At 41.2% G+C, this 144,179-nt stretch overlaps 10 protein-coding genes and 2 long non-coding RNA genes across 14 annotated transcripts in view; 5 read left to right on the top strand and 7 right to left on the bottom strand.

Moving 5' to 3' along the window:
* The first annotated feature begins 1,948 nt into the window (after positions 1-1,948).
* Positions 1,949-3,601, top strand: LOC145446420 (protein mono-ADP-ribosyltransferase PARP16-like). Its single transcript, XM_080324708.1, has 4 exons — positions 1,949-2,439; positions 2,508-2,645; positions 2,705-2,902; positions 2,992-3,601. Exons 1-4 carry the CDS (start codon positions 2,305-2,307, stop codon positions 3,460-3,462), a joined length of 942 nt encoding a protein of 313 aa, XP_080180834.1. The 5' UTR covers positions 1,949-2,304; the 3' UTR covers positions 3,463-3,601.
* On the bottom strand, positions 3,451-4,504 carry LOC145446424 (INO80 complex subunit E-like). Its single transcript, XM_080324712.1, has 5 exons — positions 4,372-4,504; positions 4,129-4,304; positions 4,006-4,066; positions 3,823-3,862; positions 3,451-3,752 (listed from the first exon to the last, which is right to left on the bottom strand). Exons 1-5 carry the CDS (start codon positions 4,426-4,428, stop codon positions 3,658-3,660), a joined length of 429 nt encoding a protein of 142 aa, XP_080180838.1. The 5' UTR covers positions 4,429-4,504; the 3' UTR covers positions 3,451-3,657.
* Positions 4,482-5,728, bottom strand: LOC145446423 (28 kDa heat- and acid-stable phosphoprotein-like). Its single transcript, XM_080324711.1, has one exon. It carries the CDS (start codon positions 5,655-5,657, stop codon positions 5,169-5,171), a length of 489 nt encoding a protein of 162 aa, XP_080180837.1. The 5' UTR covers positions 5,658-5,728; the 3' UTR covers positions 4,482-5,168.
* Positions 5,729-9,770: 4,042 nt separating this feature from the next.
* Positions 9,771-11,365, top strand: LOC145446319 (N-acetyltransferase ESCO2-like). Its single transcript, XM_080324578.1, has one exon. The coding sequence runs from the start codon at positions 9,842-9,844 to the stop codon at positions 11,273-11,275; it is 1,434 nt and encodes a 477-aa protein (XP_080180704.1). The 5' UTR covers positions 9,771-9,841; the 3' UTR covers positions 11,276-11,365.
* LOC145446318 (condensin-2 complex subunit D3-L-like) lies at positions 11,340-21,661 on the top strand. Its single transcript, XM_080324577.1, has 9 exons — positions 11,340-14,168; positions 15,017-15,221; positions 15,511-15,774; positions 17,118-17,325; positions 17,390-17,503; positions 18,330-18,452; positions 18,511-18,605; positions 19,577-19,852; positions 21,436-21,661. The coding sequence occupies exons 1-9, from the start codon at positions 11,414-11,416 to the stop codon at positions 21,545-21,547; spliced, it is 4,152 nt and encodes a 1,383-aa protein (XP_080180703.1). The 5' UTR covers positions 11,340-11,413; the 3' UTR covers positions 21,548-21,661.
* A 3,028-nt stretch (positions 21,662-24,689) lies between these two features.
* Positions 24,690-51,290, bottom strand: LOC145446491 (integrin alpha-2-like). Of its 3 annotated transcripts, XM_080324798.1 has the most exons (27): positions 50,728-51,290; positions 48,858-48,976; positions 46,909-46,976; positions 46,643-46,769; positions 46,148-46,265; positions 45,982-46,085; positions 44,154-44,331; positions 42,127-42,314; positions 41,998-42,065; positions 41,731-41,896; positions 41,587-41,669; positions 38,999-39,238; positions 38,404-38,619; positions 37,523-37,820; positions 36,742-36,893; positions 36,479-36,678; positions 35,987-36,128; positions 35,808-35,930; positions 35,515-35,603; positions 30,030-30,125; positions 27,335-27,455; positions 27,125-27,235; positions 26,802-26,963; positions 26,615-26,728; positions 26,173-26,256; positions 25,956-26,096; positions 24,690-24,999 (listed from the first exon to the last, which is right to left on the bottom strand). In XM_080324798.1, the coding sequence occupies exons 1-27, from the start codon at positions 50,910-50,912 to the stop codon at positions 24,844-24,846; spliced, it is 3,849 nt and encodes a 1,282-aa protein (XP_080180924.1). In that variant the 5' UTR covers positions 50,913-51,290; the 3' UTR covers positions 24,690-24,843. The 3 variants fall into 3 exon arrangements, with proteins under 3 accessions (XP_080180924.1, XP_080180923.1, XP_080180922.1); XM_080324797.1 differs by having other exon boundaries at positions 35,808-35,927; positions 36,479-36,893; XM_080324796.1 differs by having other exon boundaries at positions 36,479-36,893.
* Positions 51,291-60,809: 9,519 nt separating this feature from the next.
* On the top strand, positions 60,810-64,185 carry LOC145446690 (presequence protease, mitochondrial-like). The gene has a single exon (XM_080325041.1). The coding sequence runs from the start codon at positions 60,990-60,992 to the stop codon at positions 64,047-64,049; it is 3,060 nt and encodes a 1,019-aa protein (XP_080181167.1). The 5' UTR covers positions 60,810-60,989; the 3' UTR covers positions 64,050-64,185.
* Positions 64,186-66,496: 2,311 nt separating this feature from the next.
* On the bottom strand, positions 66,497-68,476 carry LOC145446691 (uncharacterized). Its single transcript, XR_013917329.1, has 3 exons — positions 68,342-68,476; positions 66,785-66,922; positions 66,497-66,670 (listed from the first exon to the last, which is right to left on the bottom strand). It is a non-coding gene; the product is annotated as an uncharacterized LOC145446691 (long non-coding RNA).
* An 11,057-nt stretch (positions 68,477-79,533) lies between these two features.
* Positions 79,534-106,468, bottom strand: LOC145447061 (atrial natriuretic peptide receptor 1-like). Its single transcript, XM_080325492.1, has 22 exons — positions 106,023-106,468; positions 101,828-102,057; positions 99,540-99,686; positions 99,044-99,234; positions 98,620-98,802; positions 94,599-94,824; positions 94,093-94,261; positions 91,832-91,976; positions 91,697-91,772; positions 90,891-91,002; positions 90,511-90,666; positions 89,518-89,669; positions 89,261-89,454; positions 87,638-87,802; positions 83,423-83,600; positions 83,182-83,353; positions 82,316-82,477; positions 82,019-82,146; positions 81,804-81,949; positions 81,335-81,429; positions 80,613-81,170; positions 79,534-80,547 (listed from the first exon to the last, which is right to left on the bottom strand). Exons 1-21 carry the CDS (start codon positions 106,422-106,424, stop codon positions 80,655-80,657), a joined length of 3,945 nt encoding a protein of 1,314 aa, XP_080181618.1. The 5' UTR covers positions 106,425-106,468; the 3' UTR covers positions 79,534-80,547; positions 80,613-80,654.
* An 8,467-nt stretch (positions 106,469-114,935) lies between these two features.
* On the top strand, positions 114,936-118,582 carry LOC145447063 (uncharacterized). Its single transcript, XR_013917435.1, has 3 exons — positions 114,936-116,987; positions 117,055-118,378; positions 118,443-118,582. It is a non-coding gene; the product is annotated as an uncharacterized LOC145447063 (long non-coding RNA).
* On the bottom strand, positions 117,340-139,523 carry LOC145447060 (atrial natriuretic peptide receptor 1-like). The gene is made up of 21 exons (XM_080325491.1): positions 136,406-139,523; positions 136,030-136,262; positions 132,336-132,482; positions 131,274-131,464; positions 130,836-131,018; positions 130,531-130,747; positions 128,377-128,548; positions 127,798-127,942; positions 127,664-127,736; positions 126,983-127,064; positions 126,280-126,450; positions 125,158-125,312; positions 124,890-125,077; positions 124,564-124,734; positions 123,016-123,193; positions 122,777-122,948; positions 121,713-121,874; positions 121,524-121,651; positions 121,130-121,275; positions 119,192-119,286; positions 117,340-118,521 (listed from the first exon to the last, which is right to left on the bottom strand). Exons 1-21 carry the CDS (start codon positions 136,760-136,762, stop codon positions 117,940-117,942), a joined length of 3,948 nt encoding a protein of 1,315 aa, XP_080181617.1. The 5' UTR covers positions 136,763-139,523; the 3' UTR covers positions 117,340-117,939.
* A 2,823-nt stretch (positions 139,524-142,346) lies between these two features.
* The window catches only part of LOC145447062 (uncharacterized), a 24,016-nt gene continuing 22,183 nt past the window's right edge, over positions 142,347-144,179 (bottom strand). The window contains exon 6 of the mRNA XM_080325493.1: positions 142,347-144,179. This exon is cut by the window's right edge and continues 1,309 nt beyond it. The gene's annotated coding sequence lies outside the window, so the exon portion shown is untranslated.

The following is a 144,179-nucleotide window of genomic DNA, read 5'->3' on the forward strand; positions in this document are numbered from 1 at the left end:
GGGACCAAATACATTCTGTGGACCCAGTTCTACCCTTACAAGTCAAGGAAAGGCTGGTGTGTGCTCGCTTTTAGCGAAGCGCATAGAAAAAGTATCAACAGCGCCACGCATCTCTGGAGCCCTACGCAACAAGCGGGCTAAGGCAATCGATATCATAATAATCTGACATATCCAATGTAGACTACTTAGAGTTAGACGTAGCCTACACATCTCTATCAGCTGAAGGATATTCCGCGAAAATTGGTAGGGCCCTAAGACAGTCTGTGGACCCAGTTCTACCCTTACAAGTCAAGGAAAGGCTGGTGTGTGCTCGCTTGTACCGAAACGCATAGAAGAAGTATCAACAGCGCAGCGTTTCTCTGTGGCGCGGTTACACATTGCTATTGCCGCGGCGTCAGCTGATCCCACTCTCGCCGCTCGGCCGCATCCTTGCTCTTGAGCTAGTCTCGCCAGACATCATTGTTGCGTCACACTGCCAATCTACTCGACAATGAATAATTTGGGGCTGATTGTGGGGGTTCCAGGGCCGCGAGCGGAATAAAATTTATATTTTCGTAATCAGTGCAGAGTCTGCTTTCGATTGATACCCGATTCATCAAATTTAATGCTCGGCAAGCCGGTCAAAAATCACCGTCAAATTGCCTGTAGCCAAATGGAAACTGTGACGTGATACAATTTCATTGAACCGTGCGATTTGCTTGTGTCGACACCATATAGGACACTATGATTTAACCGTGCATTTTGCCTAGAGCAATAATACATTCGCCTAGTTTTTATATAACGTAATTAGTCATTGGTTGTGAAATTCTTGAGCGACGTCAATTTCGTACGTCACACATTTTGTTTTCGACTGGTTCCGGGATTGCCTGTTTCGCGCCCACGTCAAGAATGTCATATTCTCACTTTGATATCTTTTTTTTTTCTTGTTATGACCACCGTGCGTCTTATTTGAATACATGATTCACTTGTATCCGAATTCCAATACTATACGGTGAATAACTAACAAGCTTATACATGGATCAAATATCATAATCACCCATAATCATCCTATAACGGTACTTTCTGCATTTGATCCATGCGATACAATGAATAGACAGGAAGATGTCGAAGCGACTTGGATTTGTCTATGGAATCAGACACCCACCTTGGCCTAGGCGATGCAAAGAGGAGGCATGCACACTGAATGAAAGTAAAGAAGGCAGTATAGAAAAAGAATGCGACAAGAATAGGGCGGCATGTCATGGGGAGCGAGATCGATAGGTCAGTCGTGGTCCGGTAATCTTGAGGATAGACTGTATCTACCGGCTTACTGCAGAAAAATATTATCGATCAATAGTCGCTCTGATTCGAAAAACATTAATTATAATCTGACCGCCGTAATATAGGCTACGGTACCTTCTATTTAGCTCCATTGTTCTTGCGAGTTCAAAAAACAAAGCTATACCTGCTCTGCTCTCAAGCCACGTCCTGTGCTCACACTATGTTTTATTTTTTTTAGTTTTTTTAAATTAAATTACTTTAACTTGGAAATTCATCACTGCTCACCTGATATATCAGGCAAAAAGGCCAGCGATTCCAATCAGGAGAATAGGGTTTCCATATTTTGGAGAGGAGGACACTTATATACCAAATCGGAAAAGTTAGTCGATCATCAAAAATTTGGCGAGTTGACTAAAAAGAAAAGGTCATCACTTTCGTTTGACTCCCGATTTACTCACTGTTTACTTGAATTTAGTGGTGTTGGCCAAAAAAAGGTCGTCAATCACTTTCGATCAAACCAGGGGTTGCCAACAAGGAAATGGCATCCTCGGAGGACATTTTCAAAAACCTTAGAAAGGGGGACGTATGGTAACCCTACCACTGTAATGACTCCAATTTTACACGATGCTTTGTTGATATCATTTTTTGTATATTTTATCAGTTTAATCTAAAGTTAAGGGGCTGACAACTTCTGTAGTAAGATGCTCCTGGCAGGCATGTAGCAGGACGAGAGAAAAGGGAGGTGAAACAAAACTGGCAAGAGGGGGATATTTTCAAAACATTGTTCAAAATTCTAATAGTTTCATCGATGTAGAAAAGCCAACCCAACACGGATCTGATGATCTTGCTTTATAAACGACGTAAAAAAGATGAAGAGTTCCTTGCTCACTACTCGCCACTATTATTTGTATTAGAGCTTTGGAAATTATGTAACAAATATTTGTTGCTCTCTACAGGTTATGATTTCACTTCGACCACGGTTGAATAATTGTAGTGATTTTGCATGACAATAGCAACCAATGACTGCATGAATTGATCGTGATTATGGATTTACCATCTGCCGATCTGATGTGGAGCTTTTTTGTGGCTGCAGTCAACAGCTATCGCAGAGACATGGTTACCCGACCATTTCCATCAGATTTCATAGACAAATCCGGAGAGAAGAACTTTGATAAGCTAGTATGATAAATATGTTATCATGACTGCATTTCAGAAGTAACACGTCAAAATATCTTCTTTGTATTTAGAAAGAAACGACAGACAGATGCCCAACACTAACTGACGTCAATCGAAATTCCCACAAATGCGATAGTAGTCTGATGGAGCTGATGAAGTTGGTGTTAAATCCTCGCTCATACACATTGAAAAGAATTAATATGGAAGAGGTTTTATCAGTTATAATAACAGTATTACTGAATCTGCTGATACCATTTAATTTTTACAGCTCAGAGAAATGCATTTTGAACTTCTAGACAACAATGCAAACCCTGACTTTGCTTTTGAAGTCGTGCATTCTCAAATAAACGATGAGAAATTCAGATGCTTGAAAGGCACATCCAAGTCTATTTTTGCATTTCATGGCAGCAAATTAGAAAATTTCTATTCTATTCTCAACTGTGGACTGATAAGTAACTTGAATAAGGTTAGTCGTAGTCATAATAAAAGTGAACATTTCATCTCTTGATGAAGCGTACATTCAATAACACCAAAAATTGATCAATTATATTACAGGTGTCACTGTATGGAGAGGGCATATACTTATCAAATGATCTGCGGATCGTACTTCACTACAGTCCATCGGGTGTTGGTTGGCGTAACAGCATATTTGGAAGCTCATTGTCATGTGTTGCACTGTGCGAAATGATCGATCACCCGGATGTCAAGTGCAATACAAAGTCTCTGTCAGGCGAAGACGGAGCGTGCAACTCTCAATCAACCACACAGAATAGTTCCATAAGCCGACGCGCCAAGATACCAGGAAGCGAAGGAGGTGAAATACCAGAAAAGTACTTTGTAGTACGAAACGATGATTTAGTGAGGATAAATTATCTTCTACTTTACTGCCCGCAATCAAACGTAAGCCTCGCGAGTAGAATCACAAAAAATTTTGTTTCACGTCATAAGTTTCTTATAGTTATGCTATGTTATTCCATGATTTTGATTATTGCCGGTGTTGCCAACTCAAAATGGTTCAAGAATTGATTTTATTGCTCGCGTAACAATCTTTACAAGTAGCAATTATTGACTATTCATTTGAACCGACTGATAGCAAAGTCTCACTGTGCACATTTAGTGCTAATGCATGTCAATGCGTATATCAAATACACAATGTACTGTAAGAGTGATGAGTGAACACATTTTAGCAATTCTTACAGGATCACACAGGAAATATACGATCTAAATGCTCTCTTGTCCTACAGATAGCAACATAGCGCTCTCATCAACTTCTTGCTTCACTACTACTTCCGAGGGCTTATCTTCGAGTACTGACACTGAAACAGTTTGGAAACGGATTACGATTACATAACCATGAATTATTGTGTTATATTATCGAACACTAACCATCTGGTTCACTTTTGATGGCAGTAACTGTTTTCACATCCTGAGAACATAAAAATTGAAATTGTAAGACAAAGTGCAAATTTACCATCATTTCCAAATCTACAATAATACCATAGGCTATGACTTTCCTATGCAGGAGAGACAAAGAGGTCTGCCAAAATCAGAATGAAAATCCCAGCTTACCGCGACTTCTGCTTTCACTGGTGGTAAAACAGTATTCTCCACTGACACGCTTGGCTTTTTTCTGAACGAGTTATCGGATTAACCAATTTAGAACTGGAGATCAATTCAAGCAAGATATCGTACTTCAGCGGTGGCTCGGTTTCGTTATCTGACGACAGCGTTGCATCGGAGTCATTGGATGAGTCCCCAGAGATATTTTCGTAAAGTAGCAAACGGTCCAACAGGAAGGACTTATCTCTTGAGACTCTTATCAGCTTCAGTTGGGCTTTCTCAAGTTCGTTTTGAAAGCTTTCTTGTTCCTGTAACCTCGCAATGTAACAGGTGATTTTAACCTATCACAGGCGATGATTCAAATGCATTACTTACGTATAGCAAAGTCTTAAGCTTCCTTTTCAGATTATTATACTTGGTATGGTAATCCATTTAAAATCATGCTAAGCAACATCAGTGCCAAGTCCTCGTTATAACGAAAACCATTCTAGGATGAAATTTTGTAGTACATAAGAGTCTTGCGCTCAACTTTTGAAAACTGACTTTCAAACTACACAATAATTTGTATGAGTATATATAAATCTTGATACTGCCGAATTCCAACAAAAATCCGGCACAAGGTCAAGATAAGTCGAAAGTTAGACAGTCCTGAGACAGTGGCCTATTTCATTCGCATATTCTTTAACGTACCAAATTTATCCTGGATGACCCATTAATCATCATTAGTAATTGAAACGTAGCCTTGAAAATTGCCGTAAAATGTCACTGCATGAATGGAATTAACTGAACGTAAAATTCAATGACATACAGAAAATAAATTATCAAGCAGCATAAATGATGGAATTTGACAATGCTTACATATTTCAACTGTTTCATTTAAGATGGGCACAAAAACAATATTAATGTCCTATATTGCCTGTTATGGTCTGTACTCTACACACAAAAACCCGATGAGCAACCCTATATTCATTTCACTGAAAACCTCAGCCTCGTCTAGAATTGACAGTATAAGATTTGAAATTCACTTCAAAATTTGGAACACTGTATGCAGCATATCTTGCAACCAAACACAAATTCCACCAGAGAAAAAGAACAAGTCTCTGCAGTCCCATTCAACCATCCACACCAAGACCGACGGCATATATATTACTAGGGATACCTTGAAGTGTCATTCAAGGCCGCGACCGTTTCCCTGAAGCCTTGATGGCATTGAGACTTTGCGTTTTCTGTTTGGCTTGCGCCTCCTCTTTAGCCTTCTTCTCTTCCTCTCTCTTTTTAGCCGCTTCTTCTCTCTGTTTTCGCACAATGGCTAGCCGGGCAAGATCAGACCTTGCTTCTTCAGTTTTCCCTTCACGATGTAATTGTTCGTACCTCCTCTGAGCTTCTTGCTTTGCAATTTCCTCTCTTTGTCGGCGAGATAGCTCAGTGGGAGCGGCTTGAGGGATTTCGTCGAGCTGTGATATCTTTTTTGTCTTCTGCTGGACTCTGTTTGGATTGTTGATGTCTGCGTTGGAACTTTCGTCTTCTGACGATGATTCTTCTTCTGAGGACTCTTGCTTTCTTCGATCCTGGTCTTTCTTTCTTTGAGCTTCGAGCTCGTCTACGCTGGTGAATTGGCGCATTCTGCCTTTATGAGACTTTCTTCCTCCCCCACGAGGCATTCTTGTTTCAATGAATACTAAAATACGACAAATTAAATCTGGTCACTGAGAAGAATATGGATATTTGGAATTACGGCATATAATAGGCCTACATATTATTGAACACCGGACTACACTGATTGTTTTTGACTGTAAATTGTTGGTGACAAAAGGGTCTCTTTTACACCGAATAAGGGTAGAATTGAACGGAAAATGTCAGGGTTGTTACCAAGTCACAAGGCTCCGAGTCACAAGTCAATCTCACTTTTATAGTTTTGCCTCGAGTCAAGTCGAGTCATTTCAATTCACCACCGAGTCAAGTCCGAGTCCAAGTCAGCGAGAAGAGGGTCGAGTCCAAGTCATGGAATTATAACTCGAGTCCGAGTCCAAGTCATTGTGTTGACTGCTCAGTTTCCAGTTGAAGTCTTGGAAAACCCACTTTTTATAACTCTGTTTGGTGATATCGAATGGTTCGCATTTATAATATAACAATTTTCCTCACTTTTGGCAGTTTCTGGTCGCATTTTCAAGTACCAGTACCAACAGACGAAATCCCAATAGCGTGTTGACTTCGGAATTACAATGAAGTGTCGGTCATGGCCGTCTGAGTCTCGAGTCAATGACTCGAGTCCAAGTCGAGTCAATACACAGATTGACTCAAGTCGAGTCATTTCCGTATTTTGAAAAAATGACTCGAGTCATCAAAAATTCGCGACTCGAGTCATTACAACTGTCCTGGAAATTGTGTGCGACGTTACCACCAATCCTACCCTATTGAACAGAACGATTGGACATGCACAATAGTGCCTCAGCTCAGCGATTTTCTCAAATGTCATAATCACAAAATTTGCGTATGATGACAAAAGGTTCTAGCCAAAATTGGATTGACACATAAATAGAAACTGTATTAGTATGGAATGTATATAACTTATAATTAGCCACAAGTAAATCATGGTAAACGGATACACGCAACAGATTACAGACATTCAGTTTACCAGGAAAGGAAGTCTTCTACTGTAAGTGGTGTGTACGCTAGGTTCCCGTGCAACCACTGACACTTGTAACTGTTGGACGACACCAACTCAAGTACAAGTTTAATTACAGATTACCAACAAATGCTAGTAACGTAATTCCTAAAATCCATAGAATGCAAATGCTAATCGAAATCCACGATTAAGGGGCCCGATTACGGGGTGTTTTGCGTTGCGTACGTATCAGAAGTATCGAATTTGTTGAAAATACACAATGCCCACACTAGACTAGATTTGAAATTGTATTAGGCGATTTAGATGAAAAAAACTTTATGAATTACAAATCAATGACATTAAAGATTTTCTTTTTCAGTGATAATATTTCTATATCACGATAATACAGGAATTAGTCGAAACTGTCAAGTTCATATCTTGCGCCTTTTTCGATAATGAGGTAATAATCGTAATAATAGCTGCATGGTGTAATGAGTCAACTATAGATAACTAACCTACGGATAGATGGGCAAGACGAGAGTCACGGTCGAGTGATGCGACAACGGCAGATCTGTTGTCGCTTCATAGCATGAAACGGGAGCGTAATTGCTAATCCCATAGATGACGACCCGAGCGCTCAAATTAAATAAAGTTGATCTTATTTGAAAGCTATTGTCGCGCTGATTCTGATAATATACATTAAATTTTCACCAAGGCAATGGAACCACCCCGAAATAGCCTTCAAAATATGAAAATCGGCATTGTTCTGAAACAATTGCAACGGCGCAGCACAATGACCATAACAACGGTCCGTGCGTGGTTGCGATTGTTTAGAACAATGCCGATTTTCATATTTTGAAGGCTATTTCGGGGTGGTTCCATTGCCTTGATGAAAATTTAATGTATGTTATCAGAATCAGCGCGACTGTAGCTTTCAAATAAGATCAACTTTATTTAATTTGAGCGCTCGGGTCGTCATCTATGGGATTAGCAATTACGCTCCCGTTTCATGCTATGAAGCGACAACAAATCTGCCGTTGTCGCATCACTCGACCGTGACTCTCGTCTTGCCCATCTATCCGTAGGTTAGTTATCTATAAGTCAACAACTCAACATGCATCCTTTGACTATAGCTAACTAACCTCCGTAGGTTAGTAATCTATATTTTAACACGTCCTTTCGCATTTTAGGCCAAGGTGGGAGCTGATTTTACTTTCTTTCTTTCCACTGTATTGCAATTCTTGTTGTAGAATATTGAATTGGCAATATTCATTATGATGATTACGAAGGCACTTTAGAGGCTGTAACGACCAACAGCCTCTACAACGGCACCGATTATTGTTCAATGATTATTATGCAAGTTTCAATGCTCCACCAACGGCAGAGATGAATATGGATTTGGATTTAGATTAGAAGATTTTGACTAGATTCGCACCGGATTCAGGCATACGAAAAAGAAACGAATATTATGGATTTGCAAATAGTCAGGAAATTTCTGAAAATATTTTATTTTCAACAACTTTAAACAAATGTCAGCCATTTTGGTCATGGTTTGGACATGATATAACGACTTTTGCATTTGGATATTGGTTTGGACATGGATAAAATAATCCGGAACAGGATTTGGATTTCTCATCTCTGAACAGCGCGGGAAATGCACCAAATACGAAGTCAACAACAGTGGCAAAAAAGTACTGAAGAACAGTGTAGTTGTAGGTTGGCCTAACTCAGTAAATGCCTGGGCTTAGAGACCGCGGATGCTGGATGCATGGCTAGTTAAAGACCGTTACAGCTTCATTAGTCAAAAACAGTATTGGGTTTACTTAGGCACATTTTTAACGACTTTAATCGAGTGAGTCGCTCCCGTAAAAAATGACTCGACTATATGACTTAGCTTTGTGTGTCTTGGCGGATGTGACGAAAATACACAAACCTACACATACCCCGAATGCCATTATCATAATGATACTTTTAAAAGTGGAATACTACATTTCGAGTGAAGCCAGGCAGTATAAAACCCGTATACGGTACCGTATGCAAATGCATCTCGGTTCATTTTTTGAAATATATCCTGCGTGATGAGAGCTTGTCTGCATGGAATAATTAGGTGATTGAACGGAAATTTCGGCACTTCTTCAATTTTAGGTAGACATATAAAAGTGTTCACCATGATCACCAATGAATGTTTCCAATGAACACGAACAAAAATTTATAAGCGTCAGAATAAATTGTGTTTTTTGTGTTTTTGGAGATACGGATATTAGGGTTGGTGTGGAGGGTCTGAGGGTCGGGGAAAGAGGGATATTAGGGCTGGCGGAAAGCGGGATCGGAGGTGGGTTAGGGTCAAAGTTGGGGTATGGTATTCCAAGATTAGGGTTGGGGAAAGGGGGATATTAGGGTTGGGGGAAAGGGGGATTGGAGGTGGGTTAGATATCATGTCCCTCACCCCAACTCTAATATCCCCCTCTCCCCCAACCGTAATCTTGGGATACCCTAACCCACCTCCAATCCCCCTTTCCCCAACCCTAATATCCCCTTTCCCCCAACCCTGACCCTAATATCCATCAAACCTAATCTTGGGATACCCGGGCCTAACCCCAACTTTGACCCTAATCCACCTACAATCCCCCTTTCCGGCAACCCTAATATCCCCCTTTCCCCCAACCCTAATATCCCCCCTCCCACAACCCTAATATCCCCCTTTCCCCCAACCCTAATATCCCCCCTTCCCTAACCCTAATATCCCCCAACCCTAATCTTGGGATACCCTAACCCCAACTTTGAACCTAACCCACCTCCAATCTCCCTTTCCCCCAACCGTAATATCCCCCCTCCCACAACCCTAATTTCCCTCAACCCTAACATCCCCCTCCTCAACCCTAATATCCCCCTTCCCCCAGTCCTGATACCCCCAACCCTACCCTAATATTTGTCTCTCCAAAGGCACAAAAAACAACAATTTATTTTGACGATTATAATATTTTGTTTGTGTTCATGGGAAACATTTATTGGTGATCATGGTGAACACTTTTCGATGTCTACCTACTATCGAAGAAGTGCCGAAATTTCTGCGTGACGTTGCCACCAATTCCACTCTGGCCAACCGGTATCCCCTTAAATCCCGTATATTTGCGATTCTCCTGTCCTGGCTTTCCACTTCTACGCTTTAGTCTTTGCGTCCGATCATTACCTTTGTTAACATTTGTTCATTTTCGAACAGTACTCACAACAGTAGACGCCATGAAGTCTGGACTCAAGACCAAAAGCTTCTATTCAAGTCCAACGGCTCATGCGCAATACTTGTCCCCAGTAGCCCGCAAAGCAATGCGTGAGATGAAGAGTACAAATCAGTTGATTGATAGTTCTTCACCCCCGATGAAGAATCTTAACAAAAGTACAATGAAAAAGGGGGTGGGAACGAAGAAATTGAAAAAAAGATTGTCTACATCAAAGTGCAAGCCTTTTTCGGCACTACCGAATTCTGATTGTAAAGTAACAAAAAAGACTGATCACTCGCGTGGACCTACCTACAGCTGGGCGCCAAAATCATTGTCGCAGAGGCATTGGAAGCAGTACTATAAATTCAGAAGAAGCTTACCTGAGGACAAGCTAACTATTACCCACCAGTGCTTGCTAGATACGGCTATAGAAAAAAACATTGATCAAGAAAATACACCTCCCCCTAAAACTATGGTGAATGCTTGTCAGTCTCAACTTATGGATGTGACGTCTCTGGAAAACAAATCATGCTCTACTAGCAATTCGCCTTCTCAATCTAAAGTGCAGATTTCCAGCATTCAGAGCGAATTACCTACTGCAACCAATCACAAAATTCAAATGACAGACGAAAACTTGCCCCCCCTGAAAGAATACCGGGAGATATCTAAATTGTATCCGATTTTTTCTAAAAAAAGTCCAAAGGCAGCTAACAAGAGTGTTAAGAAATCTCCGAGATCTTCTGCAAAAAAATCCTCTGGTGTGGGAGAGTCCGGGAAACAGTACATAATCGACGCTGGTCAAAAGCGATTCGGCGCTACCCAATGTTCTGTCTGTGGCATGGTTTTCTCTGCTAACCATCCGGCCGACGAAGAGGACCATAACAGATACCACAAAAAATTCCTCGGCATCATCAAGTTCCCAGGTTGGAAGAACGAAAGAGTAATTGCATCTTTCATGGACGGAAGAATCCTGAAAGTGACTTCGAGCGATCCGCAATATGCTGTGAAAAAAGTAACGGACATGCTCGGCGTCGTCGATGTGGACCTGGGATTTCAAACTCCGAACACTGGCTTTTCTTCGTCAAAAGTAGCTTATCTTTTCATTTCCGACGAGGAAATTATTGCCGGATGTGTCATAGCTGAAAAAATAGAACAAGCTTACAGACTAATGTCTGCCGATGATGGAACAAACATTGGCATGTACGGTGATAAGTTGTACTGTACTGACACTACCCCTGTGTGTAGCGTCTGCGGTATATCTCGAATATGGACGTATGCGCCGATGCGGAAGAAAAAAATTGCAACTCGCATGGTGAACGCCGTTCGGGCGTCTTTTGTGATGGGAATGGATCTATCGCTTGCGCAGGTCGCTTTTTCCGACCCGACGCCAGATGGACGCTGTTTTGCTTTGAATTATTTTGGCACAAGCAACGTGTTGGTGTACAATTTGCTGTAGTTTGATTATTTGCCGCTTGTTTGTTTGCTGCCACTATGTGAATGCGCTAATGCTTTGTTTCTTTATCAATTTTTATCATTTCATTACAGACCCCATCCTATTATTTAGTAATTAGTATTACAACCGAAGTGCTTTGCAATGGGAACGGAATTGATAATCACAGCGTTTCAATCGTTGGGCTTGGAAGACTTGGACGCAGATTGGATCGAAGCGATGGAATCATCGGAGTTTACGGAGGAACCAGACGTGGATCTTTCTCTACCGACATCGCTCGCAAACAACCTACAAGAATGCAACGATGCACTTCGTTCGTATCTGAAGAACGTTTCGTCATCGGCAGACGTAAGGTCTTCGTTACTCCACGACCTTTCGCAAGTCGGCATAAACTGCAAAAACATTAAATGCTGGTTATATTATCTTTTCCACAACGGCTTGAAATTGTCTGCAAACTTTGAGCAGAAACTTTTCTCGATTCAAGCTGCCGGCTTCTATTTTTTACTGCTGAGAATACCCGGAATGAACTCGTCCGATCTTCATCAGCCCATTATCTTCGAAAAGTCTGTCGATTCGCTTTTGATTACAACAGAACTCAAGTCGGGAAGTCCCAGTGACACGACGCCGAGAAAACGTAGAGGTAATGAGGGTAATCCAGCACGTAAGCGTAAGAAAAAGGCGTCTAATAGAAATGCGGATGCAAATGACGAAAGCGTGTTGGATGATTCGATCATGGTGATATCCCCCGAAAATGTGTCATGTCTTGTGGACAGTTTAGTACTAGCTTTGCGTGATTTTTGCTTGTACTTGGCCAGTGTTTCGCTACGATCTAACGAAATGGCCGTGAAACAAGTGATTAAATCGCTGGTGAAACTAGCTATCCACTTTCAAACCAATTGCCCGTTGTCTATCATAGATTTCCCGTCATTCAAAGCTGATGGATCCAGCGCCTATAACTTATCTATGGCGTATCAGCTCGTTGTGTATGCTCTGTTTCTGATGGTATCGGTCAAGCACGGGGATCTCGACCATGTGGCGTTGATCTTGTTTCGATTCACACTGCAGATTTTGATAATGAAAAATGCTACGGGTTCGTCATCGGTTCCACGCGCTTATTATCAAAACGCTGAGATTTTTCGAAGGCTTGTCTGTCACTTGTTTGACGTTCACGGCAGTGCCGTTGAGCATGGTATCTCTGTGTTAACACAAAATATGATTGCTCAATGTCCCGATCGAGTCGAATACCGCAACCATTGTGCGGTTGTGGTGGCTTGCATTCTGAATTACATGCCGCTGAAATGGTTCGCCGAATTCTGCGACTGGCTGCAACGCGTCTCTGTACACGTCAAGATAACTTACAGAAGTAATGCGGTAGCGGTCGTATCTAAACTTTTGTGTCAATCTGAGCGTAGGTCGACACAAGGTTGCGAAGGGCAATCATTTGATTCCGCGAAGCATGGATTTCTACTTGAGATAGTGGTGGCGAGGTTAATGGATGTGGCACCATCTGTGCGCAGCCGGTCTTTGGCTGCACTTGTGGAAATCATGGAATCAGGCGTTGTATCCCCATCGGTTTTAGGCTCTGTCACTAGCGGTCAAAATAAAGATTCGGAAAGACTTACCCCTGTTGCAATCGGTTCTGTCAGCGAAGGCATCGCTACCCCGCCGACGTTACATTCTGTGCCCGCTTCTATGATCAATCAAAGCGAGAATGCGTTGAATCAAACGTCCTTGATGCACCTTCTCAAGAAGTGCACGCTCGAAATGAAGTCCATGGTTCGGAAAACAGCAGTACACGCCGTTCAGATGGCTGTTAATTATGGATTTGTAGCTCCTAATGCTGAAAGTTTGGACGTTATTTCAGTGAGGTGTCGAGATCCGTCAGTTGCCGTGAGGAAATTTGCGGTAGGGAGTATCACGTCAGTGCTTTTGCATCACTCGAATTCACCAGAGGCGGTGTTGGCTTGGTCTAAAGGTGTTTTGCCCGCTTTGCTAGATGGCGAGAATTCAGTGCAGGAAAAAGCATTACAACTAGTTCAAGAATTGATAATCGATAACATATCTGCGGCTGGCGATAAGAAGGAACTCGCTTGGAAACTGATGGGATTTATATCTTCAGCTGAAGGTGATTCTTCGAGGACATACTTCAAAATGGCATGTAAGCTTCTGAAGCGTCAATCGAAACTGGGCGCGTTGTCGATGAATCAGATCATTGACAAACTGTCTGATACCGAGTATTCTGCTGCGGCTTGGTCTTTCCTACAGATATACACGTTGTATCACTGCGACAAGAAGGCTTCGGATAAGGTCTTCAAAGTATGGTCGGAGGAACTGAAGAAAGAGAAGCCTCTCATTGTTCACATCAACGCAGTCTTGGTAATTGGACAAGTATGCAAGTCTTTGTCGGAGGAGTTTCAGAAACAGGCGCTCAACGCGTGTTGCGGATGGTTGAAAAACCAAAAATGCCCGGTGCAGCTTGTAGCGTATCTCGTCCAGACGATACTGAATCTTATTGAAGCGATGCATCGAGATAAATCCTCCTCAGACGAATGGCCTCGACCTCTCATGCACTGGGGAGAAGTTACTTTGAAACAAGTCGACGAATTCCTTTATAAGTTTGTGATCTTGAACGCGGACAACGATGCCGTGGTTAATAAACAATCACTGATTCATCAGCTGCATGTGGCAGGCAATGTGGGTATGCATTGCACCGAGAAAGTTCCAAAACGTCTGCTTCTGACGATGCAAGCGCTGCTCACTAGTACGGAGTGTCTGACGGAGATACCGCGTAATCCGGAACAATCGTCGCAGGACATGCCGCAATCGCAACCTTTGTCGCAGTTCGTGCAGGGTGGCGGGGTGCCTGCTAATGTCCGGGCACATGCTCTCATTAATTTGGGTGAGTTTATTATTTAAAGGTTGGTGTAATACTCCCTACGGACATCGGTGTATTAGTAGGTAATTTAGGCGCACATTTCTAGTATCTCTGCCTGTGGTTTGCTGATATTAGTTGATAACACCACGTTTAAGTTCTCGTTTTTGAAATGTTTTTCCATCAATCTGGATTTTTAATGTGATGTCACCAAGTTTGAAATCGAATATGCAAGGCAAGCAATTACCTTGGATCCTGTTGCACGTGCGTTCATGGATGCAAATGCATGAATTACTGTTTGTCGTTACAAGGTCTGGGCAAAATTGAGTGACTGCAATCCCAGTCATCCCATTATGAGTCAAGTATTGTGTTTCTTGTTCAGTTTTCGAGCATCATCCATTATGATCTCATACACAGAAATCTGAAAAGCTGAAATATGCACCTTTTGCTCTTCCATAAATTAAATATTGCTATTTTATCTTCAAAAATAATTTGGGAATTTATTTTCAACTGTAAATGTGCCACAATGCATTGTGATGACTTGGCAGGTTGATCCCTACTTCAAATAAAATTGTTCTTTTCATGAACAACATGCCTATATCTCTTTGCCACATCTTTTGGATGTTGCGGTGTATCACAATTGACAATAATTCTAATCAATGTATGAATAATTGTCAGTCACAATAGGCGTATACGTTTGGTATTTGATAACATTGGCTCCCATCTCTTGACCCGAATCATTAAATTCAATAGGGTACTCGTACTAATCTTAGATTAATTATTGAGACCAGCCATAATGTTGATACTGAAAAAATGTGATGCCATTAATCGCTATTCCCTGTGATGAGAAACCGTATTGTATGTTTTCTTCGCAGGTAAAATATGCTTGAACAACGAGTCGTTGGCCAAAAAATGCGTTCACGCAATGGTTCGAGAACTGGACTCGAGCACGAACGAAATGCTGAAAATCAACGTACTCGCCGTGTTGACGGATCTTTGTGTGCAGCAAACTCAACTCGTGGACTCGCACATACCGGATATTGCGAATTGCCTGGGAGACGAGTCTGTTGCTGTGCGAAAGTAATGTTCCAATTCTTTTCTCTAATTTTTCTCTGTATTACCTTTTCTTCAGTTCCACTGGTCATGCTCATCGCACATAAGATTTGAGTCATTTTCTCTGTCGCAACACTATTCTGTGTTCCAAGTTTGCTACTTTGAATAACGGCACACAATTAGCGAATATAATAAGTAATTTTAGCACACTAGCACTTGCAACGCGAGTTCTCAAAATATTCACTTTTGTATATCTTAAGACCGAAATTATATAACTTCCATCAAATTTTTGTCTATCCGCCGCTTGTATTTTCAGGAATGCTCTGGTTTTAATCAGCGATCTTTTGAAAAAAGATTTCGTGAAATGGCGCGGCAGCCTCATCTACAAGTTCCTGGCTTTGCTATGCGATCCTAGCACCGAAATTCGAGATCTCGTGCGGTACAGTTTCACCAACCAAACGTTGCAACGAAACGCGGGAGACACATTCTTCAGGCATTTTGTGGAGGCGGTATTCTATCTAAATTCATATACGAAGCACAATACCTACAACCGATTTGCGAAGTCAGCGAGAGAAACCAGGTACCAGTAACGTTATAATAATATTTTGTATGAATTTCATACATTTTGATGCGTCTTGATGAACTTATTGTGCTACAGCAGTGGTTCTCAACCGGGGGTCCGCGAAGCATTTTCAGGGGGTCTGCGCAACCACTAAATTTGAAAAATGATTAATAACCTAGTTTGTAATTTTATAAATTAGGGAAAGCATGAGACAGTTTCGCTCCATACTTGCTAAACTTCAGGACTCACATCATTAGAATAGCCGTCTGATATATAATATCCTACCGTCGAAACTCATTTTAATTGCCAATAGCCTACTGAAATTCCTGAGTTTTTTTCCTAATCTCTCCCAATGAAGGGATTGAAACCTCGCCGCGGAATCCATTTTCTTCGGCGATATACATAACCACTATTCCAGAATAACTGCAAGATTAGATGCTACATTGAAATTGAAATGACTAGGCTGGACGTTATATTTCATTAAATACCCTGTTTCTAAATTTCAGTGCCATATATGTTGCGATCATAACCACAAGTGTCGTCTGAAGCGTTACGCGTTAATATTAGGCATATATACATTCGCCAGAACCTATCTTAGTGGAAATATTTCTGGCACTCGTTCATATCAAATCGAAGAGGGGGGGTTTTCAAGACAGTAAATACAGCTGCCAAATTCACTTCGAAAAATAAAAGCCTACCCAATTTCTACATAGTATGATATTTTCACGAAAAGTCATTTTATGACTTTCCCACAGTTGATATTTGCAAAACACATACGACAGTTGTACGATAATTGGACTAATTTTGAACGAAATCTTGGAGGGGGTCTGTGAAGGTCCAAAAGGGCTCCGCAAAGACAAAAGGTTGAGAACCACTGTTCTACAGTATGGCTCATTCAGTCATGTTATTTTACACATATTCTATTCATAGAGCCCTTATTGACACTGATATCAATACCAAATGTATTTGTAGACAGCAGCGAGTGTTTTTGTAGGCTATGTGGCTAAACGTTAGTGATTATTTGTAGTTTGAGTCGGGAATCCTACTTGGTAATATATTTGAGTGTCTGAATTTTTGCGTTTGTAGTGTTCGAAGTCAAGATCCCTTGACAACAACGTGTTCCATAAAATCAATAGCATCATCATTGGAAATCGGCAGTGGATGCGCTTTTTTGTTTATAGAAAAATTAAATATCAGGTGGTAGAATTGCAGCATCTATTCAAAATGAGGGCGAAGCGGTGGTCGGAATTCTTTTTCTAGTTGTTAATTGACTGGAATGGAATTCAATTTCCAATTGCGACCAACCGGCTTACGGTTTGCGACTATGACTATTGCTCTACTAACAACGGCACATGATGCAGATCGTTTAATTTCTCTGGGCCTGAGCGTATCGCTGACAGAACCGCCATTTACAATTATATGCTGGAGCAAATGGATGATGGGCATAGAATAAAGCTGGTCGGCAAATTATGCACTGACGTTCTAGATGGCGTTGTGGACGGTGTCCTGCCGTTAAATGGTGACGCCGACCCGGTGCTTGCTGACGCTCTTTCCATTATTTCTAGTCAGGTACGTAGTGTGGCATGATAGCTGAGTTTAGTGGTATCTTATTTCAATGGAATTCTTTTTCCAGCAAATTAAGCTGCAGTGTATGAAACCTGTTGATGAAGAGCTAATCGAAGAAGGCATGCAAGACAACGCAGCGGCTACGGCTAGTAACGTTATTAAGCAGACCATAATATCGCAAGTACGTATCGATTCTCTCGATGCCAACAAGATATCGTGGTATGGCGCCCAGCTTCAATGGTATGTCGTGGGTTCAATCCCTCGCCGGGTGAGACCAAAGCCCTGATGATTACAACTGCCAACTGTGGCTTCCACCCTTTGCATTCGTCATTTCCGGGATAGGAAGGAGGGGTGGTGCAAAACTTAGATAGCTTTACAAGGCTGTATCTGTACCTTCCATGTGTAACGGCATATGCACATCATTCACTCATGGTATGCATAACGCATATGCACGGATCGCGTGTATGTATCTCATGAGTCGGTGTATATGCCGAACAAAACATCCAGGACAAAAATATAAAACGTCCTATTCCTGATGTCGGAGAATTTTTCTGCTATTTAGCAGGATGATTTTTGGTGTTTGGTACGGATTTTTTGTTCACCTGTTACAGTTTAGCAGTAAGTAGGAACGGGCATAAGAACGGTATGAGACATAAGAATGTTTGTTGTGAACTTGTGACTACTGCGAAAGGCACAGATTTACACGGCTAATATGATGATGCGATTCCAGGGTTAGGAATTTCAAACTGTATCTATGATTTTGTATTTGTGTATGCACAGTTGTACATATCGCACATGTTAACATCAAAGTGGGTCTGTAACGAAGTATGGTAATGTTTTTTTCCGAACTGTTCAACTAGGTTTTGCCTAATTGCACTATTCTCACTCAAACGTTTATGATTGATGACATTGCTTGTCTTTGCAATTGCTTGTAGGCTACCAACGCTGTCCGATAAAATATTCCGTCTCGTGTTTCGTGCAAGCGACTTTTCATTTTCGATTTCTAGGTCATAAAGCGGAATCTCGTCGAAAACATCATGCCGATTCTGATCGCTTTGAAAAACAAGCTGGTGAGCTGCAAAAGCCACGCTGTCAAGAACGTGATGCAGTGTATCAAAGAGATAATGAAGGTATTGATTACAACAAGCGTCGCTAATCGGGCGCACAACGACTTTGAAATCTTTCGAGGACTACAAAACGGAAGTTCAAGATCTTTTAGCGGCCGACAAGCAGTTGGCGACCGAAATAGAATTCGATTTGAAGCGATTTGAGAGCGAAGAAAGGTAACGGTTGGCTTCTGGATTTACAAAACTTCCAAAACGATATCGTAATAAACTAACTGTTGATGTTGCCAAATATTTTCCTCCGCGAGATTTTCTTCTGACTCTAATCAGGAGTAAGTGTCAGTAAGCGAGGTTAAACTAATTCACAATGGAGAAAGAATTTCGTCAATGCAATGTAGTAATGACGACTAAAAGGGCTTCCGAACTGTAGAACGCAGCACAGGTAATGGTAGAACCAAAGGTATTCGGTGATGAAGCACTTCTGCTATTTTGGAGTACTCAAGTAGGTTTTGCCTGCCTGCACTACTTGATCAAGTGGTTATGTTTTTAGAGTTCCGGTACCTCCATTTCTACTTGAGCAGTTTTTAGGCGCAATTACAATTTGTATCTTGATAAAGTAAAAAGTGTTTTAGAGTTTGCATCACTTATGCAATTGAAAATTTTTATGAAATAGCAAATGGATATTTATTTAAAAATGAGTGGTGTGACTAGTCATTTTGCATTGGTCACAAAGATACATCTTGCTGGAAATAGTTTTGACGCGGTTGAGCTAGCTCTACATGTAATTGTGGCACTTCTATTTGAATGGACATCAGGGGTCATTGAAGTAGTCATGTTCATCCTGAAGTAGAAGTAATGTCATAATTTTTTACCAGAGTACAAGTAAAAGTGGCGATTCAAGGTGAGTAAAATTGAGGAAATACTGCAGCCCCAGACTGTTGAAGTTAAAGTAGTTTATAATCACAACTAAGTAATTGACTCGCTGCGTAAGTGGTGCAAGTGGGCAGAACTTCGTTAATGACCACCTCTGGTAGCAAAGACGACTATTTTGACCAAAATACGCGAACTAGAACTATTTGCACAGCATAGGGATAGGGCGGCAGAGAATATATCATTTGTCACGATACCAACGTTAGTCGCAGAAAGCAGAGACGCCGGTTCACTTATTTTCCGTCTCTATTTGTTCTCAGCGAACGGGAAGGTGCCGACAAGGAACGCGTCGACGAAGCATCCGTGCGACGGTCGCTAGCTAGAAAAGACAACGTCACCCCGCAAAGTCGCACCCCCGGGTCACGGGACGCGCCGGCAAATCACAAAGCCAGGACGCCCGGGAAAGAAAACGTACCGCAACTGCTCCTGACTCCGGCCACGGGGGGACGCCGGCCTGGCCTCGGGATAGAAGCGATGTTGAACTCGGCGCGTAGGGCCATGGGCACCTTGAGAGTTCCTGGCTGCGACAAAGACAGGTAAAATGGCAGTTGGAAATCAGCCGACTTTCCAGAATTCGTAGAAGTCTCCCCGACGAATTTTCCGTTAATTATTTGTCATATAGTGCAGGTCTACTCAATTAACAAACCACGGTCCGAATGTTGACCTATTGAGTATTGTATGCGGACCTTATCTGTCTCGTTGTTTTGTTTTTATTAACGAAACCAAATCATTATCGTTGATATGGGTCTGGTCACCGCTTCGCATCTGTATTACCAGTGAAAACCTACACCACTTGTCTTCGGCTCGCTCTCCCCAATTAAGAGCCAAGATTAAAGAACTAGCAACAAATATCAATGCAGATTCTCCCACTAGCTGTAACTAATAGAACAAGAAATGCATTTTCTGAATTTCTTTTGGTAATACCGCTTTTGTATATAGTTTTACGCAGTGGTTTTTAACCTTTAGTGACCTGCGTAACACGCTTATCTGCAACCCCAAATTTATGCTGAATCGTAAAAAAAAGCTACCACAATTGACAACTAACTAAACAGAATGAAGAGAAAGAGGACGAAACAATTGAAAAGTAATTTTTTTTGTCCTCTGCATTCAGATACCAGTTGAAAAATGTGAGGTTTCATCTTGAAAATTGCCATCGTATTGTTCGGTCGAAACGCTACAGCGTGATACGGATTGCTTAATTTCAAATAATCTTATAAATATTGGAGGTGGATTCGGCATTACAGGAGGTCAGGGTTTAGATTTCGAACCTGTCCCGTGTACGCCATTGCACACGACGTACCCAGACAACAGTCGCAATTCGACTACTGATCGAGCCTAATTGCCTGCGACCAATGATGTCTAAGACGGCTTTATCATCTCAAATCATATGTATGAGTTGAATGTCTGTCTGACCTCCGTGGAACCCCTGAGACTGGCTCATGGAACCCCTAGTATTCAGTGAAACACCGTTCAAGAACCACAGTTCTTCCGGATTACATTTGTATGACTGGAAATTATTTTTTCTGAATTATGATGGACCTAAGCAAATTTTAACCTTTTTTTAACTATAACTTTGGTTGAAAGTAGTTAAGATCCCCGGTCTGGTGCAGTGGTTCCCACCTTTTTGTGGTCGCGTCCCAATTTCTGATTACAAAATCTTCAAGTAAAGTTGAACTTTGCGCTAACACGGTCACCCATGGGCTACGCATAAGCTTTCCAGTAGTTTGAAGGCCCGCGATCTGGTAATCGGTAACTGCGATGACCATACTTGGCAATGAAGCTTAATGTCGCGCACCACTGAACGATTGAAGGGATAAATTTTGTCAGTATCGCAATCTTCCAATATAGGTAATTACCAACCGAAATCTGAATTTTACTGCACTGGCTGAACTCCTGCCGCGCTGTTACTCTTTTGAAGGTCTTATTTTTATCCAATTTAATTCATTGAGAAACAATTTTTATTTTTGTGAAATCCTGCCCTAACAGAGTATGGTTTGATATAGCGAAATTGGTACCCATGTCTGGTGCAGATTATATATTCCTGAATGGCGTCGGTATACAATGGAATTTCCGCACAGGTACCGAATTCATTTTGAAGATAGTGTCATTTTTATTTCAGCAATGTCAGACGCGCGATATCAACGCCAGCCAAAGCAGGCTCGTTCAGTGACTTGACGTTCAACCTCAATGAAATCAGCGCCATCGCGAACACAGAGAGGCAATCCTCTTGAATTTCTTTCAGTATCACGTTATCAATGTTTCCTCAAAAGTTTATGAATCACTTTGTTCCTTATTCGATGTAGTGGCGTATTATTACATCATAAAGGCCAGCAGCTAGACATAAATGGTCTTTGCTCATAGTTACCACCCAAAGTTATGCAGGCAGGTATGTAGGAAGTATGAAGCAAAGTTATCGCAGTAGCGCCATAAAGTGTTCGCGTGGGTGTAGTAAGAAGCGTAAAGTCGAAGGTGACCCTGATCGTTTTGAGTTAGTGAATAAGTGCGCCAGACGGGCATACAGGAGGATGGGCAATATCGTGTATAAGACTGGCTCGACTACCGACAGAGGTACCAGTTGTACCGAAATACAAAGTGAGCAAGGCTCCTCCGAACTATGCGAATGCGACGGTGGTAAGGGACCGTTGCGAGGCGAGACTACATTGCTAATCGGCAAGGATAAAAACCGGGATACCGGCGAAACACATCCTCCGTCTCTCGAGGACTTGTCGACCGATTGCTGCGCGACCGCATCTTCAAGCGAGTCGTCAGGCGTAGCCTGCAAGTGCTGTACCGAAAATGTTGCCTTAAATCAGCCTAGTAATCCGCCTTCCGGCGACAAGGATGAGGTCTGTTGCTACGCTGTTGATAAAATAGCAGGCAGAGTTGGCGTGGGCTACCTCGAGGAAAGCGCGGGTACGAATTCCGACTACGTGGAGATTCCCGAAGAATCGAGTCAAAGCGCGACCAGTTCGAGCATAAGCGCTTTTTCCTCTTTGGGTGAGGCCGCCATCGCCGCCTGTTGCGATCAAGGTAATAGCGCGAAAACAAACGACCAAAAAGACGAGAGTGACATCACGGAAACGATAACGCTGTCGTCGGTTGGCGAAAAACTGAAAAAACTGCAAGAACGATGCCGAACCAGGAAGCGTGCGCGGAACGGAGAAGAGAAGCGGCCTAAATCTAACAGGCAATGCAATCGATGCACTGCAAGAGAACTTCGAAGGAAAAACACCAAATTCTTTTGTCTGTGGTGAATAAAGAGTTTTGAATTGATCAATATTAAGAAACGAATGGAATGTTGCGCGCCAGAAAGATGGGAACATATAAATATCAAATTTCCGGTACTAGTGTTCTGTGTTCATTATAGCCAGAGTTGCTATACCGTTCCTATTATAGGCTTATCTGTTCTTATTTTAAAGAAAAATGTCTTATAAGACTTGTACTTATTTAGAATAATTGTTCTTATTTCGTGTTACTCTGAGTGATCACGACTGGCCAGGTGACTTATAAAACTTGTACTTATTTAGAATAATAGTTCTTATTTCGTGTTACTCTGAGTGATCACGACTGGCCAGGTGACAATATAGCCAGTAGCCACACGGACCATGCGAACACTTAAAAACTGGTAATGATGGCGTGGCGAAAGGCTGGGTGAAAGTGATGACCCGTTTTCAGTCCACAGGACCGTATCTGCCGCCCCCCAAACCCCCCAATGGGGGGGAGTTCGAAGGCGGCCCAAAATTATTTCGTGAATTAACATAAATTATAGAGTATTTTTTGAAAATTTATGCAACTTTTTCAAAACTTTTTCGCGCTTTGCGCGATTTCAAGTTGCCAAATATCTTCATTATTTTGTACTCTTCCCCCAATAAAAATACGCAAGATTTATAGAAATGGACATACCGGCATTGGCCATTGCCGCGCCACGACGCACCAAGGCATATAAAACTTTAGGACATGTAACATGCGACTCCAGGAAGTGTGCCAGAACAATCGGCAGCGAGAAAACCTCGGCCTAAAAGGACTGCCCTTACGCTGACCGCATGAATTATTGAAATTTTTCGCGCTTGGCGCGTCTATAGGCGAGAGTGGCTGACTCGCTAATCGGACACCCAAAGTAGATGATAAGTAGCGGTGAACAGCGTATAGCCAAAGGGGGTTATCACCCTTATGGGGCCCAAGACCAACGTTTTGGGAGAGCCTGACGTAGTGCTTACGGCCCTGAATTCACTCGTAGGGCAAGTTTTTGCAACTCTTTTTTACAGCTTCCGGCAGCTTCCTAAATTCTCGTAAGATATGTAGAATGCTGTTTTAAGCTGTTTGAAGGAATCTTATAGTGCAACTTTTTGCAACTTTTCTCCATTTTTTCATGCAACTTTTTGCAACATTTTGCAACTTTTTCGATTTTTCATGAAAGTATTTTCGATTTTGGTAAAATACACAGCCAAATTCGACTCAAACACCGTAAATCAGCCCCAAAGTAACGCTTTTACGGGTATTTCGGGAGCTGAGCCGGAAAATTGACCTTTTTTTAGTCATCCGAGGAAAATACAACTTCAACAACTATTTAACTTTTTTCAAAAATAAATGCAACTTTCCACGGATTTAACTGCAACAAAAACTTGCCCTATAACATCAGTCATATTGTCCCAAAATTTTGCTATTAGGTCACCCAGGATTTTCGGCTGTCCTTAATTTTTGATACGTGGCGAATGCAACCCTTGATATAGCATAATAAGCACTTCTTAGTCTATTATGCTCACATCGCCGTAGACCTAGCTCAGCTGCGAGGTCAGTGGTTCTTTACCTGGGCTCAACGGAACACTAGGGTTCCGCAAGCCAGTTTCACAGGTTCCGCGGAGTTCAAGACACGAACTCCATTCATACATTTGTGTGCAGTGGCGTATACGCACTACGCAAGGGAGGTTGAGGTTGAGGCTCAAAATCGAAACCCCGTCCCTCTGAAATGACAATTCTATCCCCAAGATTTATGAGGTAGCCTAATTTGTAATTTGCAAGTGGCATCCGCACGATCTTTCCCTTCGACCGAACAATACTAACAATACCATATGACACTTTCCAAGGTGAAGCCTGTCATTTCTGATCTGGATGTGGAGGGTAACAGTAGAAGTGACATTAATTTCCAATAAATATTCATTGTAATGTTTTCTTTCTGTTTGAAAATTATATTTTAATGGTTTTGTTCTTTTAACACACTTTGTGCATTAGTAAGAAATGTATTAAATGTGTATTTTGATAGGTTTTTGTTTTTATGACTCAGCGAAAATTTGAAGGCTTGGAGATTACCGCAAAGGTGAAAAACCATTGTTGTAGGTGCTCAAATGATTGCTACGCCCACACCTTACAGCGAAATCAAAACAGTAAAATTTATTGCTTTATGCGTAACAAGTCGGGGGAAATGCGAAACAGCTGTCGTCGGGATTGGGAATTGGGTAAGTAACTTACAGAGCTTTGAGGGTGACGGATAATTGAACTTATTATTATACACAACGTGTCTGATAATTTTTCAGCCGTCGACTAGGTCAATGGTACTTCCAAACGGTTGTCCGGTAGGGGCAGAATTTCCTTCGGGCACTTCGTTTTCTACGGTATTGGAAGATTCTTTCACTGATTTCTTTGCCTCGCTAGTCATCTTCCCGTATTTACTCTTGAAAAATCCAAGCTGTGAAATAACATAAATGACATAACAACATAGTAATTGAAATATAGAAAAGTCAATATAAGTGCATGATGGCTATACGGTTGCATTTAAAATAAATAGTATATTCTAAAAAACTTGTTTAAAACACGTGATAAATCAGTGTTGTAAAAATTCCTTTAAAGGGGAGCCAGCCTTATTTACCCTGTATTTTCAATTGTCAATGATAATTCACTGTGACGTCACAACTTATCATTCGTGACGTCACGGATAAAAAATGTTTTAAAACGAGGGTCATGTTTTAAACATGTTTGTTTCATATTGATTTTTGTTTTAAATACAACCCCTATGATGGCGTTTACAAATGAATTGATATCAGTTCGCATGCGTCATCTTACCAACAAGAGATGCCAAGGGACAGGTCTGTTGATGCGTCTTCCCCAACATCATTTCGTAAGTCATAATTTGATAACAAGTAACCCCTATCCACCATTGGTCATGTAGGGCAAGTTTTTGCAACTTTTGCAACTTTTTTACAGCTTCCGGCCGCTGCCTAAATACTCAGAAAATATATAGAATGCTGTTTTAAGCTGTTTGAAGGAATCTTATAGTGCAACTTTTTGCAACTTTCGTCTATTTTTTTCATGCAACTTTTTGCAACATTTTGCAACTTTTTTGATTTTTCATCAAAGTATTTTCGATTTTGATGAAATACGCGGCCAAATTCGACTGAAATACCGTAAATCAGCGCTGAAGTAACGCTCTTACGGATATTTCGGGAGCTGAGCCGGAAAGTTGACCTTTTTTTAGTCACCCGAGCAAAAGGTGGTCTTTTAGTGCAACTTTTGTGAAAAAATAAATGTATCTTTTTACTGCAACTTTTGTCAAAAATAAATGCAACTTTCCATGGATTTAACTGCAACAAAAACTTGCCCTAGTCATCACATTACGATATCCAACCACAAAATATCGACACAGACCTTCCACATCATCGCTACAGCGATTGCCAGCAGTAACAAACCACCAATGATCCCACCGATTATCGCACTGACATCTAGAGAATCGGGAGTAGGCTGCGGGGGTGGATTTTCTGGATCGTAGGAAGCTAGAATCGAAGTGACCTAGTAAAAATCGATAGAATCCATGAAAAATACTGGTAAATATTTTTTATTTCTGTGCACTACACTACTGTGTTACCGAAGATGTGTCCGATATTGGCAACGCCGTCGCATTAGAAGGAATCAGTTGCATAGAGGACTCTACCGTCGCTTCCACAAATTGCTGAATAAAGACGAGAAGAACATATGTAATCGAGAATATATAGGATATCTCATTAGTTAGTTATAGAGACATTGAAGATCAAGTGCCTTCATCTAGATTTTGGATTTTAAGTCACTGTGACGTCAGCTTATTTGCGAACGACAGTGATGTTGCCATTTTCGATGACTGCCAGACCTGGCGACTATTGTATAAATTTGCAGTGACAGAAATTAGTAATGTTAAGTCGTGTTCGTGTTTAGTTTACATGACGTCTTTTACAGAAGTTCGTCTGGTAAAGCCTTTCATGGTTTCGCACCAGCCATAATTACACAAGAAATAATTATAGAGAGATAAAATCATAAGTTGACATGATACCTACCTTGGCAAAGACAGGTGCCCATGGTTTAAAATTGAGAACTACGGTTATTTGACGGAATTTGTTTAAGTAATCGATATCGCAGTCTATGCTGCCGCACTGAGAATTTCCACAAGTCTGTAAAATGTGTTAAAATGATGAGGGGAAATGGTCACCACCCAGTTGGCCATCGCCACCCGAATATACGAACTAGCTTCTCGGACGTGGCGATTTTTTCACCGGCTGTGGGATATGTGAAAACATGTTCCCTGTAAAATGTCCTCCGATCGGCTTTGGTCGGAGCAATTCCGTATTTATTTGCAATCCCACTTTTATAGCATTTGCAACTTTCTGATGACATACTTTTTTCATCCTGTGAAATAGTTGCCAATTATCTTTGATATTAAACGATGTCATGTGATACGTTTGTTTTACATTTCGCATGGATTACCAGATGCACGATATGAACGACGCAAGAGATGAAATCCTGTGGATATCACATTACACTTTAATAATGATCATGATCATACACACCTCGCAGTACACGTCTATTAAATAGATTAAATCGTGTCCTTCATTCGTCTTTTCTGTCCAATTGACCACGATACGGGCAGAGCCTAGGCCAAGTGGTCCTTTGTTATAAATCTGCAATCGTTCAAGAACTGTTCATGTGTCCAAATAATGCAATGAAAAGGCATATGTATAGTATAGGCTTATTGCATACCCACGGCAGTCTTTGCTTACCGTGTATCGATGGAAAAAGTTTGATTCGCCTCCGCCTAGTATATTGTCTTGTAACGTTTTAACAGACTGCACGGACGTGTCTTTTGGGGGTTGAAAAAATACGCGTATAGGCTCCGTTACTCTGAAAATCCAAATATTAAAATAGTTTAGTGCAGTCGTTTCAAGAGCAGCTCGCACCAAGGTTTCCTGCGGCTCTCACCAATTTTCAAAAGTCAGCATCGGTGCTGCGCCGTCAGGAAATTTTGTTCAATGTTAATGAAAACTTCAAATTTGCGTTTACCGGGCCTGAGATTCAAGAAACTGCCCATTTGTGAGGCGTCTACAACACGTAATTGTATTGTTGACAGAAAGCTAAAATTGATGGAGATGAAGCAATGCTTTAATAGAGATTCACGCATCTGCAAAGTAGCTCGTGAATTTGGTTTACGACCAGTTATGTTGGATATTTAACAGGGAAACAATCTGAATGCAGTGATTCATTTGGAACTGCTCATTTGTTCTTATCGCGATGAAGGATTCCATCCGCGTTAGCGGTGTCTTATAAAAAGCCTGGCAGTGGGCCGTGCTACAAGTCGGTAAATACGGAATAAAAATGAAGAGTATATCGGCCTGGTGTAAAATGACCAATGTAGTCGAAAGACAATAAGGATTCCATCTATTTCATTACCGGCCTGCATGAAAAGCTCACATTCCCGTGCTCGGCATATGGACAAAGTCACTGAGAAAAGAAATATCAGAAATTGAAAAAGGTACGGCAAATGTCTTCTGTGGACTGTGGCGCAAAGCGGCGTAAAATTTGATAACTATAACGCTAAATTGCAATATGACAGATGAAAAATCACGCAAGGCCCATTATTTATCATCCTCGGTAAACTCTAGTTCGGATCAGTGTAATATATAATTAGTCGCTCACGGTGTTAGACAACATCCTCGCTTTCCAAAATCGCAGGTTGGGATCTTTTTGCACTGCTATGGCGATTGCTGACTAATCGCAATTTTAATTTACCCATATTTGTAGCGGTTTGTGTTTTGAGTGAATAAGGGCGGACTTCCAAGATCCTCATGACTTTCGTTGCTTAAAAAGGATGAATTGGCCCTTATAATTTTATACTTCGGCGTTCTTCGATTATGATTATTTCTATAATTATGTCTGTCATTCTGATTCGGCTGCTATCAAGCTTTAGGCCCAAGGCCCAGACTGTGTAAAAATTTGCGAACTACTGCTTTAGAGCATCTAAGGCGAGATAACATTACGAAACTAGATGTGTGACCGATGACCATTTACGACTCTTACGAGTCGCCAAAGATCGCTTGTCTCAGACCTGGGCATTGTGCGGACCGCGGGACAAATGCAGCCCGCGACGCTATTCTCAGTGGTCCGCGAAAAGTCCCTTAGATATCATATTTATAATGTTAATGCGGAGACTAAAATTTGGGTATGAATTGATCCGGATATATGCGTTTACTCTGAAGTCTAGTTTATTTATGTACCGTCATTACGTAACCTATATGTACGTCGTGTGAGTAATCCAACTCCAAAATAAAGCCAATATAGCAAATCATGCCGTTCATGCAGTTACAAATCACTGTTTTCATATTCCAGTTCAAATTTTGTTTGTTGCCAGGTCTGTACCTTAAACTGTTACGTCATACGTTTCCAATTTCCAATTCGTAAAATGATGCAATCAGTGCACGTGATTAGCGATGTTGTGTCAAGCAATAAAATATTACGCTGAAGGTAGACATTTCAACACGATTTCGAGCAATAAATATTTATTTACTGAAATCAGCCGTAAACCGGTCTCTTTAGTATGCGGTGAGCACCGAGCAGGTCGTCTCCGTGTTTAAGTAATGTAATTTTAGTCGGCAATATGAGAAAATTCAGTAGGCTGATGAAGACCTGCTAGCGAAGCTACCAAAACAACAAGGCTATCAGGCTACAAATTGGGCGATAGGAGGCAGTGGGCACTCAGACTAAATGCAGGCGGTGTAGCTTTAGCAGGCAACTGCTTCGTAGTGTTGTAACGATTGATGAATAAATCAGCAACTAACGCAATAAACGAATGCTATATCGATTCACTCGAGGCTGCGTATACGGTCGATGCGGGCGCCGATCGATGCAACCAGCCATACCGGAAAAGTTTATTGTTTGACAATGTGGATCCTGGCATCAATGGACACTTGGACAGAATCACTAGGACGATCGATTGATTGATTGAAGTGTAGGACGTGTGGTCCATTGTGTTGAGTGTATAGTGAGAACTACGAAGTATTTGGACGCATATTGCTGAACAGCGGGATACCATGGCCTATTAAAAGGGAACTGCATAGCGGGATTTTACTCTCTGTTTCAAATTATCGTGGAATTTTCACAGTGCTCCTACCTTGGGCATGGTATTCTGGTTGAGCGCTATTTGTCGCTCTCTAGGGGACGCTAGCTCAAAAAAGTTTTGGAAACACTGGTCTAAACTTTTGCCTCGGCCCGCCATCGTATTTTCTGTTCACATTTGGTCCATCGGGAAAATAGTTGTCCACCCTGCCTTGGTGCTTTGGAAACATTACGCGCGTGAGCCTATTCTTCCACTCAGTAGGCCTACACTATACACTACATTGACCCGCTCTGTCGATCCATCCGTAGCAGAAATGCGTTATTATTATCTAATATATAACATATATAGTCCATATCTATACTTACGCTTGCAGTATCAAATTTGATTCATACTGGACGAGATTTTCATAAGTGAACACATTGTTGGATTCATTCACCTCTCCGGAAACTGCGATTCCGGCGCTGAAAACTCAATAGCGATTAGGGTTAGGCCATTGACACAGCATCTTCACGTAAGGTCCATGTCGGTAAAAGGACAGACCTATTCGCGCATATTCCTATATAAATTGAGCAATTGACATAAACACATTGCGTTGGGTGACACATGACCGACTAGTTAGCCATGGGTGATAACAAGGGCTGTGGAGTCGGTAAATTTTACCACCGACTCCAACTCCGACTCCGCACATTTTCAATATACCGACTTTGAATCCGGAGTCTTTAAACGTACCGACTCCGACTCCAACAGTAATACCAATTTACCTCGAAAATTATATGCCACAGTAACGGATAAATGACTATCATATAACCATTAAACATGCAAACATGATTAACGATGGCATGCAAAATTGTTTCATTGCGGCGCAGCTCGAATTATTCACTATGCAATTAACATGAAAGATTGCCTTTCTAAATATCCTTCCTTTTTCATATTTGATAAACATGGACTCTCTAATATCCTAATATGCATGAATCATTCAAACATGACATATATCCAATCCTGTTAATTAAAATATATAGATAAAGCAATCGAAGTGTAGCTCTTGTGTATGAGTCAGCAACTAATATAGAGATGTAACTTACTAATTTTTTCATTACACACTATACCAGTGGTTCCCAAACTTTTTCGGTGTGAGGGCCAAATTTGGAATTTCAGAGTACGGTCGGGGCCGCACGAATACTACGGCTATGAAACGGACCCAAACAGTCATCATGGCTATTTCGGAGTAGTTTTATTGCCTTGGCGAGATTTCAAAACTGTACACTGTTTACGGCTATACTTATGAGTTGCATTGGGTGTCCGTTGAGTGAATCAGCTTTTTGCGCCTAAACGCGCGAAGCGCGAGAAATTTCTTTAATTTCATGACTGAATCGGTCAATATGATCGGGAAGTGCATGTATTGCTATCAATTTTCATGCCGTCTCTGTTCACGTAATCTGATTTACCGGTAGAGCTGAGTGAGGTGTGTTTGAAAAGGTATAGGCCCCCTCAATAGTAATTAAACATCTCCGGGGGTATACCCGTTGGCAGGAACGTAACAGCACTTCTTCAGGACCCAGGGCACCCATAGGGTGATAAACTGACCCCCTATCACGTTGTTCGCTTTTGCCACGAAATTAAAGTTGTACTGTTTAGTGAGACAGCGCGCGATGTGCGAATATTTCGATAATTCATGATAAAATTGGTGACTAAGAACGGGAATTGCATGGTTGTCCTCTCTGCCCACGTAATCAGATTTACCGGTAGAGCTGAGTGAGAGGTGTCTTTGAAACTGCAGACCCCGTTAAATTAAACATCTTCGGGAGGGCGGATTCCTAGGTATGACTCCTTTACATGATGTTATTTCGTGACCTCCTCCTGTCTGCTATATCAAAAAATGTAGAATTGCCCAAACCTACTAAACTGAAAGATCACACAATTTCAGATTAGTATTTCTTCACTGGCATATAATTTTCTTTCGTGCGGGATGGTATTTGTCTTGCGAGGTTCAGATTGCCAAGACAAGAACATTCGGCGCCAGTTATTTAGGCGCGTATATGGACAATTAACCCTATATGTATTTTGTATGAATAACGAAGTTTTTGGTATTTCGAAGTTTTTGGTCAGCATAAAAGCAGTCCTTTGCAACCAAGGCTTTCTCGTTGCCGATCGTTCTGACACACTTCTTGGAGTCACATGTTATATAGCCTAAAACTTTATATGTCTTGGTGCGTTGTGGTGCGGTCATGGCCAACGCTGATATGCCCATTTTTATAAATCTTGCGTATTTTTTCTTGGGGAAGAGTACCCAATATTCAAGATATGTGGCGAATTGAAATCGCGCATAGCGCGAAAAATAATTGAAAAAATTGCATAAATTTTTCAAAAATACTCTATAATTTATGCTAATTCACGAAATAATTTTGAGCCCTTTCCGAGCTCGCCCCCCTCAATTGGGGGTTTGGGGTGCTGCAGTTACGGCCCGGACTACATAGGACTACCAATTATGCTGCTTTTAGCCGGCTAAGCAGTATGCATCTCGTCGTATTCAACCGTTGGTCACGTGTTGCACATCTAGTCATAGGGTTACCATACGTCCTCTTTTAAGATGATTTGTCCTCTTTTTTTGATTTTTTTTAAATGTGTCCTCGGAGGACGCCCAAATGTCTTCTTTTTTGAGGATTTTCGTCACATATAGGGCCCAATTCGACTGATATACATTAAGTCAGCACTGTAGGAACGCTACGGTGGCTATTTCGGGAGCTGGACCGGAAAGTTCACCTTTTTTTCAGTCAACCACCTGTTAGTGTGAAAGAAAAACTGTATTTTCCGAGAGTGGAGCCTCTTTTTCTCTTTTAGTCAAGTGGGAAAAATTTACCATTTTTTCAGGATTTTCCTCCGATTTTGAAAGTTATCAATACCTATTTATATCTATAGCTACTGCTCGTTCAACTGGAAAGTTAGGGCACATTGCATCGAAACAGCAGTGACGTAACGTCAGCAGTCTATATTCTCAACTTTCCTGCAATTCTGTAATCAAAAACTACAGAGGCCAAGCCAAACAAGAGTATTTCATAAATATAAATTTTATTTTTTGTCATAAATCGATTTCTTAATATATGTTGAGGGCCGCAAGAAGGCTATCTGGGGGCCGCATGCGGCCCTCGGGGCCGCACTTGGGAATCACTGCACTATACTAATTACAAGCACACAATAGACATTGTTCAGAAACGAAATTTAGGAAGTAGTCAATTGACATATGTCTAGTCTACATGCAATTAGTCAAGTAGTCAAGGACTAGGACTTGCCATCTTTCTTTATCATTTGTTCGACCCAAGCAGCTAAGCTTTATAGGCCTACACTACGAATATTTTAAATTTTGTCAAGTGGGAAGCAGCGTTTGGTTATATTTACATCAATTTTACAAAACCAGACGATGTATTTACTCTGTCACAGTATCATGATATAATTCCAAAAATTGCATCAATTTGTTACTGCATCGCGAAGATGCATATTGAGAATTTATTCCTGTATGCAACTGAATTGTAATTTGCAAATAATTTTCAATTTTATCTGTATCAGGGGTGGCCAACCTTTTCGGCCATTGAAAACAAGACTTATATTACTACGCTTTGAAATTGATAACAATTATGTCATGAAAACTCCGTGTATAACTGTGCACTGTGCAGTGTGCACTCGTGCAGTCATGCCCTGGTTGCGCGAAGCGCGAGATTATTTCAAAGGTATGAATGAATTCTATCAATAAATATGTTACTTACATATATTGGGGTCACCTTTATATACCACTGGACTCATTTGGCAAGGACAGGGTTATTCGGCGTTTAGACATAGCAATATCGACGATTTCGGTGAACATGTCTATCACAGTGGTTCTCAACATTTTTGTCTTCGCGGACCCCTTTTGGACCGTCACTGACCCCCGCTGACCCCAGAAGTTTTCGTTCAAAATTAGCTCAATTATCGTGCAACCGCCATCCGTCTTGTGTAGGCTAGTGATAAACAGCCACAAAATGACCTTTCTTGAAATTAACATCACACGATATGTAGAAATGGGGTAAACTTTTATTACTTCGAAGCAAATTTGGCAGCTGTATATATTGTCCTGAAAATTCGGGCCTTCTATTTTATATGAACGAGTACCGCAAATCCATTTCAACAAAGGTAGGTGGTGGAGAATGTATTATTAACGCGTGACGCTTCCGACGAGAGCTTTTATTGTGAGTTGCTACTGAACATATCACGTCCATGTCCAATTGTCCATCCTAGTCATTTCTATCTAGCATCTCATCTTGAAGTTATTTAGTGGTTTTATCTTAAGAGAAAATGGATTTCGTGGCGAGGTTTCAATTCCTTCAGTGGTACAGATTAGGAAAAAAATTCAGGAAGTTATATTTCAAACGACTGTTTACTGACATGCTGAGACTGACAACTCCAAATCCAAATGGTTTGCAAACAAAGTCACCCTCTTTGACCTTGCTATCTCCAACATCTCATTTTCCCGCAAACCGCCACAAAAACATCTCTAAACATCAATATGTTTTCACCGGCAGGCTGTTCGCAATTTGACAATTAAAATGAATTTGCACAGTCGGATATTTCATTTCAGACGACCATTGTGATGCTGTGAGTCCTAAAGGTTTATCAATTATGAAGCTAAGCCGTCTCATGCTTTCCCTAATTAAATATGTATTCAAACTAGGTCATTAACAATTTTACAAATTTAGAGGTTTCGCGGACCCCATAAAAATGCTTCGCGTACCCCCAAGGGTACGCGTACCCCCTCTATCATTTTGTGCAAATGTTTCGTCGCCGACGATCTCGCTGCGAGCGCACAAGCGAAGACGCATGTTGGACGATACGTTATATCCTAATTGCGAGTATAGTTAGATTCAATTCTATGAATTGCGCGTATTTATAATTTTCAGGTGGGGGGTCCAATACTAAATGCGAGAAGTCGATTGACATAAAATCATGCGAAGTGCTAAGAAAAATTTCAATTCAACTAATCTGCTATTACATATTTTACTTTATCGTCAATTGGTCATATACGAAGATCTGCGATAAATGTGGCTGGCCCCTGGTTACGCCAATGTGTCAGAACTGATGTCAGTCATCATCAAATTTCGCGGTCAGGCTAATCAAATTTTGGCTGGCCTTGCAATTTTACCTGATGTAATAACTATTTTCGATAATTACCTCGCAGGGCCCACGAAACCTTCTCGTGGGACACATTTGACCTGCGGGCCACGGATTGGCCGCCCCTGATCAGTATCGTTACTAATAACAGTGATTGATGGTACATGAAATTGTATTAAAAATCTTTTGAAAGCAATTGTAAGAGAATTATCAAGGAAATACTCAAATAACTCCGATTCTACTAGTTGGAATTGAGTCAAATTTGTTTTGCATCGTCTTTGAAGAGCGTTCATCAATTTCATGGGGTTGACAGAAAAATTTGAATTTAAAACAAAAATTTCTCTAATAAATTAAAATTTTTTATTCGATCTGCGGAGTCTTATACTTGCTAGAATTGAACCAAATTTGGTGTGCAGCGTTTTTTAGGGTAACCTGACAATTTAATCAGTGAATGGCTGGAATCCGGTAAAAATGTTACTTTTGAACAGCCCTAGTGAATATGCCTGTTATTATACCGATTTGGAACTTGATGGTGATAAAAGGTAGAGAAAATATAACATAGAAAGTATAACAGCACAAACATGAACGTTGAGCGTATCGCTGAAAATGCTTTCTCGCTCAATATATCTCCTTGAATACTGGTCAACACATATTAGTCATCAGCCGGTGGTGTGTGTGTAACAGCCTATACCCCGCATTGTTTAAGGAACTTACTTGGAATATACTCTTCCAATCACCGCTATTCTGTGATCCTTTGCGAACGACTCCAGTCTAGCAAAGTCAATGTCGACGGAGAACTTGCACTAAATAAGATAGAGAGAGCGAGAGAGAAAGAAAGAGGGCGACACACACACACACACACACACACACACACACACACACACGAAGAGGTGGTTTAAGCTACCAAGCTCGCAATCTTTACTATAGTGCAGTGCTTTTATTCATTGCTCATTATTCAATAATATAATACGATCTAGAACCCACACGGAGGACACATTATAGCCTACCTGGGTTCGAGCCATAATAGTGTCTTGTAGAATGGGGTTATTAGATATGTATTTGAGGACTGTTTCACCTCGCTTGCGGTCGCTTTCATCCTCGGAAATCGCGATACACGAGCTTGTGACCTGCTGACAAAGAGCAGCGCTGCTATGCGGTCAACCGTCGTACTGCTGCGCCTTTTTACCCGAGTTATGGTCAAGTTTCCCGACGATATGTTGACTTTCAGGAAGAGAGCATTTTCGGGTCCGTCATTTCGTATTGTGCAATTTATTGTTAACATTCTGTTCGTACCATCTAATCTCAGAGGAACCTTGGACATCGGATATCTGAAGACGTTGCAACGTATGGTTCGAAAGTTTTAAAAAAAAAACTAGTGCAAGTCCGCAATAGGTGGCCTACACACTGCACGCCGTAACCATACAAACAGTGAAACAAGGCCATTTTAGACGCATGCAACTTTTTACACCTGATCGCCAGCCGGAGTAAAGGGAATATCCACATCTCATTTATTCCGAAAATTGAAATTGTCTTACTAGTCATTTATATAACCAGTAGTGGCGCCCACCTAAAATTCTTTGATGCCGGCAACAAGTACTGGAGTAATGAATAGTCAATAGTGGGTAGTGAGTAGTGAATGACCAAAAGTGAATAAGTATAGGCCATGCTTATTACTTACGAATAATCAGCAACTATCCGAAGATCATGTTGACATCCTGTGCAACCGGTGTTGAAAGACAAATCTGCAGTTTTGATGTCTATAGTACTCAGGACACCCGACATTACCGTTGCCTTATGCGTTGGTGCTAGATCCGCCGCTAGCGTCAATACCGGTGTAGTCTCCAGCCCTCCAGTATTAACTTTTCCCAGCGTATTTAGCTGTGAATACGAGCCTTCGCCGTAATCATGCGGGCAACTTTCGTGCGCAGATGTCGGTCTTACGTTCAGTCGCAGATTGTAGTCATGGCATATTGCCGACTGACCCACTGCTATATCAGCTGTTTTAATGGTATCCGTTTTTGTGCTTTCGAAAGTAAACCTTCGGTACATGGAATTTGGTATCAGAGAATCCGCCGTTATGTTGTGAGTCATTGCTACATCAAAACGAAAAGTATTGGTATAAACTTCACAATTGAAACTTCCGGTCTTTGTGTTGAGAAAACGTCTGTACGGAACGACAAAACAGCATGTCCCTAGATTTATTAGATCACGTGCATCACCCTCAGAGAAAAGGTCGCCGTTGACTCGTCCCCTGAAGCTTGAATCAGAACAGGAAAAGAGCGTGAATTCTGCCATTGGCAAACGTTTATTTTATAGGATGATTCTGCTTGTGCGAAAAATTATCGAGACGACAGATTTCGCGTCGTTGGAGAGGCCGTTCACACTTTCATTTGTGTAGCCTACTTTGGAGTCGTCTTTTATCAGAATACGCCAACCTAGTTTGTGCCAAAAGAAGGAGTTCGTGTACCATCTAAAAATAGTACATTGAGCTTAAGCAATCTCTTCGTCTCAGTTACTCTAAATTTTACGCCGGTGACGTCATATATGGTATTACGATCGTTGATATAAACTGTATTCTTTCCAATTCTCTACTATAGTCACTGGTGATTACCCCTGACGACTGCCAGCCAATAATATTCGGGTATATTCTAATATGAATATTTCAATCAATTGTATATTGAAATTCTAGTGATGTTTTTGAAGAAATACATTATATACTCACAAAATCTTTCACCGGTTGGTGCTTTTTGATATTGTGCTGCCATGCACGCTGTCACTATGGCGCATGGACGCTGCTTGTTGGCAGCGCATGACAGAATATCGATCACACGAGGTTTCACTGATAACTTTAACGTAGTCACGATGAGCTTTCGCGAGCGTAAGAGCACAACACTATCACTCATAGGGGCAGTCACCGAAACGTCCGGATACGAATTGCCATCGAAATCGTGCCCTCCTTGCGCTGACCATCCAAAGCTTCTCAGTACAGTTGTAGATCCGAGTGATTTCCCATTTATCCTCTGTAAATGATTTTTTTTCAAAGCTGAAGTGTCTTTAAATATCGAGAAAATATTTGTATCTGAGAGCTATGTATAATGCCGAAGGCCGCCTTTAGAACGTTTTGAAATCTATTGTCACACGCCTAGTGCAATCGTGATATACCCTAAAAAGTAACCAAATATCACAGATATACGACATACTCTATACCATACACGTATCCTGCTTTAATTCTTGCCACTACAAAAACTGTGAATGTGAGACTGCCGTGCACCAGACGGCTCCCAGTGCATAATAAGAACAATGATTAACTATCTCCATTGATGGCGAGAGTAACGAGCTAAACATACTACAAAAGTATATCAACGCAAACGTTACCTAGAGAAATAAGTTCAATTAAATGATGGGGACTATTTCTATGGCAGATGAATGGCTTACACACCAATGGCAGCGAACAAATATGCCTAAAATTGAATGAGTACCAATTTGCAATGCGTGTAAAAATATTTCCGAGGAAAAATTGTCTGCACACTAATAGCACAATAGGTATTCAATAAAGAACGAGCATAAGCTGCATTTCCCGAAATGGTAATACAAAATACTTACTTGGAATCTATGGACGTCCAACCCAGTCTGCGACGAATAATATACATATACCGCGCCACTTGCCACATCAGTATAGCTGAGTTTTTCATTTGGTGCCCCGATTATTACATCATTGTAACCGTTGCTGTCGAGATCACCTGCATTTACGATGCTCATTCCAAATCTAGCTCCGTTGATTCCAGATCCCATCAATAAATCGGTATGCCCACCTACGGCCTAAATAACGTTTACGCAAGAGTGAGTTTATAGCATAAGTATTAGGCATTATGTCTGTCGAATTTTTGTTAACGGAACATAGTTTAGAAATCGCATCGAACTGTAGTAGGCCTACCATCTTGGTTCTTCTGGATATTAGTCACGGAGATATGGAGATCTTGTGGCATTCTTCGGTGTTATCACTAGATATTATCTTCTCTAGGATTCAACACTTTTAATTGATTCGAATTTAGCAGCAATTATTAATTTTTTGTCTACCGTCGTAAGTAGATTCATGTCTCTATCTAACATACATTTGATGCTTATTTTTATAACTGTTTAAACGAAACCATGGGCTGCAATCGAACTTATCGCAAATGATTGTTACAGCGCGTCTTACCCAGTTCGAAATGGCTCGCGAGGATTGGTCATTCATGTAGATAAATACCAATCCTTCATCGTATCCCGCGGCTTTCGAATAAAGGGGTTCAGACACGAGCAAATCATCAAAACCGTCCCCGTTTACATCCATCACCAACACGGAGTGACCAAAGTAACCGCCCAATTGCCAGTATTCCGAGTAATCACTTGGATGCAATATGAATGAATCCGTGCGATCAGCTCTCTTATACAGCAGTGCCTGAAATACAGGAAAATTACAAACATGATCTGCCATGACCTGGACCAATTGCCCTTATTGGATATTGCAATACAAGAACGTCAGCTTGCTCATAGTTAGACATGAAGCTATGCTACCCAGAATCCAGACATAGCTGTGCTACTCTACGAAACACGCGATTGACCAGACTGGTGTATATGCTATTCGCAACATGATCATGATGCATTTAATACAAAAATCAATTTAAAACAAAGCCCTTGTTTAATTTTTTTTGAAGCCATGACGTCAGGAATATTCAATTGTGACGTCAAAGTGGATTGACATTGCCAATTGAAAATATAGGGCAAATATAGCACCTTTGACGAAATATCTGCATTATTGCTGTTGAACCGACTATTTTCAGGGTTCCAAACATCCCATATCGATATACGTCGGCTATATCGCGTGGTAATCGTCCGTAACCTCATATAACATGTATTTACACAATTATGGCATAATTTTAAAACTTAAAAATACACAATTTGTTTTTAAAGGCCTTTGTTCAAAACACTGTTTAAAACATGTTTTAACCGAAGTGTTTTAAAACACCATTTGTTTTAAATGCAACCCTAGTTAGCAGAGAAAGCAGAACAAACAAATGTCTACGTATAGTGCTAAGTTCTGTAGGCGAAAGCGAAAGTTCCAGGACTCCGATAGTTCATTTGGCAGAACGGTGGGCTGTAGGGCCTGCGTTGTAGATATCCATTAGGTCGCTGGTTTGAATCCGGCTCGAAGGACATGTTTTTCTTCAAACTAGTTCCATCACAGCAAGATCCACCAGCGGCCGCGCGTGCGCCAACTATACCATTGATGAACACTAACTTTACCGATTTGTAGTTGGTATTGATTCGATCTCATTGCCAATAAATGTTTGGTGACATACTTGCTGTCACCGAACTCATCAAAACTAGTCATAGATATTCATGGCAGCACTATAACTTGTAAATATACAAAGCTTAGAGAATATATTATGTTCGAATATGTTTTAATTAACTTCAGTATCAGTGGTTCCATTCTTGCACAAAGTTTTAGTGGTCGTGCTGCAGCATCACCACCCCACTTCTCGTCCTTGCTTTCGAATAGGATGCTAACTATAATGATTAATACAATCGTTGAGTTATATTTTTCATCTGAACAAGTCACACACAATGTACAATGCGATAAGACACAATGCGATGTCATGAACAGATAGGAGGATGTCGATCGACACGCATCAGTAGCGATCTTTTACTCTAACATCCACCTCGGCCTATAGTGCCCGATGTCACGGTACTTTTCGATGTTGATCTTTTTGAAGCCGCGGACCTTTCTACTAGTTCTTTTCATTCCTTGTGAGTGCTTTATTCTTTCATCGGGTATTTTTCTGGGCTTTTTTTTGTCGCCGTAAGAACGGCAACGGCGGGGAAAGAGAAGCCCAAATAAACCTCCGATGGGGATAGAACCGGGTCCGTCAGATTGGTGGGCTGTTATCGTTACCACTACGGTATATAGGCCTGGCCTACACGATGAAAATTATGGATGAATTATAATGCTGAGATCGTATGTGTGATATGAAAAAGTGGACTTTCAGTGAACGCCGTCTCTGCATGTTACAATATAGCTATATATTAGGGTTGCCATACGTGCGGAATTTCCCGGACATGTCCGGAATTTCACCGTTCAGTGTAGCGTCCGGGAGGAATCTCTAAAATATGCCAAATATCCGGAATTTTGATCTGGGCCACGGAACATTTTCAAATTGGAGATGGAGTCGCGACCAAACAAAGGTTGGTAACCACTGGGTGTGTCGTGTTTATAAAGCTCCGCGGTGCGCGCCGGCATAAGGCTGATAAACAATGTAATCGGTGGGACATGAACATGACTTACCAATCTACAATTACGCTCCCTGTATTTTCAAACTCATCATCCTCCACCAGCTCTACCGCTACTTCTGATCATGTGGGCGGAGAGTAGTAACTGTATAGTAATATGTGGAACAACCAATATCATTTAACGACCAGATGCATAGAACCCAGATTCATACAGTACCCCCCCCCCCCCATCCAGACGTGGCATCGATTACCCTATGGTGGGCACAAATTCATTGCCTATTTGTTCGAGAAGGGACTGAAAAAATGTGGTTTCAGTCCCGGTTACACAACACACAGCTACATATACTCCTGAACCGGATCGTGACCACCTCTGTTCTGTAAGCTTTGCTAGTGTGACGTCACAACTCATTTTGAAATCCGGTAGTGGGCGCTAAAGAGTGTCCGGAATTTGGATCACAGAAATATGGTAACCCTACTAGATATGAACATTCGACAATGTATATGTTGGATTGCACTCACTGCACCACGGGAGACGTATCGCGGAGCGCCCGTTACAATCCAAACGTTTCCTCTTTGCAGCACCCCCGCGCTTGTTGAATATCCTGCAATAATAATCCATTAACGTTCTTTTACTGCAATGATAATAATTATTATGGCAAATACCGAAGTATGCGTCTTTCAGTTGCTTCGGGGTGAGTTGCGTAACTCTCGCCAGGTCTGTATCATTCAAGTGGCCTTTTGATACTGTCCTCGGAAAGCCAGGTAGCATGAATTCTGCCACGGTCCCCATTCTGTCATACGATCCGGGTGCTCCGATGAACAATTCGTTCTGAAATATTGCAACACATCCGGATAGGTGTTCAGAGAATATAACTTTCTTGAATGGTTAATTAGCGTTCGTTAGACATCTTGCATTATACTCTTACAGACCTGTATTGTTGAAATTGACGAGCCGAACTGACAATTTGTCAGTTCCGTGGTGGAATTACCATCGCTTCCTAGAATAAGAACACATAAGTAGACAAAACGAAGAGCACATCGCGCCCAAAAGAACTACACCTTCCAACGAAGTTGAAGCGCTTTCTTTTATAACTTGGCTCAGTTTGTCCAATATATCAACCAAATTGTCATAGCTCGCCACGGTCATCACCCTGGTGCCACTGTACTCATCTCCAGTTGCAATTAAACGTAGTTCCCTCGTTGTAGCGGATCCGACACCAACAGCGATCATGATCACTCCGCCTGATCTGTAGCAAACTTACGAATGTGTCAGTGTGACTATGCTGTCTCTATGCATCGCCAAAGTGGTCGACTTACGTAGGAATCGTCAGACCCGACACTATACACGTTTGATTCGTTACCTTGAATATATTAACTTCTCAATGTGCATGGTGTGGCTCGAGAAGGGGTGGGCAACCGTTTTGCTATTCAAGGTCGCATTTTCATTACTCATGTAGCCAACGGGGCCACATTTCAAGGCATAGTCGTAATGAACTATAATTGGACGCCAAATACTCATAAATAAACTGTCCATGTCCATTTCCGACGAACTGCGGACTAATCTATTAATTCATATCGGCTTACTATGCACCGAAACCGCGAGGGCTCAAGTTATGAATAGTTACTGGTATCCGTTATCATCGCGCCAGACGCGAAAACATTTTCAGATTCATGAATGAATTTCTTCATAAATATCAGTAGTTTCACATCTTACCAACAAACATTTATCCTTTCTCGGTCCATGTGATCAGATTCGTCGGCATAGAGTGGATGGAGGGGGTGTTTTCGAAAATTTAGGGAAAGTTATAGATGATGTTGCATCTTCGGGTGGGCCAACTGTTATTCGTCACTTTGTTGCATGCTGATATTTCCTGACCTCCCATCAGGGTTGTTGGTATAATGAAAAGATGTTGGAATCGTCAAACATACCAGGCACAAATTTATTTCGTGAGGATCACACGATTCCAAGTTGGTATTTCTATATGGGCTCATCACGCATCATTTTCCTCTTTTGATGTTAGCACCTGCACTGTGAGCTCAGATTGCAAGGGGCGCTACTATATTAAAATCGAAAAATGAAGGCGCATTGAATTGCGCACAGCGCTAAGAAAATTTCAAGATTGATTAAAATTAAAAAATTCGTGAGTCAATTTGTAAATTCAATTTGCATGTCGACGGCCGCCAACACATATTAATTGAATTGAGTTTCCTTCTACCGCCGCAGGTTGACCATTCCTGGGCTAGAGGAAGCATAGTGGTGAAATTGCGTCGTGTGCAGTGGCTACCAACCCGAGCTATTGGACTGAGCCAAAACCGTGAAGTTGACATTGTAGCCGTATTTGGTCCCAATTTGAACGCTAAAACTAGTATAAATAATGTATAGTTGATCAGTCGATTTCAGCACTCTTTCGAAAAGTTAAGCTCGAACCCGAAAGAGTAAGATCACTTGACTTGCATTTAAAACATGTTTATAACATGGTCGTTATTTAAAATATGTTTTTATTGTATTTTTATGCATGACGTCACGATAAGTCAATTGTGATGTCACAGTGTATTGACGTCGTTTTATGGTTCCTTGAGAATTATAGTTGAAAATATAGGGTCAACAATCAACATTGCTCTTTTGATGAAAAGGTTTCCGATTCCGGTCCTAAACGGACCAAAAATATCCTTGACCAGTTCTACATCGTCATGCAGCGGCGGTCATCATCATCACAACATCCAATCCATCCCAGTAATATATAACTACGTCCCATAACTGTGAAAGAGACGATGATGTCCAGGGTTCCGACCATTCCATATCGTATACGTCGACTATAGATCTAGTGCAAGTCGTCTCAAGGCTCATAGCAACATGGTTTTACAAAGGTATTTAAACAATTATTACATAATTAAACAACTTTTGAAAGAAAATTGTTTCTTTTGAAATGCATTTGTCTAAAACACTGTTTGAAACATGTTTGAAACAAAGTGATTTAGAGACCTGTTTTAAAGGCAACCCTAAAGATCACATTCCGCATATATAGGCATCGCGATGGATTCCTTGCGACGAAATCATGAATCTCACTGTACAGACCAGCTCTCACCGTGATCTATGAGCAGCAGATTTCGTTAAATCAGGACGGTTTGATTCTCCGTCCGTTATTGTTATCATCACCTTCGGAACATTCCTAGGAGATCGCCTCAATAATTCGTCTCCTGCGTTTATAGCCTTGTCCGTACGCGTCCCTCCTTTCGGGTAATCGGAAATGCTTTCCATAGATACTAAAGTTATAACAGCCGAATGATAATATTGCAGAGCCTTGAGGGCTGTATGACTGCATAGTATATAGAGCAGAGGTGTCAAAAATACGGCCAGCGGGCTTTGGAATATTATCATCCGGCCGCGAAGCTATTTTGAAAAATGGCTGTATTATCCAACACATTTCTTGCAAATGTTGAGATTATTTAATACAAAAAATTATCATCTAATAATCCCTCAAGATAGCAACTGTCGAGCATGTTCAATTGTTATAAATAGAAATATAATTCAAATATCTGTGGCCGCACTCCCAATTTCGCTTATGACTTGACAGAAGCTCTACATACGGAGAAACCCGAATCGCGATATCATAGTAATGAACCAGCTTCAATATATCTCTCGTATTCCTCATATCGCATACACATGAGATATATCGTCCTTAAAGCTACTCTTTTCGTAGTTTATATTACCGAATTTAACCAGCCATAATCTTAATTTTGCTAATTCCATTGTTCGCTGATTTGTTGCTAGAGTAGAACCCTATGATCCATTATGTAATTCATTATTGTGCAGGCTTGATAATTGAGTATTAAAGCAAAAAACAAGGGTATGTAATTTCAATCATTTGAATGATCAGGCCCGCGAGCGATCAAATGGCTTGAATCCGGCCCGCGACGCAATTTGAGTTTGACACCGCTGATATAGAGGTATTGTTTTTGCGCAGTCGGTCCCGCATCTTATTCGAGGGAAATATACAGGACCATAAGATTTCATAGAGACGAAACCAATGATACAAGACCAATGTTTTTCATAGATACGAAAATGTTTTTATGTGTCTTACTCCAGGAGCTTTCTGACGAATGGGAGACACATCTGACATTATATTTAGGCTCATTCAATCGCGATTGCTTTGCAAATAATATCCGCGACAATCCAATGCATAATTACTCCTTTCGCAGGGCTATACTGGTGAACATTGAACATGAACAAAGGTCTTGACGTTTCAAGCGCTGCATTGTGTCCTAGGTAGAGCTGGGCAAAATCAAGTACCTGAGTGATTCGATTCTGAATCACATAAGATGCTTCGAGTCGAGTCGAGTAATCGCGTATCACGCATTATGACATAATAACATAATTTAATAGCCTATGTCAAACATGTACCTTATTGAACCATTTATGCGATCACAAAGAATATAATGCCTGTTATCCATCATATCAAGATACGTTGGCATTTTTTCGACCATGCCGATTTCATTGCACTTGGTGACAATGTTGTAGGATGATCATGGCTTCGGAAATGTGCTATTTCCAGTAAAGTTCGTAGCTTTGTACTATATGTTTCATATGCTACGATACGGCCAATCGAGGTTTCAAGGCTTCAACATTGAAATTTAGTATCGAAACTATAATTCTCGTTGACAAATCAACTTTCAGTGGCAAGAAGCGTATAATTTCAGTACTCGAAAAAATCGGCTTTTACTACTCGACTCGAATCATTAAAATTAATAATCGATTCAGATTCGAGTACCCGAATCATTGTGCCGAGACCTAGCCCTAGGACACTAGGATTAGATCGACGAAATGAGCATTAAGATTGCTAGTCAATCGTAATTTGTCTGCGCCAACTATGGGTACGGCAGTCAGCACTTAGCAGCGTGTTAATACACACTCACCTTTTAAATCATAGAACGACCTTGGACGAATGATTTCCGACAAATAGACTTCTCCATTAAATATCACGTATCCACTTTGCACATTTCCTTGATCTATGTCATAACTAAACCACGGCTTAGTATGTGATCATGAAATTGACAGCAGTTTACGGTGCAAAATATGTACCTGAACCGTTGTAGCACTTGGATGATCCAGCCAAGTCCGGTGTAGTAATTTGCTTCCTTAACGCTACCTGACGCATCCATGAGGAATACAATGTCCGCGATTAATCCCTGTGGGCAGCCTATGAGGACACAATATGGTTCATAGTTTCCAAGTAGGCTACTCGTCATATTTTCGGCGAGCGCTGGTTTTTCTTCAGGGGTTTTATACCAATAAGTAATTTTTAATCACAATTAATTCGGCCCATTAACACATAAGCCTACTTTATCCCAATATAACCTAAGCAACCACATTGTTGAAATAATAAGTCTTCGAGTGAGTTATGACCGAGTGGCATAATGTGAAGTAAAGGGTCTTCAACACCGCCATCTACAATTTTGCAATTTATGCAGTACATTGCAGCCCTAACCGGAAAAATTACTCCTAGTTTTTAATTCCCTAATGCCAGATAGTTCTACGAATCGAGTCATATCTGAACGTTAAACCTATAATTCGAACCTGTGGGGCACGGAGTTAAAAGTTGGTATGTGGTACCGGCTCCAACATTAATGCTTTGGCACTTCCCGACCATCCGTTGCTCTATGGTGCGATTTGGACACGAGAACATGTATTGATTTGAACAAGCCTGGAAAATAATAATTATGCAAGTCTCAAACTCACGAGGCCAATAATGTCTGTCAGTTATAGTGCGAGGTCCACACGTACGATGTTATTATACACGCAAACACGCGTCATTTTATGAGCATTGAGCAATGAGCACTCACCACGATCAGATTATTATTTCCCGAGGATAGTGTTGTCATTGAGGTACCAAGCCCGGTGCCGATTCCACCTGCACAGTGAAATTACAACATTACATATCATCAAAGATAAATTACATTTAGAAAATATCCAATACATCTGCACTGGTGAAATTACCAATCGAGACAGGACGTTCCAGTTTCACCTGGGTGTTCTCTGTTAGCGAACACACCGGTGTCACTAATATACTTTGCAGAGGTGGTCAAAGTAGTCAAGAAAGCTACTCAAGTAGAAGTAGAAGTAGTGACGAAAAAAATCTATTCAAGTACGAGTAGAAGTACTTCTTCCATGAGCAACCTAAAACGACTTGAAGTAGAAGTAGAATTGACTGACTTTAAATCTACTCAAGTGAGTAAGTAGTTGTGAAAACGATAGTAATACGTTTGCATGGCTTGTCAAAAGCTGCAAATTGAGCTTTGCGAAAGGTGCAGAGCTTGATATATGTTGAGGCATACCAGCAGGTATCCAATTTTCGACAGCATAAGCATTCGTCCACATCATGGGATGAATATGATACTATTGATACGGAAATGCGACACTAATCCTTTGTTTACTCGAACAACCCGTTTTAGAAAATATCATGGTTTGGTGCCCTCCCCCATATTATAAGGCCTGTAGTTTAGTTGAAGAGCAATAATACGGAGAAGTTGTATCAGATGCGGTGCAAACACTTTGCGCGGTTAGTAAACTTTAATAAAAATATGGTGGATCGTAAAAATGCCATATTGTGTAGCTTTATTTCCGGAAATTAAAGGCATTACTAGACTTGCTTTTAGACTTCAGTATGTACGTTCTCCAGACAAAAGAACTGAATCTAATTAGAACTCTAAGTGAATTGAACGAGAAATACCAATACTACTTCAAAAAAGCGGAAAATATTGTTTGTGATTCCGCACGTTTTTCTAGCCTTTATTTCATGGCATTTTAAGAGGAATCAGTTCGAAATTTGTGTATTCGTTTTTTCTGATCATTGTAATTGTACGCTCTTAGTCGGTTTGATTGGTTGATTACTGTTAAATTATATTTTCGCTTGTGCCATAAATTGCCCTCGTTACTGTTGTCTCGCTCTTCATTCTATTGAGCAACGGACGAAAGCACTGTTGCGAATCTCGATTGCATTAGCATCTTAGTATTCTCAAATGAAAACCTAAGTTAACATTATTTAATATTCGATTTGGGTTGCTTGATTTTGATTGAATCCAAGACTGATACGCAAGGTTTGCATAGTCCAAAAGCAGATTCAGCTGAGCAGACAGGATTCGTCTCCCGAAGAATCGGCCCTCATTGACATTGTAGCGTCGCGTCGAAACAAATGTATTTCGTGTCGTTTGTTAAGACAATTTTAACGGTGGTCTGCTAAAACAGGTCTAAAACCCTCAAAAAAGTCAGACCCCACTTTTCCAGATTTGAACACGCCATGGCCTGCTAGATTACGATATGATGGGTAAATGCTAGATTTCGAAACGGTAGTTTCAAGCGTAATTGTTGGCCATATTTACTGTGATGAAATATGGCATATGGGCGACAATGCGGTGCGAAGGGAGCCACGCAACCTGCTACCTAAATGATATTCAGTTTCGTGAAAACATATTTGTAACTCCGTATCTACTTTGTGTAAAGCGCGACGGAAATTCTGGGTTTGACTAAAATTTTCTTAAAACTGAAAGTTAGAACTCCGTGAAAACAGCATGAGAATACCCCAGTTCTCTTTCTAATTGGAGGGTTACAGTACTTCTACTTAACAAACTGAAAATAGCGAAAAGTAAGTAAGTAGATCACAACATATTATGAAGTAGAAGTAGCGGAAACTCTATCTACTTGAGTAAGTACGATAAGTAGATGAAAAATACTTGAGTACTTCGAAAAAGTAGAAGTACTTCGTTACTGACCACCTCTGATACTTAGTACTTACTATTCAGAAATTTGTTACACTCATGTTTCGTAGTTTTCTTTCCTCTGAAGGCGTATGCACAAGAGTAGAGGGAATTCTTCCAATGTTTCGGTGATGCTATAACAAGTCTTGCAATCGCTCTGTAACGGAAAATATTTAGCACTCTCTAAGTGAGGAAGTCAAGTATAGTCTGAGATTGCTGATACAGACGCCACCAAGATTCTGTGTAGGGTATCACATATGTTATGGTTCGAAAAACGAACTTTCTCAAATAGAGATTGTCTTTTGCACCACTAAGATCAATATGCCCTGGTTCATAAAGGGTGGGTAATGGCCCAGCCATGGGCCACAGAGCCTTTAGGAAATTATGAAGTTGCTGAAGAGCTTAGTTGCATTCGTCTTACTATTCCAGGATTTATTCTACTTTAAGCTTCTCTGTTATATGAAATAACCGGAAAGTTATACTAAAATAATGAAATATTCATAGAGTCATATATCCCAGTGCTCTTCAACCTTTTTCGCCGTGGTACACCCTTTTAACGTTTACTCGAAACTCGTACACCCCTGACCAGATAACTCACTGATTCCGTATAGTAAGCCTAATCCAGGGGACTAGGGGTGTTCAACGTTCACGGCCGTGCTTCGATTCCATATATAGCATACGGCCGCATTCCGGTGGAGACTCGTCAAGTCCAATCCGGACGTCATATACTCATGTTAAATTGACTATTGGAAACTTCGCACCGCGGAGGGACTTGTGGTGCTCTGTACCCACTGATTTCTTGAGATATGTCTTGCGTATAAAAGTTGTTAATTGAATTAGCAGAACACCCCCGTAAGCTTAATATGCACTAAAATCGCGAGTATAAATGTTAGGAAAGTTATCTGGACAACCACTCTAGTTGCGCGGAGTGTGAAATTTCTTTACATCTTGTCGATTATATTGGTTGTTTCATATATTACTGCCAAATATTTATCCATTCTTAGCCCCCGTTATCAGATTAAACCATAGAGCTGACGAAGTGGGTGTCTTCGAAAATTTTGGGAACAAAATGAATGATGATGCATCTTCCGGTTTTTATTAATTACTTTCTTTCATGTTGTTATTTGTGACCTCCCATCAGGTTTGTAGGCACAGTTCAAATATATATTATAATGGAATCGGCCAAAGGTACAAGAAAAACCTTCATTCGTGAGAAGCGCACGATTCCAACTTGGTGTTTTTTTAATGGGGTGCATCATTTTCGAAAAATCCTAGTCCCCCTGAATCGCGCCAAGCGTGAATGAAATTTTCAAGTTTAAATTCTCTCAAAGATTTAAGAATCAATTCGTCAATTCAAATTGCATATTAACGGTCGCCAACACACGCTAATTTAATTATGTGTTGAGGGCCGCATAACTTTTGTTTAACGTCGTACGCCTGCAGGTATTTGAAATGCTAACTATGCTAATCATGACTCGAGGTTACCGGACCACCATCTAGCACAGTGGTTCTCAAACGCGACTCCCCAGCCTATATGAAAATATTGTACCATATTGCACACCCGGTCAACATGTTTTGAAGCATAAATTTGCCTGTTTATTGTCATAGCTATAGTCATCGGTCTATTTTAATTCGGATCTGGTACATTCCTGTACACCCCATCTGAGTGGTACACCCTTTTCAACTTTTGGTACACCCTAGGGTGCACGATACACCCGGTTGGAGAGCCCTGATATATCCTATGCTGTTCAAAACTCTTGTTAACCGATCACTTTTACGCCACACAGATATAATTAGTTTTGTATTTCGAGGCAGGTAAGCTTCCGATTATTTTCAAAAAGCCAATATCTGCTCCACTCATCTGTTGAATCGGACATGCATATCATTATATCTTGAAATATTACTTACGTGCAACTGCTGATACTTGTTCCGAATTCTATTCCCTTCACCCCCTTTGGTGTGATCAGTCGATGGATTCTTGTTTCAATATTTGATCCAGTAACGAACGTGCATAAACCGAGAATGATTGTATAGAAGATTGCATTCATCGCGTGAATTAAATATCCCGAGTTATATATATCTATACTTCGCATCAAAAAAAAAAACGGCGAATAAATCAGTTTAACGTGAAGAACAATCAATAATAATATGTTATGTTGCAAATGGAATCGGATCGAGAAAAAGGATATATCACCAGTAGTTGTTGATTATGTTTGTTCATCAAATGTAACGTATACGTGCTTGTGTTTGCTAGACCCAATCTGCATCCGTGATAGACACAAATGCAATTATATGCATTACAGCAGGGATGTCAAACATGCTGCCCGCCGGACGAAAAATTATTGCATTATTCAGTTCATTTCTATCGAAAGTCGAGATTTTTCTTATGAAAATATGTCCACGTAAATAATCTCTCAAAACGGTATCGAACATTGTCCATGTGCCACATTATAACCATCCGCACATTGCACGATGTTGCGTTTTCACTGAACTGTACAGTCAGTGGTGGCTTTTGGGGTGGGCGAGGTGGGCGGTCGCCCGACACCCCCTGGTCGAAGCCCCCCCCCCTATTTGGATTTTGCGCTTTTCTCAAGGATAATGATGAATAAACATGGAAATCCGTGTACCAAGCAAGAATATGATTCCGTACAGATGTGTCAATCATCATCAAATCACTGCATTTGTTAGAAAAGTCCCGTATCCCGATAATCATCACGTCTCTGCATGCGGTAGAATTACTTAATTTTGACGTAGTCTATCCTTGCACACATGCAAAATAGACGTGGCCGAATCCAGCACCTGGGCAACCCTTTGAAGTGGTGAAAGATAGACAATAATAACCGCTGCGAAAGGGGGGTCTGGGAGGCGGATCCCCCCAGAAGTTACGGATAGATACTTATAGGGGGCCCCCGGTAAGTCTCGCCCAGCCCTCACCCCCGTACGTAGGGCCACCACTGTGTACAGTGTACAGTGTACTGTACAAAGTGTACAGTTACGATTCGAAACAAATCTGTGACATCAGAATCGATGCATTCCGCGTTCAGGGTATTCAGGGACATATACCAAAAGTTTGGTATTCACAGAAGCCAAAACGCCAATGCTAAAACGTGTTGTGCAAGCTACATATTGATGAAAGAATGCAATATAAATATGTGTGACTGGTCCGGCCTGCAAGCCATCAAAAAGTTCGAATCCGGCCTGCGAACCATATCGAGTTTGACACCAGTTCATTACAGTATGGTTTCAAACGTATCGGAATTCGATTTCAGTTCAAATGCAACATCATGTCCTCTGTGAAATTGCTCACGGATTCGTCATCAAAGTTATTACATATATGACTAGAAGTTGAATTGCCCCAGATTTTAGTATGCACTGCATTGTGGTCAATTCGAATATTGGGCTATACATTTGCAGTGGCATGGTATATATATAATTTAAAAGGATCTCAGCCAATTAAGTCAATCATCAAACAAAAGACATTACACATTGGTTGCTATGATTGAACGCTGGTATAGTAATCCCGTTTATGATATATATGATAAAGGCCGGCCCGGTATCTCTTCGAGGTAACCGTCAATCATCCTCAAATAGATAGTAATTCTTCAGTAGACTGCTGAGCTAAATGTGGCTGCATATAGCTATATGTACTAAGCATAAAAAGCTATAATTATCAGCGGATTTCTATACCACAAATCAGTTAGTCTAATATCGGAAACAACCGTACTTCTATAAAGATCCCTATTCCCAATGACCGACATAATAATATAATACCACGACATGAAATATGTAACAATATTCGTTTCCTGGTCTCGCATTCATCCAAATTTTGCCATGGCCACTACATGATCAAAATGAAATTTACCATATCCAATTTTTCACTCATATGAAAGCCAAAAGGCAACCTCCGCTTCCTCTCCACGCATCCCTGAAATATGTCAGCGATGCCATGTTCGCGTGAAATACGAGAGTATACTCGAAACGAGTAATCATATCCGCACTTTCCTTCGTCATCGATGATAAATGCAAGAAATAATTCCTATTTTGAATCACCCGATTTACATTCAGACTTTACATTACATTTACGTTCGGGGGTTGGCAAACTGCGACTCGCGAGCCGCATGCGGCTCTTTCAGCCTTTGATTGCGGCTCTTTAATTATTGCACATCCGTTTCGCCATTTTGCTAGAGAGGTTTAACCTAATTATAAATTGATACATTGTATCGCGTATTAACAATATGCGTATTGTTTCTTTTCTTATGGTTTACACAATACATGTAAAATTTAGGGGAAGAGCCACTACATGGTTAAAAATTTTCCATTGAACCCACGAATCGAGTTCACAGAAACGTTTCGGGCGCAACATGGATACATGGTCATGGTCTTCAATCAATTACGCCAGCCCAGGTCGCAATCATTTCCGGGATAGCAATGGTGAATACGGCTCTTCTATTTGTATTGTGAAGGCTAGCAATAACTGTTGAGTTTGGCCAGGAAAATGTCGTCGAGATTACCGAGCTGAGATCTTCCTCAAATTCTCATCGACACTTGAAGGAACTGCTCCACATTACTTAGACGTCATATCAACCTGATTTCAAACACCTTGTAGCCCAGGTAGAGACGCACTGTATCACCACACAATAATAAACGTCATTCGATAGCCTACATTTCAATTTGACGTCATAAATTCATATTTTTGTATTTTTGTGTTGTAGCTCTTTTATAGCTAGGATTTTTTATATGCGGCCCGCGCATGAAGCAGGTCTACCCATCCTAGCATATGGATATTTGGTAAAGATAATTTTGAGAGATTCGGCTGAATGTAGACCACGGTTGTCAAACCTTTTTGATATGAACGGCCGCATTTCGATGACTTCTGTAGCGTACTTCCGGTCGCATGCCAGCGGCCAGCGGCCAGAAGTAAACGGCGGATCACTGGAACGCCAACTATACATCCACTACAGGCGGAACACAATGGGACTAGCGGCGGGGATAAATGGGACAGTGATAATATATTTAACAACGCATCAATTAGCAAGAAACTGAAAACTCTTGAAGAAAAGGACTGCCGAGCAGGAATGAAAGAACTGTTTTAGCTTTTACCCCGAACTGTTTGGTATCGTAACTATAAACTTTCATGAATATCGCTGCCGGCGTGTCGATCCACCTTAATTAGGGGTGGTGAAATTACCTTATTGTGTCCTCCATTTATTGCGTGACACTACTGGGATGCTTTGTAAATGGGTGGGGGACGATCACGATCATGCTTGTCCGCTTTCTTCTGTGCCATTTTTATATTTAAAAAAAAATCTGTCTTCGGATATCAACCGGATCCATTGTGCCCTGCCATATTGTCCCGATGTGCCAATCAGCACCGTAACTGCCGCACCTCAAACCCCCCTATTGGGGGGGGGCTGAGCTCGAAGGGGGCCCAAAATTATTTCGTGACTTAGCATAAATCATAGAGTATTTTTTGAAAATTTATGCAAATTTTTTCGCGCCGCGCGCGAATTCAAGTAGCCATTTGTCTTTATTATTGGGTACTGGGCCATTACCGCGCCACGACCCACCAAGACATACAATCAAGTTTTGGGCCATATAACATGCGACTCCAAGAAGTGTGCCAGAACGAGCGGCAGCGATAAAACCTTGGCCGAAAAGGTCTATGCCCTTATGCTGACCGAAGACTTCGTTATATATACAAAATTTAATTGTCCATAGGTGCCTAAATGACTGGCGCCGAATGTTGCTGTCTTTGCAATCTGAACCTCACAAATCAAATACCATCCCGCTGGGAAAAAATTGATGGCAGGGAAGAAATACCAATTTGAAATCGTGTGCGTCTCTTAGTTTAGAAGCTGACGTTTGGGCATTTCTATATTTTTTGTTATAGCATACTGGAAGTCACGAAATGACATCATGTAACGAAGTCACATCTACGGGTCCGCCCGCCTAAGATGTTTAATTATTATTTACGGGCCCTCCCGTTTTCAAGACACTGTACTCGGCTCTGCCGGTGAATCTAATTACGTGAGTAGACAGGACAATAAATTGATAGCATAATATATATGCAATCGCCGATCTGATTGACCGATTTTATCATAAATTATCGAAAATTTTCGCGCCTCGCGCTGCCTCACGATACAGTACAGATTATTTCGTGACAAACGCGAGCAACGTGATGAGGGCGTCGTTTTGCACCCTATGGGAGCCCACGACCCACGTTTTTGGGGGCCTGAAGAGGTACCCTTTCGTTCCTGCCAATGGGTATACGCCCGAAGATGTTTAATTATTACTGAGTCGTCCTACCTTTTCAAACACACCTCGCTCAGCTCTACCGGCAAATCTGATTACGTGAGCAGAGAGAAGATAAAAATTGATAACAATATATATGCAATTCCTGATCATACTGACCGATTCAATCATGAATTCTAGATATTTTCCGCGCTTCGTGCGCTTAGGCGATAAAAGCTGATTGACTAAACAAACTCCGAACAATATGATAAATAGGGGTAAACACGGTATCGGCGGAGGGGGGTCTGGGGGGTGAATCCCCCAGAAGTTCGGCCTATAACCCTATGATGGGCCCAAGACCAAAGTTTTATTTTTTTTTGGGGGGGGGGGGGGGCTGACGAAGTGCTGTTACGGCCCTGGTGCCAATGGTATGAATCTTTGAATATTGTGCAGAGAATCGGTTATTAAAGTTCATAAATAGCACGATACTTATATCGCTCAATCAAAACGTTCATCGACACACCTCCGAACTCGCGAAGGGGCGTGGTGGATATAGCATGTGTCCTATAGATATAGTTTCCGCTCCCGCTGACAATTGTGTGTAAACATGGGCCTACCCTACACGTACGTACGTCGTACGTAGGCTACGTCGTACAGTCACCGCATCTATAGGATATCAAACGACATAGCGCTAGACCTTTAGCACATACATGCAATCATCATATTAATTCGAACTTTCATTAGGATCATTTTCATGTTTCAGTTCACGCGTCACACCCTATTTCACCCGTGCGGCGGATTTTGTCCGCCTTACGTCATACACAAAGCGCTCGCGACGACCTTTACACACTAGAGTTCCATATATCGCTGCCTCAACAGTACATCATTTACTGTACATCATCAAAGTGCATCATTTATCTTATTTACTCCAGCGGAATTATAGGCGAACCGACGCATTTCAGCACCCTGTTCCGCAAGTATCCGACTTTTCCAACCCTCATGTCCCTCGTGTTATATGCCTGCTTCCGCCTGGTTGTATAGTTACCATTTAATAATTGAATTCGTATTTTACTTCCGCGCTTATTCTGTACAAGTGTACAATGTAGCCTACATATCGCTTCTAGGCTTAGTAGGCTCGTGATGCTGTGGCAAGTAGGGTTGGGACTTCGGGATCAAATTTGAAATCTCGGGATCGGGATTTCCCGGGATTTTCGCTCCTCAATCCCGGGATTCCCCGGGATTAGAAGAGTAGTAAAATACACATACAAGTTACACAAATAACATTTATTCCTTGTGATATTGAATTAACGCAAAACATAAGAGCATCAAGAGTATCATCGTTTAGATCAGGGGTCCCAAACTCCAATTTGCTCGCAGGCCAATTTCGTAGTTTTTGAGGACGCGGCGGGCAGCAGCATCAAATAGGGGTATAATATTATTTCCCAGTACGCCTTTTTTGTCGGACCTTGCAGATTGGCATTCTATACACATTGTGAAAATGTTAAACACTATTGTAATATTCACGGTTGTCACGAAAAAGTCATATTTTTCAATATTTTTTAAAAATATTGTTGTGCTTGGCATGATTTGGCGACATAAGGAGTTATATAGACAGTTAGAAACCATGCGAGACGTCAAATGCATCGCGTCATCGTAAAAGCTGTCCCATTATAATTTAGCAGCTGGTGGGCGTTTGATGTGTGATAGTGATTCAGGTTTTTGGAGTGGTTTCAGAATGAAATTTCAAGTTCTCAAATCCGAAATCTGAAATTTTCGAGTTTAATATTGTCGAATGCTTGAAAAGTCAAAACGCCGACGTGGGCCGCAAAAATGTTTTGGCGGGCCGCGTGTTTAAGGCCACTGTTCTAGACAATCAGCCGAGTTTGTGACACTGCTTTATTACCAAAATAAGAGATATGGCGCTACATAAGCCTTGGTAGATGCTGTTCACAAATCCCGGGATTTCATCGGGACCAATCCCGGTATCGGGATTGCTTCAAATCCCGGGATCCCGGGATCGGGATTTCCCGGGGTCCCAACGCTAGTGGCAAGTTTATTTCAGCCGCGAAAGACACCCACCCAGACAATCAATACGCCGCTGTTTGAAGATGACTCCGGACGCTCATACCACTTGCAGGACATTAAACTACGATCATTCTATTCGGGAACTAATCGAGCTATACTCTGCTCATGAATCTTGCGCCGACACAACGACCGACTACCAACTGTAGTTCACGGCTCAGTCACAAGATGCACGATGCAACGATATTCAACAAACCACCAACTTCAGCAACCAACCTCGACGTCGAACGCAATACACATGTCATGAACAAGAAATCGCGCATCACCGAGCGAGATAGCGTAATGGTGATGCGTCTGGCTTCTTGATCGGTATATCGTTGGATCCATCCCCGGCCGTTTCAGACTGAAGACTCGAAATCTGGTATCCACTGCTAGGCAATCAGTATCCAAAGATAGCGGTGAAAAAAGTGGGCACGGACTAGATCACCTTACGGGCGCATCGCATCTCCACCGTCCGAGCATCCTGATGGTGCAGGCGAAAATGAATATAATCTTTTTCTCCCTCTCTGATACCAGCAAGGCACGGTCGGAGCAACGCAATCATCGTACCTCTTACTCGCGAATCGTCACGATTTTAGGCATCACTCTCCGATCACACATAATGTACTCGGTACCTCCACACGCACGGCAATCACGCGATCGTACCCGGACGCACAATTGGATAAAATCCCCTGAACGACTCAATTCCGGCATCTCACGGCACGTACCGATCCAATATTTGCGGACATTGTACTAGACCAGCGGTTCCCAACCTTTTTCGACTCATCGCCCCCTTTTCAAGTTCAACACCGATCATCGCCCCCCAAATTTTGTGGACCGGACCGAAAAATGGGCATACAAGCTGGAATCACCTGCGGGTTGACTAAAATAAAAAAAAAAAAAGGTCAACTTTTCGGCTCGATGCAACCAAATTTTGGTGGGTTGACTAATAAAAAAAAGGTCATTTCTCCGGCTTGGCTCCAATATAGCCGTTTTAGCGCGTCATCGCCCCCTTCTCTGTTTTCGCCCCTTTGTCCATCCCCCCCCCTTTGTCCATGTTCGCCCTCCTATCGCCCCCGTCATCATTTTCGCCCCCATAGACCGCCAAATCGCCCACGTTGGGAACCACTGTACTAGACAAACGATAGAATGACCTCATGGCTTGATGCATTGCGTAATCGATAGCTGGAACAACATTATGGGTCATTCTATCGGTTGTCGAGTAGTCTACTTAACGCGAAAACTGCGAAATACTACTACCTACACTATACTCTAAACAAGGGGCGGGCAACATTCTGCCCGCGACGGGATTTTGTCCGGCCCGCGGACAGTTTCCTGTCTTACATGATAATGTGGCCATAGCGGCCCCAGTCTGTCGAGATTCCCCACTACTTGCTAACTATGTCAAATTTTAGTGACTGTATGTTCATATATAGGTGTGCGCGCAGCGTTCGAGAGTGGAAGCGAGAAGACTTGCATTATTGGCATTTACGATATAGGCAACTCAACCCTAATGTTGTTTGCGGTAATCATAGCGTTATTCGACTACAATGGTCATTTACAACACGCCAATATTTATTAGGCCCTAATTTTGATTCCGTAATCGTCGTCTTGTAACACGGCACACTTCTAGGCTTTTGTAAGGCACCGCTTCTGCGAATGAGACGGCGAGGAGGAGACTAGATAAACCCACAACTCTTAGGAAGGAATTCTGGAGTCGACCTCGGCCGGATTCGAACCTATAATCCGTCGGTGTTGTAGCTGTGGATTATACCACTACGCTATCTCGCTAACTGCTCGACCCTAATGAATTGATACCTTGGTAAATTTGGGGTACGTGGCTTATCGAACTCCTCGAAATCCTAATTAAGGATTGCACCATGGTGTCCTATGTGGTGTGAACACAAGCAAATCTCACGGCTCTGTGAAATTGGTCTACGTCACATCGTGGTACTGATTTCTAAGGTATAAATTTTATCCTGCTCGTGGCCCTGCACCCCCCCCCAATATCAGCCTCGAATGTTGCATTATTGTAACAGAGTTTGGTATTGCGGTGCACGCAACCATGCCGTCTGAGCACCTCGGGAGCAAGTGCGCACGAGAGTTAAGAGTGTGAATGCTCAATCGGTTGCACAGCGATGACCAATAATACACTTGCGGTTTACGCTGCTTCTCACCGGCTCCCAGACGGCATGGTTGCGTCATAATACCAAACTCTGTTACAATGCAACATTCGAAGCTGATTTCGGGGGGTCCCAGGATGACGAGCAGAATAAAATTTATATTTTCGCAATCAGTACCAAGGTAGCTTTCGATTGATACCAATTTTGTCAAATTTAATGCTCGGTAAGTCGGTCAAAAATTACCGTCAAATTGCCTTTGACATAGTGGAAAGTGTGACGTACACCAATTTCACTGAGCAGTAAGATTTGCTCGTGTCCACACCATATAGGACACTATGATTGCACCGTGTGTTGATTGATCAGAGAGAAGCAGACATGGCGGCGCCTGTGCGACAATGATGTTTTCAAATCCGCGTCCGGGTCGCGGTCTAAAAAGTATCAGAACCACTCATATAAAATATCATTGCGTGAATTCGACTCATCGTATCCAAGAATCCAGAATTTTTTCACTACCATAAAGAGAGGCGTGTCTGAAAAAGTTACAGAACCACCGTACTATAGTTACACAGAGCAATAAAGGTAAACTCAATCTTATTAACTTCCGCGTATTGCCAATCGCAGGATTGAATTCAGCATGATCGGATGATCAGGTTGATGATCAGGATGGATCGGGCTCGATCCAGATGGCCTGAGCCAGGTTGTTATAACAATTTTGATTCGATCCCGAATATAGCACTTACAATCAGAAATGTAGCAGCCACTTGGCGATTCTGACTCTACGCTAGGGGCGGCAGGCTGCAAGGGGGGCGGCAAAATGTGAGGTGATGACCTTCGTTCTTAGTCATCACTACTAGACTACTGAAAAAGTGGGTAATGCGGGAGTCGAGGCGAAGTGATTAGCCTACTTCTCTTTAGTCAACACAACAAGATTTCCAGTAAATATAATTGAAAAGACTGAAACTATTTCAAAATTTGGGTGGCATTTTCAACGAAAGTCAGGGGTGGCAGCATATGTTCCTCCCCCTTCGAGAGAACCTCGCTTGTGATTCAAGGGCGAAATATTTCCATGAACCGAAAATACCCACCGGACTTCGACCTCGCACCCATTGTTTTTTTACTACAGTCCTTGCAATAGAGGGACGCCAGACCTAGGCAATTTTTGAAAAGACGTGCCGGAGGTAAATAGTTAAGAACCATGTTGATGATTTTTTTCTTCTGGTTTGTAATCAAAACCCACTTCCAGTTACAATACAACCATAGCAATTTACAACGTTGCAACGTTGTAAATTGCTATGATACAACTATCCGGGACTATCCGAAACAAAAGTCACAACTTTCCGAACATATCCGAAACGAAATCTGAAATATAATATAATTCTAATATCCATATCCGATCCGATTGCTAGAAAATTGTGCGAAATCCAGTCCGAATCCTATCCGAATAATGTTGTTCATCACTGCTGCAGTGCAGACCTGCAGTTGCATAATAAAAGAACGCATGACTGCACAAGACTGTCAATCAACATATCGTTATCATCATTCAGTTTTCCATGGTTATCATAAACACCAAGACAGGTAGTCAGGTACAAGGCGCAATACTTCTTTCGTGATTATGTTGTAATCCTTAACCTCAACTATTATTGAAGCGTAATCAGCTTATGAACTGTCGAATTTGATCCGGTTTGTAAAGTGATAAGTTACGTTGTTGGGAGAGCAGCATTCTTCGTCAAAGTTCCAGCACACGTCGCTCTCGGGATGTATCGACCGAATCATATGACAATCAAGAGGCATTTTATAAACCTCTTCCGACAAAATCCCCGGATTTGCCGATATGCTTCTTCGAACTCGCCTGTTTCTCGCATCAGAGAAGGGGATATTACCAATAATTACATGGTAACAAGAGTATGCGAATTTCCAAAACTCTTTCTAACGGCTATTGAATTGGAGCACACCAAGACTAAGAGCAAACATTTACATTTGGCAAGAGATGACACCAATAACGTCTGCAACGTTTTACTTCGAACTACCCCGATGGACGATACAGGTGTCGCGCATATCTTAGAACATATTGTTCTGACAGGTTCTAGAAAATATCCAGTCAGAGACCCGTTTTTTAAGATGCTTGACCGTTCGATGGCAACTTTTATGAATGCAATGACTGGTTCAGACTATACTATGTACCCGTTTTCAACTCAAAACGAAAAAGACTTCAAAAATTTACTGTCAGTATACCTGGATGCTGTGTTTTTTCCAAATATTGAAAAATCAAGTTTTCTTCAAGAAGGGTGGCGACTGGAGCACGAAAATGTCGAAGATAAAACTAGTCCCATAATACTAAAAGGAGTTGTGTTCAATGAAATGAAAGGTATGCTTGCAGATCAAGAATACTTGTTTGGTACGACTATGCAGCAAAGGTTGCTCCCAGATCATACATATGGGTTCTGTAGTGGTGGAGACCCCATGTCTATTCCAAATTTGACATGGGAAAACCTGAAGCGTTTTCATTCTACCCATTATCACCCGAGCAATGCGAGTTTTCTCACATACGGTAACATGGACCTACATAGCCACCTTGGGCATATTGATCAACAGGTCATGCAACAATTCCAACCGATAGTCCCCAACACTGATGTTCCAGCTCAAAATCGCTGGACGGAGCCTAAATCTGTTGAAATAACGTGTTTGCCAGACAACATGGCCGCAAATCCGGACAAGCAAACGTCGGTTTCAGCTAGCTTTATGTTATCTGACATCACCGATATTTACGAGTCATTCGCTTTATCGTTTTTGTGCACTCTCATGTCGGATGGGCCTACATCTCCATTTTACAAATCATTAATTGAATCTGGCATAGGTTCGTCCTTTTCACCGGCTACGGGCTTCCACGGACATCAGAAAGAATGTATATTCAGCGTCGGCCTTCAAGGAATTCACCGAGATGACATTGAAAGAGTGAAAAAGATTATTCACGACACGATAGACTCTGTCATAGAAGAAGGTTTCAGCGATGAAAGAATTGAAGGCTTGCTACATCAAGTCGAACTGCGACAAAAACACCAAAAGAGCAACTTTGGCCTTCATTTATCTTTCAACTTGATGCCTCTCTGGCAGCACGGCGCCGATCCGATGCAGTTGCTGGATGTTGATAAGCAGATTTCTAAATTGCGAAGTGATTTAGAAGCAAACCGGTCGTTCTTCCAGGATTTATCCAGGAAATATTTTCAAAATAACAACCATAATCTGACTTTGTCAATGAGTGCCGATAGCGAGCATTCCGAAGCTTTGGAAAACGCCGAAAAAACTTTGTTGGGAGAGAAAATCTCAAAATTACAAGAATGTGACTTTCCAGGTATATTCGCTCAAGGACAAGAACTTGCACTGTTGCAAAATAAATCAGAGGATGTTTCATGCCTTCCTTCGTTGTCTGTGTCTGATATACCGAGAGATCAGCAACAAACAAGCCAACGTAAATGGTACTCGTTATCTGACGATATGAAGGTTAGCATTAATGAACAGCCGACGAATGGAGTCTCATATTTTTCTATGGTGAGAACTGTAAATAACATACCAGCCGAGCTGAAGTCGTTTTTGCCACTATTCTGTTCGGTACTGACTCAGATGGGGACAAGAGAAACGGATTACCAAAAATTTTCACAACTAGAGGAGTTATACACGGGCGGATTAAGTTCCAGCGTCACTGTGTCACCTTGCCCTTCCAGACTTCATCAAAGCGAGAGTAAAGTCACTCTCAGTGGTCATTGCCTCGACAAAAACATTGATAGAATGTTCGATCTGTGGCGGGAATTGATAAACCAGCCTTGCTTCAACAATAAAGACAGATTGCAAACTCTAATCCGTCAGATCGCGCAAGATCTATCCAGTTCCGTACCGTACAGCGGCCACGCATACGCCATGAGCAGTGGGAGTTACGGCTTGTCACCGGCCGCGTCCCAGCGCGAGGATTGGGAAGGTCTACGACAAGTCCTGACCATGCAATCTTTAGCGCGAGAGAGCGATGTTTCGTATGTCGCGGAAAAGCTTCAGCAAATTGCGGAATATGTGTTGTCAAGTAACGTTCCACTTGGCGAAACAGCCAGGTGCAGTTTGCATTGCAGTCCTGAAAATGAGTCGAACGCAGTATCGAGCTTGTCAGGGTTTCTCGGACAGGCTACGTGGAGTTCTAAGGATTCTAATGATGGTGTTATCAACCTAAACTGTAACGACACTTTCGTTCTTACGCCTGCTCGGAAAGTTCTAAACAAACTTCCATTGCCTGTTAATTTTGCGTCTTTGTGCGTCCCCGTGCCTGTCACCTATTCGCACAAACACTCGGCTGCGTTAAGAATCTTGTCGAGACTCTTGACGACAAAATATCTTCTTCGCGAGGTGAGAGAAAAGGGAGGGGCGTATGGGGCGGGCGCTTCTTATGCGTTCGACGGGGTGGTAAGATTCTTTTCCTATCGTGACCCTCGATCTCTCGACACGATCCAAACCTTTGAAGACTCTATTTCGTGGGCTTGCGGTGGCGGCTTTGCCGCTGATGATTTGAACGAAGCCAAACTGGCAGTGTTTCAAAAGGTTGATGCTCCTGTAGCGCCTTGCAGCCGTGGCAACGCGGAGTTCTTCGACGGGATAACGGACGAAATGAGACAAAAGCACAGGGAGAGGTTGTTGGATGTGACAGTGGAAGATGTTGTTCGCGTGGCTTCGGAGTACCTTAAACAGGGGGATAGAAATTATGCGATTATCGGTCCTGAGAATACGTCGATTGACCAGGATGGCGAATGGAGTGTTAACTCAGTCGGGTTGCATTGATATTGTGATGAAGTATTGTCGTTTCATCGTGCATGCTATGGTCAATATGATCATTTATTAAAACTTTGATTGCGATCATTGCAAAGATGTCGGCGTCGAAGCCGTGTTTAAAATACATTATTGAAAAATTTTACAATACGAGTGTTTTGGAATGCATGCTTCTTTGTTAATTTGAGCATTGGAATGGAGTCTTTAATATGGTTTTGCCTACTTGTGCTACTTTACCTGGCTGATTTTGAACTACTTCTACTTGACAGTTAGGCTAAACCTAAACTACTTACGGAGACGAATGTCCAACAAACTATTCTTTTCGGCCATAGCGGCACATTAGCAGAACCCTATTCACACTGGTCATGGACCCCAATAGGGCTCTGTTCCCAGAACTCCCCAGCCTTATATTCGCCATTCCAGAGGTGGTCAGTTACGAGGTGTTTCTAATTTTCCGAGTACTTGAGCAGCTTTTGCCCGCTCTTTTTTTTTTGGAAAAACTACTCTGTACAATCGTGTTTTTCAAGTGGAAAATAGATTCGGGGCATGTTTGTACCATTTTTGTGAGTCAATTGTGGTGACCTGGCGAAATCGCGCCTGTGTTAACTGAATAGATTTCGAAAATTGCACCCCTCTAGCGTCATTGGTCATTTTGCATTATCTGGGAAAATCACATTGCAAATTCGAAAGTGGTTTCGATTGACTGCGAGAAGTATTCGATACATCGGCCAAATATACTTTTGAAACTACTTGAGTACTTTACAGGTCGTAAAAGCTAGGTTTACCAAACGTCCATATCTGTCATTACTTGTAATAAGTTTGCTCTTTTTCGGATCTAAAATATGGTAACTCTATAATAGCCGGTTTCTACTTGAAGGACTTTTGACATGGCTCTGCAATTACCGCCCGATTTCATGGTCCCGACTATTCATTGCCAGGACGTATCAATATCAAAGGTACCAACATTTTAAAACTAATTAGTTGAGCTCGTTTTGACAATCGCTATACTTTTACTTGTAATTGAGTTAAAATTTAAGGCATTACTTGTACCTTGTTCGTCCACTTCAGTAGCAACGCCTTTCACGTTGACCACCTCTGGTAGGTTGGCGTGATGCTGTGAAGCCGAGAATATATCTTGTGGTTTCGGAAGCTATCACTGGCGATCAGGCTTTAACCAAGTCACAAGGCTCCGAGTCACAAGTCAATCTCACATTTATAGTTACGACTCGAGTCATTTTCTATTCACTGTCAAGTCCGAGTCCAAGTCGGCGAGCAGAGGGTCGAGTCCGAGCAATGGTATTATGACTCGAGTCCAAGTCGTTGTGTTGACTGTTCAGTTTCCAGTTAAAGTCTTGTTAAATCTACTTTTTATAACTCTGTTTGGTGATATCGAATGGTTCGCATTTATAATATACTAATTTTCCTCACTTTTAGCAGTTTCTGGTTGCATTTCCAAGTACCAGTACCAATAGACGACATCCCAATAGTAGGGTTACTTTACTATTCTTCGAAATTGCAATGAAATGTTGGTCTTGGCCGTCTGAGTCTCGAGTCATGCGGAATGACTTCAGTCCAAGTCGAATCAATACACAAATTGGTTCGGATTTTGTCTGGAGAACATACGTGTTGAAGTATCAAAGCAAGTGTTGTTGTTGATTATTATTTGATTGGCGATTATAACGCGAATGGTTTTGTTCGCCATATCCAAAAAAGCATTTAACATCAAGGGTGGACATTACATTACAAAATTTAAACTCAAATGTATGGCTTCGTAGCGAGAACAAATTCCACAGCGTATGGGAAAATATGAGCGTCAGTCAACAAGTTCGTTACGGTGGAAACGATATTCTTTCTCCGGCACGTGTCCTCGAGAACTCTTGTCTAGTGTCTGTAATTTGGACAGGTCAATAAATAATGGGTGACACTCTCTTCTTGACGGCACGTTGAGCAATTGGCTGAATCCGCTATGTCCTAATTTGAATAGATGCGCTTGTAGTCGGAACAAAATCGCTTGATACCTTTTCGGTAGTCCATTCACGTCTGCTCTGTGGTAACGGCTGGTAAACATTCCTTATATTGTTGTGCCTTGTCCGATTGGGAATATCGGTTATTCCATAGTTCGACGCATGCCTTCCGGCACGACGCAGCGATGCCTCGTACGGAAGGTTTGAGAGAGAGAGAGAGAGAGTCTTTATTTTCATCGAACCAAAATACATAACAAACGGCAGTGAATGTGGTACAGAAAATATGCGTGCACAGTATTCGGTATTAGATAGGAATGATCGATAAGACCGTGAAGGTCATCTAGTCTGATCACACCAGCATCAAACAGGTACACTTGACTCAGAACAGTCTGGCTGTAAAAAAATGTTTAGTTAGGAAAGGAAAATAGAAAAAAATTAAACAATGGTAGCAGATTATCAATGAAGCAATGTCTGGGCGAGGTAGGGCGGGGTAGGAATTCGTTCGTTTGCGAACTGGCTTGACTCGCTCGTTGTCTGGTCAATTCATCTGCCTTTTCATTCCCGGGAATTTGATAATGACCAGGTATCCAAACAATAGCGATCTCGTATCCTGCCTCTGATATCCGATGGATCGTTTGTAAAATTGATGGGATGAGGTGATGCGATCGCCTATAAATAATAAATATTGTCAATCGCTTCAATTGCGCTCAAACAGTCCACGAGTATCAGTATATTAGAATTGCTGTTTTTCACAGCCCATTGCTAAGCTAAGCTTATTCTCACCAATTCTGCAGTGAAGGAACTCGATTCTTTTATGATAGTGGTTCGTGGTCGATGGTTCGCGATACATAAAACACTGCCGCAGTGCCTGGCGTAGTTTTTGATCCGTCAGTGAAAATCTGCAAGTATCCTGGAAATCGTCTGCAGATATGTTCATTGATTAGCGGTAACAAAGCGGAGCATTGCTTAAACTGCAGACTCGTCAATGTTAAATCTATACGTGCTCGACGCAACGCGCAAGGTGGATGGGGTATTTTACCAGAGGTGGTGAAAGTAGTCAAGAAAGCTGCTCAAGTAGAAGTAGAAGTAACGATGAAAAAATCTACTCAAGTACGAGTAGAAGTACTTCTTCAACAAGCCACCTGAAACTACTTGAAGTAGAAGTAGAATTGACTGACTTTAAATCTACTCAAGTAAGTATAAGTAGTTTTGAAAACAGTCTTAATTCGTTCGCATGGACTGTCAAAAGCTGCAAATTGAGCTATGCAGAAGGTGCAGAGAATAAGTTGATTCGTATTGATGCATCCCAGGAGGTATCAATTGTCGGCAAAATAAGCATTCTTTCGCATCACGGGATGCAAATTATAGTATTGATATGAAAATGCGATACTAAGCCTTTGTTTACTAGAAGACCCCGTTTTAGATAATATCATGGCATGGTGCCCTAGCCCTACCCCATATTATAAGGCCCCAAGTTTAGGCGAAGAGCAATACCGAGTAGTTGTATCGGATACGGTTTCAACACTTTGTGTGATTAGTACACGTTAATAACAAATATTGTGGATCGTAAAATTTATATTGAGTGTAGCTTTATTTTCGGATAATAGAGGCATTACTACACTTGCTTTTATGCTTCAACATGTAGCCTATGTTCTGCAGACAAACGAACTGAAAGTAATTAGAACTGAAAGTATGATACTCGGAATTGAAAGTGTAATACAAAAGAGCGGAAAATATATTTCATGTCTTTGTCCATAAAGCTTCAAAGGTGATCTTCTAAAACAGGTGTAACGTTAAAAAAGCTGGATTTTCCAGATTAGCAGGACACGTTATGGGCTGCTAGATAACTATATGATAGGTAATTGCTTGATTCTAAAACGGGAGTTTCAAACGTTATGGTGGGCAATATTTACTGTGTTGAAATATTTGATATAGGCGACAATGCGTTGTGAGCGGGACCAAGCAATCCGGTACCTAAATTATATTCACTGATACTTTCGTGAAAACATATTTGCCACTCCATAACTGCTGTGCGCGAAGCGCAAAAAAATTTCTGGGCTTTTATACTTGACTTTTATGAATATTAAATGTTGGTACTCCGTGAAAACAGCCCCAAAATTTCTCAGGCTATCTGTCGTATTGGGAGAATAAACTACTTCTACTTGACAAACAGAAAATAGCGAAAAGTAAGTAAGTAGATTACTAAATATTACGAAGTAGAAGTATGAGTAGAGAAAATCAGATCTACTTGAGTAAGTACCAGAAGTAGAGGAAAACTACTTGAGTACTTCCAAAAAGTAGAAGTACTTCGTTACTGACCACCTTTGTATTTTACTCAACTGCAAAAGAGCATATCCATTTTCGTCGCAATTCGGTCGATATGAAATTTGATTGAAGCAAGCGAATTGTTTCCTTTTAGGCCATTGCTCCTCCCACGATGTCTGGAGAAGCTGCTCTCGCCACGGGTGCTGCAGATCAGAATTCACTTTGGATCTGAATTTCATTTTTTCATTGTTATGAAGATTGGCATTGGGACGCAACAATGGTGCCTGGCTTTTTTTCTCTGGAACTACCATCTCGTTTCGCCAGGCAGTATTGTTACGTCCCAATGCCAATCTCCATAACAATGAAAAATTCGAGGCTGATTGTGGGAGTTCCAGGGACATGAGCGGAATAAAATTTATATTTTCGTAATCAGTGGAGAGTCAGCTTTCGATTGATACCCGTTTTACCAAATTTAATGCTCGGCAAGCCGGTCAAAAATGACCGTCAAATTGCCTGTAGCCAAATGGAAATTGTGACGGGATACAATTTCACTGAGGCGTGAGATTTGCCTGTGTCGACACCATATAGGATACTATGGTATCAGACACCATACTTCTCCATGTTGCTCTTCGATCAAACTACGGGCCTTATAATATGGGGGAGGGCGCCATACCACGATATTTTCTAAATCGGGGTGTTCGAGTAAACAGAGGATTAGTATCGCATTCTCATATCAATGCTATCATTTTCATTCCATGATGCGGACGAATGCTTATGCTGTCTAAAATTTATACCTCGTCGGATGCATCAATATGAATCAAGGTCTGCACCTATTATCGCATAGCTCAATTTGCAGATTTTGACAGTCTATGCGAACAAATTACGATCGTTTTTACAACTACTTACTTTTACTTGAGTAGATTTAAAGTCAGTCAATCCTTCTTCTAGTAGTTTTAGGCAGCTTTTAAAAGGACTACTTCTACTTGAGTAGCTTTCGTGACTACTTTGACCACCTCTGCTTGTAATTGAGTAGAAATTTACATTTTCAACTAGGGTACCACTTGGATATCGTCATTAATGACTACTTCGACCAGTTTTGTATGTAAACAGCGTTTGTGGCTTTGGGCCGTATTTGTGAATTAGTGTTGTATTGGGATCGTCACCATAATTCAAAGACGAATCGCTTCGAATAAAGCTGTAGGCCTATCTTATAGCTGGTAGTTTGCGATATTACGATGTCACATGCTGGATGATATATGAGAAGGATGGATGTATGGATTATACGGTATGTGCCTTCATCGAAACTTCGTTTATCTTCCGAGTCACGCCTGAGCAAATAATAGTGAATAATTAACTAGCTATGCTTAGACAGCGCGTACGAGATAATGTTTTAACATATCTTCTGTAACTTTAGTGCTGTACTGAAACTTCAAATATAAAGCGTTTTCTGACTGCTGTAAGGAATTAATACACTGGATTCGGGGGATATAGTAGCTTTACTGGGTTGAGGATGGACGATGCGATTTCAGAAATATCCAAAAAGCCTATATACTATTGCTGGTATTCGCCGACGTCCGAAGGATGTAGCCAGCTAGATGAGAATTCTTCACACCTCGACTTCAATATGTATGGCTGGTTGTACATTGGTGGAGGCGTCGTCGTACTGTTCGTCAGTATATGGATTCTCTCGGTACTTTGTTCATTCATGACACCGAAGTCAAGTCAAGTGCAAAAAGTTTAGTTCCAGGCGCGGCTACTTATTCAGAATCGAACGAGTTCCACTGTAATTTTTGGAATGGCTTACTGATGTTATAAGTTCTGCTATACACATACATTCGTCTCGTATTTTTACCACGCTTCCGAAATGACTTTGCCATACAACATTCGTTCGTTCGTTTATTTAGAAATTTCATCATTTCGTGGACAGTGGACACTGTTCAGTGCTAATTGAGCAAATTCAAGATAGACCGTTTCCATCTTCGTGTTATATAATATAATAAGAATTTACTTCAACAATGCCGTCTAGCAGCCAATGCAATTTTCACACCAAAGTCTTTGATTTATAAATATATATCTGTTGATATACAATGTTCTTTCCAATTCTCTACTAGTTGCTGACGATGACTCCTGACGAGTGTCAGCCGAAAATATTCGGGTTCATTTCAATATGAATATACTATTCAATTAAATATATATCTGTGTACCTATATATATATTTTAAACTGTTCCTATTCCTTCCAGATGTTTGTCATTTTAAATGCATAAACCATGAATGCTACTTTGCACCAGTGTTGGGATGACTCGAGTCACCTTTTTCGTATGACTTGACTTGACTCGAGTCACTTTGCTAAAATGACTTGACTTGACTTGACTCGGCGCATCAAAAATGTGGACTGACTCGTGACTCGGAGCAAAATTCACGAGTCAATTTCGAGTCATCAAGCAATCGATGTCGATAAAAATCATTGTATCTTTCATATGTTCGAATTGTACGCGAAACGCTGGTGTAACCCATGAGAGCGACCAATCATTCAATGATCGTGCGTTTTACTGAATCTCCATTGTTCTCTCACAAATAAATTGATCGCAAACGAAGTGATCGGATCTTACAGCTTACATTGTCGTAAACGAGTATAGTAAAGTAATTTAATAGCAAAATGTCTATTTCTGTTCTCTGTTCTTAACTTAACCAACCCTCTTGTTTTATTGAAATTGAACTCCAATATAGTTTATATAGTCCTCAACCATCGGCGCAGGCTGGAGTTGTATCATATCAATTTGTAAATGGGCAATATATTTCATCTTATCATTTCGTTTCTCTATTCTCTATTTTGACCGGTAACTATAATCCTAGGCCATGCAATTACTTAAGTAGTTAAGCATGTCTACGTATATGTGAGCAATAAAGCACCTTTACCTCTATATTCGTTCATAGGTCCAGAATCTATAACCACTCAATCTGTATATCAGACAGCTAGCAAAATGCAATGACGTAAGCATGCCTCATACTTCGAAAAGGCAATTTGACTTGAATTGTGACTTGACTTGTGACTTGACTTGACTTGACTCGACTTGACTCGAGTCACCTCCAAAATTCGCGTGACTTGACTTGACTCGAGTCACCTTCGAAAATCGATTGACTTGACATGACTCGAGTCAAAATGCGCAATGACTCGAAATGACTCGTGACTCGAAGGTAGTGACTTGATCCCAACACTGCTTTGCACAAAAATGAAATATTACACAGACGTGTTTTGTCATGGTAATTGTCAGCGGAGAATCACGATACATTTAATGTATTGTAAATATGATCGCTTGCTTATGATGCTTTTATACTTTGCTGCATAAATTAGTCGTATCTGCGAAAAAAAGAGTTGAGGGAGACCGGGGACAAATGTAACACGGGGAAAATGTAACAATTGACCTCACCGCTAGCAGGATGAAGAAATCGCCTTCATATTTTGAGTGCATGCGGTAGTTATGTCTTTTCATATACCCGAAGTTACGTTGAGATACGATGCGAAACCCCGGAATAATTTCAAAAAAACGAAATTTTGGACCCTTGAGTAAATATTTTCTGATCTTGAATAATTTGGTCTGAAAAATAAAACCTCACGTGGTTACAATGCAATATATGTAGCTGGAACAATGTTACCATATAGTCTACCGTGATGATAGGGAATCTAGAACTCGCGTCGCCGGGAAGGCACCATCATGAGACATTAATCATGGTCGAGCGTGTCAGGGGCAATTGTAACATTTGAGCGACGATTTTCGCTACCCAAAATTTCCATGATTGATTATTATTGATTGAGTTCCATTTTAGTTTTGATATCAACTATCGAGTTGTTGGCTTCTTATATAAAAGTTTGGAAATCAAATATCCACGAGGTAAACACGTAATGTTCGAAAATACAAAAACTGTTACAATTATCCCCGGTCTCCCCTACATTACAGTGCTATAGTGGTAGATGAGTATACAGTCAGGAGTTTTAATCATCTCAATCGTTTACTTGTATGGTGAAAGCCTAGTTTTAGGTTGACACCGTTTCAACGCATCTCAATGTTGCAATGCAATGCGAAGATACGGAATTTTTAAAACTATTTGGTAAATTTGCTCAACTTCCAGGCAATCTGCCATCGGCGAATAGCATGGCATGGATCAGGGACATTTTAGACATATCTGTGTGTTCAAAAGTATGGTAAGATAAGGAACGAAACGTATTTCTCAACGGCATATACAAGCACGATGTGGAATGGAATATGTTACAATGGCATGGAAGGATATTTCCACGCCTCGATAATTTGCAGTTTCTGTCAGAACCACGTCGAATCCCACTTTCGATTTGATAAATCGATATCGCGGCCCTCACTCAATTGGTTCGATCAGGAATAGGGACAAGCGCCCCACCAATCATAGAAATAATACGTCTGAAAATGACATCGTTGTATCACGCGCATACGAAGGCAAATTATATTTACTTAGATATTAAAAAAGTAGGCAATTTTGATAGACGGGGACGAAAAGAACTGTGCAAGTATAGTATAGCCTACATGCAAAACTACTTGATGAAGTGGCTGAAACATACTTGAATAGGCCTACTACGGAAAAGTAGAAGGAAAAGATTACTGAAATCCTCTATAGTCTATATAGTCTTTAGAGGGGCGATAAAGTTATGTTGGGCTTAGTGAGGGGACTATGAGTCAAGGCAGATTGGGAAACACCATGCTCTAACGAGTAAACCATACATTACGAATCGAATAGTATTTGGCGGTTAACGGCCACCATTGTACTTAGCGAGATAGCGCAATGATACGTTCCACATCTATGCTGCGAGTCCGATCAAGGTGTTGAGGTATATATATAGGCTCATCCTCGTCATGTGACCCGGGAAAGCCCTAAAAATGGGCCGTGCTACAAGTCGGCAATTCATAATAAGGACGATCGGCCTGGTGTAAATTACCATATTAGTATAGTCGATCATCTTTCCGGCGTTATATCACGCACATCGTATAGCCTACCATTCCGTGCGGTTGCTGACTCACGAACCCACAATAAGCAGACACGCGAATACATTCACTTTGTTGAATTGGAAAACCTTTACCCTCCTTTTGCACGATTAAACCAGCGGTTTCTGTTTGGCGCGTCCCTGAATTAGCCTCATCTTGCTTTGCACCACATAAATTCGACTGAATACTAAAAGCAACTGTGCCTTGCTGATAGCAAAGTAACACTTCACTGGGATAACTATGGCATTCTTTCCTTGCGACCAAATCCTGCATTCATGTGCCATTTCAGCTAATAATCGACGTGATTCTTCGATTTTCTCTATTTTCATCAGGGATATAGAACTTCTAGATATCCCTGATTTTCATGAGCATTTCTCGCAGATTTAACATTACGCTTGTGGCAGTCGCTTACGCAGTTACGGTCAGAATTTCATCGGCTTAACTTAGGGTTACCATATTTCGAGATCCAGTAAGGAGGTCACTTTTCATTTTCACAAGCTGCATAAGTTATCATAGTGGACGAGAAAATGGGTGATTTATATATTTACACACTTACACAGCTTCTTTCGTCGGGATGACTAAAAAAAGGTCATTTTTTTCGATTTGACTCGCTTTCACCGTATATTATTATCAGTGTTTACTAAAAAAATTGTCATTTTTACAACTCGACTCCCGGAACACCCGCCGTACGTCGTTGAGGCAAACCTTTCAGGTATTTCGTGGTCATTTTAGCCATTTACGCTAAAAAGCCGGACATTTGGGTCAAGGGAGGACATTTCTTCTAGAAAGGAGGACAAATCCTCGTAAGGCAGGATGTATGGTAACCCTACTTAACTATAGGAACTACTTCCCGCTTGAGGATAGTATTCAACTGTTCATGGACGCAATTATAGTTTGTATTGTATACATATTTGACAGTGGCGGCTCGTGACAATATCGTGTGGTGGGGCAAGGGCTGCGAGCGACTTTTATCAACATGACGTCACAGTGGCGTTTTCCAACGTAAAAAAGTAACTTTATGATGGTCACATGAATTTCCCGACAACGGTGATTTTAACGTAGGTGCCGCGAGAGGTTTGCCGGTGAGCCGTGACTTGAAGTGTGGTAACAAATGTTTTATTCATTTATTTTTAATCAAAGGATTATTTTACAAAATGTACGTGAACTAAGAATCGTCCCTATGCCACGAATCAAGTATCAGGTCATCCTTAGTAGCATGCGTTTTGATTTCATGGTAGAGTTATAGATTACGCAAATCGATAGACCCTAAAATCCGACCGTCACCCCAAATTCGAAATCCGGATCCAGTCCGGCCAGGTAAAAAAACATTGAAATCCTGCTCCTGCTCCTGAACCGGACTGTGGCCATCTCTGGTTACGACCAGGTGATAATAGGCAACCAAAGCGGAGGCACCCGGCGTACGATTGGATCAATAGACTGGACAACTTCTAGACCTCTCATTTTCGCTCTAAAGCAGTGGTTCTCAACCTTTTTCACCTCGCGGACCGGTAAAAGTTCAAAAAATGTCTGGCGGACCGGTGAATTGTCAAAATTAAAATGAAGCCAAAATGTAAAGCAGGCAACCGCATGTTTTGCAATTATATGGTGTTAGAGAGTGACATTTATAGGGTTTTGATCGTAATTGATTATCTTTATGTGATTTTATGGTATCCAGTCTGCCGAGTCGAGGTAACATTGCCTTCTCCAGATAAACGTGCTACCGCCGAGAGTCGTTTACAGTTTTTCGCGCCGAAGGCCGTGGGTTTAACCGACCACGCTAACTCGAATATAATGCTTCTCTTTGACACTATTGAGAGAAGAAGCATTTCGGAGTCGAACCAAGTACCTTGTCGTGTTACCTTGCTCATTGTCCACTGCCACCAGACGCAGGTTACTCTGACAACTACGAACACAATGCGTGCCGCAAGAAAACACCTTACAAAGCAGCAGCTATACGGGCCATTCGCAAATCCCGGTCGAAAAAGCACTTCGTCAGCCCACCCCCAAAAAACGTGGGTTTTGGGCCCCCCACAGGGCGATAAGCCAAATTTCCGTGGGCTTTGCCCGCAGACCCTACAATTGGGTGGATGTTTTCACCTGTACTTGTGAGCACATTCATTCTACTCGGTGTAAGCAGAAAGTTTATGTAGTAGGGATGGTGTGAACCTCTGAAAGGTTCAGGTTTGTGTGAACGCGAACCTTTTTGAAAGGTTCTGTGTGAACGCTAACGTGAACCTCATGACGTCATATTGCCAGTTCCAACCCTTCATTTCAGTGAGGTGAGAGCCTGGCGGAAGCGAGTGGCGCAGTTAGTTAAACACTGTGGTCACGATACCAATGGACGCTGGTTCGAATCCCGGTTCTGACCAACGTCTACGTGTCGGAGGTTTGTCTGGGCTCCTCATCGCCGACCTCACTCACTACACGGTAGTGCATTGAAAAGCCCAGACTGAAAGTGAGCCGTGCTATGAGTCGGCAGCAGAGACCACGATGGGGACGCATGGAAGCGAGAGACAATGGAGATGACTGAGGAGAGTATGAGAAAGACGCTCCCAACAAGAAAAAAAGCAAAGACCAATGAATTCATGTCGTGGAGCACAAGGCCTAGAAAGGCGATAAGCTCCACTGCGTAGTGCCAATTAATACAATACAATACAATACAAATGAGAGCCTATATTAAAGGGGCACGGCGCTCGAAAAATGATGTGGTCTCAAATTGAAGGTAAAAACGAACAAAAATTTTTGGCCGCAGCCATTTCCTTCAGAACGCCACCGTAAAGGAGCTGCAATTTATTGAAGTTTCTACAAGACCAGCTGCCGCGGCTGCTTAACCCGTTACATGGCACGATGTCTTCATCGTCGCACTTGCTTGACGCGATAAGGAGGTTCACACACAGGACGCGAACGTGAACCTCACGTTCACACCATCCCGATTATGTAGCATATTCGCGCCAATAGCGACATTTTTCGATCAGTCATGACTGAATCGGTTTTCACGCTGCTGAATAATTGGCGCTCCTTTCGGAGTCCCATGTTAGCCTAAACTTCATTATGTGGTGATACGTCGTGGCGCGGTAATGGCTGATGCCGAAATCCCGATTTTTATAAATCATGCGTATTTATCGGAGAAGGGGACCTAAAAGCGATACATTTAGTGACACTAAATCGCGCAAAGCTCGAATAGAAACTGGAAAAATGTTGGGAAAAGTTTCAAAAAAATACGATATGATTTATGTTTATTTGCAAAATAATTTTGGGCCCTTTTCAAGATCGGTCCTCTCCAATTTGGCGGTTTGGGGTGCCCCAGTTACGAACCTGCACAAAATGAAGGGATCGAAATCGAATGATCACGCAAACTGCGCTGTTTAGCGATGAGTCAGCTCGCCGTATCCGTTCTGTACTTGTCGCTCGTCAAATGACACGTCTTGAACTCTAGGTCGAATCCAACATGTTTCCAGCCCTAATTTCGCCTCGCGAAGTTCTGAATCAGTTTAAAATTTGATGCTGTATTTATGTTATCAATGGGCAAGCCTTCAACATTGCATCTTGAAATTAAGGTATAAAATTGTAAAATAACTGGCGGACCGGCAGGAATGACGTCGCGGACCGGCACCGGTCCGCGGACCGGCGGTTGAGAACCACTGCTCTAAAGGCAACTGCGTAAACTACGTACGGAATAAAGATTCAATACGATTCATGTTCGCACTTGACTTGACCTGACTAATTCCAATGACTAGAACTCGAGAGATTGCGTAAGCCTAACTGGAAAGGTCAACGAGTTCGGACACATACGCAATTGTTATCTCATAGATTGGGCCTGTCATATTGAATCCAGAACATCAATTTGAATGGTCTTTGAAGAACTAAGGACAGCAGCCTCGGAACTTCGGTCTCGGAACAACGTAGGACATTTTGGCCTTGAAACTGGAGACTGTGACACAACACATACGGCTTACTGTCTATAAGTCTGCTGCGAAATCGCCGTTGGAAAATATATGAATATATAAATACATGAATAAAAGCCGTAACTTAGTATACTGTTACAAGAAATCATCGAGAAGTAGCATACGCAATCTCATAACCCATTCCGGTATGGTACACTATCAAAATCAATGCAAACAGACGAACACCGAACTTTGAGTAAAATAGATCGAGGAATAGGCTGATCGAATGATCAGCTGTTAGCCGACATCGAAAATGAAATAGCTATCGCAATTGACAGGGGATTGTAAGCAAATGGTTTGAAGGCCACAATTTCACAGTGAAATGGATATTGGCGAACATAAAATTATGCGAATACTTAAATGCAAACCGAGAATCTTGGTTAGCTGTTTCATGCGATCATCGAGATATACCATTGGAAATATCATCACCGATCTCGTTATGGAACGCAGACTATAGATTAGCACAGACCGACACCGGCTTTTGCGTGAGATCCGCAATGACGGAGGTAGGCTAAGTATCAGATCAGCGCGCATCTCTACCATACTCGACCTCGAAAACGAAATAACTGCCTCAATCATTGAGTGTCAACTTTAAGACTTGGCACCGCGTTCGATACTAAAATCAAGACATACCGTGTGAAAGCTCATGACAGATCTGGGTATGGAACATCGTTAAAATCAATAGAGACCAATAACGGCTTTTGCGTAAATTTGTTGGCGATAAATGAAGAGTCAGCTCTTACTCGACTTTTGAAACGAAATTACCACCCACATAGTTCAGTGACAAACTTAAAACTTGTTACATCGGTTGATACTAACACTTACCGTGCCAAATGTCATGACCGATCTCGGTATAGAACATCGTCAAAATCAATGGAGACCAATACCGGCTTTTGAGTAAAATCCGTTTGCTGTACTATGTACATGATAGATCAGCACACACTGAACTTCGGAAACGGAATTACTACCATTATCTTTAAGTAGCAAGCCTGAAACTTGGAGCAGTGTTAAATACTACCTTCACGACATATCATACCAAGTTTCAAGAATTATCATGGTGCGAAACACCGTCAAAATCGACCTATACCAGCAAAGGTCGACTCAACGCATATTACGGTAACCGAGTTCAGATATAGATACGATTGTTACATCACACCTTAAGGGCGAGTAGGCATAGTTGCCCCGGTTGCTCGGCCATTTTACGAATAGGAGAGAGTAAATCATCGTTTCTTTATTGTGCGCGGCTTTGAGAGAATAGATAGTGAAAGCTTGTTATGAGCGCTACCGGGGCAAGCCCCGGCTAGGCATTCACAAAGCGAAAACACAGAAGAGAATTCGATTTTCGCAGAGACTTCGCTATGTATGGGCGTTTGCAAGCGAAAGCACAAGAAGAACGCGGGTTTCGCTGTGATCTCGGTATATATTGATTGCTGTGCGTCTATAAATGGTTAAATTGTTATTGAACAGAATTTTAGGTGGGGCAATGCCCCAGTTGCCCTATAGGACGAGCCGCCACTGATATTTGAACTTTTCATATCCATCATAATGTGATGACGTCATAATAGTTGATAGTGGACTGTTGGATTTGACGCCCAATACACGATTCAGGTCAATCAGGTTCTCGATTCTGCCCATAGCCCTATATAGCCTACTTACGAGTCTGTTGAGTGCGTGAGTTGAAACTCGTATCCCTTGAAATTGTCCTGCCCCGCCTAGAGAGCGTGCTCCATTGCCTGCCCGTCTGGTATACCACCGATTTAACATCAACTGCAATATCGATTGTGACACGCGCGTCATTATAATTGACAAAAAATTGGTTCTCCGAGCCGCCATCTCTTCATGCTGCTCAATGAATTGTCGACATTATATCCGCATTTGGTAACGCTGTTGTGGGGCTATTGAATCTAATGAGTGAAACCTGCTTGGGAGGCGTATCGTTGCTTCGAGCAGCCCACATATAGTTTCCGGTCTTCATAATAATGTAGCTCGTGGCCACTTTTTACCATAAACATTTACAAGATAAAACTCCGCATTTCAATCTATACCTGATGTTCCTGCAGCCTTTAACTAAGGCTTTCTACGTCCGACATGCAGAGCTCAAGGAGCTCGTTGACCACTTTGATCGACCATATGTCTCATTGACTGCAACAGCTATTGAGTTACATGACGTTTATAAATTTAATAAATACTGTTTTAGGCCTCTATGTTTACATTAAATTCGATTAATTTCTTGTATAGGTGGATGGATGCGTGATTAATGTGTCAATTCAGGAATCCACCCCCTCCTCCCCAAGAACTTCATTTTCCCATATCAGGCCCGACGTCTGGAGAAGTTGCCTGCCCCTGATCCAAATAATGAAGGGACGTAATGTGTCTTTTGAAATATGATTTTAGTGAGAACTCAATGACGTATAGTCGTATAGGCTGTACCAGGCCTATATCTTAAAAAGTCCAATGTGATGGGTTAGCGCACAAGGTATAATTTCTACCCCTATATCAAAACACTCTTCATTAATAAGAAGAATCTGGATGTTTTTGTTTATTTTAAAGCGCACGTAACAGAGAAGCATTCATGAACCAAAATGAATGATATATATATAGGTCATTTTGCCATTTCATTACAATTGGTATACTACAAAAATATTTGAAAAAATAATACCATCGCCATGACTTTTCGCATAAAATTACTACACATTATTACTTATTAGTGTGTGTTTGAGAATTCAAAAGAAAATTAATCTAATGGACCGTAACTCTAGCTGACGTATACATTACACAGTTTTCATAGAAACGTTGTTGAATCATAGCCTTATAAAGGCTATGGTAAATAAATGGAAACGTATAATGATAATTGAATCAATTGTCCCGAACTTATATTGCTTGACTTCCATGCGGAAAGTCTACCTATAGGCTCAAATACGCGACTTCCACTTTTACATATCGACATTGTTTTTCAACATTCGGAATCCATGCACCGAGTGATGATAATGCTAATAATAAAGATGACGGCGACCTTCCAATGTGATGCGTGAACAGAGGTCAACAAGTCGTACGAATTCGGAATTAGCGCGACAGTATACCTATCCTGCCATTATGGCCCAGAAACCATGCAGTATATCTTCAAAGACTCTTTTTACAATGACTTGCCCCGCAAACGATGCCCGACGTTTTGTTTGGGCTAACACGCTGAGAGTTCCACAGGCAGGTGATTGAATAGAATGGATAAAATGCATGCTCGGCTTGAAATTTGCAGCAGACCTGGAAGCCGGACTGGACCATCCGGGCGCGGTTCAGGTTTGACATACGTTTGAACTCTGGCTGAACCTGCTTGAAGCACGCAATATTTTTCGGGTCAAAAGCGGAGTGAGAATTAAGGTCGGATTTCACCCTACCTATTCGGCTTGCACCCATATCTGCTGTAGGTCTGCAGAGCTTCATATACGTGTATCGCCATCCTGATCAATGTCAACCACATGGATAGCAGGTGGACCTTGTCCACTTTTTTGTGGCAGTGATATGGTCGATTGCGCAGTGCATGCAAGATTGTCAATGCCACGCAAAAGTCCTAACGATTTCTGTCGGTTTCTTTTCTGCATTTCGTAAAATGCTGAAATCTCATCCGATTGATTTTGTGCCAATGGTTTCGCTGTGGGTCGGCGCTTGCTTTTCAACGTCAAGTTGCTCTCTTCGTCGTCAGCAGATGTCGACCACATTTCCGCTTGCTTATCATTCATAGAAGAAGATAATTTAGCGCGGCTGTTTTCCTGGTCTACGGCAGCTACTGTGTCGATCATGCTAGACCGCGCTGACCCATAATCGGAAGTGTGACTGACTTTTTTGCCGAGGCTGTTATTATAACTCGCCGAATCCTCGGTGGGCGGAAGTGTTGCGATGGTGTTCCTGTCCTTGATTTCGCCTTTGAGCCACCACGTTTTCCACGTTCCGAGACCCTGATGTGTGAACAAATTGCATTTATATCTGAGTTGGATCGCACTTTAACAATTATAAAATTCTTATTAGTCTCGATTGTTAACAGAGTAAATCGACATTTGAGATACCAGAATATAAGACAATGTGACTATACTCTCCACTTGAAATTCACTGTATTACTTGCCTTCAAGGGAACGGGATTTTCTCTTTCCTTGACTATAAATGTCTTAAAGTTATCGAGAAGACTTTTAGCCATCGGAGATAATTGTATCTTCATACCTGAGATATCAACGAATAATTTGAGAGTTAAAGGTTTCATACAATAAATTCGTTATACATGCATCCAAATAATATTCAGCATATTGAGATGTTTCAATTTTCATCGGGAATTGATTTACTGAACCGGGTTGGGTCTGCATGGCTCCCTACATCCTCAACTGTAGTGTATGTACAAAATATAAAATAGGTAACATGTTTCCGTGACAGATGTTTCATCCACTCGTGAATTACACAGTATAAGGCCTACATCATGTCGAGGCATACGTTATCATTCGATTCCGTCAGAATGTTTGTATAAGAGGCCAATATGGCTATAGCAGACCTATTACAATTGCAGCAGCAAGCATTTACTGGTGCCCGAGAGAATTTCTCACCTTCTCCGCTCTGTTCCATTCTCGCAGCCGTGTTAACGGTATCCCCAAAAAGGCAATATCGAGGCATTTTCTTACCCACTACTCCTGTCACAACGGGCCCGCTGTGGATGCCGACTCGTATTTTCAAGCATTCGTCCGGCATGTGACTAAAATATAGTGAATGCCTGTGTGACGTGTCTACGCAATTTTAGATGGATCGATAAGGCCTTTCTTACGGAATCTTGAAGTTTTCGACTTCTTCCATTAGACGTAAGGCAGTTTGGGCTATAAAGCGGACATGCTCATTGCCATTCTTTTTCGGCAGGCCCGAAGCTAGCATGTATGCATCTCCGATTGTTTCGACCTGTCATGTTGCGGGCATGTGGTTGCTATCGTATAGTTGAAATTCGCGAAAGGCCAAATAGAGAACGGGTAATTTCCTCATCATAATCACAATCCGTATAATTGATTAGTCCCTGTTTCTAATTGGGCTAACGGATCACTGCGAAGTGCCACAAGATGAATTCACTTACCTTGTAAACATCGTATTCACCAACCACGTCGTCAAAGATTGTATACAAGTCATCAAGCATTTTGACAACTTCAAACGCATTGCTTTTGTGACTTATGGACGTAAACCCCACGATATCGCTGAAGTATATGGTGACACAATCGTACGTGGTTGGTTCAACTGCCTAGAAAGATAAACGATTACGAATATACGGTGATATCAAACACGAAAGGTATAGCCATCCCTTAAAACTGTTTAAAGAAAGTTGGAGAAGCTGGAGCAACCACCCACCCCAGTTCATTTACGTATCTGCTGAGCGAAAATGTTCAAATAATTCTAGTAGCGCAGTGAATTCGGATGCGTGTAAACTATATTTAGGTATGGGCCTATTTAATAGCAGTCATTCGCTCACTTATTCTATAGTGGCATATATTCCAAGGACATTTTGTGAGGCATGGAAAGATCATAATTCCTCTGGCATTTTATAATAATATTCAATCCACATTATTTTTATATAATATTACTATATTTCAATATGATGATAAATAGCAAGGAGAGATGCATGCAGCGACTAACGAGTCTAAATGCTCAATTCAGAGCAGAGTATAGTGCGAGCCGTTGCTGCCGAGTATCGAAAATATACGACTACACGCTAAGAGGACATTTCGGTAAAATGTAGTTTTAACAATAGATTTCCACTGCTGGAGGTAGTGTACTGTGAAATCGGTTAGCCGAAATCTCAATATCGAAAGAAAAAACATGCAGCATACAGCTTCGAATACTCCGCAACGCCATTTCTGTTAAGTGGTGATCGAGCCTCACAATGGAAACAAAGGGCTACGAAAGTATTCGTGGTAACATTGTGATCGCACGAGAGATTCGTCGTACCTGTCTGCTTTTCAATTTATCTGCCACGGGTTGCGGCAACATCTGATACAGGAGATTATCCGCCCTGTCTTTTTCCGCGCGATACTGATCGGTTCTCTCGGCTACTCTCTCTTCTAAATGTGACGAATGCTGTTCCAATCTTTCCACCACGCGATCGATGAGATTTCTTTTCCTGAAAAAGAATATCTTCCCTGCTTCCACGAACCACCCCGACTCAAATTTCCAACCCTATCATGTATACTTGGTCTGCTTTTTCATGATATCCAGGACCTCTTTAAATGACATTCTGTCCTGTGGTCTTTCCGCCCAACATTGGCTGACCATGTCTCGCATTTCATCTCCAACGACTACGTCATCGTTGTCTCGCAATGTCGGTCGAAACGGAAAGACGCCTTGTTGAATCACTTTCGTGCAGATATCTGGCAGATACAGGCTATATGAATTGAAATAAAAGTTCTATACAGTTCATTTTGTGCACCATGTAATCCATGGTAATGTATCAGATGTATTGTAAAATTAGTTACATGTGTAACCTTTGTTTTTGTGACTCAGCGAAAATTTCGGGTTGGCCTCATCATCATCATTGGTTTATTAGCAATTTTATCAGTTCAATACACCACAAAAATGCGATACAATGAAAAGACAGGAAGATGTCGAAGCGACAAGGAGTAGTCTATGGAATCTGACACCCACCTTGGCCTAGGCGATGTAAAGAGGAGGCATGCACACTGAATGAAGGTAAAGAAGATAGTATAGAAAAAGAATGCGACAAGAAATAGGGCGGCATGTCATGGGAAGCGAGATCGATAGGTCAGTCGTGGTCCGGTAATCTTGAGGATGGACTGTATTTATTTAGTAGTAATTGCTTGTATTTCGACTTGAATGTGGACATGCTCGTCGACTGTCGGATGGCCGGCGGGATACTGTTCCACACATCAGGTCCGGCATATTTGATGGAGCGATGATCTTTTCGGTCGATCATATGATATTTGGACGACGTGGACGCGCGTGTGTTGTACTTGTGCGCTTTTGATTCAGAGGTAAAGAAGTCATTGAAATATTCGGGGCAACGACCGCAGTGAAACTGATACATGAACTTGGCGATTTCTAGTTTCCGCATATCTTCTATGTTTAGGACGCCGAATCTCTTCAGCAGCGACTTATTGGATGGGCAGCCAGGTCCCTTTGGGGCCCTAGCTATGATTCGGAGTACTTTGTGCTGTAGTTTCTGCAGTGGCTTGAGTGCAGTTTTACTGGCAGCCCCCCAACAGAGGATGCCATAATGTAACTTCGATTGGATTAAGGATTTAAAGAGTATCAGAAGAACCCATGCTGGCATGAAGCGCTTAAGGCTGTAAAACAGGCCGCACTTCGGTGATAATTTAGTTTCTAGGGACTGAATATGACTCTTCCAGGACATGTTCGAGTCCAGTAAAACTCCGAGATATTTGGCATTATCTGTGTTGGAAACGGGCTGACCAGCGATATTAACGGTTAGGTTATTTTTTGAATTTACTGTCAGCAATTGCGATTTCGAGGCGTTTATGCAAAGGTTGTTCTGGGCCGTCCACTCATGGACTTTGGGCATTTGGTCACCAGTCAGGGCATCCAGCTCTGCCGTCGAAGATGCGGAAGAGAGGAGGTGAGTATCATCAGCGAACAGTGTGGTGTTCAATGAGGAGGTTTCGAAAATGTCGTTGACATATAAGGTGAAAAGGACCGGTCCAAGTACTGAGCCCTGGGGCACACCACAGGTCACCGGGTGAGGAGAAGACAAGGTGTCTGAGATCGCAACCATTTGTTGGCGTCCAGTGAGGTAACTTTTCATGAGCTCAAGTTGTGGGCCCCGAAGTCCGTAACGCGCCAATTTCGAGATGAGAATTTTATGATCTACGCAGTCAAACGCCTTTTTTAGGTCGAGAAAAATGCTACATCCCACATCTCGCTTCTCTGAGATATCATAGTACTGTTCGGCCACTGTTAGGAGGGCATGAGCGGTTTGGTGTTTGTTTCGGAAGCCAAATTGTTGAGGGGAAATGACAGACATTTTGGCGAGGAATGAGGACAGGCGGGAGAGGAGCAACTTTTCGAATACAATCCCGATGCATGGGAGAACGGATATCGGACGGTAGTTGGTGACATTAGTTCTATCCCCAGCTTTGTGTACAGGGACTACTCTGGCTTTTTTTAGATAGCTTGGGTAGACTCCATTTTCTATCATGAAGTTGAAAAAATGGGCCATATATTGACCGATATGCAGGCTTATCATTTTTAAAAACCATGATGGGATTTGGTCATAGCCGTCGGCCTTGTGCGATTTCAGTTTGTGGATGGCTACTTCTACTTCGTATTTGGTCGTAGGTTCAAGCACAATTGACTGGGATATCGATCTCACCTCTGACCTGGCCGACACAGGTTTTGTAATAGAAGAAGCAATATTTGGGCCTACGTTACAAAAATACTCATTGAAGTGATTCGCGATCGCCGCCGGGTCTGAAAGTTTGTTTCCGGTATCCGAATTCACAATTTCCGAGACAGACTTATGGCCTTTTTTTCGATGTAGGAGAGAGTTAAGTCCTGACCATGTTTTTCGAGTGTCCTTTATGTGTCTGTTGAAAAATCTCTCATTGTATTTTGCTTTTGCCTTGGAAATAAGATGCACGGTGCGATTCCTGAAACGTCGAAATCTTTCTCGTTCATGTTCTGGGCAGTTCTTGGTGTCTATTCGGTTATGCCACCGGTTACGTTTACGGATAAGTTGAATCAGCTTTGTGGTCATCCACGGATTTCGTTTCAATTTTCTTTGACTTCTCGAAAGGCGCTGTAGAGGTGCAAATTGTCCCAGCAGTGATTTGATAGCAGACATAAACTCAACAAATTTTTCGTCAAAGTTGTTTACCGAGATGTGGGGGATGGCTGATGTTTTAAATTGATTGAATGCGGCATCATCGAGCGCTTCTTCGTCCACTAACTCTCGTCGTCTGCAGAGGTGATATGTTTCGGGGGGTGTCCTTTGTTGTTCTTGTGATAGAAAACCAATATGGTTGTGGTCACTGATTTTTGCCGAAATGACAAATGGAATGATTTCCATGTTGCGCGAGTTGGTATATATGTGGTCGATCAAAGTCCTTGACTTTTCGGTTATGCGTGTAGGCTCGGTGATCATTTGGAAGAGACCGGCGGATTTGACGGCGTTGGAGTATGCGTTGCCTTTGTGTTTTAGAAGGTTTATGTTAATATCTCCCGCAATGAAACACATCTTTTTGTCGCTGTTGACTTTGTCCAGGGAGCGCTCCAACGCTTTTGCGAATTGGTTCATGTTTTTCGTGGGATGTCGGTATAATACGGCCACAAGAAAAGATTTGTGAATTCCAATTGGGTGATCAACTTCCAGCCATAGCTCTTCGCAATCTTTGACATTCAGATCGTAGTCCGTGCAAATTTCGTAAGGAATTTTTTCTTCAATGTAAAGACCAACACCTCCGTAAGATTTCTTTGATTTCGGTGCCGGAGTATACTCGAAGTTGTAGCCCGATATATCAACGTTTTGCTCGGGTTTGGTTGAAAAGTTTATTTCTGAAATTGCTACGAAGGTAGGTGACTTCAGGTCAACGATAAGGTCTTTTAACTCATCATGGTGGGAATTAGATTGCAATCCTCTGATATTTGTATGAATCAAACTAATTTGTTTACCCTTCGGGGCTTGCAGAATTGATGCCGTCTCGTTGATCGATATTGAGTTACACTTTCTGATCAGTGGGAAACTATTCTTATTCGTCATGATTCCGAGTTGACCCAAATTCCCATGTTAGCTTGTCAGTGAATGGAGATACTTATGCGTTCGCGCAGTTCGATTCGCGTCACGCAACGCTGGCTTAATCCAATTATGAGGGCGAAGAGCGCTACAAATAGCGATTTTACAGTAGCATATATCGAAATATATTAGCACCAAACCTTTGGATGAATAATATCAAGTAGAGTTTCGGTTCAGAATTGCTATGTATTTTGTCCAACGGTTGGCGAAGCTGGGTCCAAATCGGTATTGATTGTCTGACGGTTGGTGAAGTATTGCAGCCAATGGCAAATTTCCCGATGTAGCAACCACAGTTCTGTTCAGTCTTGATATCCTAATCCTATCTCCAAATGATATATCCAGTTCATCAAACTTTTTGCGTCTTCAACCGATTTCTTGCTGTATCGTTGGTGTATCAATTTTGGTTGGTGAAAATTCTGTCTATCTAACTCGATAAATCGACTTCTTGTCTTCTAGAATCCTGGATTTTCGCCAATTATCATAGCTACATTACGGGAGCGCTGGAAACGCGTCCGCTCACCACGACGCCTACTCCAGGCCTGAGGTTGTATATATGTGTATAAGTTTACAAGGTCAGTAGAGATTGAAAAACACTGCTTTAGAGTAATATCTAATTCAGTGAAGATCAACTGATCAACTGACCAACTGGATTTAAATTCTTCTCATCTTTGCCCAAGTAAAACGCTCCCTTCCGGTACAAAATCTCTTGAACGATAATAGCGAAACTATAGACGTCTGCTGCTTGAGTACCCCGAAACGGCGCATCGTCAGGCAATCGCAATAACTCTGGAGCAGTCCATAATAAATCTGTAATGATATACATATGCAATATGGATACTAGAATGAAGACAATTCGTATTCGCCTTTCGAAAGTAAACAGCTGATAAGCTTTTGGATTGTCGTTATAGAGCAGCGGTGGTTATGTGCTGGCTATTCTCGGGCACGAACCGAACTCACTACATGCAATTTTTTTCATGAGATGGTAGGACAGGAGCGCCTTTGCATGACTATTCACGTTGTCGAATTTGAATTATTGAGCATGTGATATTTTAGTGTTATGCAATTCCTGAACTTTGATGGTTAGTTTATATGATGTTCGACTTGTTCGTCTTACGCACTGTATAATATTGCGTAGAACATTCTTATTAACCACGGTGCTAAGGCAAACAAGTGACCTGCACTAAATGTTTCTGTTGAATATTAAAAAAACGACGACAGGAAGGTAAGTTACGATAACGGATATACATATTTTACAGTCCAATTTTTGTTTCGATTCCCCAATTTAAAGGATGTCACAAGGTTTGGAATCGACATTTGGTGTATGGCAGTGGTCGGAAACCATCAACCTATGGCTCGCGAGCCATATATGGCTCTTTTGAGTATAAGATAAGACTCTTCGACATGTTTTTTACATAATTTTATCAATATTGCAGCAACTTGTTAGTAAATTTTCTTAACGGCCAGAATAATTATTCTCGTAGCAGCATAAGCACGTATTTGAGAAGTCAAGGCAGTGGCGTATCCAGGGTTAAGGGCTCGGGCCCCTTTAAAAATTCCTCAAATTTAAGTTACTGTAGCGTTAGCGACCGATATCCCTCGCGAATTCGATGTACCCGGCATCGCGCGCTGCATAATCTTGGATGGCACCATACGTTGGTTGATCAAGAGAATAGCAGACATGGGGACGCCTATCTCAATCTAGTTTTCAAATACACATTACATTCCTGATCCACGCCGGGAAATGAACTGCCTTGGAAGTGATATTCCAATTACACATCCAAATTACAAACAACGTTTCGCTATCCGAATTGATTAGTATAGCTTTCTAATATTGCCGTTAAAATTTAGGCGTGTAGTGCAACGTTTATGTTACCGCCGAATGGAGGAGTCGATCAATATTTATTTTCGGAGTCAGTGCTACAGTCATATTAGATTTATATCAGTTATTATAAATTCCGAGTTATTTACCAAGAATTGCGCTATCACAGGATAATTAGTATAGCCTACTAGTTTTACAGAGAAAATATGGCGCCCACGACGAATCCCAGGTAGTGAATTCGAATTAGTACTACCATGATGTCACGAATTTTCAATTATGACGTAGCAATTTATTGTCATCTATGACTCTTTGGGAGTTAAAATGGAAAATATAGGGCTAACATGTGTTTTCAGACGAAAAAGGTTCTCGATCACTGGTGTATGGAGAATATTTCAGTTGCGCCCGGGACGTGGATCATCACTCATCTTTGTATCACCGGCTAATACCTTTATAGTGATCATATCCAATCTGGCTATCACTTCTGTGGCGTTGCTTGAAGGAAGGAAGGCCGAAATCCGTCAATTTCAACACCAATCTGCTATCAATAACGCAATTGGACGCTTTCAAATTTCCGTGACATAATATAGGACTCTTGTGAAGATGTAACATTCCGTTCGCAATGTCCGATATGAGGATATTCCTGATTGAGTGCAATGTAGATTATAACGTTCAGTGCTTCGAAAAGGACAAACACACTTCTTACATCAACATATCATCTAGTCGGTCGTACAAGGTGCCGTCTAGGAAATCTTGCAATGAACCATGAGAGCAATATTCTGTGAAAATGTGAATGTGGCAGCCATCCATACGGACCCCGTAGAACTTGCATAGGTGATCGTGATTAAGAGATATCATCTGTCACAAGTACGATGGATTATTGTATAACCATCACAGCATGTGATCTGCTTTTCAATATGGGTGCCCTCAGAGCCCCAAGAAAAATATTCATCATTTATAAAATAAAATGGCATTTCAGCGCCGGTCATTACCACCCCACGACACATCACGACTTCTGAATTTTCGGCCATCATTCGACTTCACGAAGTGGGTTACCAAATAAAACTGTTGGCCGAAACATATATATATATATTGGCAATTCTCCATAGCCGCGGAATAGTCCTGCGCTTGCTATCTGAAGTCACCACCCATCAGCTCTATAGCCTACCAGTAAATCTGGTCACGTGGACTGAGAGAGGATGAAAGATTTATAGCAATCCCTATGCAATCACCAGTATTATAGATTTTTGTTATCGCGCCTCGCACGACTATGTACAGAAGCTCAGATACCATATATGAGTAAAACGTGCTTTTTGGTAGTGGTAAAAAGGCCTGTCGTGAAGGGGTGTATGACCTGATGGGGGCCCAATACCAACGTTTTTTTGGGGGGCGGGCAGTTCAAATCATCTTTTAGGGTGGATTGCACAGATTCCGATAGAAATGTCTGCGGTATTTTCGGACTGATCTGTCAGACATGTCGGAGAATCGGGGAGCCGATTTTCTTTCTGTGACGTCTCATCCGGCGGTTCAAATTTAGACCATTAGAATTATCCGATTAGTGGCTTTTCGACATGTGTGCAACGGAAGCAGGTCAATTGCTGACTTTTAATCGGCGGTCACGGATTGATCGGCATCAGTGCAACCCACTCTTAAATTATTTGGCATCGCCAAGTCGAGAGAAATGGACCTCCATTGTTACCTGATCCATTTCAATTTGCAGTCGCCTGTCGACATGCGGTGGATGCGAAAGATCGATTTTCTTCCATGCGACAATTTGATTCTTCCATGTCGCACGCTTACCAAATATTTGACGCCCGAAGCCACCATTTATCCCCGCCGATGAACTCGTCGCGCTCTTAAATAAAACGAGGGATGCCCACAATGTGCCCTATCCGGGAATCTTATCAAAACCCGATGGGGGCAACGGACGACTCTGGGAGAATAAGCAACGACATTATCCCAACATCCGAAATTGCGATCCATTAAGAAGAAAGTGATGACTGCGTGATTCATAACTTATTTATGATTAAATTTTCAAAACAACGAACTACATCTGTGTAGTAGTTTGATTTCATTTACCGATACATTTGAAGGTCTGCGGCTTGTCGGTTTATCATCAATATCAACAACTATATCTTCCTCTTTCAGTTTCCACGCCATCTCTGTTAGTTTTCTTTCTTTCATGGCATTCCTAAATCGTATAAACAACAACATAGCAGCTGTCCAGCTGTCGGCCTACACTATTTTATTTATAAAAGTGACTTCTTCACGATATGAATGTTATTTTCCTATTGCTTCGGAAATTGATTAGAATCAACGATAAGAAGCAAATTCCGGAAACAGTTCAATACATCAATTTATGTCTCTCATTTTTATATATCAAAATCTTAATGTGAAGCAAACCTTCTTATTAGAAACTCAAATACGACCACTGGCCTCGAGGACCAGCGCCAGAAAGACGGACGGACGTTTCCAAGTATAAACGTGATGTAATGGTATACATAATAATTTCGCTACTAGTTCCATGGTGACATTTAGAGCTACGGGCGCCTGTTTGATTGAAACGTTGGTGCGAATAATATTGCGACTGATGCTATATATACTCCGATACAGAAGTCCAAGTCACGCTTGAGAGTTTCTCAAATTACATGTAGAAGTAGGGAGTTCTAAAGCAAGATTTCATTTGTAAAAATGGAGCAAATCTATCAAAATAGGCCTATTTCAACTAGATAGAGAAACAAAAGATAAATGATTTTAGATCACAATCAATGAAAACTGTTAAAGTCGCAGTGATCTATAGCTAGACTATAGAACCAGGACGATCAGTAGGCTATACTCGCGAAAGTATACGTTGCTGCTAGTGCTAACCTCTAATAGTACCTTACCTCCAAGTCATGATCGCGATTAAGGTCACACAGCAAGTGAGAAGGGAAAGTGAAAGCACAATGGAAGCAATGACCGCTGAACATATACATGGCAATTAAATATCAGTGCAGTAAGCCTACATATAGGCTCCATACCAGGGGGAATTGGCGTCGGAGGTGTCTTTTCACAAGTATATAATCCGTCGCAGGGCGGCTGGCCATCTGGTCGGCGCTCGCCAGGCCAGTCAATGGGTGAAATGTGCTCCCAAGTTTTTGTGTGTCCATAAAATACCGCAGCCTCCTGAGCAAAAATTATATAATTGTGTTGCCGTCCTTCTACAACGGCAAACTTTGAAACAGAGGCCGCGAAGCATGAATGGAATTTCGAAATATGGAACAGGGGATAGTGTGCCAAGTGCCAAGCGCTGTGGAGTCGGTACATTTTACCATCGACACATTTTCAATATACAGACGCTAACTCCCCAGTATTTAAACGTACCGACTCCGCCTTAGACACCGACTCCAACAGTAGGCTACTACAAAGTATATGCCACAGAGACGGTGAAATGACTTTCATATGCAGTATGCAAACATATTATTCACGAGGGCATGCAAAATTATTTCATTGTGACGCAGCTCTGAATATCCACAGTGCGACTAACATGGAAGGTTGCCCGACAGGTAGGCCTAAGCAAGCGACGCAATGAAAAACGACATATCAGCATGTGACACTTTGGAATGTGGTTTTAGAACCCCAAAACTTACTCTAACCCGCACCCTAACTCCGAATTCAACACTTATATATATCCTAACCCTAACCCCAACCCTAACCCGATCCCCAATCTGAATCATTCCTGGCCCTAACCCTAAATTTTACTCACATACTCAAGTAGGGTTGCATTTAAAACAAACAGTGTTTTAAAAAAAAGCAAATTTTTTTTCAAGTTGTGAAATTATGCCATAATTGTGTGAATACTTTCCTAAAAACATGCTGTATAAGCACTCATACGATTACCACCCGATAAAGCTGACGTATATGATATGGGATGGTTGGAACCCTCAAAATAGTCGGTTCAACAGCTATAGTACGTAGATATTTTGCCGAGGGCGCTATATACACCCTGTATTTTCAATTGTCAATGTTAATCCAATTTGACGTCACAACTGAACATTCGTGACGTCATGGCTTAACCAAAAAATAAAACAATTAAAAACATGTTTTGAACAAGGGCCTTATTGTAAACATGTTTGTTTAAAATTGATTTTTGTTTTAAATGCAACCCTATGTTCAAGTGTCGCATGCTATTTTGTCGCATGCCCATATGTCCAGTTATCCACGGACCAACATGTAAGTATTAATTTAGAAATATCCTTACTTTTTCTAAGCTTTTATGACATAAAAAGTCACGGATACTATAATATGCATGAATCGCTCAAACATCATTAAAATGTGAATTAAAAAATGAGAGTGTAGCTCTTGTGTAGCCTATGAGTCAGCAACTAATACAGAGATGCACAAATTTTCTCACCACCCTATATACTGATGCATGGCCAACTAGTAGGCCATGACTGCTAACACTCTCCCATTACCAATAAAGCGTGGTCTGAAACGAAATTTAGGGAGTATAGTCAAATAGCATATGTCTATATGCACTTTGTCAAGTATTCATGGACCAGGACTATACTTGCACTGTTTCTTAAACATTGGTTCGACCCAAGCGGCTGAGTTACTGACTAGTAATATTTTTGAGTTTGTAGGAAGCATCGTTTGGTCATATTTGCATCAATTTAACAAGTGATGTTTGTCACTTGGAAAACCAGACGATGTATTTACACTTTCAGAATATCAAGGTATAATTTAAAAAAAATGCATCAATTTGTGACTGCATCAGTAATTTCATGTTGGTCGTGATTTAATTGCAGTTTTCTTCCTTTATGCAACTGAATTGAGTTCAATTTTATCAGTATCGTTACTAATAACAGTGGTTGTTGGTACATACAAATCCTATTTCATATATTATTAGTAATTTTAAGAGACCTTTGAAGGCAGCTGTTTTAATATTAAAGACGTTATTGGAATAGGAGTCAGAGTCGGGAGCATTTTCACAAACTCCGACCCCGACTCCAGCCAGCATTTTTTCATGACTCCGACTCCGACGCGTGGTAAGAAATTTTTGAGACTCCCATTAACGAAAAAATGATCGAAACGCCGATTCCGACTCCGACTCCACGGCCCTGCCTGTACGTACGCCCGTGATGTTATCTTTCACACGGATGCAGAAATAAATCCGTGTTTGCATGCGAGTCTGATCGATTCGCCATCCCTTTCTCGGGAACATGGAAATAGCAGTGGAAGCACGCTATATAGAAAACATTAGTTGCGTAGGCCTACGCGCGTATTTTCGTGCGATGCGTACCTGAAATAAATTAGTTGTTCTATTCAAATCCATGATCGCATAATTCATGAGTTGATTCCCATGCTCGTCGATGAATACGGTGCCGTCCACACTTTCGAAACTCGTGTTCCATAGCTGTTCTGCAAATGCGGCCCCGTCTTGGAGCATGTCTGGGTTGGATTTCGTGACTCTGCGGTGACAACTCACATTCCTAACTTAATTCATGAAGCATAGCGATGACTTTATTGACGAGTATGCAGCATATAACTAATTGTATCAAGAATTGAATCAATATTCACCATTAGTGACGAGCAGAGCGTATCAAAGTAGTCGGCGTTGCTACTCAAATAGAAGTAAGTACCACCAGTAAAGAAACTGTTTTGAGTACTTGGAAAAACCAGAATTATACTTCGTAGTACTGATCGCCTCTGGTGATGAGTTGATTGGCAACAATTCAGCAGTTGTCATGCATGCGATAGGCTTATTCAGCATTTTCCCGCAATCGTATGCACAAATCAAATACTCACGTCTCAACACCTTTCACTATCAATCGCACTGAGTTGTAGTATTGAGTGATATAATGATTGGTATACTGGTCGTACTCTCTTGTAAAACGCGATGATGTTGTTTTCGATCTCATCTTGTCAGAAAACGAGATAAATTTTTCCGTTTGCGGTTGGTGAAGCGTGAGAACTTGCAATGCCTCCATACCGTTCATTGAGTAGGTATGGTTCGTGTCGCTAGCGTTCACGTCTAAGAGCAATAAATCTCATATCATAAATAAGAAGTTTACTTATGCACATACATTTTATCAAACATCACAATCGCTTCTTACCAAAGCAAAAGATATCAAAAGCCAAACAGCCCCGTTACAAGAATGCGCAGTGCATTGCCCGGTCGCCCTGAAGGCTCCCTGCCGCCTTGGGTTAGAATAGTGATCCTTAACCGATGTTCCGTGGAACACTATAGGAGTAGACAGTAGACACACACTCCACTCATTCATATGATTTCTGATGATATACCCGCCAGACATGGGGTAATCGCGATTAGTAATCGTAATCGATTACGGTAATTACAGCATTTTCAAGTAATCGTAATCGCAATCGATTACATTCGAAAAAATCCCTAAGTAATCGTAATCATAATCGACTACTTCCAATATTTAATCGATTTCTTTGTGAAAGAACGATTACTTTTTATTTGTACAAGAACTGTGACATAAACTGAACACTCGTGAACAAGGAAGAGATATTTACCAGTTATTGAGAGCGTAAACGTCTGATTTTCAAAAGCCACTGGTCATTATTACGCCAGAGGTAGCCTATTAGCTTTGCTCATCTTTGCGTAAGAAGTGTCCACACATAGTAAATAGATGTTCGATGTACATTAGTGTGATTGTAAGAAAACCCACCGTGCTGTATATCGGGTTATCAATACATTTCAAACAATACTACCTCGCAACAGGATAATTAATCACCTCTCAGCCTAAGTTAAAATAGCAACTTTTGTATTTATGTTTGGTTCGGCTTAGTTAAACTATAGAATGTAATAGTTCTAATTCTATAGTTAAAATGCAGTTTCACCGTGCTGCTTGGCGAGCAGTAGGCCTATATGGTACGAAGTACACCAGACAAAGGTTTGAAATTTTTTACTCGTCAAATAAAACATTACGGTTTCCACAACGAAGCATTAAAATCAACAGCTGCTGATATATATCATAACCGAGCCGTTGTTTTGCCGTTTTCGTAATGGAAGCTTGCATTACATTATCTGCTTCAAGTTGAAGGCAGAATTTTATGTTCACTTTCTCGTATTCTCATATTATTCTACTCAAAACGGGCGCCAATCGCTATAGCCATCGGATTATATACCATGTTAGCGTGGGTTGTAGCTAGAATCAGGATTAAAAAAGCAAAAGTTTCCCCACCAAAACATTGGTATTGGGCCCCCATAGAGTAGTCAATTTTGAAGTTGAATTGAATTGAATTTAATAAATAATATTGGTAATTGCATTGTATTGCGTTTTTAATCCTATCTCAGCGCTCGATGGCCAGATTTACCTGAAGAGCAGGGGACGTGTAATTCATAATTATAACATCTGGTATCCTGGAATAATTACTTTATTGTATGTTGTTAATTCGTGACCTCCGGTCTGTTATATAGCCAAAAGATATTGATTGTAGGGGCCCTAACATAGCAGAATAAAAGAAAAACTTACGTGAGACGCACACACAAATTGTCATGTCTAATGCTCTGTGGGTGCCCGGGTGGAATTTGCATCGTGGGCTCAGATTGAAAGGAATAGACTGTTAGTCACGCCCACCCAGCGTGGCTATTGACAATGGACACATTATCTAAGTTTCGGCCAATGTCTTTCTTTAGTAGCACACTTCGTGGAGTCTCATGTTAGCCGAAACTGCACATGTCTTTTGATGTTTCGAGGAGCGGTATTGACTGGCACCTAAATACCTATTACTATGAATTTTACAAGCCTTATTTCTTGAGGCGGAGACATATGCATTTTGAAATCAAGCTATCTATAGAGATATTTAAATCGCAAAGCTCAAAGAGAATTTCCAAGTTAATGTAATGTATCGATAATACTCTTATAATTTATGTTGGTTTACGAAATACTTTTGAGTACCCTCCAACCACGCTCCCCACCCTATTAGGAAATTTGGGGTGCGGCAGTTATGGACCTGGCAAAAATGAAAAACGTTGTGTGCGATAAACCGTCTATAAAATGGGCAATGGGTACATTATGACGTAACAAGGAAATGTCCCATCTTTTGTAAATGCAGTTGTTATATTATTAGGCCTTTTCAGTGCAATCCATGTATTGTCTTTCAACATAACTACTACGATGCAAAATGAATGTAATCGTGAGTAATCGTGATTACTTTTCCAATGTAATCGTAATCGTAATCGACTACTTCCTGATTTTGCTGTAATCGTAATCGTAATCGCGTGATTCAGAAGTAATCGTAATCGCAATCGATTACATTCATGAAGTAATCACCCCATGTCTGATACCCGCCTTTGTCATGATATCGGTTGCGGGTAATTATGGGCCCGACTCCTAGTCGAATTGCAATTGTTGCGGTGGTACGTCGTGTGCTGTGTCATATATTGGTTGGGGTTCGAAATCAAAACCCCGTCATTTTGAACTGCCAATTCTATATCCAATACTTATATTCTCATTTATATTTAAGGAATTGGTATCACGCTATTGTGTTTCGGCGGGACAATGCTATGACAATTTTCAAGGCGAAGTCTGGCATTTCTGAACTGGTATCTGAAAGGGAACAGCACAAGTTTGACTGGTAACACTGGTTTGCAATAAATATTACCGTTTCGTGTGAAAATTATACTTTAGTCGTAATGTTCTTTTAACGATCTGTTGTTGAGCTCCGCCAGTATTCTATTGTAATGTATCGGATTTGTTTTCTGGCGGGAGACTCAATGAAATTTTTGATGTTCCGCGAAGGCTTGCAGATTACCGTTAGTGTTCTGCGGCTTCGTGAATGTTATAAGCTACTGCGTTAGGGAGACAGGTACGTTATTCGCCTTTGCTACAATATCAGGTTCTCCGTATCATTGCTAAGGCCTTTAAACAGCCAGGATGTAGCAAGGTTATGGACCACCGAAACGAACACTGAACAGACGTACTCGTGAAGATATCCCAATTTCAAGATGCTGTATGCATTCAGAACGCCGACAAAAATAAATTCAGACAATTGCAAAACCAAGATTCGAAGGAAAAACAGCGCGCTGTTATCTCAGAATGGCGTTATATCGTCGTTATAAGGTGACCCTGGAGTAGATCAGTGCTTCCCAAGCTTTTTCAGTTCTTCGCACACTTTTCATCCAAGTTTCATTGTGAGACCCACAATGAGATATGACAAAAAGAATAAGAACATATTCAATGCACAATGCGTCGTGTGAGTAACGAGTTAAATTTGATGCAAACAAGTGACATTGCGGACAATAATAATTAATACCTGGAACAGATGATAATAAGCAACAAAGCGCGTAACCGACCAGCTATTCGTCTTTTACGTCGAACACAAAATGTTTCTGAGTAACATGCGTCGCGGCAATGGATTGCTGATTATAACAACAAATCGATATGACGTGTTGCAATTCCCTATCAACGTTCGCAAAGACTTCGGAGAGAGGAATTAATTTCAATTCTCAGGTACACATGAAAACACACGGTCCAATCAAAATGATGGCCACGAAAATCTAACTCACGAATTTTGAGAGCGCGGAAACGTGGCTCACGACGCTTATAGCCGCCCCCCCCAAAAAAAATTCTTTTAATTGAAAGCCGGAGAACGTGTATTTGCCGTGAGAAGATAAGGTGATTGGTATATTACGTAAATTAAATAGGAAACTGTAACATTTAGAAAGCACTGGAGTACATGGTTTTCGTGTCATAATTATAAGGTAACCTAATAAAGCAGGACTATTATGATGCTATCATTTAAGAGGGCGCATTTGGTTTTTTGATTTACGTAACGTTACAGAAGGACTACGGATACTTACTGCTATTACATGAATACGGAGTATCGGGATCGCGCGACCACGAATAGGATGCGTTATTATTATATAAGTCGATATAGTTGAAGACGTATTTATGATCTTCATCTTGTCCGTTGGTCATCCCAAGTGTTTCTGCAGTGTTCATGATCACTTGCATCGCCTCTCTACCAACACACCATATAGACACTGTTTCAAAAGAAAATGATTGGCTGGAAAGGTTGAGAAGATGTGACGTATAGGTTTATCACATATGCCAGATGAGCACTAAAAGATAGGCAACTACTACTAGAATGGCATTCCGGAATATAGAATTAATAGCATGGACTATGGATACCACAGAATGTTGGAATTTCTAAACTATTAGCTATCTACTGCGTTAGTGGAAAAATTGCGAATAAGCAGATGTCGCGATACAGCGGCCACTCACCTCTTGCTTTTTCTTTTAAATCGGTGAGGATACTTCTGGCTGCATCGATCACATCTGTATCGTTCCAGAACCCTTCCCTGTGAGAAATATTGAAACCGTGTTCTTCGAAAATAGTTTCAATGCCGGCCATCAGGAACTCGCAATCTGTGGGACTCCCGGCTGATAGAGGAGCACCATGATGAGTTCCGCGTCTACGGATAGAAATGCATAAGGATGGAGTTGGAATAAAGGGATATATATATATGTTGGATTGTTTCTTAGCAGCGAGTCTCACGACTATGCTGTAACAGGGGTGCTTACATTTTTGGTATGCTACTGCTAAAATTTCCAAGCACTAGTCCAGTGGTTCTCAACCTTTTTGTCTTTTGGACAGTCACGGACTCCCGCGGTTCCCCGATGCATTAGTTCAAATTTAACTCAATTATCGTGCAATCGTCATCTGTCTGGTATTGATCGCAATTTCAACTTATGTGGAAAAAAATCACATCGCTCTCACCCACTGTAATACAAACTCGTCTGGTTCCAAGGATGGTCACCCAAAGAATAGAACTCGTAAACGAATCGAGCAAAATCAGTCACCGAATGTCCAGTTCGCGTAGCAGTTCGACAACAATCCTGGTTTTTGCTATCAAATTCGCTTGATCTAAATTCGAAAATGAACAGCAATATGAAATCAAGCGGAGAAAACATCTCGATCATAAAACGTAAATGTGATACTAAGTTCGTGAAATCTAATAATTGGTCTACTTCCGCTTCTATTTGAACAGTTTTTAGGCAGATCTACTGAGAACTTGATTTTGTATTTTGCAGAAAGTAGAAAGTAGTTTTGTGATGGGTTTATATCACTTTTATGAATGGAATCGCCGTAAGAATAGCGTGAAATACCCAGGGCCGTAATAGCACTTCGTCAGCCCCCCCAAACTTTGGTCTTGGGCCCCCCATAGGGTTATAGACCCCCCTCCGGCGATGCTCCTTTACCGCTATTCATCATATTGATTGGGAGTTTGTTTAGTGAATCAGCTTTTGTCGCGTAAGCGCGCGAAGCGCGGGAAATTTCTAGAATTCATGATTTCATCGGTCAGTATGATCGGGAATTGCATATATTGTTATCAATTTTTATCTTCTCTCTGCTCACGTAATCAGATTTACCGGTAGAGCTGAGTGAGGTTTGTTTGAAAAGGTAGGACCACTCAATAATAAGTAGGCTAAACATCTTCGGGCGTATACCCGTTGGCAGGAACGAAACAGCACCTCGTCAGGCTCTTAAAAAACGTGGGTCTTGGGCTCCCATATGGTGATAAAACGACCCCCCCCCATCACGTTGTTCGCGTTTGTCACGAAATTATCGGTACTGTATTGTGAGCCAGCGCGAAGCGCGAAAATTTTCGATAATTTATGATAAAGTCGGTCAATCAGATCGGCGATTGAATATATATTATGCTATCAATTTATTGTACTCTCTACTCACGTAATTAGATTTACCGGTAGAGCTGAGTGAAGTGTCTTGAAAACGGGAGGGCCCGTAAATAATGATTAAACATCTTCGGGCGGGCGGACCCGTTGATATGACTTCGTTACATGATGTTATTTCGTGACTTCCAGTCTGCTATATCAAAATATATAGAATCGTCCAAACGTAGGCTTCTAAACTAAGAGACGCACACGATTTCTCTTTGGTATTTCTTCACTGGCATAAAATTTTTCCCAGCAGGATGGTATTTGTCTTGTGAGGTTCAGATTGCAAAGACAGGAACATTCGGCGCCAGTCATTTACGCGCCTATGGACAATTAAACCTATATGTATTTACTATTATGTATATATAACGAAGTCTTCGGTCTCGACGGTCTGCATAAGGGCATAGACCTTTTCGGCCAGGCTTTTCTCGCTGCCGATCGTTCTGGCACACTTCTTGGAGTCGCATATTATATGGCCTGAAAGTTGATTGTATGTCTTGGTGGGTCGTGGTGCGGTAATGGCCCAATACCCAATAATATAGATAAATGGTTACTTGAATTCGCGCGCAGCGCGAAAAAATTTTGAAAAAATTGCATAAATTTTCAAAAAATACTCTATGATTTATGCTAATTCACGAAATAATTTTGGGCCCCCTTCGAGCTCGGCCCCCCCAATTGGGGGGTTTGGGGTGCGGCAGTTACGGTGCTGGAAATACCCATATGACAGTAGCAGCTGAATATGTTTACGAATATAGTATTATAGTGTCACTAGCAATGCATTAGTTGCGGAGATGTATATTGCAATTTCGAAAATAGCCACCATCCACCCTCGACCAAATATACTTATCTAAACTACTTGCTAGAGTACTTGCCAGGCCATTCATTGCCTATACTTCCACGGGAAGTAGTTTTGACACGTCTCGGAAATCGCTACTTCTACTTTTATATGACTATGTATTTAGACGTTACTTCTGTTCCTATACTTCAGTAGCAATGTCGACTACATTGACCACCTCTACTAATTTGGAATAGGACGTGAGGTATAAAATTTTATCCTCCGTGTTCTTGCGGCATATACACCGACTTATGATATACATACACACGATATTTGCATTACATAAGTACATGATGTGCATGGGTGTGCCGCTGGACAAGGAAGGTGCAGATATACTCTTGTACGGCTTTTTTTACTTCTACGCTAATCTGCCACAGATGCCAGTTTTACTGGTCAGCTCTTTGGCCTGACCCGGCCGGGAATTGAACCTACGAACTATACCGACCAAGAAGCCTGACGCTCCACCATAACGCTACCTTGTCTATTACACTCACCTAACTCCTGTAAGCACTACTGGCCAGTTCCACTCAACAGTAAGACCGCTCACTCTACCCGCAACCAAATCACAGCTCATTCCCAGCATTATATCCGTGGTATCATTTGAAGAGGCACTTTTACCGCACTTCTCATCAATGTTTCTCATTTCTTCAACCTCCATCGCTGTAATCAAACCAGCATACGGGTCGGCTTCAGTGTCATGTATCGAAATTGCGAAGCAAACTTCCTACAAAGAAAGTCATGGAAAAGTTTTTCGTCGTTACCAGTGTGAAGAATACAAAACCCCATCCAACTCGGACTTGGACTAGAAATTCTTCATCTTTTCCAAATTAGATTAGAATTAGAACTAGTGCTACACAGCTTTTTCCAAATTAGATTAGAATTAGAATTAATGCTAGACAATTTTTTCCAAATTAGATTAGAATTACTAAATTCGCACAAACTTGGAAAGTGAATGAAATTGAAATCAAATTACAGTGCATTCCGATAAGTGGCGCAGAGGTGGCTGGAATCGGAAAACATGGCGCTCGACAATGGAGACTAGGGCTCTTCAAAAATGACTTTTTTTCTCAAATCGTACTGGCTACTTGATAAAATTGTTAGGTTACCTAATTTAAGCCTACACACAAAATTTGGTTCAATTCCAGCCAGTAACCGCTTTGCTACAGGAGAAGAAAGTTTCTATTTATTATATAAAAATAAATAATAAAAAATTTGAAAATTTTCTGTTCACCCCATGAAAGTGTTAGGCTGTCTATGGAAAAGATCCTCATCAAATTTGATTCAATTCCAACCAGTGGAAGCGAAGTTATTGCCGTCGAAAAACTTGGATTTGAATAAAATAGTATTTACGGTGAGCACAACCATAATAAATAAACAAAGTATCGGTCACCGTAAATATTATTTTATTCAAATCCAAATCTTTCGACGGCAATAACTCCGCTTCCACTGGTTGGAATTGAACCAAATTTGGTGCGCATCGTTTCTATAGACAGCCTAACACCTTCATGGGGTGAACAGAAAATTTTCAATTTTTTTATTATTTAGTTTTACATAATAAATAGAAACTTTCTTCTCCTATAGCAAAGCGGTTACTGGCTGGAATTGAACCAAATTTTGTGTGTAGGCCTAAATTAGGTAACCTAACAATTTTATCAAGTAGCCAGTACGATTTGAGAAAAAAGTCATTTTTGAAGAGCCCTAAATTGGAGATTGACCTAGCGCAACGCGGGCTGTCGCTTGAAGACGCCCACGACCGCCTACGTTGGAGACGCTTAATACGAGCATAAAACTGATTATCTTGATGTTTTTTTTTGTTTCCTGTTTTATTTTGCCCTTTTCATTATTTTATCTCATTGAAAAGTCGATATATATATTCCGATAAGTATGAGAAAGATTAACGTCTGTACATCAAGCTTGGCTTGTTTTTCACTATACCAGGAGTCACCCACACGTGGCCCATTTATCATGATCATAGTAGGCCATGGATCATTATATTTCTTGTTGTATTTGTACTTCCTTGATAAAATATTACTTCTTTCGCGCAAGTAACCATGCCCATCGCCGATGTTAGTGAGTGCGACGTTGTATTAAGTTAAAGTTTTAAAACCGTGGCTGCTCAACGGTTGGCCTATTTTGTCTCGGCATTGCATTCTTGCGGCCCGTGGCCTCCACGAACTTTGAAAAGTGACCCGCGACGCGTTTTGAGTTGGGCCCTCATGCATTATACCGTTTTCCTGCATTGCTGAAAGCCTAGAAATGAGGAAAACGTTTTTCTATTTTCTAGCAACTCAAAACATTACAGTCCGTGCTCTCACGCTCTGCTGCGAAATATATCCCCACCTCATCGTCTATTATATTTTCTTTGGTTAGATCTGAACCAATTATCCTCTTCTTTTCTTGATGAAGTTGAGGGCATAACAGTGAACAAGCCTGTGTAAACTATCTATTTTTTCGTTGCTGCTGTTAAGTTTTTGATCGAAACTGGAAGGCTGTTCACAGACTACCAAGCTACCATGCTAGCATGGCTATTATTCAACACAATAACTACTATGACTGTACGGTGTAAGTCAGGGGCGGGCAACTTCTCCAGTCGGCGGGACGGATAGAGGAAAATTAAATACTTGGAGGGCCGGATTGCTGAATCGATACATTATTCGCCCATTTATTCACATATACAATGAATAAATCGTATTTAATGAATGTATTTTAATGACAGCAATGTCACTTCAAAGCCATGTCTCGCCGATAATGACGAACGAATGTGGATTTGAGAACAGCATTGTGGTGCAAGCGCCGCTTTGCCTGCTTCTCTCTGGTCAATCAACACATGGTACGATCCTTAATTAAGAATTTGAGGAGTTCGGTAAGCCCAGCACCCCAAATTTACCAAGATATCAATTCATCAGGGTGGAGTAGTTGGCGAGATAGCGTAGTGGTATAATCCACAGGTACAACACCAACGGGTTATGGCTTCGAGTCCGACCGAGGTCGACTCAAGAATTCCTACTTAAGTGTTGTAGGTTTATCTAGGCTCCGTCTCGCATAAGCTCATTCGCATTCGCAAAAGCTTAGGGTTACCATATTTTGGAATCGGGAAAGGAGGACACATTTTCAAAATTTTCAGACTTGCAATACTGGAGTAAACTCCCTAAAATTTACCACGAAATTGGCTGAAAAAACAAAAGGCAACTGTCCAACTCAACTCTAGAAATACAGTTTTTGTTTCACAATTTCCGTTGGCTGACTGAAAAAAAAACAAAAAAGGTCGTCACATACGTTCGGACCACGGTCCACGAATTCCTGTTTAGCGTAATTTATGCTCATTTTCACTCGAACCTATCCATCATGTTACCTATAAAAGCTGTAAAGTAGGACACATTGCCAGAAAGAAGGACATTTCGGCGTCCTCAGTGGACATTTTCAAGAACCTGAAAAAAGATGACAAATCCTCCTTACGGAGGACGCATGGTAGGCCATGAGAGCGGTGTCTTACAAGCCTGTGTGCCGTGCTACATGTCGGCAGTTACGGAATCAAAAATAAGAAATATTGGTCTGGTGTAAATGACCATTGTAGTCGACAAACACCATAATTAACAAATAACAACATTAGGGTTGAGTAGCCTACATCGTAAACGCCGATAATGCAAGTCTTCTCGCTTCGACGAACTTACGCGTAATGTCCACTCACGCACGCTGCGCACACACGTATATAATAACAAGTCGCTAAAATCTGACCCAGTTATAGCAAGTAGTGGGGAATCTCGGCAGACTGGGGCTGTTGGCCACATCATCATGCAAGTCGGAAAACTGTCTGCGGGCCGGACAAAATCCCGTCGCGGGCCGTATGTTGCCCGCCCCTGGTGTAAGTAATGCCATGGCGGTTTGGTAGTAGACTTCCCTGCGCGAGAGGGATATTGTTGTTAACTCGCTGCAAAATGCCGCGGACAAAGGGGAATTTTCCGGAAAACAATAAATTAGATTACAATTAAAATTAGAGTATATAAAAACATTTAAAAAATTAGATTAGAATTAGAATTAGAGCGTAGGAACATTCCACAAATTAGATTAAAATTATAGATTACCGGCATTTTGCTGGAATTATCTAGTTGTCCAAGTCTGGCGAGATAGCTTAGTGGTATAATCCACAGATGCAACATCAATGGGTAGCGAAATGCACGGTTAGTATACAACTCGTTCCATAGTCACAGTTTTGTTTTCGTAGTCATCTACCGCAGCGATTGATATAGGTTCGCTATCTCGTACTATATATTGTTTCATGATACATACTAGAACGTAGAGTGGATTTGGACGTAAAAGAAAACACCAGCATTCGAATAAAACCATTTGTTCCGTTTCCGGAAAGGATTTATGCGAAACCGGATTATGATTCTTATTGACGCATGTAATATGTAACTATCTTCAATCTCCATGCGACATTCGACTCAGCTGAGCAAGGCAGGCATGGATATGAGTGCAAATAACGCAGAACAGAATTTACATTTGAAATTATTAGTGGCTGCATGGACCCTGACACACTGCCCAATGGGATAACGTAAATTTCATCGCAATGAAATCGATACAGCGACATTTAAACACAAGCACCATGCGATGCCCCAACACATAAATATTCATACCGATAAGAAAATAATGATATATTATGATAGGACGGAGTGGAAAACAAATAATTACCCTCTTGTTGGCGTTTTTCTCTGTGAGATTTGAACATAGAGTTGCATTTTCGTCCTCCAACGCTTGATAAATCGCTGGTTCGATTAGCATTTTCGAAAATAAGTAACAATCCTCGAATGGAACAAGCACCCATATGTTGATTCGATATGGATTTATCGGTTCAGTATGTGGAATTCCTGATTGAAGTAATTGAATTTTTCTCTGATGGTTACGTCTTTCCACCTCTTCATTTTCGGGAGCGACTGCAAAGCATACCCCATCCTCTGCCGGGTCCTTATCGCACTTGTATAACGTGTAGTTTTCTTCTGTTATTACTTGTAGCGTTAAATGTAGTATTAGTAACACACGTAGCAGAATCATTATTGACTGAACAAGATGCATCGATTTTCGAAATGAAATCATGTTGCTAATAGGAAAAGTAGTACGTCCCCTGATAGCGAGGCGAAACAATGCCCTGAGCGAAGGGTCGCGTGTAATTCAATCATATCAATTCGTATGATAGGCTATATCAAATATTCATCATATCAATATAGCTTTATACATGACCTTACGATAGTGTTGTAACTGTAACCCTGTCACGAGGTTGTAGGTGTTGTTGTTTTAGTATGCATGGTGTTTTGACTACATTGTTCGTTATACTTCTGACCAATATTCTTCAGTATGATTACAAATACACCGCCTTGTGCAGGGAGCTACCTCCAACAACTAGGTATAGGAATTGTTGAATCGACCTCGGAGTCAAAAGTCTTTTTCAGATCTTTTGACTTGAGTCAATTTGCACTTGCGCTTCGTCATCGAGTCAATCCGAATACATGGCACGAAGGATCAAATCCTGGTTCTGGTCGTTGCTTTCCGTCTCGAGCCACCTCAGCGACAGCTTATAATATAACTCGGAAGATATGCATTTCATCTTTGGTACGAGGTGAATTTTAGCCTTCCCTAGTTTATGATGAACGCAATCTGATGCTCATTCTGACCGTAACATTTACGAAGAGCTGATACAGATTCTGCATCGACAGCATGCTGAATACATTTTTGCAGTGCACATTTAAACATACATCATGGAAATTACCATGTTTTGAAATGAGGATGTTTTCAGTAGCCTACTTATCCGTTTATAAACGCTGCATGCACAGAACGATCCATAACTGATTCATGGATGTAAGGAATGTGTCTGATGACCATAGTTTCAAACCGCGTTTATATTTCTCAAATTCTTGCAAATACAATTAGCTGATTGTGTCAGAGTAAGCTCTCGGTAAGTAGGGTAAAACGAAAACATAATAATTATAGGGCGAGATAGCGCAATGGTGTAATCCACAACTGCAACACCAATAAATTGCCGGCTCGAGTCCCACCGAAGTCGACTCCAGAACTCCTACCCAAGTGTTGGAGGTTGATTTAGGCTCCTCCTCGCCATCTGATCCGTGTAAGTGGTGTCTATAAAAGCCTAGAAGTTGGCCGTGCTACGAGTCGAAAGCAAGAGATTAAAAATGAAGAAAATCGGCCTGTTGTGGAATGACCATAGTTGTCGATAAACACCATGAATACCACAAACGAACAATTATAGGGCGGGGGACTCTAATTGCAGTCGACTATCAATTGTAATTATTCGAGTGGGAAGAGTTGATTTTTTTCGAGTAATGAAAATATCCGTGTCCAAACCATATAGCCTGTTGCCGCCGGTTTGTGGAAACTGGCCAAGTCATTCGTGCTATTAGACGCAATAATATGTGGTACTAGAATTCTCGAATCGACTCCAAGCCTATAATATCCGACTCGGAGTCAATACTCAGGCAGTCGATTTTGCCCAACCCTATTAATAATGATCGGACTGTAAAAGCCATTCCACGTGCCATTTATGTAGTTTGACAAACTCGTTTCAGTTTACAAAATCTTACAAAATGAAAAATTGAACTGCTGTGAAAATTGGCGGGACTATCACATCCCTAAATCAAAGTGGGAAGAACGACATAACGTTTCTACGACCGCACAGAATAGTATGTCGTCAGATTTATTTGAACACGCGCATCAAGCTTGAAGAAAAGGTCGCCCGTGACAAGTTTCTTGAAGTTTGAATCAGAACAGACACAGACCGAGCATTCTGCAATTGGCAAACATTTGTTATAATTCTCTATGTGCGAGAAAATTGCCGAGACGACCGATCTCGCGTCGTCGGGAGAGACCGTTTACACTTTCACTGGTGCCTTGGAGCATATTTTTTATCAAAATACGCCATCTATAGTTTGTGCCAACAGAAGGAGTTCGTGTACCATCTATATTAGTACATTGAGCTTAAGCGATTGTTGATATGCAACGTTCTTTCCAATTCTCTTACTTGTTGCTGACGATTACCCCTGACGAGTGTCCGCCGAAAATATTCGAGTTTATTTCAATGTGAATATGTTGTTCATTTGTATATTGAAGTCTTGTACCTCCAAGAAGCTCCTTAAATTAGGGCATTATTATATTTAATTTTTCGCAATTACTGAATACCCTTACGTAGAAATGTTTGTTTGTATTGAGGTATTCATTAGGGATGGTGAGAACCCCTGAAACGTTCAGGTTCGTGTGAACGCGAACGTGAACCTTATGACGTCACGTGACGTCACATTGCTAATTCCAGCCCTACATGTCAGTGAAGTGATATATTAATGTACACATATATACCATATCGGGGACTCAGTTCACATTATGCCACAATATTGAAGTACATGCTGACTTTTTAAACGTCACAAAATGTATCAGCTGGAGCAATCAAATGCTTAATCCCAAAAAATCAATATCGTCCGTCGCTTTGCCAACAATTTTGACGAGGACTTGCAAGGGATTGTAAGCTACGCCTTAACGGTCGGGGCCAGACAGAACAATGTATTCAGCGTCGGACTCTTGCGACATTGATATTGCGCAGATGGATCCCGAACGCCTGCATGTTTTTTTTACATTCGACAACATTTTATATCAATTTCAATGATTGGTTGTATAATCATCATTCGCTGACTACGTACACGTAGCGTATTTCGTTCTTGATGTTATATGATTGCGGGCCAAGCTCACAGCAGAGAGTCACTAAATATTCACAACCGGAAAGCTGAATATTTCGAGCAAACCTTTGTAACATAGCAAGTAGCCTAAAACTTTTGGGATTGGCAAGATGTGTGCTCATTGCTCCTTTAGTGTTGATTTTTTATGCTGCCAGCGCTTTCCACATATTGACCTGAAGTTAAAAATGCAAAGGATTTGAACCATAGATGTAATAATAACGTAAAAATAAAACGATTAATTGTAATACATGAAACAGTTTCACCATGCAGAACCTACCAAGGTTCGTTTGTGAACGTGAACCTTTCGATTTCTGAGGTTCACACACAGAACGCGAACGTGAACCTCACGTTCACGTTCACACCATCCCTAGTATTCATGGTTTTTGTAGACTACTATGGTCATTGACACCAGGCCAATTTTCTTCATTTTTATTCCGTAGCTGCCAACTAGTAGCACGGCCCACTTCTATGCTTTTCCGGATGAGATGTAAATGTAAAATGTAAGCAATATAAAATAAGCATGGCAGGATAGTAACTCCGGCGAGATACTGCGAAGAATATAATCCATCCAAGCCCCCCAGCAGATTGGTGGAAACAATGGAAGCCTTAATTAACCAGTAAGGGCGTATATAATAATGTTAGCTTATCCGGGAGAATGCTAGATGTTGTACAAACGTGTATGAGATTGTCGAAGGAGATCAATCAAGTTTGCGACTGGAAGTAAGTCATATAGAATGGCTGAGTCATGCTCGGGGAGATCAAGTCGAGAGAGAGAGAGAGAGAGAAAGAGAAAGAGAGAGAATCTTTATTCGTATACATTACATATCAACATAACACTACAAAAATGTAGCAGTGAAATGCGACATGCAAGGTAGACGGGGGGCTCGATATGACCTAGTCTTCAGAGCCGAGCCACCCGGGACAGAAGCAATTTTCACAGTCGATAACTAATAAATAAAAAATAAAATTAAAATAAACTAACGAACGAAAGGAAAAATAAGACACAGTATCATGGACCAATTCGAAATACAATGCAAATAAAATTTAGCGGTAGTTAGAGATAAGAGAATGAAAACATTGTTTTTTAAAAGCACAATAGTCTAAATTGCGGAGATTAGGTGGCAGCTTATTCCAAACATTGACACCAATAAAACTGATTAAATTTTGTACTAGACTGGTAGAGTGGTGTTGCACAGACAGAGACAAGTTAGAAGAAAATCTGGTATGATGTTGGTGGGTATCTGAAGGTATCTTGAACATATCATCAAAATATAGCGGCAGTTCACCCTGATGATAGCTATGCATAAATTTAAAGAGTCAATTTAAAAGATGACGCGAATCAAGTCGAGTCTGACCCGAGTCATCGTAACCCCGCGTCCAGTAATTCTAGTTAGTATATGACGAGTTCCAGATACGCGTACGTTAATAAGTAAAGTTTCGGCAATAGCTCTTGTTTATGAACAATATGAGCAAATCCCAGAAATTTCACTATCACAGCCCCATCATATACACTTGTGGTTGAACACGACATCTTATGAGCTGCTGTGTATAATCTGCTTAGCTTTTTGTTCATGACTAATCTAACTCTCTGTGACAAATCTCAGTAGACCGTGTTCGTCTTAAGATACCACCAATCATTTTATTCGCATGCCTTGGAAGGCATCTCCTTGAATATGTGCTATATAGCTCTCGTAATTCATCGTCTTGATCTTCCCTCATCCACAACACTCGTCTTTAATTCTGGTATTCTTCGCTTATATTATTTAAACATTTGCAGCCGAAAGTTTAATTCTATGCTCACATCAAACATTTTCGCATTGTGCGAATGTATAATATTCCCGTCTAAAATAGGCACAAGTACCACGTACATACGAAATGAAGATAACAGTTCGCTAGAGAGGAATCTAATATTTGAATAATCCGTGACCCTATACCGTTGTGTGGTTATGCCACTTCAGAATTTATTATCATACCTTTCGCAATAGGGGCACAACGTTTGCATACTGTATTTGAAAATCGACAGCCTTGATGTTGATATAGAGATTTACTGTTTCTCGTAGATTAGCTGCGGATGTCACATCAATTACCATAGTGAATGACGTTGCTCATGTAGGCCAACTGTCGATGTATCCTAATGTCGAATATGATATAAAGCAACACATTTCGATTTTTGATAGTTAGTTTGATTCGACAATCGTTCGCGATCGTTCGTCATTATGGAAAGTACAATATTTAATATTTGCACCATTGCGCCAACACTTCAAATCATTATCATGACTGGCATTGTTTACATGAGACGTATCCGGAAAAATGATGAGAAATGAATCGTTAGCGTCTACTGTTCAATAAATAGATGCCTCCATATTACTCTCCTAGAAATGCGAACTTGAAACATATGGGGTTAGCATACTAATTTTTCACTTCAACAGCACATCGTCAGCCCAAAACTACAACCGCGACCTATACGATAACTTAAGATACGTCCATACAGTCCCCTTTCAATCATCGTAGGTACTTTCCAAAAATTAAAACATCCGGAACTGACTATACACAAACATAAATAACAAACAGTGTGACATTAGTAGGTTCAATTTAGTATTGTATACGCTTGATAACAACAAGGTATATTTTTGAGAAGTCAATTATTACACGAAATTCCCGAGAAATAGCGTTGTCAAAGATCATGATGACATAAGCTCTGAAGCATAATTAAACAAATAAAACGTGACCTAACTGAGCTTATTCCGCGGGAGCTTGCGCACGCGTCTTCCCAGCAAATCTATTTATCGAGGCGTACTATCCATTCCTGTGTCCTTAGTCCGGCGATGCCCAAACTGCCGAACATATTCTGAGTTGGATCAGGAATATTTTAGGATTGTTGGGAAAACACTTTATTACCTGCTTAAATAACTGATACATATATGACAATGAAACAAATTGTTGCATTGCCGATAGAGTATACGATAATTGCCCCGTCGTGATGGGACTGCTATGTGGAACACCAAGGTCTCGAAGAAAATGTATGATTCGTTTCGCCATAACAAGGCACATTGTCTGGGTTTCAGCTTGTCCTGCAACATAACTTCCGAAAATTTGTTGTTAACAACTTTAGAAAGCTAATTGATTCACAAAACGAGCCGAATTATCACAATTAAATTGACCAGTTTTGTTCGTGGGCTTCCAAATTCTATTCCATGATCGGTACAAAAGCAATCAATTAGATTGTCATTTGCGTCTTCATGGCTGTAGGTATGATTATTTTTAGTATTTCGGGGACCAGATTCCAAAACTGCCTAAAATAAAATTTCGAATATTTTGTGAAAATATAGATTTTTATGATAAAAATATCAACAAGAATTGAAAAGAGTTTGTATGAAGCGACAAAACAGCTGTGTAAAGCGAAATTCCTAAATTGAGGTCTGTGAAGCCATTGGGAGGCCGCGGTCTATACCTTCCAAAGGCAAATGAAAATGTTTTGGATCTAGGAAGAATATGAAGATTAATCACTCAGCGACTATAGGTAGTAGATAATATCCAACAGCAGGGTTTTCGTTAGTAATCAGCATATTTTGGAATCCGTGAATTAAAGCCGTAATTTTTGGACTTAGCTCAATGACTAGGCCTGTCCTATTGTGACCGCTCTGCATTTTGTTACATATGTATACTGTATAGCCGCCATGCGCGACCTATATATGCTGCATTTAGCTCAATGTGCATATATAATTCCATGCACTTTTAACTTCCTGTTTAAAAATATATGCATGTTTCATTACTGATAGACCATGTCACATGTTTTTTTATTGTTTGTTTTTGTTTTTAAAGCCATGAATATTCAAATGTAACGTCATAGTGGATTGATGTTGACCATTGAAATATAAGGTAAATATAGCTCCTTTGACGAAATAGGCTTCCAACCCCTTTCATAAACGGACCAAAAAATATCTTTGACCAGGACTACATCGCCATGTAGCATTTTTTCGGTGAGCGGTCATCATCACCAGAACATTCATTCCGTATCAATGATCTATATCTACGGCCTATAGCTGTTGAACCGACTACTTCGAGGGCTCCAACCCTCCCACATCGTATATGTCGGCTATACCGGGTGGTAATCGTCCGTAATAGGCTCATACAACATGTTTTTGGAAAGTATTTACACAATTATGGCAATTTTATACAACTTGAAAAAAAATCACACAGTGCGAAAGGCCTCAGTAGTCCCCATATCCATGTGTACCAAACATATATATATACAATATACATACATTCAGTCCTTTCCTCGATTTTACTTTGTCGGGTGGACAATCTGGACATTTTTTCATGAGATATTGAATATTAAAGTCACTCATGATATCTAATTATTGGTTAGCCGGTGAAGGATTTGTGATCCACACGTGTCAGCTACCATTTTGAATTGTCATCAAGAATGGTATTATGATCTGCATGAATACAGGTAATTTTGCGCGCATATCGACTATTGCGATTATTCATAGCAGAAAAGCGGTCTGTTTTGTATCGGGTAAATTCGCTCTCCAACGCCGTTGTCAATTCGGTTTTTCTTCTCGTTGTTTGATGGTGCAGAGTGGATAGTGCACATTTTGCGACTTTCGTTTGATATGAAAGGCCAAACAGAAGCGTTTTACGTGGTTGATTTAGGTACACAAATATGAATTCATGACGATGCCGAAACTGCCAAAAATAAAAACTGAAAAATGCCAAAAGCAAGCGATTTTGGGTATTTTGAGCATATGCCCAAAATAATAATGACTGGCTTAATGCGAACATATTACTCTTCTGCTTTGGCTGAATTTAAAAGCTATAAACGAGAGAGGCCGCTTGAAATTGACGACGAAATGCGAGTTTGGTTGTCAACATGAAATCTCGTTTCAACGGTATATGCTCGTTGCTCATATATGCACAATTGCACATCTATCGCAAGCCACAAGCTGATAAAACTTGGCAACCAAATCACTGCCTCAGTCCTAGCTGTTTCACACATTTCACGGAATGATATTCAACAAGGCATGTTTGCGAGAAGTAAATGCCTGAGAAATAGCGTTGCGAAAACAGAGATCGAAACGACATAGCTCTTGAGTAAAGACAAATAAAACGTGACCGAACGGAACTTATTCTGCTTGAGCTGAAGCACGTGCGTTTCCCAGTTATTCTCCTTGAAAGAATAAGACGCGCGATTCATTCAGAATTATATGCGACTTTAGTCCTTGCCATTCCACATTTCAAGGAATATATTTGCTGAAAGCCAACATAGGCCTATACAGTTGCATTGGACGCAAAAACATCTGTCGTCATTCTGTGAAGAAGATCGCTAATGATGTTGCCGTGGCTTCCACATCCAAACAGATTCAATCAAATCAAAATATTGGATACAGGTATGACATTTACCTGTGATGACTGTATCGATCGTGCTTATAGATCACGTTGGCAATATTCCTTCAGAAATGCCACTAACTATACTGTCAGAATGCAGACTCGACCATGCTTACGATTGGGAAACTAATTGCACTGTATGCAAACAGGAATAGTCTGAAACTGACAGAATCTTCCTAACAATCATTGATCATCCAACCCACGTGTCGTGAGCTTATTTATAGAAATATCTTGTTTGATTTTCTTGTCCTGCGCTATCAACAAGAGTTCTAACAAACAATAATCATAATTTCGACGTCATGTATACATTGTACAGAGTTCATCGATAGTTCATAATTAAATACGCCGGTGCAGCTGGATTGATATTTACGTGAACGCAAAAATACCCCTGACACTGCATATTGTGCACAGAGTACACATCACAATTTACATATAACCACAATACGTTTCGAAATACAGAGGCACAATTCATAAACAAAGCAGGAATATAGTTGCAACTGAAGTGAGGTCACCGTTCGACCGCGACGTTGTAAACAGTTGAAATCGAAGTAACTGAAGAAGGTGTGAGGTCTAAAAACTGACTTGGTCTCAAACAGGGATATCTAGATCTAACTCTCAAAGCGTATATTTGATGGATATAAGTAATCCAAATGACCAGTTGAGTCACAGGTTCAGTACAGTTTATTGTTAAGAATTTCATCGCTTCAAAACACCACAAGATAGCGATACAATAGGAAGATGTCGAAACGACATGGAGTAGTCTTTGGAATCATACACCCACCGGGACCTAGCCCGTACGATTCGAAGAAGAGACATGCGCACTAAAAGAAAAGTATTAGAAGATAACATAATCGGGACAAGCGATAAAATGAGGGGGTATGTGTTAGAAGGTGAGGTATCGATATATCTCAGATCATGGTCCGGTAATCCTGAGCGTTAACTAGTATTCTTCGTCAGAATCTGCATGTGTTCTGACTTGAATGTGGATAGTGGACACGCTGGCTGCCTGTCAGTTGATGACGAAATACCGTTTCACATTTATGGTCTGGTGTAGGGATGGTGTGAACGTGAGGTTCACGTTCGCGTTCTGTGTGTGTGAACTGTGAACCTCAGAAATTTAGAGGTTCACGTCCACAAACGAACCTTGGTAGGTTCTGCACTGTGAACCTTTTCATAGATAACAATTTTTCACGTCATTATAACATCTTTGGTTGAACTTCGTTGCGTTTCAACTGCGTTCGTTGCGTTTCAACTCTAAGCATGGCGCTGGCAGCATAAAAAATCAGCACTAAACGTGCATGCACCTTGGCAATCTCAGTAATTTTACTTGCTTTGTTACAAAAGTTTGCTAGAAATATCCAGTTTACCGTTTGTGAATGTTTAGGGATTCTGGTGTGAGCTTGACCCTCAATCACACATCAATAGCCCTCAATCACTCTGCATGTATAGGTAGTCAGCGAATGGTGCTTATTCAACCAATCAATGAAATGTATATAAATAATACCTCGTTGTCTAATGCAAAAAATATCTTGATTTGAAATGTTTGTATCACAAAAACCAAATCCGTGTGATTGGAGTGTTGGCAAGTTGTCTTCTCCTAACTTGTTAATGAGATAATATCGGTAGCAAGTATAGAAAATGAGCAATTATCAGACGCCGAATACATTGTCCGGTCAGGCCGAGTCAGTTAATGCGAAAGCTTATATTCCCTTACAAGTCCTCGTCAAATTGTTAGCGAAGCGACGGAAGATATTAATTTATGGGATTATATTATCATTTGATTGCTCCAGTTGATAGCCTACATTTGGTGACGGTTAAAAAGTTAGTATGTACTTCAGCATCGTGGCATAATGTGGCCCCAGTTGTCGCTATAGGTATCGTGTACATTAATATATCAAGCCGCTGAAATTTAGGGTCTGAATTAGCAATATGACGTCACATGGCGTCATGAGGTTCACGTTCGCGTGCACAGAGAACCTTCCAAAAAGGTTCGCGTTCACAGGAACCTGAACCTTTCAGACCTCACTCTGACGTACTTGATAAAGCCTAAGAGCGAGGTGCTTTATGTTACGGACCATTTATCATTATCACCAAATACATTTGTGCAGTATATCCTTTGGGATTCGAAATTCTGCATTTTCGCAGTAGAGACTGTTGTCTCCATAATGGCATAATCGCCTGTTTAAATACTTTTATCCGCTCAAGATACACACTGTACAATGCGATGTGATGAACAGATAGGAGAATATCGAAACGACCAAGTACGGTCACCCAATCTGTCTTTATCTCAATGCCCGATGTAACAGCGTACGATCTTGATCATTCGTGTTTTAAACTTCCCCGCTCTTTTCATCATCTTCCTAGATCGGGTCTCGGGGCCTCTGTCATAAGTTCGATGTAAGTTCAGCAGGGTACGGGAGGAGAATCTCGGATAAATCTCCGACGATTCGGAACATATGCTTTTGCCCAAAAGCAAACTGGGGCCTCCACTGTCACGCTTACACTGATATCTAAACAACAGGTCATCGCCCAGGTAATTGTGTTTGATGTTGAGTTCTGGCCGAGGATGTTTATATCTTTTTTCTCGTCATCGCTATCAGAACCTCGGACACTGAGGAAGGGATTCTGGAGTCGACCTCGGTCGAACGCGGACCCGCAACGCGATGGTATAGCAGCGGTACAAGGTATTATTATGCTATCTCGCCACTGAGAGTATTCGAAGTTCTAGGGTGCCGCCAACTTGAGAACCACTGGCGTAGAGGCATGGGCCTATGGATACCACCTATGCTAGCTATTATTGGCAAGGTCAGTCTCACACGTAATCGACTTGATGTCAAACTGAAAAATGCGACAGCAACGTATACGTTGAGGTACGATACAATATATTGTAGAGGCAAAGATATTTATTTATAGATTTGAAGAAGATGAACATTGAACAAGACTTGGCAATGAAAAATCGAAAATATAAGCAGCCTTTTCTAGTATTGAAGAATAGATCACGCTCACAAGATGTAAAAAGTGCATTGCAATGTGGAACTTTGTTAATTTCAAGTCTTACAGACTTCATACATGCATGTATATTGTATACATGTCCTTATTATGTCAGAACGACAGTAATCTTGGCATATTTCGAATTTAGTTTACCTTAAACCTATTCGATGACAAGCGTTCCTGATGAGATGCAGTCAAATGCTGATAGAGAGTGTACTAAATTTAGGAATATGAATACACTGTGATAACATAAATCAGAGCAAAAGGCACGCAATGCGCGGCTTGATTGTCAGAGTCTTCACAAATACCACAAGTCGTATCTGCAATGTCGCCATAATGAGTGTCCGAAATCCAACTATATCTGTAACATCGGCACTATTCAAATAGGAGATATCCTAATTGGTCGTGATTCCAGACCACTCCCTGACATTAACGTTAGACTAGTCAACAGCCTAAACCTCTAACTGTTTTACCTGGATACCAGCACGCAACATTCATAAGACGGATATTTCATCCAGCTCGTTTTCGGTTGCCGGGCCGGTAAAGCAAAGCGACTTGGCTATCTTACGCTTCTGGCGCGAAGTCACTGGGAGAGTCGTACTCATATATTCGCTACGGAACGGATTGTTCTCGGTTAGCCCCGGCAGATGCCCGAACGATTTTTCCCTCTCCCTGCGTTCCGTGGCATAGAAGCACGCTAACTCTTCGCTCACCGACGCGAGCTGCTCATTTTCCATCGATATCGCTGTGCGTCTTCTCTTTCTTTCAGGATCGAATAAGTAGTTCGGGTCATCGATAGCGTACTCTAACTGCCCGGACGTGTGAGTGGAAAATTCGACCACGGCAGGTTCAATATCATACCCGCCCTCGTCTGCGCCGGTGACTGGCATTTGGGAGTCGATCATGCTGGATCGCGCCGACCCGTAATCTGATGTCCGGCTGACTTTTTTGATTTGACTAGTTAAATTATTGTTGAGATTGTACATTTCCGCAGCAGGTTTCAGGGTTGCTATGGAATCGTTGTCGAATTCTGTGATTTCGTCCTCAAGCCACCACGTCTTCCATGTTCCAAGTCCCTGGAAATTAGAATTCTCTTCGTCGTATTAGCTGGAATTTCGCGTCGATGGGCAGATGTGGTCAGCAGCGAAGTATTTCTACTTTTTTCATACGCAAGTAGTTATTGGTGACTAGTGCTAGTTACTCGAGTGTTTTAGACTACACTTCCGATTCCAGGTAACATGTCATTAGGCAAAACAATGTAGCAGTATATGAACCATCGACGAAATTTGCTTTTTGAAACTACTTGCTTGGGTAATTTTTAGATTCTAATTTTCTACTTCTACATACAGTAGTTTTGACATGTAATTGAAATTGATATTTCACGTTGTAAATGAATAGAAATATATGACATTACTTTTGCTTCTATAATTGAGTAGCCACGCTGATTTCTTTGACCATCTCTGATTATTATGGGCCTTGTGCACCAATGTCTCTGATAATTCGAATTTACAGGGAACATTTCCAGTTCATAACAACGTATACAACATTATTAGTGAAGTTGCATGTCACCATACAATTATCTTATTCTCCAACTGATTGCCCGTAACGTTAGTGTAAAAGGCAGGGAATAAGTGAAATGCAATCCGCCAGTTTGTTATGATGTAAACATTTATTAGGCTACTATAATGGGTATATATTGGAGTAGGAATTACGCTCGATATGTCATCCGAACAAAAACGACCTTACCTTGAGGGTCACTGGATTCTCACGTTCCTTCACCACGAAAGAGCTAAACTCATCGAGAAGACTTTTGGTCTTTGGAGATAACTGTATCTTCATACCTAGATAAATATATGCTGTGAACTATGTGAAAAGTTATCAAAGCAGGCGCGCTGGTTATTGCGTCGTTTTTTATAGGTCCAAACATCTTGCAACCTTATGCGAAGTGAGGATTTTCTTAAGCGCCTTGTTGACTTGAATGTAGCATTATTACTTTGATTACTACTCATTGTCTAGTTATATACAAGGTGTGTGATCTGTGCATGCCTGCGGTTGATGTAGGGTTGTGTTTAAAACAAAAATCAATTTAAAACAAACATGTTTAAGAAATGTTTTTTATTGTTTTTTTGAAGCACTGACGTCACAGATATTCAATTGTAACGACATAGTGTGTTGAAAGTGACAATTGAAAATATAGCGTAAATAAAGCTCCTTTGACGAAATAGGCTTCCGACCCCTGTCACATACGGACCAAAAATATCTTTAACCAGGACTACATCGTCACGCAGCATTTTACGGTCGGCGGTCATCATTATCAAAACATGCATTCCGTATCAATAATCTATACCAGGGGCGGGCAACATCCGGTCCGTGACGGGATTTTGAGCGGCTCGCAGAGAGTTTCTACCCTGAAAGCGAAATTCTAATCTGACAGTATTGACAAATTTTATGCATCACAAAATGAATCCAAGTTGACCAACCCGAGAGTGATGGTCATGAACCTATACTTATGTTCTGTTCGGGTTTACAGTTCATACATTCGCGAGCAAACATTTCCGACCATGAACATTAGCAAGACAAGGCTGCGTTCCAATAGCATTGATGTTCACGTGCAGTCTTTACTAAGGGTTTCTATGTCCGACATGCAGCCAGAGCTAATAATCGTAATAATCGTCAGATTATATTCTTATCTGAGCAAGACACACACAATCTACAATGCGATAAGATACAATGCGATGTAATGAACAGGTATAGGAGGATGCCGAACGACCAGTTGCGGTTGCAGCTGCGGTCTCTTAAACTGCCTCCACCTCGACCCAGTATGCTCGACGTCACAGTTCTCTCTTCGATGTTTTGTCTTTATTCCGCGGCTATTTGTAGCTCTTTCCATTCCCTGTAAGTGCGCCCTTTCATCGGCTCCTTTCTGGGTCTTTTTGTCGCCGTAAGAAGAGCCCAGAAAAACCCTTGACGCGGAATGGAACCCGGGCCACCCCGGCGGCAGCCACCTATCATCGTCATCACTACACCATATCCGAGTTCAAAAAACTTGTTGACAATTTTGATTGACTACGGATGTCTGATTGACTTCAACTACTTCAACAGCTATTGAAGTACATTAGGCTAATATATCCATTAGGTACTGTTTAAACTAAAAGTTCACGTTAAATACGATTTATTTCTTGTATAAGTGGATAAATACGTGATTAATGTATCAATTCTGTAATCCGGCCCGTCGAGTACTTTATTTTCCCATATCAGGCCCGCCGACCTGAGAAGTTGCCCGCCCCCGATCTATACCTATACGTACCATAGCTGTTGAACCGACTATCGCAGGTTCCAACCATCCCATATCGTATACGCCAACTATATCGGGTGGTAATCGTTCGTAGGCTCATACAACATGTTTAGTGGAAAGTATTTACACACTTATGGCATAACTATATAACTTGAAAAACACAATTTCTTATTTTTAAAAGGCCCTTGTTTAAAACATGTTTTAACAAAGAGTGATAAACAACCATTTGTTTTAAATGCAACCCTAAGTTGATGTGTCGTCCGAATTCTGAGTCCAGCGTATGTTTCTCTATGCAGGAGGATAGATTATGAGAAATAGTAAGTTCAATTTGCCAGTGGAAAATGTACAATTTAACAGCTATATTATTGACGAAACTAAGGCATACGAACCTTCACCGCTCTGCTCCATTCTCGCAGCTGTGTTAACGGTGTCGCCGAACAAGCAATAGCGTGGCATTTTCTCGCCAACTACCCCCGTGACGACAGGTCCACTGTGGATTCCAACTCGAATCTTCAAACTTTCGCCTGGCATATGTCTAAAGAAACGTACGCCACCGTCAATATTCTAGTAAGCCGATAGGTAACGTGCCTTGGCATCACCATCGGCGTAGCATAGAAATTTCAAACGATGGACTTCAGGACTCTTAGTGCGATTGGTGTTAATATTAAGATGGGCGAATACTTTATAGAAATGCCACGCTTATTTTTGAATGTCAAATGACATAATTTACAGGTCATAGGGAAAATCATTACTTCATTATTGTTTTATTTAGCTACTTCGTACGGGATTTCGAAGTTCTGTGCTTCTTCCATTAACTTTAACGCGGTTCTTGCTATTTCACGAACATGCAGGTTCCCGTTTCTCTCCGGCAACCCGGATGTTACCATGTACGCATCTCCAATTGTTTCGACCTGTAGAGCGGCTACGTTATCAATCATAAATTTAAATCATTATAAGGAGTTTGGTCCATACCTTGTACACATCGAATTGACCTACTACTCTGTCGAACGCGGTGTACAATCTGTCAAGCATTGTGACGACTTGAAACGCGTCGCTTCTGTGACTGATAGATGTGAAGCCCACTATATCACTGAAATATATCGTGACGCAGTCGTACGTGCTTGGAGGAACCGCCTGCAAGCAGAATTAGACCACTAGAACATTTTCAGTTTTCCAAATTAGATTACGATTAGAACTACAGCTGCACATGTTTTTCAAAATTAGATTAGAATTATAGAATTACTGAATTCGCAACCGATATACATCCGACTTCATCGCAGCACCATGAGAATGTATGCGATCCAAATGTATCTACACCAGTGGTCCTTAACCTTTTTTCTTCCAGCGCCTCCTTTCAAAAGTTATCGTGATGTATAGCGCCCCCCCTCCCACCCCATATTGTAATGGACTGTTTCGCCGATGTGTTGTGATTTTACGGTCCAAATGTTAATTGCCACCGCCGATGCACCAAAATGTCACTGTTCTTATGGCGTGTGCTGGGGCGGAAATTACGGTCAGCGCCGAAATGTCGGAGTGTGATAGTCCCGCCCCATCAGGTTTCACAGCCCTGGACCAAAGCACTTTAATAGCCCCAGGCACCATTCTCTAATAATTGCGAAAAAAGTCCAGACTCATCTTTTATAAAGCCTGCTATTATGTTGTCGGAGGGAATGGCATACCCAAATTTCAAGCAAGCTCTTGAATGGGAATCGCACGAATTGCAAAGAAAATTTTCGAGTTGAAGAAATCCGACCAATATTATTCCACTATATTTTAATTAGCAAATTAATATCGAGGTAATTTACTAGCGTATAATTGCACACTGCGTCTCGTACCCCCTGCTTCATATCCCCAAGGGGTCCGTGGACCCCTGTTTAAAAACTGCTGAATTAGAGCATGGAAATATTTCAAAAAGTATATTAGAATTAGATTACTGGCATTTCTCTCTAATTAGAACTATCTAGTTATCCAAGTCTGCCTGCAAGATCGGTCACATCGTTATAAGGACTTTAGACAGAGCGATTGTGTGATCGTACCTGTCTGCTTTTCAATTTATCAGCAACTGGTCTCGGAAGCATCTGATAGAGCAGATTGTCCGCTCTGTCTTTTTCCGCCCGAAACTGCGCCGTTCTTTCCTCGACCGTTTCTTCTAAATTCGTGGAATATTGTTCCAATCTGACTATCATGCTGTCGATGAAATTTTGTTTCCTGGTGATAAAAAAATATAGTTTCAGGACTAAAGCATAATAAACGTTCAGTCGATCAGCGTATATACTTGGTAAATGTTTTTGTCATTTGGATGATCTTTTCAAAGTTCGGTCGTTCGGCGGGCGTCTCGTGCCAACACCGACGAACCATTTCCCTGATCGTACTAATGACCACAACATCATCGTTGTCTTGCAGCGTCGGTCTGAACGGAACAGGTCGTACCTCCTTTACGGAATCGCAAATTTCTAAATGGAAGAGTGAAGACATCAGGGATAGATGGTCTGCCGTGTCTCGACCGGTAACCAGTAAATCCGGAAGCCCAGATAAACACATAGAAACATGGCAGAGCCGAGACTCGAACAAGCAACCAGTGGAGTCGGAACGGCGTCGCTTAGCACACTGCGGCACTCTCCTCCCTTCGGACAGACAGTAATCGTTACGTCGTATGCAGGGCTTTGGAGCCAGAGCCGGAACAAGGAGCCGGAGCCCCGGAGCCGTGCATTTTCATCGGAGCTGGAGCCGGAGCTCTACATAAAATTCAGCCGGAGCCGTATTTCATAAGATGCTATTATATATGCAACAAGCATATCTGCTGATTTCACATATTTCAACAGCAGGCCTTCGCGAAATTAAGAATCTTTGCCTCTTTGGCGCTTATTTCCCGACTAACCATTTTCCTGGGGATTTAACAGTAGAGCAGTCATATGTTCAATGTTCAATTTTCATACATGAGCCGATGAGCGCCGAACCTCGGTATGCTAGATATGCCTGTGAATATTGTGGGTATTCGGCATACCCGCAATTTCATTATCAGCACAACCTTGATGGCCAATTGTACGGTTCGAAGATAATGATCACCATGTATTACGCGAAATGCGACAGAGGATAAAAACGTGATTTCGTTGCACATGTCGATATGACGAGCACGCGCCAAGAAATTCTATCTCATCGTTGCTATGAATCGGATGTGCAAATCCTCGTTCTTTCGTGATGGTTTTTAATCGGGTCGCGAAATTGGACAGTGTTATTGTGTATGCAACTGGAATTGAATTGGAATTCATTACTGCGCATGATCGCCATTCACTCGCAGTAAGGATTTTCGGGCGTCGGAACTGATATTTTAGTCATCAACATCCCAAGTGTCACAGCCAGACTAATCATATTTTTGGTTGGCCTTGCAAGTTCACAATCTGAGCAATTCATTTTCGATAATATAACAGGATTTCGATAATATAATAATAAGTTACCTCGCGGGCCACTCAAAACCCTAAACAGACCCATTCGATAGTTCAGAGCCGGAGCCGGAGCTGGAGCCGGAGCAGTGGTTATAATGCGGCTCCGGAGCTGGAGCCGGAGCTAATGTTTGATAGTTGAAAGCTCCGGAGCTGGAGCAATTCAACATTTACGGCTGCTCCAAAGCCCTGGTCGTATGCGTATCGGTAAAAGATAGTAATTTTTGCGACTTTCCCGCGACAGCTCTGCGCCCAATTCCACAGAATTGGTAATGCAATACCGCGTGTTATCATAATTCCTCTCAGTTCTAATTTACTGACGACCAGGTATGTGGATCACTTATGTACATTGTACATGTGCAATCACTTCAATTTCTACTCACCAGTTGAACCTAATTTGTCTTCGTTTTCAGATTCCCCCAAATAAAACACTCCTTTTCGATACACTATCTCTTGAACGACGATGGCAAAACTATAAACATCACCTTCTGCAGTTGCCAAGGATGGTTCCTTGCCAATGGATCGAAGCAATTCGGGAGCAGTCCATAGTAAGTCTAAATTGATATATAATGATGTATATAATGTGTGTATAGTGTGCATATGGATCACAGATATAACAAAAACGTGTGCAATTAGTACATGAAACATTGAAACACGTTCCAGAAAATAGTATATAATTTGTAAATAACCATTATCATCAATTTCATACGTTTGTACGGGTCGCCATCGTCAGCTTTAATAATGCGTTGCCTCAAAGAAGGTAAACCGTAATCGGTTAATTTCAAAACCAATCTACTGTCGAGAAGGCAGTTTGAGGACTTGAGATTCCCGTGAATGGTTATCGGACTCTTGTGAAGGTAGAGCATCCCACGAGCAATATCCGATATCAATGAGTTTCTAAAAATTAAGGGTTTGTACCAGCAGGTGTGCGACAACGTATATTCCCTATATGGGTGATATGACAGTATGGTGCTTACCTGAACGAGTCGTCGAACTTGCTGTATTTCTCATTCTCTAGGAAATCGTCTAGGCCCCCACGTGAGCAGTATTCTATTAATAGTTGAGGCTTTGGAGGTTCGACACACGCGCCGTAGAACTTGCATATATGATCGTGGTTGCTGAGTTCCAACATCTGTTGGACAGAGAAAAATATACTAATATCATTGTTGAACAGGTTGCCTAGTTGCACAAGAAGTGATAAATCAACGACAAAATTGCTTTAGATGTTGTATTATTACATTCATTATGTTCCGTTATATTAGAGTAGTAGAGTATAGCATTCCGACTCGGGCATGAAACCAGACACATTTGTTTTCAAATATCCGCATTTCGTTTTGTTTCCTTTTGAGAAAAGTGTGTACGAGAGAGAGAGAGAGAGAGAGAGAGAGTATCCGATCTGACTTTGCCACCGGCAAGTTCCGTATCTAGGCTACCCAAAGAGAGTAAATGTCGAAGGATGGAGTCTCGAGCATCGATTATATTTGCTGCTTTACGAATTTTAAAAAGGATGCCCATTGACGTAAAAGCGTTTAAAGTTGACGCAAGGTCCTGTAGACTGGAGAGCATGGGCGGGCAACATACGGCCCGCAGAGAGTTTCCGGTCTTACATAGCAATGCGGCCCGCGACTGGAGAAGGTGGCCCTGAAACTACTTGTTTTGTTCGGGTTTACATACATTTGCGAAGAAACAGTTTCGACCATGAAAATGAACAGACATATAGCTGCGTTCCAAAATAACTGATGCTGACGTGCAGTCTTCACTAACGGTTTCTGTCCGACATGCAGCCAGAGTTTAAAGAACTTGTCTACAACTTTGATCGACCACAGATCTTATTGACTTCAGCAGCTATTGAAGTATATCACGTTAATAAATTCATTAAATACTGTTTTTGGTCTCTATGCTTTCAACTTAAAATTCACATTATATACGATTTTATAGGTGCATAAAATATTGTATAGGTATAGGTAAAACTTGAATAGGTGGATAAATACACGATTACTGCATCGATTTAGGAATCTGGCCCGCCATGTACTCCATTTCCTATATCCGGCCCGCCAACTGGAGAAGTTGCCCGTCCCTGCTTGTGGAGCATTAACTACCTGATTCATTTCGACCTGCAGGCGTCTGTCCACGGATAATTTCCCGTCGACCTTGAAGTCTTTCACAGCAACAATTTGATGATTCCAATCCGCAAGTTTCATAAATCTTTGGTCGCCGTTTACTGCGGATGTCACACTACCGGAAGGATTCGCTCCAGCGGTTGTTTCGCCCTGACGAAGACGAATATTTCTCAGCAGACGTTCAAGACAGTTACAGTTAGTCTATCGTTTTATACGACTGATTAATTAGCTGGCCCGCCAAACAGAGCTTAGGTGGCTATGGTTGTGGATAATGAAGCTTACTTGGTGTAATGCTTAAATTTAACGTTATTATATATTGAAAATACATAAATCCCTCATTATGTAATCCAAATTTGAAAGGATAGGTGATCGAGTCGTTTCAAAACTTACTTCATTGCGGTATGAAGCAGACATATACCACAGGATTAGAAGACATATTATCTGAATTGCTGGGGAGTGCGGAGAGGATTGCTTTCTCTGGCGTGGCAAATTACTGGTATTTGAACAGATCCTGTCAATGACGACTACATGAATCTGGCAATAGCAAAAGTGCGACGAATGTTGTGGCTTAATCATTGCTGTACTCGCTAGCTTGTTTTTTTCTTTTCGAAAACGTCGCTGTCGGCGGCCAGTGACATACCAAGCCCCCAATAATATATCACTGCATGACAAAGAACCTTACCGGTCCTCCATAAACGATAGTGTAGTCTTCCGCTCTCAATTTCCATTTCATTTCTCTCAATTTCTGTTCCTTTATCAATCGCCTGCACGTGTCAAATAGAGAAGTGGGTTAAAACACAAATTGCGCTTGAGCACGGAGAGGTGACCCTACGGTACAGTCGGATGCAAGATTGCAAGCGATTACCACATGCAACAGAGCTTCCTGTTGAGAGCCTTGAACGTTGGAATCATGACTGTACTGTGTACACTCAGTACAGTGTACTTGTACAAGTGTGCAATCATACTTTAGGTGTGTCTATGTCTATAATAGTCAGAAACAGGTTTATTAGAAACACAAGATAAGGCCAAAACACGATCATATTCAGAGAGAAAGGCGGGTTCGATGGTATAATACTGTACAACGAACTGATGAATTTATTCTGATTATTCGAATATCGGATATTGATGTCAATCAGTTTCACACGGGTGTTGAAAAGAGTCGTCTCGCCACTAATTCATCAATTGACTATATTCTACTAGCTAGAATGACAGTCATCATAAATCACGAAATCTGTAAATTACTATTCTTTATACTTGGTCAATGACCAATATGGTCAAATTGGTCATACTCAGATGCACTACTCACGCACGGTGACTAGAAAATGTCGTTGTACGCTGGCGAGACTTTTGGATTTTCTCTCACCTTCTAGCTACAGAGGAAATCACCATCAAGCAGACGAGAAGAATAACGGACAGCGTAATGGACACGATCGCCGCTGAAAGAGAATATTCGAAGAGTCGATTATCTCGTTTCGTAGGGCATGAAATTCGCGTTACCGGTGGACAATTCTGCTTCTGGCTCCTCAATACAAACGAATGATCCATCACAAGGAGGTAGCCCACTCGGTGGGTATACACCGGGCCAGTCTATCGCTGCTATGTCCCGCCACGTGTTGTTATATCCGTAATATACCGCCACTTCCTAAAATGATATCCACCATGTATTTATTCTAGCAGATTAGAATCGGGCTCGAGTTTGACCTAAGAAAAATACCAGATGTTAAGAATGTGACCGGATTCGGCTTAGAATCATTGAATCAGGCATATCAGATTCAGATACGACGGTGTCCCGTGTTGGTAGATTGCGTAATCAACGATGTATATTTCTACTCCATTGCGACTAAGACATTTCTCAAAAGTAGCTAGGAGTTATGCGATAAGTCACGCCCCGGCATAAACTTTAACTACAAATAATAAATCTGAAGCCTCGGCCCTATTCAAAGTGAACTTGTTTTACTTGCTTAGTTCAAACCCGCCTCGACTCGATATAAAGCGGAAATGCACGGCCTAGACTACCATGCCACAATTCGGAGATATCTTCATCGTATTCTGATGTGGATTATTAATAAAACGCACCTCGAATAAATTCGTTGTAGTGTTTAAATCCATTATTGCGTAAGTCATCAGTTGATTCCCATCCTCTGTTATGAATACGGTACCATCTACGCTTTCAAAACTTGTGTTCCAGAGTTGCTCTGCGAAAGCAGATCCATTTTTCAATATGCTGCTGGCATTTGAATCGATGCACCTATAGAGAGAACCAATATTGACTGTATAGCTGGTCGTATTCGACCATTTCAATAAAACAATCACAACAATCAGCAAATTTGTGACGAAAAGCTCCGAACCCTCGTTGTTGTTTGTGGTATTCATCGTGTTTTTCGACAACGATATTCCTAATGTGATTCCGTAGCTGCCGATTTGTACCATGGCCCTCTTCTTGGATTTATTAAGACATCGTTTACGGATCAGATGGCGAGGAGGAGCCTAGGTATACCTCCAGCACTTAAGGAGGGATTCTGGAGTCGACCTCGGACCTCGAACCAGTAATCTATTGAAATTGCAGCTATGGATCATACCACTATAATATATACCACTTTCAGTAATCTATTGGAATTGCAGCTATGGATCATACTACACTATCTCATGGGTTGTTACACTAAATATTATGATTATAATTATTATATTCTTTATCCACAGTAAAACTGGTAAATACACACATAGTCCGGGGAGCAACCTGCCCCCAATGGAAAATGGCGAGATTGGGTAAATTTTTAAAATTTCAGCAATAGCGGTCAAATTGTTATTCCTATGCAAAACATAAAGAGGTCAGATTACAGAATTGCAGCAGATGAAGAATTGGCAAGGGTTACAGAGCAGAGGTAGAGACGATTGAAAATGAAGAATCGAAATTACAGAAATTATGCTGTGATTCACAAGTGTAATTTTAGTCCAGTGGTGCATTCAAGGTCTTCCGAAGAATAAGCACAGTGCCCAATGCCCAATAACGTGATCTTTTGGATCATGTCGAATCGAACGCTACCCGGAATCTGTTGGATATGCACAATTGCACATGCACATGAATTTTTCTCTTACGACCCCTGCAGCGCCAATGATTATCGGTACGATGTTTATTTTGCATCGCCACAATTTCTCACATTCCATTTTGAGCGATGCGTATTTCGATTGTTTTTCTTATTCGTTTTGTAGAATGTTGTGATCAGCTGGGACAGCCAGTTCAATGAATAAGCATTCTCTTTTCTTTTTTAGTTTGATTATCACATCCGAGCGGTTGCTCCTGATTTCGCATATTGCATAATTCAAGGTGAATGTAGTGACCAATCCTATTGTGTCTCCATGTGTATTTGGTAGCTGCAAGTGCACCACAGCCGGGCATGAGATTATTATTATTGATACAACACAAGTGGCGCTTATCGCTTTTTTCAAGCTATGTGCTGCGACGACACGAATTGTTATGATGGTCATAATGTCTTTGCTTTTCCGTAATCTTGGGGACGGCTTCCATTTTCTTCTCACAGTCAAACTTCAGTCTCTCTCACTAACATGCGCTCATGCGCCCCATCGTGGTCTCAGCTGCCGACTTGTAGGATATGGCTCACTTTCAGACTGGGCTTTTCAATGCACTACCGTAGTAGTGAGATCGGCGATGAGGAGCCCAGAGAAACCTCCGACACGTAGAAGTTGGTCAGAACCGAGATTCGAACCCACTTCCGGGGGGACATAGCGTAGTGGTGACGATAAGCGCCAACTAAACTGGCGGACCGGTTCGATTCCCGTCGTAGGTTCATCTGGGCTCATCTTCCCCCGCCGTTGCCGGCCATACGGCGACAAAAAAGCTCAGAAAAAGACCCGGCGAAGGAAAGCACTCACAAGGAATGGAAAGAACTAGTAGAAAGGGCCGCGGCTTCAAAAAGATCAACATCGAAAAGAACTGTGACATCGGTCACTATAGACCGAGGTGGATGTTAGATTAAAAGGATCGCAACTGCGTGTCGTTCGACATCCTCCTATCTGTTCATGACATCGCATTGTGTCTTATCGCATTATACATTGTGTGTGACTTGTTCGGATGAAAAATATAACTCAACGATTAGATCATTATTATTCCTGGTGTCGTGCCTTCTGTGTGTACTGTGTAACCAACTGCGCCACTCGCTTCCCCTGTTACAGTAAATATAGAGAAAATATCAGGATTGTTTGTACACTTACTCATTTACCCCGATCACAATCAATCGGACAGAGTTGTAATACTGAGTGACGTAATGATTTACGTATTGTTGATTTTCTCCGGCGAAGTTTGTGGAAGTTGTCTTCGACAACATGTCGTCAGAGAACGACAGAAACAATGACGTTTGCGGTCGGTGGAGCGTGACGACTTGCAAAGCGTCCATCCCAGAAGTTGACTGCTCTGTCCCTGGTTTGTAGTCTAGTAAAATATTGTTCCTTCGTTATTATACACTATTCATAATGTCACCGTGAATTGATAAATGCACACATTTATCGAATATTCTTACCTCTTAGGCACGCAGTTGGATAGTCTGGCTGATTGGACCACGTGTAAGATACGTTGTTATTGTATAAGTCGATATAGGTGAATGTGTAAGTGTGATCACTATCTTCGCCGCTCGTCATTCCCAGTCGGGCTGCCGCGTTCATGACAGCTCGCATTGCCTCCCTTCCGACACACCATAAAGTCACTAAAGCCAAATAAAAATCATTCTGAAATTGGTATTGAAATGTGACGATGTCACGCGATCCTTTCAGCATCAAATGTATCACGTTGATAATTGTGGGGATTAGGAAGAAGAAATATAGCGGCTTGCTGCTATGTCTATCAGTTTTAATAATATTTTCATTATTTCAAAACATCGCAAGACTGCGATGCAATGAAAAGATAGGAAGGTGTCGTAACAGCTTGGAGTAGCCTTTAAGATCAGAATCAGAAAGCTTGCCTCTCGTTAGATCTTTCAGTTGCCGTAGTATATCTTCGGCATTTTCTATCACAAACTGATCCGAAGAAAATTCCGGAAATATCGTATAGTTCATATTGCCGCCCCGAAACGCATCTGCAACACCAGACATCAAAAACGTGCAATCGGAATAAACGTCGTAGTGGAGTGGAGCGCCGTGATAGATGCCTACTCTGTGAGAGAAAAGAAATATATTCAGGCGATTTTCCGAGCCATAACGTGCATCCGGTGTTGTCACAAAAACACGGATTTTCCACCAAACTTGCGCCAACTTTCAAATTTGCTGATCAGAAATACACAAACCCGAGCAAAGTTGGACAACCAGAAAATTCTCTGATTTTATGAATTAGATTAGAATTAGAATTATAGCTACACAGTTTTTTTAATTGTATTAGAATAGATGATTTTGCGATAACTTGGGAATTGAATCAAGTTCAATTCATATCACATTGGACTGTATTCTCATAAGAATGAAAATGGCAAATGTCAGCACAGGAAGCTTGGCTAATTTTGCAGCGTACAGTCCTACTGCAGCATTTTGTAGAAAACCTGAAATTCGATCGGAATTAAAACTTGAACATAGAAACCTTTCACAAATTAGATTAGAATTAGAATTGAAGCAGAGAATAATGTAACAAATTGAATTATAATACCGGCATTTCGCTTTAATTAGTCCAATTGACACCTAGAATTAGGCTATCTAGTTGTCGAAGTCTGCATGAAAGCGAGGCAATAAATTTTGCGAGTACAACCGTACATCATTATTCAAGGTAACAAATATAATCACAGGAACCCTTACCAAGGGACATCGTCGTTGAATCAATGTATCATTACTTAATCCCTTGATAGCTGTATTGGTTGCCTCCGCCAAAAGAGGAGGGGTTGCATGGCTGTGTCAATAAATAAACAGCGCCACCAACCCTTTACTGTAAATATACTTGTCTAATATGTACCGCGTGTACTGTACGCTTAATTGATTAATTGGTACAGGTAGGCTAATTTCAGGGTAGCTAACACTAATCAACAAATTTACCTTATACTCACCCTGTGTATAGCAAGTACGAAGAATCCCAATCATTGCCTTTTGTTTTGTAATATTCGTACACAAAATTGCCAAGGTCAGTATCGGAATGCCCTGTCCTCGTCGTTGTATGACAACAGGTACTTTGCTTGTTATCAAACAACTGCGATCTAACAGTTCACAAGAAGTTTAGTGTGCTATAGCCTCAAATGTTGACAAATGGTAACTGCGAATCTTATCCTTACTCACGAGCATACTATGGGCAAGGACCGCCGTCTGTTTTGATTTATAGTCCTCCGTACTTCGAAAATATTCTCTATGACCTACGCTAACGCTGCGAACTAATAATTTGAAGATATTATAAGTGTTCGTTTTCGCAGAACTTTTGCGAACAGCACAAAGTGATTCTATTTCATGTATATCATTCTGGCCCGGCTTCGCACACATTGCATTTCTTGCATCCCGGTCCGTAGGTCACCCACAGAATGGTATTTCGCAATTATAGGTTTTAGTATGTGATAGACGTTGGGCGATTACTGCATCAGCCATCAATGTATTCGATTGCGATTACGCATGGAATAGTAATCACGATTATCCGCGATGACATATATTGCGCTTCTTGAACTTGAGCCTTAAGCACATCTGAGGACAATATAACGATTGATATCAGACTATGCGTCATAAGAGGACAAATAACTGAAAAGTGTGAAGTCATTTGCCGTTACGTCACAATATAGCTATTTGACAAATTAACCGGTGACGATTTGTCACCAGCATCAATTTTCGATCTAGCTCAGGGGCGGCCAACCCGTTGCCAGAGAAGGTTTTGAGTGGCCCGCGACGTAATTTTCGAAATTAGTAATACAATTGAATAGTATATTCATATTGAAATGAACCCGAATTTTTTCGGCTGACACTCGTCAGGGGTAATCGTCAGCAACTAGTAGAGAAATGGAAAGAACATTGTATATCAACAATCGTATACAATGTTCTTTCCATTTCTCTACTAGTTGCTGACGATTACCCCTGACGAGTGTCAGCCGAAAATATTCGGGTTCATTTCAATATGAATATACTATTCAATTGTATATTGAAGTTCTGTACCTCCAAGAAGCTCTTCAAATTAGTAATATTATACAAAATGGATTGCCCAGATTGTGAACTTGCAAGGCCAACGAAAAATTTGATTATAGTCTTGCCGCAACACTTGGGATGTGACGGCAAAAATATCAGTTCCGACGCATTTGCAGATCAATGGGCCAGTCACATTTTTGGTAAATCTTCGTGCATTACAATAAAGCAGAATATTCTGCGGTAGATTTGTCCAAAGTAAAAATATTCTTCACGCTTCCCGCAATATGTTGTCACTCGATTTCTTGCTTTTAATATTGTTAAACCTCTTAAAATGAAGGAAGGCCCAATGTACCAGATTACGTCTAACTATATTCGCAATTACGACAGAAAGTGTCGTCCAACATGCGACCTTGCGTTTGCGCTTGCAAAAAGACCGTCGACGATGAAACCTAGGCACAAAATGATTGACGATGCTGGCCGAAGATTTCGATATGTCCAGGCGCCAAATAGTCCAGTCCTTGCAAACTGAGCCCAGCGATATACAGCAGACCCGCAATATACTCAAGTTACGATATTATTGACCTGTGAACTTTTAAAATTTTCGCGCTTCGCGCGGCTGGTGTCCCGCGCGATGGTTCGTCATTTACATTTGGGTTTTTGACCGAAAAGGTTAGCCACCCCTGATCTAGCTGCTATACATGCTAACATGTTGTAAGCAGGGGGTTGAGGGTAGATTTAAATCTTGACACTAAAGAATGGCGAGAGGATGATTGTCACCAGCTTCAAATGGAACCGGCATAACAGAAAAAGACAAAATGAACACAAAATTATGCCTGCACGAATAACGTTTCTTGTGCCGTGACACATGTATCCTACATTACAATCGATATAAATAAGGATAGTCCGAGCCGTACAGACGCCAAAGAATGTTCGATTAAAGCTATATATATACGATATATACCAGCAACCGCTGAGTTTTGATGATTTGATATTAAATCATCATATACATTCGACGGTTATTATATTTGCCAATCTTTAATCGGTTAAAGAGGAATTGTGCTGTTTGCATATACTCCTCGCCTTTAAACGGCGGCGAGGCTGCACGGAAAACCATAAACATCAATACGACAAATCGCGATAGAACTGTAAATGGACAATGGATAATGGACTTGAAACCTAGCCCACATGCGGGCGGAGCTTTTCAACGTACTGTATTTGTAGTGAGATAGGTGATGAGCAGCCCAGATAAATCTCGGACACGTTTGAAGAGGTTAGAACCGGTATTAAAACACATTCGGCTCCTTAAGTGTATAATCTAATCAACTGCGACACATGTTCCGATTTAATTGCGACCACAAATAAAATGCTTCCATTTTCTCATTCTTTAGAACTAATGAGATATGCATCGCACTGCGACAATGCCGCATCTCATTGATAATAATCAATTCCAACAAAGTTTGTACAGCCCGTTAGACTCTTTCAGACGACTTACGCGCGACGTATACGAAACGAGACGTCAAACGCAAATAATAGTACATATTTCTACGGCCCAATGCCCTGCCAACAAGTTCACCTTTGTATATACTTTAATAGTCCAACGTATTCAACAAATAAAGATACGCGTTCTCATTACAGCACCAATTGTACGATTTCGATTACGATATATTCCGCCATTGGATTCTGATTGCTCAAGTTTCGTTTTACTTTAAATAATGGGGATCTAACTAAACACTGGGCAACAATTTTGAGCGAAAAATTTGTTGACTTTGATTATGCACTTGATTTAAGCTAATTTTGGTATGCTGATTCCAAAAATGCCGCTGGTTTTCTTCTATCACGTCAAGTTTATATGCTCTATGACATATGCCCAAAATATACAAATTTTCACGAAATTAGCCATATTACTTTCCCATAACATATAGAAATCCACACTGGTATCATATAATAAGTTATATAGTCAAGAGGTCAATTGACTTATTAGGAAAAAGGTACTGGTATCGATTTGTGCCGATGCTTTCACCCATTTTTGGTTAGAGTATGCATTATGCAATCATCCGAGGATATTTGAGACACATATATGATGTAAACTGCAGGATATGGCAAGAAAAACAAACATTACATTCACTATCACCGATATGTCCAATGCCTCATTCAGCTTATCCAGTGTGACTTGAAACTCCTACAAGCTCGATAATTTGGATCAAGATGAAGATCTTAGGGATGTCAGGTCTAATGATGAAGATTTTGAAATCGAAAATGATTCAGAACATAGAGTAGTCCATCAACACAAGTTAAATGATCTGGCATAGGCTTCGGGACTTGGAAGAGAAGTATTCGGAACTTTTAGCATCCTTGCGAATTGAGAAAAGATTACTTGGCAAGGGAGCGAAGATATCTCACTTTCGATCATGAGATGAGTGCTGGTACAAAGCAATTTGAAAAAGGTATTTCTCGATTTTCCAGTTTGTTGGTTTCAAGGCTAGGAGTATCATTCTCCGCGAAGAATGCGATAAGCATACTGCGATGAATCAATCAATTGCATATTCATATATACTTTGAGTTTTAATACATGCCCCGTGGTGGTTGACTAAACATAGGCCTCTGAACTCGCGGCTGACAGCCTACGCGAATTTCGTCACTTACCTGACCCCGGGTAGCACTTCTGGCCAGTTCCAATTCGAGGACAGCCCGCTCACTCTGCTTGAAACAAAGTCACAGCTCATTCCCAAAAATACATCTGATTCCACCACTGAATCATCAGATGCGCCGCCACACTTTTCATCTAAATTTCTCATTTCTTCGATCTCCATCGCTTCGATCAAGCCGGACACGGCGTCGCACCATGTGTCATTTATCGTAATCGTGTAGCAAACTTTCTGAAATAGCAGTAACATAAACTACGGTGGATGGCCTCCGTTAGAACACGATTTCGTTAAGACACACACGTACATCGGGATTATAGTCCCTTACATTCAAGCCTACATATAGGCTTATCGCAGTGGGTGAATATTTGACTAACCTTTGCTTTCATTTCCTCGTGCGTGAGATCGGAACATAAGCTTGCATTTGCATCCTCCAGCGCTCGGTAGATCGCGGGCTCGACGGATGGTTTTGAAAACGGATAACAGTCCACGAACGGCACAAGCACCCATATGTTGATTTGATAGTGAGTAGTATCGTTAGGGATTTTATATGAGCTTTTCCAGTCGCCGTAATGTTCAATTGCATTTTGAATGTCTTCAGCCGATGTAACGCGATCGCAAACCCCACTGTCTCGCGGATCTCTGTCGCAGGCGTATAGCTTGTCTTTCGTATTTCCCGCAAGTACTTCACCAGAAGCCAGAAGCAGATTTAAAAGTAGCAAACATAGTAGCATGCTTGTGAAATCAATCGGACATAAACCACTAAATAATAGTTTTGGGTGTATAAGTTTTCTCGCTTTACATACCTACATATATTTCAATCGAACTATCAAAAATATATACCGCATCATACAAGACTATTTGGCAGAGTATATAATACTGCGAGGAATGGCCTACGAGCTAAGACCTATTATGTTCATTGTACATCTGCTATCATTGTTTTCAGACCTCCCATTAGAGAACAGCATTAACAAATGAATCCACTGAGGTAAAAAACGAATTAGTTCGATAGATATGCTGTCAATTATGTATTTAAGGGGTCATCGCCGTCATCGTGACGGGAACTGTTAGTATTTGTCGATAAGATATCATCCACGCTAGCCTTATGGTATTAACCAAATATTTGACACTCAGAAGTGCGGCAATTTCCCAACATTTCACGAGACACTGGAACAGAGTTTTTCTACTATTCATTTTCTTATGTCAAAAACGAAAATGAAGTTTTCCCGAAACCGCGAAATAAATAGATTATTATTGTACAAATCATCAGTAAATATTGTGATACTTTTCAAAATGGAATACTGCAAATGCAGCACAGCAACAATTATCATGAACGTAACGACAGCTCGACGCCTGCGTGGTTGCCAATACCGTTTGGCTACCGTTATAAATGTAAAGTAGTAATGTGAGTTTTTAGGAGTGAGTTAAAAGCCTATAACCTTCCCAAGCAGTTCAACTAAATGCCTTCTTTATTGACACTTCCAAGCCTACCGATATAAATTTTAATATAAGTTCTGTGGATGGATCATATGCCAGTACAACTGGTACTATTATATTGTGCAATTTGCGTTGCGGTGTGCATACGGATCGCAAAATTTAAATGACATATCTCAAACACGGACAAGTCATTTTAAAAGTTATTTATAGAAAATGCTATAATCTAGTTACAAAAGGCGTTTTTGCCTTTAAAATCAATAACAGTTGATTGGGCTTAACAACTAGATTTCGGTAAAAATTAGTACATGTTTTCATATATTGAATAATCTGTTGACAAGAAATCCACTTTCTCTGACGCAACCGTCTATCTTATTTCGGCCGTCTCCATTAGTACATGACATATAGCAGAGCTTCTCCGCCTTTTTAACTTGGCGACAGAAAAAATTTCAAATCAAATTTTGCCACCGGGGAACTTTCAAAAAGAAAAATGAACCCAAATGTAGTTACGAAAAATATATGGAAGTGAAAAGCAAAGTAAATTTCGATATAATGAGAAATATGCTTCGGCGGCTTTTATATTACTTGTGTTATAAGTGCTCTATTGAAGTTTCTTCAAGGCAAAGTCATCTGTTAGAAACCACTATACTGATACTGATCATACTGATTGTTCTGTTTCTTTTGAAAGCAGAGCGACTTTGCATTTTAGTATAGCCTCTATCTATTATACCGCCAAATTTCGCTAAATTTGTACCATCGAAATTTAACGAATTTCCGTTAGAAAATCTTCTTTGCTCTCACATATAACTGGTCTTGAACGAGCTGAATTGTGAAATACGCTGCGGCATTGTGAAGTAGGCCTACGCTAGGTTCAATGAATAAGAATATATTACGACACGAAGCAGAAAATTTCGAAAATCTCTAAAATTTCAAATTTTTAAACCAATTTATAATTTGATGTTGCTGCGGACCAGTGATTGAGAACCATCGATGTACAGTACTGCACAAATACATAAAATGAATAGCTGGCAACGGATGATACGAACGGCTTGATATTAAACCTGGGTAGTTTTCGTCTCGATCATTTCACGACAACACAATGAAGGATTGCAGAATACTATAGCACAGATGCAATCGCGTCGCAATGAATTTACAAATAGGCTACAGAAGCCGTACTAACAAAACAGACTAGTACATAGCTATAGCGCCTATTGTCAAGTATTCATGGTATTTCGACATTGTAGGGGTAGGCCATTAATAATAATCAATCCACATCATGCAGGCTAATCGATTGTTGTGTTCTGAGCTCAGTCTATCACTCTATAGTATCGTTCTAGTTTTTATTTTCCAGACTCACCTAACGATGATTGGAAGACGGGGAGGAGGCAAGTTTAACCTCCGATATGATGAAATGGATTCTGTAGTTGATCATTGTGATACGTGAGCCTGCGGGCTAATTGTGTTACAGTGTTGGAACAGCATACACTACAACACACTACCCGTCACTGTCAAGTTCCAAGACGCCAGCCATGGTCACAACCACATCGTAGTTATTATTGTCATGAACAAATAATAATATAATGGGAAATGTAGTGATGCTCATCACCGGCACGACTGTTCGGCTACGCTTTCATTACGATCCACCCAATGTAACAACAGCTGCAACACAGTACAGATGAAAACATCAGAAGAAACTGATGAGCCCCATATAGAAATACCAACTATAGGAATCGTGCGCTCCTCACGAAAGAAATATTTTTCTGGTACGTTTGGGCGATTCCAATATATATTTCCACTATACTGACAATCCTGAAGGGAGATCAAGAAATAACAGCATCGAACTAATGACATGACTAATAACAATGGGCCCACCCGGAGATGTATCGTCATTCGTCATTTGTAACTTGCACTAAATTTTCGAAAACACTTCCTCCATCAACCCTACTGGCGAATCTGATCACATGGACTGAGAAATGATATATATATGATAGTATTATGTGAAATCACTAATACTAAAATGACGAAATTCATTCGCGATCCCAGTAACTATTAATAATATGACCATCTCGCGATTTCGGTGCGTTTATTAAGCCGATAGATTAGTCCGGAGTTCTCCTGAAATGGATATGGACAGTTTGACATCGGTATTTGGCGTCCAGTTTATGCATTACGGCTATGTCCGGGAATGCGGCCGTGGGCTACATAAGCAATCGAAATGCGGCCGTGAATAGCGAAAAGGTTTGTTTGTAGTCACCCTTGGCTTAAGCGGTGTCTTTCAAGAGGTAAGTGCACTGTGCTACAAGCCAGCAGATCAGGATCGGCCTAGTGTAAAATGACCAACGCCGTCTAATACCATTCATACTAAGACAACAGTAACCACAACCACCGATAGTCATGATCGCGGCCTAATAAGTTATAGCTTCTTTAAATTCCAATTCATTTCGCCGCAGCCCTATGTAGTCCGCGACTTCGCGTAGGACGCTGTGCAAGTACGCAAAATACTACTTTCTTCCGCCAAAACCTCTCGAACTCAATCATATTAGTTTGTTTTTCTGCATCGGAAAGTCATAACTGACTAGCTACAACGAACCATATCTACCAGACTGTAATAATATCTGCTCGATAAGTATCAAATGCCAATATTTGACTTGACTACTCGTTATCTACCCCGTGTGCGCGCTGTCCACTCCTGGAGTGATCAACTGATTATTATCCATTCGCAGAATGGCCTTGATATTTCTAAACCTAATCTGATACATTTATTGAGTATATACGCTGTGTTTCCTGGATACTATTCATGGATTAACAGAGGCTGATACATCATACACTTAAATTTGTTATCTTTCATGCCTGCAATGGTAAGTTGATAATATTAGACCACGGCACGTTGACGCTATTTTGTAATATATTAACCAATCACTTGAATTGCTACCATCATCATCTCCTTTACAATGGAACAATTATCGTAAAAGATTCAAGAACCTCGACGCTGAAGCGATGCGATTTACTACGAAAACATATAATCTTTCCATTCGCAGTCATGTTGCGCACGACAGTGGTAACAATTTCGGCGACTCAGTCTATAATTACGTCATCAATCTGGGCAAATATTTCAATATCGTCAGCACAGCAGACAACCATCCCCAAAATGTTTGGAAGCAAACAAAACTCTACGGGTGCGCGTGAAGGCTGCGGTCATGTGGTACATAATACACTATTTCATTACCGATTATTATCATAAGATTTATTACGTTCTGTCAGATATATATACAATTATATATACATTATACATACTTATACTATACAGGCTATACTCGCATTCAGAGTATGCCAAGTATATATCTGTAAGGAGTCTTACGCTTTGTCATGCAAGCCTTCGTGTCAAATTGATGGAAAAATTAGGAAATCATTGGTCATTTTGAATCACATTCTACTCAGCATGAGGGCAAGGGTATTCTCAAAAGTAAATTTATCTTAACGAGCTTGAACTTAATTTTGGTTTTAACGAGTTTAGCTGGCTTAGGTATACAGGCGCAAGTGTAATTTATTCATCATCATACCACTGGCATTTATTCTGCACCTAAACTATGTTGGTTTATTGGCAGGGTGTACAACGCCCATGAATTTATCGAACAAACTAATAAATCACCCAGAGTCTATCAACATTTTAGAAATCTCTTTCAACCTGCACGGTAATTCAACAGGCTTTATACTGTAGTATCCATATTTTTTGGGAGATTGAGCAACTATGTAAACAGGGCGTCCAACCAAAATCTTTTCTTCCGCCTCTTTAACGCTATGATAACTGAAATTGTATAATGGAAAACACACTTCGCGTTAATTCCGCAGATTCACAATATTGTGATAGGCACACGATACAAATTACTACACACTCGATAGAGTCTCGAGTGTCACGACAAATTAATTCAGTTATCAATTTTACATGGACGAAATTAAGGGCAGAAGTGGTCGACGAAACACACCTACCACACATGCTACGTCCAGGACCGTAACTGCCTCACCCCAACCCCCGATTGGGGGCCCGAGCTCGAAGGGGGCCCAAAATAATTTCGTGAATTAACATCAATAATACAGTTTTTTTGGGGAATTCATGCAACTGTTTCAAAAGTTTTTCGCTCTGAGCGCGATTTAGTGGTGTCAAATTTCTTGATTATTGGGTACCCTTCCCCCGAAAAAAATAAACATGAGTTATAGAAATGGGCATGCATTTCAGCGTCGGACATTACCACGCCATTACGCATCAAGACATATGAAGTTTTAGGCCGTGTAACATGCAACTCCGAGAAGTGTGTCAGAACGAGAAAACTTGGGCGGAGAAGGACTGCCCTTATGCTGACCGAAAACTTCGATATTTAGACATTACATGTTCAATTGTCCAATGTCCATAGGCGCATAAATGGCTGGCGCCAAATGTTCCTGTCCTGGCAATCTGAACCCTACAAGACAACTGCCATCCCCAGCGAAAAATGATTTGCAGTGCAGAAATACCAATTTGAAATCGTCTAATTTAGTACGTTTGTGCGATTTTAATATCTTTTGACATAGCAGACAAGGCCACGAAACACAATCCCGTAACGAAGTCATTATAGCAGCGGGTCCGCCCTAATAAGTTTAATTATTATTTACGCGCCTTACATTTCCAAGACGCATGACTCAGCTCTACCGCTAACTCTAATTACATGAGCAGAGAGAGGATAAAAAATTTACAGCAATATTTATGCCATTCCCGATCATATTGACCGATTCAATCATGAATTATAGAATTTTTCAAGCTTCGCGCCGTTTACGCGACACTAGCCGACTAACTATATATAAACAGTACAACAAATTTCGCTGAGAAGTAGCGGGAAAAAGGTATCGGGAGACGGGGGAAGTTAGGTTTATCACCCTAAGGGGCCCTGGACCAACGTTGGGGGGATGGGGGTGCTGACGAAGTGCTGTTACGGTCCTGGCTACGTCATATACGTTTCAATTCGCTTTTCGAGTACTGAGGGTGTAAGTCGGACCTCTCGGATTATCTCAGACGTTCATTATTGCTGCAAGAGCTGGTGGGCCAGGACTAGCAATCAAGCAGCTCCAGTGCAGGACCCAAGAGCAAGCTTTCTTGGAGAGCTACTCCGTATTACCCCTTTAAGCAAGCTGAAACACTATAGTAATAGGTCTCGTTTATCTCAAAGCTAAATGCGCCTGATCCAATAAACTCGGGCTTTCATTTGATACATTGTACTTCATTGTGGTTTGGATGCCGTAACTTTGTATCATGTTCTTTGATTGGCCATAGCCGTCATCACTGCGAAATCACTGGATTGTAAAAGATATGTAACAACGTATGTGTGACGAATATGACGACATGTGGCGCATTCAGTGTGTTGTATAGCCTACGGAGGGTAGAGTCTCAACTACACGATACATTCTAGCAAACTGCCAATTGCGAACAGCATGAATAGCGTGTTCCAAATCGACATACTGTACAAAATACTCTGCCGGATATGGATTTGTAGACGTTTCCCGAAGCATATTTCAAAAAACTACCCTGGTGGTTGCGGCCTTGAGGCCAATGGCAAAGCGAGAATTTCCGTTCGAATGTAATCGTGCGTTTTTTGTAATCTAACATTCTTGCACCGAAACGTAGTTGTATTTTGGCAGCACGTCGACCAGCACCTTATGAATGACAGTGGCATTACTTGGCTTACCCGCGGCGCTAGTACAGCTTAAAAGTGAAAATATTCTGGCAACTAGAGTCTAATCAAGAAAAAGACCGCCCCTTATTTTGGCTGGCACCACCATTTCCATTGTTATAGGATGCTTAATCTTCACAGTAAGTTAAAGATACCAGCGAATGGTTAGAGATTTGCCTGTATTTTCATGTCGCTAAATAGAATAATGTGAAACGGTGAGGCCTGAGAATGACACTGTTTAGAACTCGTTTAGATCTTGACGCGTTTCTCAAATAGGTCAACATCGCGTATGTAATGTATATTTAATCTGGTGTCTACTGTAACTTAAAGTAACTCGACGTTTGATATATCGGTAATCGGTAAAACTCTCTTTTTGATCACCCAACTAAACATAAATTTTCTCTGCCTCTGTATGTGCCTAACGTCAATCTTGATTAAACACCTCGATTCATCAATGCCTGCATGTTACTGCGTTTAAGGCGGTATGTCTGCATTTTTTAGGAGTAAAACATCACGTCAAACTCGTAAATCGATATAATCATAATCATCGGTTCCATTATTTTCACCCGCTCAAGACACAAAATGGACAATGGGATGTAATGAGCAGACCCGTGATTCAAGTACTCCGTACATATACCATTTGCTACTCAGTGATAGAAATTACACACCAGCGACTGACAGGCGAATACATAGCCCTATTTATGGGTAACGGTAATCCAAACAGCTACAAAGGGTGTAAGCCCGTAACTCTCGAAGTTCCAAGAAAACATGTCTTAGTTCATTGCGCGGTGACAATTGAAAATGCAAGACTGCCAACATGTGCCATTAATACACGAACTAACGGGTGCTTTTTTCCGCTATCACCGTAATTAGTCATCTATGACCGTCTTTTCCCATCGATTCTCCGCACAAGCGGCTGATTGCTAACTCAAGGGCAATGGGGCAGAATGGTCAGAAGAAGGAATACTCACACAATTACATGACCGGATCACATACACTACTCGCGCTCACTCGTTCT

This window comes from Botryllus schlosseri, chromosome 9, assembly GCF_051294905.1.
Source record: "Botryllus schlosseri isolate E-star chromosome 9, Bs_hap1, whole genome shotgun sequence".
Lineage (NCBI taxonomy): Eukaryota > Metazoa > Chordata > Ascidiacea > Stolidobranchia > Styelidae > Botryllus > Botryllus schlosseri.

What these genes read in the sequence shown, in the direction of transcription:
- LOC145446420 (XM_080324708.1), top strand. Translation starts at nt 2,305, where the DNA reads ATGGATTTACCATCTGCCGATCTGATGTGGAGCTTTTTTGTGGCTGCA. An exon ending in AGAAGAACTTTGATAAGCTA is followed by an intron (nt 2,440 to 2,507) that starts GTATGATAAATA and finishes CTTTGTATTTAG; the next exon opens with AAAGAAACGACAGACAGATG. An exon ending in TGATAAGTAACTTGAATAAG is followed by an intron (nt 2,903 to 2,991) that starts GTTAGTCGTAGT and finishes ATTATATTACAG; the next exon opens with GTGTCACTGTATGGAGAGGG.
- LOC145446424 (XM_080324712.1), bottom strand. Translation starts at nt 4,428, where the DNA reads ATGGATTACCATACCAAGTATAATAATCTGAAAAGGAAGCTTAAGACT. An exon ending in AGCTTAAGACTTTGCTATAC is followed by an intron (nt 4,305 to 4,371) that starts GTAAGTAATGCA and finishes GCGAGGTTACAG; the next exon opens with GAACAAGAAAGCTTTCAAAA. An exon ending in CAGTGAAAGCAGAAGTCGCG is followed by an intron (nt 3,863 to 4,005) that starts GTAAGCTGGGAT and finishes TTATGTTCTCAG; the next exon opens with GATGTGAAAACAGTTACTGC.
- LOC145446423 (XM_080324711.1), bottom strand. Translation starts at nt 5,657, where the DNA reads ATGCCTCGTGGGGGAGGAAGAAAGTCTCATAAAGGCAGAATGCGCCAA.
- LOC145446319 (XM_080324578.1), top strand. Translation starts at nt 9,842, where the DNA reads ATGAAGTCTGGACTCAAGACCAAAAGCTTCTATTCAAGTCCAACGGCT.
- LOC145446318 (XM_080324577.1), top strand. Translation starts at nt 11,414, where the DNA reads ATGGGAACGGAATTGATAATCACAGCGTTTCAATCGTTGGGCTTGGAA. An exon ending in AGCAGACCATAATATCGCAA is followed by an intron (nt 17,504 to 18,329) that starts GTACGTATCGAT and finishes TTCGATTTCTAG; the next exon opens with GTCATAAAGCGGAATCTCGT. An exon ending in CGATTTGAGAGCGAAGAAAG is followed by an intron (nt 18,606 to 19,576) that starts GTAACGGTTGGC and finishes ATTTGTTCTCAG; the next exon opens with CGAACGGGAAGGTGCCGACA.
- LOC145446491 (XM_080324796.1), bottom strand. Translation starts at nt 50,912, where the DNA reads ATGCGAAGTATAGATATATATAACTCGGGATATTTAATTCACGCGATG. An exon ending in CGCGAGCCATTTCGAACTGG is followed by an intron (nt 38,620 to 38,998) that starts GTAAGACGCGCT and finishes AACGTTATTTAG; the next exon opens with GCCGTAGGTGGGCATACCGA. An exon ending in ATTGGAAGAGTATATTCCAA is followed by an intron (nt 30,126 to 35,514) that starts GTAAGTTCCTTA and finishes TTGAGTTTTCAG; the next exon opens with CGCCGGAATCGCAGTTTCCG.
- LOC145446690 (XM_080325041.1), top strand. Translation starts at nt 60,990, where the DNA reads ATGTATCGACCGAATCATATGACAATCAAGAGGCATTTTATAAACCTC.
- LOC145447061 (XM_080325492.1), bottom strand. Translation starts at nt 106,424, where the DNA reads ATGATTTCATTTCGAAAATCGATGCATCTTGTTCAGTCAATAATGATT. An exon ending in GAAGAATTTAAATCCAGTTG is followed by an intron (nt 83,601 to 87,637) that starts GTCAGTTGATCA and finishes TGTATCTGCCAG; the next exon opens with ATATCTGCACGAAAGTGATT. An exon ending in ATCATGAAAAAGCAGACCAA is followed by an intron (nt 83,354 to 83,422) that starts GTATACATGATA and finishes ATTCTTTTTCAG; the next exon opens with GAAAAGAAATCTCATCGATC.
- LOC145447060 (XM_080325491.1), bottom strand. Translation starts at nt 136,762, where the DNA reads ATGCTACTATGTTTGCTACTTTTAAATCTGCTTCTGGCTTCTGGTGAA. An exon ending in CGATGGCGACCCGTACAAAC is followed by an intron (nt 124,735 to 124,889) that starts GTATGAAATTGA and finishes ATATCAATTTAG; the next exon opens with ACTTACTATGGACTGCTCCC. An exon ending in AGAATCCAGTGACCCTCAAG is followed by an intron (nt 118,522 to 119,191) that starts GTAAGGTCGTTT and finishes TCTAATTTCCAG; the next exon opens with GGACTTGGAACATGGAAGAC.